At 42.3% G+C, this 132,678-nt stretch overlaps 1 protein-coding gene and 1 non-coding gene across 2 annotated transcripts; both read right to left on the reverse strand.

Moving 5' to 3' along the window:
- Positions 1-69,394: 69,394 nt before the first annotated feature.
- LOC126108609 (ankyrin-1-like) lies at positions 69,395-120,406 on the reverse strand. Its single transcript, XM_049913912.1, has 4 exons — positions 120,353-120,406; positions 92,257-92,833; positions 74,554-74,700; positions 69,395-70,260 (listed from the first exon to the last, which is right to left on the reverse strand). The coding sequence occupies exons 2-4, from the start codon at positions 92,820-92,822 to the stop codon at positions 69,774-69,776; spliced, it is 1,200 nt and encodes a 399-aa protein (XP_049769869.1). The 5' UTR covers positions 92,823-92,833; positions 120,353-120,406; the 3' UTR covers positions 69,395-69,773.
- Positions 96,741-96,815, reverse strand: Trnat-ugu (transfer RNA threonine (anticodon UGU)). The gene has a single exon. It is a non-coding gene; the product is annotated as a tRNA-Thr (tRNA).
- Positions 120,407-132,678: the final 12,272 nt, after the last annotated feature.

The raw sequence follows: 132,678 nt of genomic DNA on the forward strand, positions 1-132,678 counted from the left end.
CACGTGTTGAGCAATTCGGCGGTACGTCCACCCGGCCTCCCGCATGCCCACTATACGCCCTCGCTCAAAGTCCGTCAACTGCACATACGGTTCACGTCCACGCTGTCGCGGCATGCTACCAGTGTTAAAGACTGCGATGGAGCTCCGTATGCCACGGCAAACTGGCTGACACTGACGGCGGCGGTGCACAAATGCTGCGCAGCTAGCGCCATTCGACGGCCAACACCGCGGTTCCTGGTGTGTCCGCTGTGCCGTGCGTGTGATCATTGCTTGTACAGCCCTCTCGCAGTGTCCGGAGCAAGTATGGTGGGTCTGACACACCGGTGTCAATGTGTTCTTTTTTCCATTTCCAGGAGTGTATTTTGCATCTAAAAGGGGGAGGGGTATGGGGAGGGTGATTGATTGATTACATGTTTCGACCTAGGTTGCCTTCGAAATTCTGAAGGACAAATTAATTTGTTGACTCACTCTGGTAATTAAAGAGGTGGTCTGATACTGTATGGGTCTGATAAAGATTTCAGTTTCATGTATCATGTCACTGTTAGCAAACCTAGAGCTTCTGCTATATACTGCTGGCACAGTCAGTTTGTTGGGCAAGATGTGGCGAAGCTGGAGTTGTTGAGGTGTGCAGACGGAGTGCATCCAGATGCTCATTCAATCTTGTTGTAAGGATTCTACCAGTTTGTGCAACGCCAAAACGTGGCCGTGAGTTTCAAATAAGTTGGTACAGACCTGACTTTTGATATTGCTGCATAGTGGTTTTGGTGCTGTGGATGATTTTATTTTGATTTGATGAAGAAGCTTGTTTTTGTGTTGTATGTCTTTTTACACTCCTGGAAATGGAAAAAAGAACACATTGACACCGGTGTGTCAGACCCACCATACTTGCTCCGGACACTGCGAGAGGGCTGTACAAGCAATGATCGCACGCACGGCACAGCGAACACACCAGGAACCGCGGTGTTGGCCGTCGAATGGCGCTAGATGCGCAGCATTTGTGCACCACCGCCGTCAGTGTCAACCAGTTTGCCATGGCATACGGAGCTCCATCGCAGTCTTTAACACCGGTAGCATGCCGCGACAGCGTGGACGTGAACCGTATGTGCAGTTGACGGACTTTGAGCGAGGGCGTATAGTGGGCATGCGGGAGGCCGGGTGGACGTACCGCCGAATTGCTCAACACGTGGGACGTGAGGTCTCCACAGTACATCGATGTTGTCGCCAGTGGTCGGCGGAAGGTGCACGTGCCCGTCGACCTGGGACCGGACTGCAGCGACGCACGGATGCACGCCAAGACCGTAGGATCCTACGCAGTGCCGTAGGGGACCGCACCGCCACTTCCCAGCAAATTAGGGACACTGTTGCTCCTGGGGTATCGGCGAGGACCATTCGCAACCGTCTCCATGAAGCTGGGCTACGGTCCCGCACACCGTTAGGCCGTCTTCCGCTCACGCCCCAACATCGTGCAGCCCGCCTCCAGTGGTGTCGCGACAGGCGTGAATGGAGGGACGAATGGAGCGAATGGAGCGATGAGAGTCGCTTCTGCCTTGGTGCCAATGATGGTCGTATGCGTGTTTGGCGCCGTGCAGGTGAGCGCCACAATCAGGACTGCATACGACCGAGGCACACAGGGCCAACACCCGGCATCATGGTGTGGGGAGCGATCTCCTACACTGGCCGTGCACCACTGGTGATCGTCGAGGGGACACTGAATAGTGCACGGTACATCCAAACCGTCATCAAACCCATCGTTCTACCATTCCTAGACCGGCAAGGGAACTTGCTGTTCCAACAGGACAATGCACGTCCGCATGTATCCCGTGCCACCCAACATGCTGTAGAAGGTGTAAGTCAACTACCCTGGCCAGCAAGATCTCCGGATCTGTCCCCCATTGAGCATGTTTGGGACTGGATGAAGCGTCGTCTCACGCGGTCTGCACGTCCAGCACGAACGCTGGTCCAACTGAGGCGACAGGTGGAAATGGCATGGCAAGCCGTTCCACAGGACTACATCCAGCATCTCTACGATCGTCTCCATGGGAGAATAGCAGCCTGCATTGCTGCGAAAGGTGGATATACACTGTACTAGTGCCGACATTGTGCATGCTCTGTTGCCTGTGTGTATGTGCCTGTGGTTCTGTCAGTGTGATCATGTGATGTATCTGACCCCAGGAATGTGTCAATAAAGTTTCCCCTTCCTGGGACAATGAATTCACGGTGTTCTTATTTCAATTTCCAGGAGTGTATTTATAAGTAAATAATAACCCACCTTCACACTGTGTTACGTTTTTGTGAGAAACGTTATACCAAAGCTGTGCAAAGGGAAATACTAACATCTTTCTGAGGTGAGCATCTCGCTCATTATGAAGGGATGCTGTCTCAGGTTTGCAGGGAAGCTGATGTTCATTATGTCAGTCTATGGTGAGTAGGTAGAGCGTGCAGTTACTGCTGCTAAGAAATCAATCAACGAACAGTGCAGCACAAGTTCTTTCCGTAATGAAATAACTTTTACTCTACCAGTGCAATTCTCTTATATTTCTGCGGAACATGTAGAATGTAGGATGAGAAAACGAAGAGTTTTGGAATTGTGGTATTTATATTCAAAACGCTGTATCGAACATAATTCATTAATAGCACATTCTATCGTTCGCATCGCTGTCTGGCATTTGCAGTTCAGCTGTTATCTCAGTACTGAAGATGGTCGGCAGTGACAGCAGGGTTGTCACAACGTTTTTGATACAAACATCACAATTTCAAAAATATACTCATCCTCATGTGACATTTTACTCTTTGTTCGGCAGAAAAACAGGGGTAATAATGGTGAAACATCGCCGAATGTATTATCACTCTGACCTAATCTCTGTCCACAGTCGAGTTTATGCCACTGCTGAACATTCAGGAGCTGAATGAATGATTCTGTTCCAACTGGGCAGTGGCTATAAATGCTCCTCCCTTTTTTCCCTACAGATGCTAAGATCAGAACCCGTACTGTTAACTAATTAGGAACCGTTTAGTTCATAATGAATCCGACTTGAAAGTACAATCTACTGAAGAATTTTCTTTTATGGATGTCTGGTCGTTGACAGAAGCTATTCGGTGCCTAACGCTTCGTCTTATAATGTGGAAATGACGTCAGAGACTGTAAGCTCAGATAACGGCCACGTAAAGAGACGTGAGAAGAAAACTCACCGAGATATAAATTCTGATAATATAAGCACTCGGTCTTCAGGCCAGGAGTGGCCTACTGGGACCATCCGACCCCCGTGTCATCATCAGTGGAGGATGTGGATAGGAGGGACGTGGGGTCAGCACACCGCTCTCCCGGTCGTAAGTTGGTATTCTTGACGGAAGCCGCTACTCTTCGGTAGAGTAGCTCCTCAATTGGCATCACGAGGCTGAGTGCACCCCGAAAAATGGCAACAGTGCATGGCGGCCTGGATGGTCACCCATCCAAGTGCCGGCCACACCCGACAACGCTTATCTTCGGTGGTCTCACGGGAACCAGTAAATTCTGATAATATATATTATAAAATTAAGTGTACAACATGCGCGGCGGCAAAACTCAGAAATGAGTCCCAGTACGATGAAATGGGTTATAAGGTGCCATAGCCCTCTATCCCCCATCCATGAAGAAGGTTCCTGTTTTTACCTGAAGAGTGTGCTTTTGAAGACATAAAGGCTGGGGGAGTTTCACACTGTTGATATTTTTAGAACATTCGAGAGTATTAGAGAACATTCAAGAACATTAGATAGTATTCGAGTGCGTTCCAAAATATTCCAGAATATTCCAAAATGATGTGGGATGTTCTGGAATCTTTGGGAATAGTCTGGAACATTCGAGAATATTCCAGAATGAGTCATACGATAATGATGAACCTCCTGAGCTGGAGCATGTCCTTGCTATGTCATAGTTTAGGACGAATGTGTGGACAGGCACTCTTGTATTTCAACAGACACTGCTCAGTTCGCCGAAAATTACTCAGCAAAATCGCATACAGGAACTGCTCAGTCAAATACGCTGAGTCATCTGTAACGACCTGTACAGCTCTATCAAAGGAAAATGTGAAAACTGGGGACTGGGCTAGTTATGCTTTCACTATTCTGTTCTAGAAAATAACATCAAGTTCTAGAGTAACATTTGTTACATCAGGTGACGCCATTTTGTTCAGAAAGGTTGAACCACATGGCATGGAATGTGGAGAATTGGGGAACTGGGGACTGGGGTAGTTATGCTTTCACTATTCTGTTCTAGAAAATAAGATCAAGATTTAGAGTAACATTTGTTACATCAGGTGACTCCATTTTGTTTTGAAAGGTTGAACCACACGGCATGGAACGTGGACACGCTCACGACGGATCATCTTAGGCGTACAGTCCTCTCCCAGTTGCTGCATGCTGTTCGGCGCATCACAAAAGTCATGATCATCAGGGACGTCTTAACTAGGAGACTTCCATGGAAATTAAGGAACGCTAACAAAACTGGTGAGTATATTTCTTCAACGTATGTTACTGTTAAATAAACCGTAGTGTGTTCATTAAGGTATGCTATGAAGATCATCTCGCCTACGATAATGAGGACGTACATGATGAGCCTGCATTCGATGTGATGCCTGCTTGCTAATGAAAGTACGCAGGAAACACTAATAGCAATAACGGCACTGGAGGAAAAACGCCAAATCTACTGATCACGAGGTTGCACCTCTGGTATCTGTTACACTGAATAGTCAAGAGGAATGTTGAAAACGAACTTCAGTGCACGTCAGATAAGCTGATTTCACCAAGAGTTGGTCCACCTCCGCGAGGATCATTCTGACACCGCAGTACATCACACTGCCTCTGGCCTTGATAACGACTCGAGTCTGGCGCGGTGCAGAGTCCACAGGTGTCTTCAGGTGCGCCGCATGCAACAGAGGTCACTCGCTGGACCCCACAGAGCCGATGAACTGCGGGGATGTTGACTACTACATTCCTCACGCAGGTCCCAGACATTTTCTATGAGGCTCTCCAAATGGTTCAAATGGCTCTAAGCACCATGGGACTTACCATCTGAAGTCATCAGTCCCCGAAACTTAGAACTACTCAAACCTTTCGTCGCCTCCTTCAACACCTTAATTTTTCACTCCCTGCAATCTTTCGAGTGGGCGAGAGCCACACGCCACCTTGGCTCCAGGCTCAGGTTCGCGTCCACCTTGACCTCTGCTCGCTCCCAAAGGAGGTTACCCCCGGTTCGGTCTACCACTCCCGTTTTGTCGAACTTCGTTCGAAGTTCATTAATATGACCTTCATTTATACAGATGGCTCTAAGACCAATGACGGGGTCGAGAGTTCTTTTATTGTCGGGGCACAAAGTTTCAAATACCGGCTCCATGGCCATTGTTCGGTCTTCACAGCTGAGCTCTTTGCCCTCTACCAGGCTGTTCTTTACATCTGCCGCCACCGACATTCTGCTTATGTCATCTGCTCCGATTCCCTGAGCGCCATCCAGAGCCTCAGTGATCCGTATCCCGTTCACCCTTTCGTGCACCGGATCCAACGCTCTCTTCAGCAGCTGGTGGACGTCGGTTCTCCGGTTAGCTTTATGTGGGTTCCTGGCCATGTCGGTATCCCTGGGAACGAAGCTGCAGATGCCGCGGCCAAGGCTGCGGTCCTCCAGCCTCGGACAGCTTCTTGTTGTGTCCCTTCGTCAGATTGTAGCAGGGTCATTTGTCGGCGCATTTTATCGCTGTGGCATGCCGATTGGGCTGCACTTACAGACAACAAGCTTCGGGCCTTGAAACCTCTTCCCGTGGCTTGGACGTCCTCCTCCCGCCCTTCTCGGCGGGAGGAGGTCGTTTTGGCCCGGTTACGAATTGGACACTGCCGGTTCAGCCATCGCCATCTGCAGACTGCTGCGCTGGCGCCGGCGCCGTTCTGCCCATGTGGGCAATTTCTGACGGTCCGCCATATTTTAACGTCCTGCCCGGATTTTAACACACTGCGTCTTGATCTTGGCCTGCCATGTAGTCTAGATGCCATTTTAGCGGATGACCCACGAGCAGCTGCTCGCGTTCTTCATTTTATCAACTTGACCAACCTCTCTAAGGACCTTTGATTATGCTGGTTTTTTTTTTTTAATCCTATGCCTCTCAGTCTGTCTTTTATCGTGTTTTCCCTTTTAGTTGCTGTTTTAAACTTGTGCCTGGCGGTGCATTCCTAACGTAGTCTGGGCGCTAATGACCATTGAAGTTGTGCGCCCTAAAACCACAAAAAGAAAAAAAAAACCTAACTAACCTAGGGACACTGCACACATCCATGCCCGAGACAGGATTCGAACCTGCGACCATAGCAGCAGCGCGGTTCCGGACTGAAGCGCCTGGAACCGCTCGGCCACAGCGGCCCGCTGTGATGCTCTCATGGCCAGCTACTGCAGTATTTCAGACACTCGAACCACCAGAACACCAGTTTTAACGTCAGCCAAATCCAATTCATATATTATCATAAACAGGTCTTTTACATGCTCACTTGTTTATTTCTGCTTATTTACTCCTTCTGCTACTACACTTTCACTAACTGTTTTTGCTAGACAACTTGCGGAACTTTACCAGCAGTTTTTGCCTAACAGCCTATTGGGCACAGTTTGAATCATAACTCGACGTCCTGTGGCTGCACGAAAAGCATTATTCAACATGGTGGCGTTGCTGTCGGGGTTGCTTCGAACCATAACCCGTAGGTAGCGGTCATCCACTGCAGTAGTAGCCCTCAGGCGGCCTGACTGAGGCATGTCATCGACAGTTCCTGTCTCTCTGTATCTCCTCCACGACAGAACAACATCGCTTTGGTTCATTCCGAGACGCCTGGGCACTTCCCTTGTTGAGAGCCTCTCCTGGCACAAAGTAACAATGCGGAAGCGATCGAACCGCGGTATTGACCGTCTAGGCACGGATAAACTACAGACAACATGAGCCGTGTACCTCCTTCCTGGTGGAATGACTGGAACTGATCGGCTGTCGGACCCCCTCCGTCTAATAGGCGCTGCTCATGCATGTTGTTTACATCTTTGGGCAGATTTAGTGATATCTCTGATCAGTCAGAGGAACTGTGTCTGTGATACAATATCCACAGGCAATGTCTATCTTCAGCAATTCTGGGAACAGGGGTGATCCAAAACTTTTTTTGGTTGTGTGGACATACAGAAGAGAACGGATAGCTGGAAAGAGTACATTCACGGCCTCTGCAAGAGGGACGACTTGTTTGATGACTTGATGGAACAAGAAATAGGAATCGCAGAGGAAGACATGCGGGTTCCAGCATAAGAGTAAGAGTTGAACACGACTCTGGAAGACATTCGATGAAGGACAGATAGGATGCCTTCTGTATTTTGGATATCATTGGAGAAAGTGTTAATGAACGACAACTTAAGTTGGTGTATGTAATTTTTGAGACTATAGATGTACTGTCAGACTTCCGTTAAAACAGTATGCGCACTATCGTGAAGGCAGCAAGTTCAAGTAAGTTCTCGAATTATCACACAATCACCTTAACATCCCACGCATCCACGCTGCTGATAAGAATAATGAAATGGAGAATGGAAAAGAAAATTGACAATGTGCTATACGACGAGCCGTTTGGCTTTTGGAAAGATGGCAGTGCTGACGTGCTGACGTTTGAGTTGATAATGTGGACAAGAATTAAGAGAAACAAGATCTGTTTATAGGATTTGTTGACGGAGAAAACCGGGTCGACAATGTAAAATGGTGCTAGTTGTCCTAAATTCTGAGAAAAATTGGAGTAAGCTGTAAGTAAATACGAGTAATATACAATATGGACAAGAACAAAGGGGGGACAGTAAGAATACAAGACCAAGAACAAATTATTGTCTCTTCTGATTGTCGGTGTTGTCCATATGCTCCTTTGTTTCCCTAATCCTGTGCACATCGTTTCCATTTTTTGTCTTATCTGTCTTCCAAATTTTCAACATTCTTCTGTAACCCCCTTTTTCAAACGCTTAGATTCTCATATTTTCGGTATATTCCGCATTCTATGATTCACCTTCATAAAATCCTGTGCTCCAAATGTATTTGTACATTCTCAGAGACATCTTACCGAACTAAGGCCAATGTTTGTTACTAGTAGACATCTTTTGTCCGGAAATGCCCTCTTTACCTTTTCTAGGTTGGTTTTTATGTCTTCCTTAATTTGTCCATCATGTGATATTTTGCTTACAAGGTTGCACAGTTCGTTTACTTCATCTCTTTTGTGCTCCCCAGTTTAGATGTTAAGTTTATCGCTAATTTCATGTCTGCAGCTTTCGCCTGTCTTTGGTTTCCTTCAGATTTATAATGTATTCTCCTTAGACCATTCAATTCAACAGACCCTGCGTTTCATAGTTTATAGTAATGTCATCAGCCAATCTTATCCACGTCATCCTTTCAGTATTATATTATTCGTAAAACAAAACTGATCGTCATCTAGCATTTTCTTCGTTTTCTTCTCCTTCTTCTGTGTTCTTGTTAACAACTTAGATGCATGAGTTGCTGTCTTCAGAATTATATGACTGGTTTCTGCGAAAGTCTGATGGTGTACCTCTAGATCCACGGATTCTACAAACCAGGTTTAATAGTATTTTGGTTTTCACTTCCTCCAATGATTTTCAAAATTTCGAAGGAATGTTCCCAATGCCTTTTTCCGAATTTGGTTGCAAGTCGTCCAAAGCTCTGTGTTGACTTTCATACTGGGTCCCTTATGGTTCCCTTTCTCATAGAGCTTTTCACTGTATTCTACACCTATCCGCTCTCTTTCTTCGTTTCAATGGTGGAACTCCTCTAGCACTCTTAATATTGCAAATTTGCTTTGAATTTCGTCGTAGTTGTTTTGGCTTTTCTATACATGCTTTCCATCCTCTCGATGACCATTTCTGTTTCAATTTTTCACATTTTTCGAGGTCGCTTTTCACTTTTAAATCCCTGCACTTCGCATTTATTTCGTAATCCTTTCCTGAGCATTTGTATATTTCTATATTTTATCGATGAATTTAAGTGTATCTTCTGTTACTCAAGCTTTATTCACAGCTACCTTCCTTGTACCTACATTCTTCTCTTCCATTTCTGTGATGTCCCTTTTTAGAGATTCTATTCCTCTTCGAATGAACTGCCTATTGTGGAATTCATTATGACAGTATCTGCAACTTTAGAGAACTCCAAATGCAGCTCATAATTCCTCAATATCTTGGTATCGCGTTTTGTCTACAAAGATTCAGCCTGATGATGTCTTAAAATGAAAGTATATGGGAGCGGGCGGGGGAGGGGGGGGGGGCGGACTTGGACCACACATAGCCAAATGCCTGTTGCCGTGGGTAGGAAAAGTAAGTCTTTTTTAGGACGAATCCATACAACAGGTTCCCCTGCCTAAAGAATATCTCTAGCACTTTAAAAAATAGTGAAAAAGTCTCTCACAAGACAGATTTTAACACTCCAAATATCACACATACCAGATGTCACAAAGAAAAACAAACAATTGGAAAGAGTAACATGGGGCATTTCACAGACTTAACAATCCTCCATCAAAACATGCAATCAATAAAAAATAAAATACTACTATTAGAAGTTGAGCTCCAATCTTTGAACTGCACAGTAATTTGTGTTACTGGGCACTGGTGAGACAGAAATCCAACATGTAGTCTTATCATCATATGAAAGAGCAATCTCTCATTGCAGAGCTACTTCAAGGGGTGGAGGATCATGCATTTATATCAGAAAAGGAACACAGTTCAAATCATGACATGACCTCAGTACAGCAAATGACGACAAACACTTTCAAACACCAGCTATTGAATTAACAGGGTTTGACATCATCAAGAAACTAATCAACTTAGGTGTGTATAGATCTATCAGTCGTAGTGTGAACACTTTTTTCAATAAATTAACAGAAGTTCTAGATAAAGTCTGAAGTACAAAGGTCAACATAATTTAGTGTAGGGACATTAACATTAATATCATAAATGAATCCAGTAGCACCCTCATAAATATCCTTCAAAGTTTTGCCATGTCCCTATTGGTAAATAGTGTAACAAGAGTTACTACAATGACTGCATCAGTAATTGACCATGACGCCACAAATTTGGACAGGGAAAAATGTGATGTAGCTCTAAAAGATCTCGGACTATCAGACCATCTCTGTCAAATAACAACAATAAAATCAGGTATCGAATCATTCCCTAAACTTAAAGCCTACAAACGACATCTATCAGAAATGAAAATAAACTTTGAAAAGGCATATCCAAAAGTATGCATGTCTGTATCAACATCTCGCAAAAACAGATGGATAGCAGCAGGTATTAAGAACTCCTACCAAATACCTCAGTTCAATGAAAGAGAGTCGCAATGATTCAGAATTCTTAAATTTCTATCATAGATACAAAAAGATCTATAGGATAGTGCTGATTGCTGCAAAAAATCATTTAATGACAAAATACTATATAACGCAAAGAATAGAAGCAAAGCAGTCTGGAATGTTATAGAAAACGAAATGGGGAGAGGCAAATAAATGCATAATAACTTACTGCTAAGGGATGGGGATAAGGTAATAAATGATCCACAACACTTAGCAAACCATGTACATGAGCATTTTCCAAGTATTGCAGAGAAGTTACAGCAAAAATTCCCCAAAACAAATATAACACCTGTAAATAATGTTGCAATAAATACAATGATGTTACTTCCAACCACAGAGAATGAAGTCAATAAAACTGTTCAAAAATTAAAAAATAAAAGTCAGTAGGCTTAGATGAAGTACCAATGTGTGTACTGAAACAATGCATAGAGATTATACAAAGGCCCCTTAACAAATATAATAAATGAATCCTTCACATAAGGGACATTTCCAGAGCAGTTAAATCGGGCAAGAGGTGTACCTTTGCTTACGAAAGGTAACAGAGAAGACAAAGAAAATTACTGGCCCATATCCCTGCTGTCACCATTCTCAAAATTAATAGAAGCAATTATGAAAGACAGATTAATGAAGTACTTGAACAGATACAATCTTTTAAGCGAATCACAGTTTGGTTTCCAAAGTGGCAAAATTACAGAGTCAGCCAGAGCAGAATTCACAAAAGTTGATGTTCTTGACAAAGATGAGTGTATCACAGGCATATTTTTGGATCTTTCTAAGGCCTTTGATACAATTGACCACAAGATTCTATTAAATAAATTAGAAACATTAGGAATAAGAGGGGTAGCTAATGACTGGTTTCGATCATCCTAGCAGGTAGGGTACAAAGAGTAGAGATAACATATGCTTCAAATAGATCTAAACATTTAGTAAAACACTTATCAAAACCAAAATACATTAACATAGGGGTTCCACAAGGTAGCATATTAGGAGCAATACTATTCCTGATATACATCAATGACTTTCTCAGTAGTGTTACTCATGGTGAAAAAATTCTCTTCGCTGATGACAGTAAAATTATAGTCACTGAGAAAACAAGAGAACTTGAAGAGAAAGCAAATGAAGCTCACAAGGAAGTTTATGATTGGTCAATAAGCAATTAAGTGACATTGAATATAAAAAAACTAATGCCATGAATTTTGAAGAGGGAGAATGACAATGTTAAATTAAATGTAGATGGCACCTCTATAGACTGCATAACAAATGCAAAATTTCTAGGAATGAATATTGATTCTCAGTTGAAGTGGTGTGAACACACAAAGGTACTTGCAAACAAAATATCATCATCAGTGTGTTATGCCCTTAGAATCCCATCATCAGTATGTAACATGCAGTGTCTTTTCGTTACATGCTATTCATATGTACACTCAGTTCTTAGCTATGGTATTCTTCTTTGAGGAACAAATGCACAAAATATAAACACAATTTTCATACTCCAGAAAAGAGACATAAGAATCATAACCAAAAATGGTAGTCGAGCTCATTGCAAAGATCTGTTCAAAACACTGGGGATTTTAACTGCTCCATGTGAATATATTTACCATTCAGTTGTACACATCAAAGATAACATTGGTAATAACTGCACAAACAGTTCTGTCTATGACCATAGAACAAGAGCTGGAGTCATATTAAATTTGCCAAGAAAAATAAACATAAAACTCAAAACAGCATTTTCTACCAGGAATAAAACTGTACTTTAAATTATCAAAACAGATAAAAGAAATTGCAAAAATACACTTATTTAAAAAGGTAACTAAAAAGTACCTGTTATGTAATACATTTTATACATTGTAAGATTACTTAGATGTAACAGAGAAGGGGTTTGGTAAAAAAAATCTTATGCAGATAAATAATAATAGTGATTATAAAACATCCAACATTCCACATAACACCTTCACATTTTGTTTTTTCCTTCTTTTCTCCTTTTCTAGAAAATTTACCCCCAAGGTATGCATTGCACAATGCTAACACCTTTTCCTCTTTCTGAGCTCAACATCTCACTCATTACAGAGGGGTGCTGTCTCAGTTTGTCAGGATAGCAAATAGGAAGTTGTGATACAGAAAATGCTTGTATTAGAGCTCTTCCAGTAGAACAACTAAACAAAAAATTGAGATAAAAGTTTGTGATGCAATACTTCACATTAATTACAGATCATTATCTGTAGCTTCATGTAATGTATATAAGGTACTGTAAATATGTAAGGCATATGTATAAACGCAGTAATAGAATTCCATGGTCTGTACAATGTTTATTGAGGAAGGCAAATTTGATTTGCACTTGTAACATTAGTTGTATAACACCTATAATGAATTAGTGAAATATGTTACTGATGTTACAATATAATCATTCTAAATATAGAGAATATAAAAATGTGTGTGTGTGTGTGTGTGTGTGTGTGTGTGTGTGTGTGTGTGTGTGTGTGTGTGTGTGTGTGTGTGTGTGTGTACATGATTCTCTCTCGTTTTCATATTTAACAATACAACACATTGAAACCGTTATAAGACCCACTCACATAAAAAAATTGAGCTCCTCATTATTCTGTACAAATTGCTGTATCTCATGCATGTCAGTAATTCTATGTCAAATAGACAAATTATACATCCTCATGGCTATTACTGTTATTGGCACAAAAACAAACTAAAAATATGACATTTTATTACAGCTGACAAATTCGTCATCAAGATGACACCATCAGCATTAATATTTAAAACAGTTCTGATGTATAGTTTGTTTCTGGTCCCAGTTGAATACATACAGTCTATTATTCTTCAGAAAAACAAAGTATTGTCCATAAATGTAGAATTTACTTATGTAGCTTAGTTACCAACTGCTATCAGAACCACACATCAAAATATTGTGATATGCAACTCTGGTCCATGTTTTCGAACTGATATTTCATGGAGGGAGGGAAGCTCAGGGGAAAGGGGGCAAAGTGGTTGAGAAGAGAGGGGGACTTGGTGAGTTGGAAGAAGACAGAGAGAGATGTTGTGAACATAACAGATTTACCTTTGCTGAAGGATTTGGGTAACTTGCATAAAAAGAGAGAGTTTTATGCAAAAGTTACAAAAATTGATGTTATGTAAAACATTACTGCGAAAAGAGTTTCGAAGAATAAGCAACTGACGCCATGACCTTATGTTACGTATTAAATCTGTCTGATTGTCGATAAGGTTGTGACGGTGATGTTTGAGGTGTCTATGTATTTCAATTTCTTCAACTTACCTCTACACCTAGGCAATGTATGAAGAACGTTTAGGGCTGGAACGATACTATTAAAATCATGTTCGTTGTCGGGATGACTCAATACGGGTTCGCTGTGGAAGAATTGGTACCTAGGTAGACTGTGAGTAAAAGAATCGTTGACGAAAACACAAAAGCCTCTCTTCTCCTTGTTTGGAGCCTAGTTACAAAAACACAAAAATAGCTCTCAATCAAACCACTGTATGGAATTCCTGAGGCCCGGTAAGTCCAGTGTACTGTAAGCCACGTAGGGCTGAATCACAACCACTGGGTACTGTCTCACGAGGAGCACTAACTGTATCTGGTTACTAGAACACTACGGCACATTAGAATACCAGATTCCTGGTGGTCTGCTGTGATAGGTGCCAGGCCTCGGTGTGGAGTGGTGAAGGCTGCTGCCGGGTCAATGTAGCATCGTAGACGAAGATCCGAGGTCGGCAGGCAGGGTGACGTCTGAGATCAGGCCGCTAGAGGTCCCAGGATAGTCTCTGACTGATGAGCCGCAGTAGTGGTCAGCGTAAAGCCCAGACGACTTGTCAGCGGTCCGTAGACAGGTCGGTGAGGACTGCCAATCCGAGGCTGTGCAGCGCCGTAAATCTCTACATCTACATCTGCATCTACATTTATACTCCGCAAGCCACCCAACGGTGTGTGGCGGAGGGCACTTTACGTGCCACTGTAATTACCTCCCTTTCCTGTTCCAGTCGCGTATGGTTCGCGGGAAGAACGACTGTCTGAAAGCCTCCGTGCGCGCTCTAATCTCTCTAATTTTACATTCGTGATCTCCTCGGGAGGTATAAGTAGGGGGAAGCAATATATTCGATACCTCATCCAGAAACGCACCCTCTCGAAACCTGGACAGCAAGCTACACCGCGATGCAGAGCGCCTCTCTTGCAGAGTCTGCCACTTGAGTTTGTTAAACATCTCCGTAACGCTATCACGGTTACCAAATAACCCTGTGATGAAACGCGCCGCTCTTCTTTGGATCTTCTCTATCTCCTCCGTCAACCCGCTCTGGTACAGATCCCACACTGATGAGCAATACTCAAGTATAGGTCGAACGAGTGTTTTGTGAGCCACCTCCTTTGTTGATGGACTACATTTTCTAAGGACTCTCCCAATGAATCTCAACCTGGTACCCGCCTTACCAACAATTAATTTTATATGATCATTCCACTTCAAATAGTTCCGCACGCATACTCCCAGATATTTTACAGAAGTAACTGCTACCAGTGTTTGTTCTGCTATCATACAATCATACAATAAAGGATCCTTCTTTCTATGTATTCGCAATACATTACATTTGTCTATGTTAAGGGTCAGTTGCCACTCCCTGCACCAAGTGCCTATCCGCTGCAGATCTTCCTGCATTTCGCTACAATTTTCTAATGCTGCAACTTCTCTGTATACTACAGCATCATCCGCGAAAAGCCGCATGGAACTTCCGACACTATCTACTAGGTCATTTATATATATTGTGAAAAGCAATGGTCCCATAACACTTCCGTGTGGCATGCCAGAGGTTACTTTAACGTCTGTAGACGTCTCTCCATTGTTAACAACATGCTGTGTTCTGTTTGCTAAAAACTCTTCAATCCAGCCACACAGCTCGTCTGATATTCCGTACGCTCTTACTTTGTTTATCAGGCGACAGTGCGGAACTGTATCGAACGCCTTCCGGAAGTCAAGAAAAATAGCATCTGCCTGGGAGCCTGTATCTAATAATTTCTGGGTCTCATGAACAAATAAAGCGAGTTGGGTCTCACACGATCGCTGTTTCCGGAATCCATGTTGATTCCTACAGAGTAGATTCTGGATTTCCAGAAATGACATGATACGCGAGCAAAAACATGTTCTAAAATTCTACAACAGATCCTTGTCAGAGATATAGGTCTATAGTTTTTTGCATCTGCTCGACGACCCTTCTTGAAGACTGGGACTCCCTGTGCTCCTTTCCAATCATTTGGAACCTTCCGTTCCTCTAGAGACTTGGGCTATACGGCTGTTAGAAGGGGGGCAAGTTCTTCGCGTACTCTGTGTAGAATCGAATTGGTATCCCGTCAGGTCCAGTGGACTTTCCTCTGTTGAGTGATTCCAGTTGCTTTTCTATTCCTTGGACACTTATTTCGATGTCAGCCATTTTTTCGTTTGTGCGAGGATTTAGAGAAGGAACTGCAGTGCGGTCTTCCTCTGTGAAACAGCTTTGGAAAAAGGTGTTTAGAATTTCAGCTTTACGCGTGTCATCCTCTGTTTCAATGCCTTCATCATCCCGGAGTGTCTGGATATGCTGTTTCGAGCCACTTACTGATTTAACGTAAGACCAGAACTTCCTAGGATTTTCTGTCAAGTCGGTACATAGAATTTTACTTTCGAATTCACTGAACGCTTCACGCATAGCCCTCCTTACGCTAACTTTGACATCGTTTAGCTTCTGTTTGCCTGAGAGGTTTTGGCTGCGTTTAAACTTGGAGTGAAGCTCTCTTTGCTTTCGCAGTAGTTTCCTAACTATGTTGTTGTACCACGGTGGGTTTTTCCCGTCCCTCACAGTTTTACTCGGCACGTTCCTGTCTAAAACGCATTTTACGATTGCCTTGAACTTTTTCCATAAACACTCAACATTGTCAGTGTGGGAACAGCGCACGACCTACATGCGGGCTCGTGACACGTGGAGGTGAAATAGTGGGCGCAGTAAAAGAGCTGTGGTCGTAGATCTGCACACGCTGCCGTTGGCGAACCTGACACCTGTCGTGGCGGCTGCCGAATATTCTGCCGACAACAATTCAGGCCGTTTGGTTGCTGTCTGGGATATTCAGTAACATGTGAGCCACGCGTCACTTGGTTGATGGGCTTGCTGCCATCTAAGCTGTCTGCAGTGGTTGATGCTGGTGCTGGGCCACGACTGTTTGCTATCTGGTAGGCATGTACCTGCAGACAGATCAGTCCTCACTTAAATGTTCACCAACACGACCTCTTCATGCCTCATCTGCTCTATCCCAGCTGTACGAGTCTGGTAACTTTGGGTCAAGGTATCCCTGCTGCAACTCTTACCATTTCAGAAGTTGAGTGCTGATCTAGTTTCAAAACGTGAATATCATTTCCATACAAATCGTAAGCTGGTGTAGTCACAAAGTGAAAGCTGTGCTTCTACAGAAACCTGATGCATGTGACTGTTCTCTACTATTTCGTCTCTCTCCTTGCCCAGAGTTGCTGACCGAGATGAAGGTTTACCAAGAACACGCCTCCAACTACTGGCGAGAGAAGGCGCAGCTCTTCTCACTTGGTGTGAAGCACATCTCTCGACTCTTCGTTCCCCTCGCATTCGAACACCTGGTAAGTGATGTTTTTTTATGTCCTTTTTTAGTTGTCTTATGTACGAGCTGCCAGAGAATGGCACACACAGTCTCGCATAAGTGGTCAGTTCTTGGAGTCCACTTTCTGATTTATATGCCATACACTGTCCTGGTCATTGTCTGTCCGACTGTAATGCTACCTCTCTGCAAGAGCTCTGACCCACCCTTCCGCTTGGGATCCACATGGGCTTATTACACAAAGAGGGCAACCTCTGAACTGATCAGGATAGGTCGTCGGCATAGTTTTTCCGAATTTCCCCAGAACTGTCCCAACAGAGCTTGGAAATTCCTATTAGGCACTACTTTGCAATCCCAAGTCTCTTGGTTACATATCTAGTGGAAATGGGTCTAGATTCTCCAGTCGCGTATTTTATCTCGCCAACTGCGAATCTGCTTAATTGGAATGTGTTACTTCTAACGAGTAGGTGGAAGGAGGCAGTCAGGGATTAAGCAACCAGCCTCTAGCTACAGTACTCAAATAATGGACCGCAAGAATATCTCCTTGTGCACTGATACTGATGCTGCCATATAAGACACAGTAAGGAAATTCGCCAAGGGTCGACGGTAGATAATATGAAAACTATAGCATATGCAGCCGATGGGATCATATGGGAGGATAGTGATCAGATATTGCAAAATAAATAAATACTTGCCAGGTGATGACTGGAGAAGCAGGCGTGGAAATAAGACCAGCAAAAAGTCAGGTGACGAAAATCTAACGCCCGACACCACATGGCTGCCGGATTGATAAAGTAGATAGACCTGAATCTTATAGAACACCTGCATCGACATCTCACCTCAGTGCAGCACTCTGTGAAGAATGGGCTGCCATTCCCCAAGAAAGCTTCCACAACCTGAGTGAACTTATGCCTGTGAGAGTGGAAGCTGTCATCAAGGCTACGCGTGGGCCAACACCATTTTGAATTCCAGCATTACCGATGGAAGGCTCCACGAACTTGTAAGTCATTTTCAGCCAACATCCGAACTGGCTGCTCTTTATGAAGTGATGAAAGCTATTGTAACTGTTTTCTTCGTGTCTCAGGATACACACCCGAATGATCAGCGACTCCACGAATGGATTGAGAACACGGGACGGCTGGCAGACATGCTGCACACGAGGCTGAGGGGCTGGGTACAGGACGTGCAGTCCATCAGCGAGCAGATAGCGAACTACGAGGTGGAAGAAGACCAGAAGAGCCCTGGGAGTTACATAGTCAGGTATGAGCCAGTGTACGTGCAAACATTTCTTGGACTGATACTCGTTGGTGAAAGTTTATTTCGTTTTAGCCATTGGGACGTACATTGACGGAAAAAAATCGCAACACCAAGAAGGAGTTGCGCGGCATAAACGAAAGTTGGTAGACCTGTTTCTACGTCTGAAAGCTGATCTCTATTCACATTTCGCGTCAGGCGCTATCAGCGCGGCGCTGAAGATCCAAATCAGGTTTGCTTTGAATACACACTGTAACGGCTGTGACCGTTAGTTACCTTTGAGATTCGACTGGGTGAACTGACGTTGGTCAGGAATGCCTTTAAGGCGACAAAGATGCCAGTGTCAACACCTGAGTGAGTTTGAACTTAAAATCGTTCTCCTTAAAATTTTCTGGTCTACTTACTTAAATAAAGTTCTTCAGTATTGCAGTTGTTCTTCAACTGTTCACACTACTTCATTTGCAATGTGCCTGGCATACAGAATTTACACCATCTAAATATTTAAAATACATCCTTCGTTATTGTACAACACAGTCGATGTTTTGGTGCTGTCTGGTTGAGCAGTGGCTAAGCGCTTGGCAAAAGAATGCGCTGGAGCGAGTTCGCTTATTTTACGAGGGCAGTTCAATAAGTAATGCAACACATTTTTTTCTCGGCCACTTTTGGTTGAAAAAACCGGAAATTTCTTGTGGAATATTTTCAAACATTCCCGCTTCGTCTCGTATAGTTTCATTGACTTCCGACAGGTGGCAGCGCTGTACGGAGCTGTTAAAATGGCCTCTGTAACGGATGTGCGTTGCAAACAACGGGCAGTGATCGAGTTTCTTTTGGCGGCAAACCAGGGCATCTCAGATATTCATAGGCGCTTGCAGAATGTCTACGGTGATCTGGCAGTGGACAAAAGCACGGTGAGTCGTTGGGCAAAGCGTGTGTCATCATCGCCGCAAGGTCAAGCAAGACTGTCTGATCTCCCGCGTGCGGGCCGGCCGTGCACAGCTGTGACTCCTGCAATGGCGGAGCGTGCGAACACACTCGTTCGAGATGATCGACGGATCACCATCAAACAACTCAGTGCTCAACTTGACATCTCTGTTGGTAGTGCTGCACAATTGTTCACCAGTTGGGATATTCAAAGGTTTGTTCCCGCTGGGTCCCTCGTTGTCTAACCGAACACCATAAAGAGCAAAGGAGAACCATCTGTGCGGAATTGCTTGCTCGTCATGTGGCTGAGGGTGACAATTTCTTGTCAAAGATTGTTACAGGCGATGAAACATGGGTTCATCATTCGAACCTGAAACAAAACGGCAATCAATGGAGTGGCGCCACACCCACTCCCCTACCAAGAAAAAGTTTAAAGCCATACCCTCAGCCGGTAAAGTCACGGTTACAGTCTTCTGGGACGCTGAAGCGGTTATTCTGTTCGATGTCCTTCCCCACGGTCAAACGATCAACTCTGAAGTGTATTGTGCTACTCTTCGGAAATTGAAGAAACGACTTCAGCGTGTTCGTAGGCACAAAAATCTGAACGAACTTCTCCTTCTTCATGACAACGCAAGACCTCACACAAGTCTTCGCACTCGAGAGGAGCTCACAAAACTTGAGTGGACTGTTCTTCCCCATACACCCTACAGCCCCGATCTCGCACCGTCGGATTTCCATATGTTTGGCCCAATGAAGGACGCAATCCGTGGGAGGCACTACGCGGATGATGAAGAAGTTATTGATGCAGTACGACGTTGGCTCCGACATCGACCAGTGGAATGGTACCGTGCAGGCATACAGGCCCTCATTTCAAGGTGGCGTAAGGCCGTAGCATTGAATGGAGATTACGTTGAAAAATAGTGTTGTGTAGCTAAAAGATTGGGGAATAACCTGGTGTATTTCAATGCTGAATAAAACAACCCCTGTTTCAGAAAAAAAATGTGTTGCATTACTTATTGAACTGCCCTCGTATTTCGAAGTCAGCAGCCTCTTTCAGAGAGACGTATTCCATGTCGGACGTTGTACGAACCTTCCTTGGGTCCGTTCAGTAGTGTAACGTGCCGCCCGTTCAGCTTTTCCGACTGTTCCTTGTGTGCGATTGGCTACATTCGGGAAACGGGAAGCTCTCCCACCATACGGGAACACCACTGGACGCTCCAGTGAACCACCGCTGTCCGGCAGTACCAACACTCTTGCTGCTGTCGCTCGCGTGTAAGTACCACTGTTTCTTGGAACGTGGGCTAAGATAATCTCGGACGCTTTTTGTGAAGCTTAAATGCTACATTCATTTCCGGAATAACTTTGTTTATTTTAATTACGGGTTAGGAAGTATTTTGGCTTAAATTTCGTGAAATCGGGGTGTGATTTGTGAACTTGTAATTGCACTTTGTTTCTGGTCTTGGGGTGACTATGTCTTCAACACGACCGTTATATAGCTAGATACCTAATGCATTTTATTCAGCAAAATGTTAAACCCGCGGAGTAATTGATTCTTTGATCTCAGTGTGATTTCCCCTGATCCATAAGTGATTTACACCTATGCTTTTGTTCAAAACAGGTAAAGTCATTAAAGATCTTGGGTACTCAGTAAATTAGTCACCTTCAGCGACTTTCTTCTAACATTTGCACCTGTTTTATGTTGAATTTACTGCAGTTTTGCACTTTTCTTTTGTGTCCTGTACTTGCCCTTTATTCTACTAATTGTAACTGCTTATTTAATACGACGAGTAACTTAGACTAAAAGAAACCACTGCATGCATGAAGAAATTTTCGTGAGTCAGGATTTGTGGAATTTAAGGTAACTTTTTGGTGGCGGTTTGAATTCAACTTTCATTTTCTGAAGCCCCCCACCCTCCCCCTCCCTTCCACTGGCATAATACTGTAGTTCTGTGCTGAAACTCCTGTAGCTTCCCTTGTGTGAATGATTGAGCGAAACATGATGCAGAACCATTCACTAATTGGAGTCTCCTTAAGTCTGCTCCCCAGCCTTCTAGCGAAGTGATTATGATGGTAATAGACTAAAGAACTTTTTTTACAACAGACATGTATGTTTTGGAACCGATTTTAATTCATGATTCTCTTTGAGCACTGTTTGGACGGTTTTGTGAAGTGTTCAATGTATGATTGTAATAAGTGCCCACTTTTTTCTGCCGTAATCTTCTGTTTGATCTCTCTCTATGCACTTGCCACCTTTACTTGTTCTCGCCATCAGATCATCTCTGAGACAATCAAAAGTGCTCAGAACTGATTCTCAGGAAGAAATATAAGACTGCATATGTTAAATTACAATTTCTTGTAATGTGAATCATCACTAGATGATCGCAGCGAAGCCTTAGCATTATCAGTTGCATGATTCAATAGAATGTATCAATTTTGTTGCGCTTAACAGGAGAATTTAATGAAGGCTTCGTCCAACATCGCGCACGTAGTACATCAGTATAAAAAAATAGAGATCTGAACAATCCTTTCTCTTGAAATATTAACGTGGCCAAAGTAAGTCTCCATCATATAACAAACATCTCTTAATAAAATATCACGTAGCGCTTTACCTGACAGTGTTATAACCCTGTCACGAGAAGAGCAAAGTACGACACTACTGGTTCTTACCAAATTAACAAGACTCCCATAATATTACTCCTCTGAATGGATTGGGAAATCATAGTGACTGTGCTTAATGGATAAGGTATAAGACTGAGTTTCATTGCTTGAGAATTTTACTATTGAAAAAAGGCAATAACAGAACAAACGGAATTCGAACCAAGGTTCTGTTAATTATAAGTAAATTGCAGTTATGTAAAGAGAACAGTCGCCAGATATTTCGCTGCAACTGACTCTCCTTGATACATACTGCCTTAATGTTAAAGCAGAAAGCTAATGATGATTACAAGTAAAAGTTTATTAACAGTGGAGCACTACTAACTTTGAAATGAGGATCCCATTTCCGTTTCATTATTGGAAAATACTGTCAATGGAATTATATTCATATAATTGGATTCTATATTCTAATTGCTGTTTGTATCATCAAGGAGCATTAAATTCGTTGTACTATACAGCTCCAATGAAACATGTGATGCATAGATCTGTCACAGCTTGTACCATAGTACTGAGTCAGTTATTATAGAACACACAAGTTATAAGGATGACAGCTGCACTTCTTTAGTTCTTTTATTGCTATGTATACAACAAAACTTCCACAAAAACTGGCGTGGGGACCCAGAAATGATTCTATAAACTGACTCAGACCAAAGCTAAACGTTTCAGTTAATCCACAATATGAGAAATACTTTTAACTGTATGGATGAAAAGGTTAACAGTCTTATATACAAACCTGCACAGTAATTAAACCTGGTTCTGGCGTTTTGATTTAATTAGCTAGTAAACTATTGTGAAGGATCCCAGTTTTATTCATGTAATTTTAATACAGTACTGGGATTTCTATAAGAACATCATTTATGAAAAACACTTATCATCATCACTTTGCAATTTAACTGTCCTTACTTCAAACATAAGGCCCACAGAATAGTTATGAAATTTACTACTCCACAAAGTTTATTAATTGTAAGGAATGAAAACAATTACTTTTCAGTTCGTTAAAATCGGATATTCGGAAATGTCATAGCACATGGGGTAGAAACCTGTCTAGGTAAACGATTAAGGAAAAAGTATGGTTGCTGAAAACAAATTCTGCACAACCCCAGCTTATCATTGAATAATAAAACGCATAACTGTTTCATGTGGCTATAAAGCAGTCAACTAATAATGTGAGATGAAGGCGGTGGCAGTGTCGGTTTCCTGTGACAAATTAACAAAGTGGTGGCATACGTATCCATGGCTCTTGTTGTATAACAGGCGCCGAAAATTTTTCTGTTAGTGTTGCATTTTCGTATTTCAGAGTCCACTGTATAACAGGCTCCGAAAATTTTTCTGTTAGTGTTACATTTTCGTATTTCAGAGTCCAGTGAATATCGATTTTGGTGTTACAACCTACCCCCCCCCCCCCCCCGCTTTTATCTAGCCAGGATTCTTGGTATAATGCATCCCATTAACTTTTAGATACCAGCCATAATTCAAAATAAAACAGCACCCATTTATTTAACGACGCTTGCCCCAATTCATAATAACACGCCACACTTTTAAGGGCAGTACGTACATTCTGTACCTACAGTGTTAAATTTGATTTGCAATACTGATGACCCATTATCTAAGAACCTTTGACAGATAGAGATATGAAATATTTGGGAAGTATAGTTTCACTCCTTTGCTGATTACAGGGCCAGAATCATACTATATGGACAAATAATTAGTTACTTATGACGTGTTCATTTCTTTAAGTCCACGTTCGTTTCTGTGAGTAAAAAAACCATCATAGGTAGAAATGTTTTGGTGGCTCAGCAGCAGCAGTATACTAAGAGGTAACATAATTTACAATTAGACGTACTTATCTGTAACAGTTCCTGAGATAATGGGTTAAATATTTAGAAAAAAAAGTCATTTTCAGGAAATTAGGTTGAAACGTCTCCTTTGATATTAAGTCACACTAGGAGGCCTGCCATCTCCTAGAAACGCCAGGCCCATAAGCGTTATCTGGATCCAGTTCTTGATCATGCTGCAAACCTAAAAGCTTGTTTCCTTTCGTGCCTCTTGCTTCTTTAGTCATTTCCTCTGCTGCACGCTGGGCTTTCATAATCCGAAGTTGATCCATTAGCTGGAACGCTTACTTTATGTGGGCTCCTGCAGTGATACCATGTTGCTCTAGTCTCTGTCCCAGTCAAGTATACTATTTCCACACGGCAGGAAGTTTCATTTATGCACACAGTAACAGACCCATTCGCTTTCCAAATTAATGTCTTAGTCACATTCTGGATAATTTTACATCAATGCATATACATTTCATGATTTGGTATGCTGATTTTGTTATCTTTCTTTACTTGCTTTTAAGCTTTGAGCTTGTTTGTTACAGGAAACCACTGCTAAATCATGAGCTGCTGTTCCACCATGAATTTTACCTCTCATTTCTCGACGACTTTAGTGCACAGTGTGAGGAGCAACAGCCAAAAGCATCACAGATGTTTGGTCTAGCTGATGCAGTTTACTCCTTCTATCGTGAGCACTGGTTCAAGCAAGGAGTGTACTACAGCATGCGTATTCCAGCTCATATCAGCATTGTAGGTAGGTTCAGCACTTGGACGCATCCACTCCATGTTTGTACACTCATGGCTGTTGAGAACTTACTAATTTAAGAAGTGATCTTCAAAATGCTATCGACATGTTCAGCTTTAGATCTTTCGTGAGATCCTTCGTCACACAACATATTTTTACCAAATCCATGCCTAGAATATGCAATCGTAACATTAACCAAGCGTTGATAATCTGTCGTTGCCATTGTGTAGAACCATCTAAATCTTAGCTACAAGAATATAGATGTAAAAATTCATCCAGTGTAATGACTGTCAGACACGAAATTATAGAAACCGTCCAACCTATCTCCATTACAAACAAATCCACCCCCCATAAATTATGTGGAAATGTACAATGATTATTCACTTGCATCATCTACAGTCATCCATGATCCCATATAACACCATACATGCAAAGTGAGGATATCGTCCACTAAATCAATCTTACCTTCTTCTCATCTCAACAACTTGTGTCCCATCCCCACTATCAAAGACACATGTTTTAAAAACACTGTTTTCTGCAACATCCAGTCACTTAAACCTACATATAGTGTCCACCAGCTAACGATAACAGACCTATTCCTTTTCCACGTTAATGTGTAAGTCACTTACTTCCAAAACCACTCCTCCTTTGTTTCTCCCTACTCCAAGACACAATCCTGCACCTAAACGTGCATCGTCAGCTAACCCATCATGGTATGCCAGCAGCATAACATCCTGTCCATAATGTCTGTTCTCTTAGCTCCAATAAAATCCTCTTCAGCCACGTCTTCTTTCAACATGACATCCATGCATTAATGAAACATTCTTACAATCACAGTGCATAATCCAACTGTCATCCATCACTCTACAAATGACACATAATCCCCACCACAATCCCTGAGGAGGGGTTGCCATTGGATGCATGTCATGTATCCCCATTGTAGCACCTCATCCTTAACAGTAATCTGAAGAATCTAACATTAATCTGCATCTGACCCTATGACTTCTTCATTCACATTAATCACATAATTTTCATGTATATTACTACCATAGACCTGAAAATCAATAGATGCTCTCCTGCCAAAGTCGTGTGATGGAGTCAGTTCAATGGCAGCCTGCAAGATTAGCAGATTACCTTATGTCAACACACACAGTCTAGAAGTAACACAATTGTGCATATCATACTTGCCTAACCCAACCTCTTTGGGTGCATCGCTGCACCTATCCTCAATCCAACTGAAAGTGATGACCAAACATTTCCACAATACTCCTCCCACAACAGTTGGATGACCAACTGCGTCTCCATCCATAACCACTTTGAAATGCATCCAATCACCACACCTTTAGCCAAGCTTACTCACACTCCTATTACCGAAATGCCCTCAGCTCTACCAATCCTTCCTCCACAGCAGAGTCAGAGACATTCTCACATGGTACTATAGCGAGACGTCTGTAACCTTGTAGAGGCCAAGAAATTCTGGGATTGGTGTACTTGTATGAAACTAACATCACATTTCCTATAAACTAAACAAAGTATTGGAAAGAATTCCTACTCCACACTATTCTCTCCTCCATAGCAATTAACTATTACCAAACAACCTCAGCAAAGCTAAAATTAGCACCTATTACATGAGTTTTTAATACTGCTGGTTATTCATGGTTTCCTTGTTTTTTAATGGATCTTCTCGATACGTTTTTAGGAGAGTAACTTTAATATATTGACTCAAATTTCCTATGGAATAGACTGAATCTCACATTAGCATTTTTTTCTATGTATATCTCATACCATACCCCCTTTTAACTTCCTCTTAAAGAACTGCCTCAAAGCTTAATATGAATCTGCCTCAATGTTGTAAGGCGCCATATTATTTCCATTAACTATTTTGCATCATGATCAGCCTGTACATTAGCAAGTGGTTACATATTAATTGTTCCTGCCTGAAAACTGTCTATAAAAATAATGTGAATCAGTGTCCCATTATATTGGTGCACATCAGTTTAAAAATTGTTACTGGATTAAATCATCTAAATAATAACTCTAGCTCCTTCTTATGTGCAAATCTTTTAAGAAATCTATATTTAAATCTCCACAAACCACTGTTTCTTCTTGTCTGATGGGTAGTTCAATAATGCTTCTAGATATCTCATAAGTAGCATAAAGTTTCCTAGATGAGATCTGCAGAGAAGTATTCTGCTCTAATAACTTAAAAACACATGCTTCTAGGTTCTGATCAATGCAAAAACTATTTGTTTCAATATTTTTTACTTTTGTGTTCAACTTTTACACGTGTAGTATTTGCTTCCTCGTACTAAGTTAGTGTGGGTCCTCTGAGACCGATCTCTGAACTTTTATACTGTGCCATATTTCAGGGGCGATTGTGTCAGTGCAGTCTAGGTGGCATGTAGCTGGTCTTAATACTTCTACGTCTTCAAAAATTTGTCGCGTATGCTTTTTTTTATTAAGTCCTGGAATGTATCCATTTCAAGTTCTTGATGGAAATCTGTCATTGGCACCGACCTGAGAGGTTTTAAAATTAATCTGAAACATCTACTTTGATGAATCTGAAGGGCTCTGGCGTTGGTCTTACCTGTGGAACCCCACATCGTGCACCCGTATAGTATAACTAGCACAGTCCTAACTCTGTAGGACATTCACTTAAGTACTTGTTATTGGTGAAATATCTTATATATCAGTCTCATAAGTTTTGCGCTTTTTGTCTGACTGTGTGATTTCAGTAATAGTTTTTTGTCTAAAATTGTTTAGAGGTATCTTACTTGGTTTGTCAAATTAACATGTGTGTTACTGACGATCGTTAGGTTTCTTAGGTCTTATCTGTGCCTGGTAATCAAAATTGCTTTTGTTATGCCTTGTATTCAAAGAATGTAACACTGAATCGAAACAATACAGTACTGACAGCAATCATTGTTTCAGGTTCAAAGCAGGTATATCAATAAAACTTGATAATTTCCGCTACTTTGCAAGGTCAGGAGGGACAGGGAGACTTCCTGTATACCCTACGGATGAAGTTAATTTGCGTGCTAGTCATTCAATGAATATCTGATGTCTGTCATCCTGAATTCCCAAATTTATGTTGACATTAGACCTTAAATCATCTAAGGTAAATACCCTGCATATTTGTTGGTTGTGACCTATTTTACCTAGAGCTCATCGATTGTTTAATTAAACAAGGACACAATATTATCGCCTGAAGGAGAGTCTGAGTTGAGCTACGGTAAGTCCATGAGCACCACCTGCTTGCTGCAATTGTTTTGCAGATGAGGAGTGGCGGCTGGAGGACAAAAGCAGCACCACGCTCTCAGTGGACACTGGCTGCATGCAGCTGTTGGCGGACGCCCTGGACCACCCCAGGTGTCCACTGGAAGACCTGCCACCGGAAACCACCCAGCAGCGCCAGCAGTGCCGCGAGCAGCTGTGGGACGATATGGTGCAGAGGTCGCCCCACATACCCATCACCAGCTACCTGGCCTACACGCAGAGGGCGAACGTCAACCTGTGCCTCTTAGCCTGGATGGCTGTCAACTCACGGGGCATTTGCCAGGACGTCCCATTCAGTGTGGTACAGTCCGTCCATGATGCTCGCTGCTATTTCGACAGCCCTGACGATCAGTCCTGCCTGCAGTCGAACGCCACAGACGCCATCTGCTCTGTCTCCAGAGCTATTCTGCTGCTGAAGTGTCGCGATTTTTCTTCCTCTACGCCGCCAGAGTTGTGTATCGTCAGATTTTACACAAATGGATCGTACACGACGACGGCCAATGCAACGTGGGGTGACAGGAACTACAAATGGTACGGAAAGCCAACGGAGAGAACGCTGCGGTACAAAGACACTTTAAACAGTGCCACTTTGAAATATAAAGATTTTAAAATCGACGGCTTAAAACCTCTAGAAATGACATTTATAGGACTGAACATCATTTTCCGCATTTTGACTGTTGGAGCGTATGTGTACCTTCCCCAGTTACGTAATTTGCCCGGTATGATATTCTTGTCCTTTCAGATCACGGGTATAGTCCAGATCCTGTGTTCTGAGATCGTGTATCGTGTGGCAGGTGTCCCCGACTTATCTACGATGGTACTAATCGATAGCGCCCTCACACTTCTCAGCTGTATCTGGCTAAACTCGTTCTGCTACCAAATGTACGCATGCATTCGCCATCTCAGGTTACCTAACGACCTGCTACCTGCTGAAGCGAGAAAGGTATTCTGTCGTCAGGTGCTGTGTGTGCTAATAACCTGGACTATAGTGTGCACAGCAAGTATAGTTATGGAAAGTATCAGCAAATATTTTCTTTTATACAGCCGGATAGCATGCCTCACGGGGATTTCATTGTCGATCATTTTCAATTTGGTTTGTCTCGGACTGATTGGATACATGCACCTGCGTACCAACAAATCCATGCGTAAACTCAGTATTTCCAGTAACACGAAACTCGGCTCGAAGAAACAACTCATTTACCTGTCAGTTAAGACCGTTTTCTTAAGTGGGATTGGTATAATCATTAGAATTGCTTTCCACCAGGTACAAGACATAGCACAGATTGTGTACTACGTACATATTGCCACAATGATGCAAGGACCACTGCTGTTTGTGCTTTTCATTTGTAACGAAACAACGCTCCCTGTTCTCAAGTACAGATTACTAGCATGTTGGAATCCAGAAATCGTCAGTTTAGGGCAGGAGTTGTGTTCTTCAGCTGAGAGAAATCTGGCAAAAAGGAGGAATGAAGAGCCCCTGGCTGCAGAATCGTCGTTGTAATCGCCGTGAGAGCTCTCCTCAAAGGACTGTCTTTATTGTAGAGTGTATAAAGGTAGAATCTAGCCCATACCGCAACATTAACTGTGACCAATATGTACAACCAGTGCCTCAGATTACTAATTTGTTCTTTAAGTAATTAATTTAATCTTTATTTGTACATGCCAGAGCTTCTCTGCGTATTTTAATGCACTGGGATTAAGTACTTACTGACTATAATTGATTCTGTATTAAATTAAGAGGAAAATTCTTGCTCCGCTTCTTCTGACCAGTTATATGGCGAAACTCTAGAATTTAAATAAAGACATTTTATGACATCTAACGTTTGTCAAAGACGAAAATGATACAAGAACTTCCTGTTTACTGTAAATTATTGTAACCACTGTTAGATAAAGTGAAGGCAACCCAATGTGCATGATTCATATTAAGCTGTTAACAGACCTGAGCATTTGCCTAATTTTTTCGAACTACGTAATCACTTAGTACATTATTAATTGCAGATTCATGGCTTGTCTGTTGCCCCACTGCAAATGGAACAGCCTGAGATTCGATCTTCGATTGCTCCTCGGAATTACCTTTTGCTGGCAGTTTTTCATAACTTTCACCTCATACGATATTGTACAGCATTACACTCCAGTTTGAGACGGAATTTTTCATTGACAGTATATTTATGTGCATATCCGAATAATTATTAACATAACTTATCTTATGAGAAACATGCAAATTTTATACAAGTGTGTAAAAGTTGTGCGTGTATATGATTTGTATTTCAAGAACTATGCCAAGGAAAATTAATGTCAATGTGAAATCAGAGGAAAAGCGACATTGAGACTCTTGAATGGAAGCAATGTGTCAATAAGTGTCTAAAAGCATTAGTTGAGCTGACTGAAAGTTCTAATCGAGAAACTGGCAGGAGACGTTATAGTAAAGGACACTGATAATTAATTGTATGTGTAAAATGCGTTTTGATATGAACGCAAACCATTAAAAGAAGCTGTGTTGCATGGGATTGGACTCTGGTGTTTGAGAGGCGGATTGGTGACTTGTTGAGCGAGAGATACATGAAGGTACTGCAGAAGACGTCAGAAGTTGATGTGCACCCTGGGTGGTAGTCTTAAACAAGAAAGAATGTTGTTTAAAATGTCATTTGTGCTAATAGAATTGTGGATGGAAAAACATGTGCCAGTAGTTAAACTAAAAGTGCATACGTTTTCCACCAATTTCGTTTAATTTGTCATCAATAAAAAGTCGCCCATTAGTAGTAAGTGGGAATGTTGAGTGCAGTTGCATATGATTTAATGATGTTCGTCCTTTTCTTATGAACAGTTATATCTTATGAACAGCTAGGCTGCACACACAAGTAACTTACTTACTAAAATTTTGTTTTAAGCGGATGCAACACATAAAAAATAAAAATTTTCTACTAAAATTCTGCAGCTACACAAAAAACTCCAGATCATGAAATTCGTTATCATTACCTTTAGTTCTTTTCATTCGTTTATATTTTAGTTTAATTTCTCCATCTTTAATAAATTGGAAGTCCCAGTTATCTATTATTTTATTGAACCTTTCAGGCAAACTAATTTTAAATTTATTATCGAGCTCAAGAGCAATTTTATCACCATATACAGCTTTTAAACATTCAGAATCAGTAATGTAATAACACTCATTTACATCAAGCTCACTAATCTTTTTAAACAGATTAGAATTGCTTGCATTATTGAGCTTCTTCAGTAGAGTGTCCATTTATATAGAACAAAAGTTTAATAATCTTTTAAATTTCTAATATTTATAAATATGACTGATGTATGGGATGAATTTCAATTTGACATCTTTGTCAAAAGAAGTAATAATCGGAGAGAGAAACAAGTTGAGTGTAATACTTGCAAAGCATATTTTAACCCATCATTAATTATAGAACACTTGAGAAATCAGGATCAGAGCAAACATGTTAGAGCATTAAAGAGAATTTAAGGAGAAGAATAGGAAAAGTACTTTGATAGCTAGAGGAAATAGATATAGAAATATGGGAGAAAATAAAAAATTCCGATTCTCTCTTTTCTACGATGCTGAAGCAAATAGTGAATTCAGATTTGCCAATTAATAATTTACCTACAAAATTACATTAAAGCCTATCTGTTATTTTTAAAAGTTTATCATTCTGTAGCCAAAAAGTTAGACAACGTAGAATACAACAAAATGCAACTAACTAATTTATTCTATTTCTGTAAGGAATGTGGTATGAATTTTTTTCTCTACATTACAAGATATATTTAATTTTTAATATCCATAAGGCACTGTATAATAAGTTTCTAGAACAACTCTTTTATCATACTGAAATGTAAATTTTTTCTTAACCTGTTTGTTAACCAGATTTTTAGTATCAACATCTCTGGTTATCTGATTGTATTCTAACTGTATATTTTCGTTTACTTTACTTTCTATTAGAATTATCATAGATTCACCATTCAACTTTTGAATATTCTTGTAATTTAATGCGAATCCTTTTACCTTCATTTCTGTCTTCTTATCATTTTTCTTGTAATAGTAACTTTTGGGACCTGTGGAAGCCCAATCTGTAATCCAATTATTTCCTAATTCATTAGTCCATTCACCTAACATACAACCTGTTTCCACAGTATTTTTACCATTAACAATATATAGTACAGTAACAGTATCAAAATATGCAACAGATTCTCCTAGTTTATCTAACATATCATACAATCTGAGCCTTGCATTTGATGTAGTGAATGCAGGTATGAAAATACTATTAGGTGCATTGTCTTCCATGGAGTAATCCTTGAAATTGTACCTCATCTGAACCATGTGCTCTGCAATAAAATTTACATTTAAGTTATCTAATCGGTCATCCAGTGGTATCTCATAAAATCTGTGCAAATCTGTCACATATTCTGTTTGACTCATATTTTGCCTTTGTCCAAATTTGCCCCATAATGATTTAAGACATATCTTAGCAACAGCTCGTTTTCCAGGATTTTCCTTTATTCTATCACAATCTAAGTCAATGTCCAATTTCTCTTTAACTATTTTGATGTATTCTTGATCACTTTCAAAATTATGTGAAATAGTTTCTAATTTTATTTTCATAAAGTCTTTAACATAATTTTTAAACAACATATTGCTCTTATTTTTAAAATCCCATACTTCATACACATCTAAAACTTCATATCCTTTTTCTACAGCTTTCTTCACTTCATCAGTCGACCAAGTTCAAATAAAACTTCTTTCTTCATCACTGTGATTGCATTTACTTATTTGTTCTTCCGCACATTGACACACAAAGCAAACAATATTGATTTGCATGCATACAGGTAAAACGGGATGATACAATCCCCTAGGTGCCAATACTTTACATTTTATTAAGCCATACCAATTTTTAGAATAGTATGATGTTCTATATATTTTTCTTGGATGTTGTTCAGGATAATAATCATAATATTGCACAGTAGGATACATACATCAATATATTTTATATTTTAGCTAATACCATCTGCTTTAGCTCTTAATTTTATTGCATTTGTTCGTCCACCATTAAATGCATCTCTTGGATTCAATGGTTCAACAATTTCAGAAAGCTGCTTTAATTTTTAGGCGTTTTATACTCTGTTGAATTCAGCCAATAACATTCCCACATTTCCACTAAATTGTATCCAGCGTTTCTTATTTCTGCACTTCTTCTTAAAGTCTTTTGATAAAGATCATCCATTGTTTCCTTGTTTTCATTGATAATAGTTTAACTTTTGAAACATCTTTTACATCCATGCCAATAACAACCATGGTATTGATAAACAGTATTATTTTCTTTATCAAATCCATCTAGTTTTGTTCCTGCAGTTCTTACTTTTCCACTATAAAGAGCATGTTGAATGTTGCTATTATTTAAACTATCCAACCAAGCTAGGGATTCTTTACTATAATTCACTTTCTGTTCCTTATACAATACTACAATTGTATTTTTCGGTAATTATTTAGATGTATAAATTGCCATACAAACGCCAACAATAGTTAAATAACAGAATGGATCAATGTTAACAATTTCCAGAAATTCTTTTCTTATTTCCAAGCAACCTCTTCTTAATATGTCTACATCAGAATTACAGTACTCATTAATTTCTTTCTTCATATTGAACACATAATTTTCGTTAACTCTGGAGCTGTGCCACTTAAGAAATGCTTCTCTATCTTGTGGCTTCATAGTGTCAATACAGTAGCATTCAGTATCAGGAACTGGTCCTATGCAGTTTTCATTTTCTGGAGTATTGAATAAATGTGGGAAGTAACCTTTCTTCAGTTCTTTCAAATCAAAAGTTTTTGGAAAACTACTAAGTGGTCCTTGTACAAAATTACTGCTATCTATAATTTTTATACCCAATTGCTTGATTTCCAACAACATCAGTTTAGTTCCTGTGTATATGGTATATGGTCTTATTGTATTTTCAACACAGTACTTCAAAATAAATTGTGAATCATAACCTTTTGCATAGTGAGCTATGAATGTGTGATAACTGTTCTTTTCAGATATCATCCACTTACAGAATTCATCATTTGTCTTAAATTTATAAACAGTATCACCTTTAAAATTGTGGACAATTATTAGATTTGGAATGTGTGTTCCAGTTTATTTGAGTTGTTTCATAATCAAACCACATGTATCTTTCAGTGTAGGTACAATTCACTTTCTTAGGAAAGCCTTTTTTACAACATTTAAACTCTTTACAACCAACTATTTTGTTACATTCGAAACACTGGTAAATACAAAAATCTTTGAATTCTCCATTAACATAACAACCTTCTTTATTACAATTTATTACAATACAACCTTGCACTATAAACTCTTCATCAAATTTTCTTTCGCAGATACCACCTTTTTGCAATACACTTTGCATATAACATTTATGATTTCCAATTTCCACTACGTGTTTACAATTACAAGTTGAAAGCCACGTTTATGTTCTTTAGATTTTAAACAAATCTTTTTACATCCTGCACACTTGTAAGCTGTATCACAAACTTCTTGGTGATTGTTGAAGTATTCTGCATTATAATAGTACCTATTGCATTTCTCACAATAAATCTTAATTTCTTCACTTTCATGTTCTGGACTTTTACATAATATGCACACTTTTCTGTCTATTTTACATCTGTGAGCATCCTTGTCGTTATATGGCTTGTTGCATTTATCACAGAAGTATACTGATCCCAAGAAAGCAGTCATACTGTTAATTACAGCGATATGGTTCTATTCTTTGTACACATAAATCTTCATATCTTTCTTAGCACCACTATAGATAACCACATTGAAATTTTCGGCACATACAACATTTATTTGCATATCCAACAATTCTTCAACACTTTTAATGTCATGTAAAGTAAATACTTCTTCGTTGTATTCACCCAACTGATTACATAACATATCAGTTAACTCTTCCTGTAATTTGTATTTATCTCCTTCTCTAATTTTCTTAATCTCGTTTGTAGTTAGTTCTCTTCCCAAAATATTATCTGTTTGGTATGTCAGAGCCACAACTACAGCCCTAGGACAGCACAGATTATCATCGTTTTTAATTCTTGTAATGCTTCTCTTTGTCTTTTGGTCTTCAGTTAGATTTATTATTTTTTTACCTTTACCACCTCCAGGAATTGCTAACATCTGAATATTAAACAATGTTTCTGCTATATCGACACTTTCCTCTGATGTTAAGATGGCCCTCATTTTATTGCACAAAACTTTAACAACACTCGAGTATTATTCAATGCATATAACCTGTAGAAATTGGATAAAATATTTTTGGGTTATTGACTGTTATATTCAGCTTATCTCCTTTTCTGAAATTAGTCCTCTTTTTAGCTACATTTACCATGGAATTGAGTGCTTTCGTTATGTAATCTGTTTTCTCATTAACAGTATCCATTTTAGCAATGTTGGAACTAATTTCTTTAAACTCAAATAAATGCTTTTCAGATGGCTCAGCTTCATTTCTTTATCAAATATTTTACTTCAAATGGGTAGATTTGATCTAACCTTACTATTTTTTCCTCTCTTGCTGGATGAGGCTTTTCAATAAGATCATCATAAAACCCGTAAAAGTAATTTATATTCAGTACACTTTTTGGTCTGAATCTAGTTTTTTTCAAATACATTTGGATGAAATCTAAAGATTGTAATACAATGGTATTAATTAACTTTGATTTCTTCAATGTACTGTGTCTTTTAATACCAAGATTTTGAGATCTAGCTTTAAGTTCACTTGCTTTTAATTTTTCAAGAGCTCTTGTGGGAAGAGTCAAATTATTTGAAATAATTAAGTTGATCATCCTTTCTAAGTGTATTATATCCTCATAAATTATTCCTTCTACAGTAATCATGAAGTTCAGCAACTGTAAAGTTTCTCAGTGAGACTTCCATTTTACTATCTTTTATTATAGAAAAAATTTCATTAGCTTTGAAGAAATGGGCAGTGGTAAATTATTTGAAACAACTGAATTAATTAAATCATCTATTCTAAATCTGTTGTGTACTGGTAAATTATTCCTTCTGCAATAATCATGAAGTTAAGCGCCTGTAAAATATTCCAGAGAGGCTTCCATTTATTAAGGAATTAAAAAAAAACATTGGCTTGAAAAAAATGAGAATTTTCATTTTTAATGTGTGTATTTGTCTGTAAATGTTTTTTAAGTTCGCTTTTAACTATTTTTTTTCCACACTCACACACTACTTTTCTTTTTTGTCTATATCCTAGTTGACAAGTCTGTAATCTCCTTGCAAGTTTATCCCTAGAAGTAAAAACAGCCAAGATCTTTAATTTCTTGACAGCCAATACCTTTTTTAAAATGTTTTAACTGATGTTGTTGTTTGTAAAAAGAAAGAAAATCTTTCATATCCTTGAACATTGCGAAAGGACTCTTATAATTTAATATAAACTGTTCAAAACATTCTTTTTTGTTATTATATGCATTTTTTGTAATCATTTTATTACATTCTTTACACATATATTAAAGCTTATCCTTTGCGTATTTGTGTAAATAAAAGTTATCAATTGACTTCTCTACTTCACATTTTTACACATCTTGTGTGCTTCCATTTATTGAAATAAAATTTTCATTAATAATTAAAATTATTCCTTAATAAACGATTCCTCTGTAATGTTGCTGTGGGCTTGATAGCTGTATAGATAAACTATTTACATTCTTAATTTTCCTGCTATCACTAGTATTTCTACTGTGTGTTTTTTATTTCATTTATGCACATAATACACATTCCACGAAAAGGAAATTATTATCTTTAATGACACACTTTTAAAGAAATTGCAGATGTCTGAATAATTAACATACCATGACGCTTACTGATAGTAAAATTTAAAGGTGAACAATTCGTTCACCTTAATAGGTAATGAAAAATTTTAATTTACTAATGTATTTTCATTCTATATAAATGGCAGTTGTCACTAGTTCAGAATCATCTATGCTGAACATTTTCAAATTCATTCAAGAAAAGATGTATGAATTAAATTTAGGAAGTTGGTTCAATGACATTTAGATTCCCTTGATTAATAAAAAAGATGTTTTGATAACAAATGACATTTTGTACTTTGTTCATTATGGTATTGCAGGGTTGCCAAGCATCTACCCTGAAAATACTAAATGGATAAAAGGAGATTTTCTTAAATCCTTGAAAAATTATAATCTGGAATACAAAGAAATAAAACATAATCCATTAATGCTAGAGTGTGAATACATTCAAAGTGAATCAAAAACACTTGCTCCTCATAATTTACTCCAAAAAACATGAATTTTAGTGTCAGTTAGAAACTTTAAGAACCTTGCAATGAGTTTGAGAACTAAAGTAGCTAATGAAATTAAACGTTACTATATTACTCTTGAAGAAATATTTCGCGATTATGCTGACTATGTAAAAGAATATAAAGCCATTCAATCTCAAAAAATTATCGAACGGAAAGCAATAGAATTAAAAGAAACTGAAAAAGGATGTCTACTATTAAGAGAAGTAATATCTCATGTAGTGGAGGTGAAGAAAGAACAAATTATATACATTGTCACATCTGAGCAGAACGCCAAGAAAGATTATTTTAAAGTTGGTGGCAAATTATCTGAAAATCATCTTACAAAAAGATTTTCAAGCTATAATAGTAGAAGACCTAAAGAAGATAAAATATTTTATGTTAGAAAATATAAATATGCTGATTATAAATTAATAGAGCAAATGCTTAATATTTCTTTTGGTGTACGCAGAGTAGATAAAAGAAAAGAAATAACCAATATACACTTCAACACATTATCTTACTTCATTGAGAATTTATGTGACCGATCCAACAATATTGCTGATTAAGTAAATGAAGAGAGAAAAAGTATTTAAGATGAAATTTTAACTGTCCCTGACATAGAATTTTGATTTACTAATGTATTTTAATTCTATATAAATGGAGGCCCTTATTGGTCTAGAGAATAAGAAGCTCGCTTATAACAGCCAAAATACTTTGGTAATTATTGATGGAAATAATGAACTATAGTTTAAAGCTATAGATTTTGCTGAAGTATTAGACTATAAAAAATCTAGGGATACTATTAAAAACATGTGTATGATGTAGATAAACAAAGATTTAAAGATTTTATGGACGCTATAAAACAAGGCATTCAAAATATTCATACAAAAACTATATATACTAATGAATCAGGATTATATTGCTTAATATTACAATCAAAAAAAGAAGAGGCAAAAGCATTCAGAAAATGGGTTACACATGAAGTTTTACCAGCAATTCGTGAACATGGTGAATATAAGATGATTGATGCTTATAAATACCAAAAAAAATATTTACATGAAATACGTGAATTGGATAAAAAAGAAATCGAAAATTTGAGGCAAACAGTTAATATGACATTTGGTGTAATAAACAAAAGAAACAGGGAAATAGATACACTATTACCACATGTTGTTCCTCAAACCAACAATAAAAATATAAGACCAGCTTTTGTTGTCTTAAGATTATATAATTTTAATTATGAATACTATGTCGTCTGAGCACAATTAAAAAATGTACAAAGGCAAATGAAGATAACCACAAATATGTACCAAAACCGAGAACTAATTTTAAAAATTGATTATAGACCAAATTCAATAAATTTATATCAATGAATGAAAGAAAATTTGAGAATTGTTTGCCATCGAAATTATTTCAGTACTTTGGATAACTATACACAAGAAGAATTAATTAAAGATATAATGAATCTTCTTCATCATATTGAATTAATGTAAGTCAGTGCTGTTTTTTAAAGTATTCATAAACACTTTCATCAGTTGATTGATTTATGAATGTAGAAATTGTATCTTCTTCATCATCATCACAATAGAAAGAGTGAAAGTGTCAGTTTCCTCATTCGTACTACTTGATACATTTATATAGAAAATTTTTTTAATAGATTTGTGGTCAACCAACTATTACTCTATCTTTATTTACCCAACTATTGTGTGAATTATCAAAACCTAACCATTTAACATACACTTTAGCTCCTTTATTTATCAGAACTTTTCAACCAAATACACATCTGGATATTTCTTTTTTGTAGTTCTTGCTCATAAAAAATACTTTCAATATCTTTCCATTTCTACGTGATATGGATTAGAATGAATGATGGATTCAATTTCAAAAATTTCTGTTGACCAATTAGCTGTATAACCTTTCTCAAAAAGAACTTTTAGGTTACTAATTCTAACTTTATCACCTTTTTTAAATTTAGCTTTTTCATTATGTACAATGTTACTTGTTTTTAAACTTTTTCAGTAATTTCTATTGGTTTCCTTTTTATAGTTCAATGAACTGTGTTATTGTATTCGTCAGCTACTTTCGATACTAGATCGATCCATTAATAATTTCCTTGTAAAGCAAATTTCTTCAACATCTTTTCTTTTAAGTGTTCTGTTAAAACGTTAAGTCTGAAAAAGTTGAATAATGATTGATGCTGTATTTCTTCATCAATTTTTGAAAATCGTTGTTATAGAATTCTTTACCATTATCTGTTTGAAAATTTTTTGGTTTTCTAACATTAAAACTTTTTCGAATGCATCAGCCACATTCTTACCTGTTTTGTCTGTAACTGCAACAGCCCATGAAAATTTCGAAAAGACATCAATAACAATCAATAAATATTTATATCCTTTGTTTATTTTTGAAATTCCTTTTAACTTGCCAGAATCCATTTTGACTAGATCAGCTTGCCATAAATCATCTATACCGAGAGAAACTACATGTCCTCTTTTATAATTTTTTCTCATTGGCTTATGTAATTAATTAATAATTACTTCACAAATAAAAAGGTCGCCAAATCCTACAAATTTTTTTGACAAATTTACTATTATTCTTTTTACAAATTGTACAAAGATCTTCAATTCTTTGTCTTCCATTTTTTGTTGTTACTCAGTGTGGATTCTGTGTATCAGTAAATTTTTTACACTTAATGCAATAAATGTGATAATCATGTGAAGTGTCGTTGTCCATTTATATGCAGATAAAATTGATTAAACTTTTAAATTATTTCACCAAGTACAAGTACATTCACATCAGCTGGAACTGTTTTAACAGAATCCTTCAATCTTACAGTTAGAAAGTTTGATTTGTGTATGTTTATGGATTGATTATTATTATTTATTTGGAATAGCTTATCAGGAACACTTACTGTAATATCAAAATCAGCAAAATTCAAGTTTCTATTTATATCCTTTATGACAACAATAATTCTTTTAAGCATGAAATTGTCCTAGAAACTGTACATTTGTTGCTCATCCCCTGTCATAAAAGTAAATTCAATTAATTGTTTATCATATACTTTATCTTTAAGATTACTTAACTGTTCTAAGTATGGAGTTAAATTTATTTTTGAGAAATAATCCTGAAAAGCTTTTTCTATTTCCTTCTTTGAGAAATAATCTGTAAAAGCTTTTTCTACTTTCATGACATTCTTAATAGTTATGTGGTTATTTTGATTAATGTGATTCATAATTTTATTATATTATGTATTGGTAACATAGTTATTAAATTGTGTTAAACTGCTTATATATTCTGGTTTTGTAACAAAATTTAATAGTCCATTATCAAAATAGTGCTGTTAACTACATCTTTTGCACCAATTGGATCATTTACATTAACAAGTCTTCTATTTTTAAAACTAATATAACCTTTATTTATTTTAAAAATAACATTAAGTTCTTTCTGAAATTGCTGCATTGCATAGGCTATCTTTGGATCTATTAATGATCGAAATTGCTTAATCATATTTTCTAGATTGAATGCAGTTCCGCTAAGACCTTCACTTTGGCCTATTTTATTTTCAATTATGTCCATTGAATAAATCCTAAATTTCATTAAACATATAATTCTCACATAACATTTTTAAAACAAAGAGGCAGAAATGACCACAAATTACTTCATTAAAGTTCAGTATTCTTTCTGTATTGTAGTATAGTTCAGTTTTTCCTAAATAGTTGACTAGCTGTTTTGGTATATTACCACCAAATGAATCAAAAACAAATTTTAAATTTTTAACTTTATAATAACAAATCCAATGAGTACCAAGATGATCAGATGTATCTAAATTAGCTATTCCAGATTCATATTCTCTTGGATGATTTGGCAATTCAGCAGTCATGTATACACAACAGAAGTGTTTAATTTTCAGTTGTTTATCAAGTTTTCCTATATCTAAATTACTTAATGCTTTAGGATATTTATCAATTACTTTTTCGAATTTTTTTTACTTTTTTTAGTCCAGTGCCAGCTTTCTTCTCCATTTCCAAATAATGCAGCTAATAATAATGGAAGAAATCCACCTTCATTTTGTGTTAGTCCTTTACATTCTTTCTTTTTTCTTGTTGTTGTTGTTGTTGTTGTCTTCAGTCCTAAGACTGGTTTGATGGAGCTCTCCATGCTACTCTATCCTGTGAAAGCTTCTTCATCTCCCAGTACTTACTGCAACCTATGTCCTTTGAATCTGCTTAATGTGTTCATCTCTTGGTCTCCCTCTACGATTTTTACCCTCCACGCTGCCCTCTGATGCTAAATTTGTGATCCCTTGATGCCTAAGAACATGTCCTACCAACCAGTCCCTTCTTCTTGTCAAGTTGTGCCACAAACTCCTCTTCTCCCCAATTCTTTTTTGTTAAACATTCAATATTTTTTTTTACAACAGGAATATCTAATGTAACAAGTAAATTTCCACCAACTTTCTTTTCCTTCTTTCTCTTTTGAACATCTGTTAAAAATGGTTGAATTGCATTTACTTGTTCATTATTCAATTTTAATTTAATTGATTTTGGTTTAGTCTTGCCACTAGACAGCAAAGTATAATAAATAGTAAAATTGTTCATTTATATAGGATCAAAAATTTAATAAAGATTAATATTTTTATACTCCCCACCCATTGTGATCCACACCTAAACCCATCCCTAATTTTCGCTTCCCATACATTATTCCTCTAACTAGTGTTGCTGAAACTTTTTCACCTAAAGAAGCATCAGTTGCATGCATTGCTTCTGTTGCAACAAACTGAAGTTCATTATCAGCTTCATGTCTTTTCTCTAAATCTTTATGATCGTGATAAGCAATGTCATGTTGCTTACAAGCTTCATCTAATTGATTTATGCTTTTATCTCCTCTTGCTAGTCGCTCTTCAAGTTTAGTGAATGGTCCACAGTAATTAAATCCTGATAGATGCATCTGAGGCATTGAAACATTATTTAAAACCAAATTGACTAATCCTTTACCATGTTTTTCACTCTTCCAAAATGTATGAGGAAGATTATTCAAAATTCTAATTAACTATGGAATTTCTTTTGGATTATTGACGACAGAATCACTACATTTATTTGTCAACATTTGCAGTATTCCAACTTCTTCACTGTGATAATTTTTTTCCAGCTAGTTCTTCACCATGGATTACTGCTAATCTATCAATTAATTGTCTAACATCATTCAACCAGACATATTCAATTGGTTTTTCTGTATATTTTTTAAATAAGCATTCACCAGTTTTTTCGTCTGAACTTATATATAAATCTCATGTAATTTTCTTGGAAAGATGAAGTTCAACAATCTCTTTTATCAAATATTTATATTTATTAGCTCTACTCGATTTTATTTTATTTGGATTATTGTCAGAATATAATGCTCCTGATTCAATCAATACATCTGCATAATTTGACAGATCAGAACTTGTGAATTGTGTGTTCATATCATCATGGATTGTCTTTTAACTGTTTTCTTTCTTCATCATAATTATCTAACAACTTTGTTATTTATGATTTGCTTAATGTGTAATCTCTTTTGATTGTTGGAACATCGTTAAATTCCACAAAAAATAAGGAATCATTTGTTTTTCAACTTCTATATTTTCTTCAATAGCTTTCAGATCATTGTCACCTAATCCTTCAATTCCTTGTTTTACTTGTTCGATGGCATCGATAACTGATTGATCATCTTTTTTAAATTTTTCATCCTACGTTCTTGGCTGTTTTTTCCATTTTTAAAATTTTTCTTTTAACTGTTCTTTTACTCTCTTGTTCTGTCTAGATTTTTTAACGATTTCTAGATCGTATTTTGCAAATATTTATTTAAGAAAAAAACATTAATTAAAATATTTATATTTTTATGAAATGTTGTATTTTATTTCTAAACTTATCTTCATTTGGTTTTCTAGAGATATCTATTGTGAAAAATCCAAACTGATCATTCCAACATTTGCTACAAATTTCTTTAAAATTATCAAATTTTAAATCTCCTCCAACAAATTCATGGTAAATATGCTTTAAATTTGTATCGTATCGAAACTTCCCGGCAGATTAAAACTTTGTGCCAGACTGAGACTCGAACTCGGGACCTTTGCGTTTCACAGGCAAGTGCTCTACCAACTGAGCTACCCGAGCACAACTCACACCCTGTCCTCACAGCCTTACTTCTGCCAGCGCCTTGTCTCCCACCTTCCAAACTTTCAAGAAGCTCTCCTGCGAACCATACAGAACTAGCACTCCTGAAAGAAAGGATACTGCAGAGACATGGCTTAGCCACAGGCTCGGGGAGTGTGCACTGATATGAAACTTCCTGGCAGATTAAAACTGTGTGACAGACCGAGCTCGAACTCGGGACCTTGGCCTTTCGCGGGAAAGTGCTCTACCAACTGAGCCACCCAAGCACGACTCATGCCCCATCCTCATAGCCTTACTTTAGCCAGTGCTTCGACTCCTACCTTCCAAACTTTACAGAAGCTCTCCTGCCAACCATGCATGTATCATCTTGTCTAAAGATATTTAAAAAAATTAAGTTATCTCTTACTAGTTGTTTTGGTAGCTTAGGTAAGTTTGAGCTGAGTATAAACAATCTGTTCCTTTGTGTCTACCTCTAGTAAAATAATTTCGAATAATATCTTGATTTTCTAGAATGAAGTCATCAAATACAACAACTGAATTATCTAGGCATTGTTCTAAAGGGACTATTTCTTCATTATTTCCAATGAACGTAGCTATTTTTTCATTATGCTTATCTTGAATTTTTTCACATCTTTTTATAAATTCTTGATATTTTGGCTGATCTAAACTTTTTGAATAAACATACAAATTATTAATTTTATTCCAATTCAGCCATCCTGGAGCTAAAATATAATTATCAGTCGTTAACGTTGTTTTACCACAACCACTTGGTCTAATTATTGCACATCTAATAGAATTTGGTATAAGTTTACCATGTTTGTTTTCGACTTCTTTTCTGGAATTCTTATTTTTGGTTCCCAATTTGTTTTGATCATTTATTAATAAAAAAATTTTAAATATTAAATGGACAGATTATCTCAATTAAGTAGTAATTCATCTGTTCTCAAAAAAAGATGACTGTTCAATACAGAATGGTTTTAGTAGTGTTTCATAAGTTTCATAAGTCCAAATATTACATCGAAAAGTAATAAACTTTATTGTGATGGAGAAACAATAGAAATTCCTGTAGGTCAGTGCAGTTTGAAAAATTTAGAAAAATTTATTCATTTGAATAGGCCAAATACTCACATTAAAGGAGATGAAATTTTAAACAGAATTGTTATTGAAAGTGATATGATATAAATTGTATATGGATACAGCAGATAGTATTGGAAGTTTACTTGGTTTTAGTAATCAAGTTCTTCAAGCTAAAGACAAAGTTGTAGCTAAAGATGTTCCTAAATAATTTCATTTGAATTAATCAATATAAATTTCATTCTTGCTGATGGAATGTTTGTGAGGCATACCGAGTATTTTCACAGAGAAACTAATATTTTTGCTTCATTCAAGCCTAATGCAGAATTTGGTGGACCAATACTTCATGGACCGAATTATCCTGCAAATATTCCAATTTTTTATCCAATTCAAGACAGAAATTATTGTAACTGATGAAAACGATAATTTAATTGACTTTAATGGTGCTTGTGTTACAGTTATTTTAGAAATTTCTTAGTCTGCTTTGCTGAAACTAATATTTTTTATTCGTAAATAAATCATGAACAAAGCCGAAAGTTACAGTTTTATTCATTCCCTGTGAATGAAAAGACTAAAAATAATTTGAATCTCCCCAACAAGAACACAGAGATTAATATGAATATTGGAGATGGTTGGGTTCATCCAAATCATGCTCAATTGCACATGAATTTCAATACTATGGGAACTGATGGTACAGATTAGCCAACTTATGATGGAAAATACAATAAGAAATTAATCTATAATTATGTAGCAAAACTATTCGATGTTATCAACATAAAGAAAGGAAACAATATTTTGTCTAGAATGGAATTTCCATTTATTTCTTCATCGTCTCTTATTCAATTGACTTCGACTATAGCCAACGAGTTAATCATGAAAGGTTATATTCTTAATAATGGAAAGATCAAAAATAAGAAAAATGAAGTAGTTTATCCATTAGAATTATTTGGTGGATTTTTTAAAGATTATAAAGAAACAATGTGGGAAAGAGATTTAACAGTTATTTTTACAGGGTCATTGAGTGCTGGAGATTCTCTTTTTTGTTGGTCAGATCGTAACCAAGCTGGAGTTGAGGATGTAAATACACTTCCAAAAGAGGGAAAAATTGTTGTAGAAACAATGGAAATTTGTGTTGCTGTTGTTAAATTTGGAGCAGAATATTCGATTGAATTAGAACAAGATAGACTTAATGGAGTGTAGCCATGTATGGAAGTGAAACATGGACGATAACTAGTTTGGACAAGAAGAGAATAGAAGCTTTCGAAATGTGGTGCTACAGAAGAATGCTGAAGATAAGGTGGGTAGATGACATAACTAATGAGGAGGTATTGAATAGGATTGGGGAGAAAAGAAGTTTGTGGCACAACTTGACTAGAAGAAGGGATCGGTTGGTAGGACATGTTCTGAGGCATCAAGGGATCACAAATTTAGCATTGGAGGGCACCGTGGAGGGTAAAAATCATAGAGGGAGACCAAGAGATGAATACACTAAGCAGATTCAGAAGGATGTAGGTTGCAGTAGGTACTGGGAGATGAAGAAGCTTGCACAGGATAGAGTAGCATGGAGAGCTGCATCAAACCAGTCCCAGGACTGAAGACCACAACAACAACAACAGACTTAAAAATCCAAAAATCTCCATATCTTTCTTTCGACCACAGACTGTATAGATTGCTGGATTAGACGAAAAAAGAAATTTTGAGTCAGATATTACAAGTTTCTGTAACTCTGCAGAAATTGATATGCCTTATTTCATCTTCGTTGTTTTCCAGAGAAAAAGGAAAAATAATTAGTTAACTGACTCTTCCTTATTCGATCATGTTAAATTGCAGAATAACTGTATTAAAAATGGAAGAAACGAGATTTTACCTCAAGAAATGTGGAATCTAGATCCGCCAAATAATTATTTAAAAGCTTATGATGCTTTCTTAGATTTTAAGAGAACTGCACAATTGAATGGTGATGTTAATGCGAGTCCATTCAGCTTTATTGAAAATTATCCTGTCTATGTTATAAATATGTCTAGAAGAATGAATGTATTAGCTTCACAGTGATGTAAACTTCAGATAATGCATACGTAACGTTTCGCAATCGTGCCACTGTTTTCGGCTGAGAAGTGGTGCATTACTTTCTGGGCATCCCTTGTATGTCAGTTAGGTGTCAGCTGTAAGTTCAGATATATTCAAGCTCTTAAAATCTCTTAAAAGTGTCCCCTTGCGGTTTGTTCTTTGGACATTGCAACGATAATTAATAAATATTACATCATGAGCAGATAAGCCAAGAGCATAAATTTGATCAGTGCGAATTACGGTTCTGTTTCAAGTATTGGTTGCGTATATATCGATAGAGGTACAAGTGTCTGTCCTATGACGAGTTGGCCCAAGTGGACGCAGTGCATGATTTGAGGAGGAAAGTGTCCATTTGCATTCAGAAAATGCAGGACTTTTCGTTATAAAATTTATGTCCACATTTCTGGCTACGATTACGTGTTCGTACAAAGATCCAGCACGTGAGTGTGCGGACTCAAAGCTAGAGAGTTGATAAGATACTTTGTGTTAAGAGGTTTAATTTCACTGAATTCGGGTTGTTTGTCCTCGTTTTTGGACATTAGCACGACATTGCGGAGTAAGTTTGCACGAATGTATATTATGCTACATATCACACCTGAGAAGCAAGTAGTTGCAGAGGCTTACAGAGCCAGAAGGGGTATTCGGCTTAAGCCACGTCTCCGGCAGAAGTACGACATGAAAACTGAGGTCCTGAAGTAGGCGCCTGAACTCAGCAAAGTGCTGCGGTGACGACTGCACGTTTGCACGCCCGAGTCATAATGTACAGTCGTCGCAAATCATTTCCGCTCTAATACTGCTAGAATTAACCATCATGCTTTTAATAATTTCCACAACGAAATTCTGTCTCCAAACCTGGCAGAAAACCCAAAGAGAGTCTAGTCATACATAAAACACACCAGTGGCAAGACGCAATCAATACCTTCACTGCGCGATAACAAAGGTGAAGTCACTGATGACAGTGCCACTAAAGCAGAGTTATTTAACATGGTTTTCCGAAACTCCTTCACCAAATAAGACGAAGTAAATATTCCTGAATTCCAATCAAGAACAACTGCCAAGATGAGAAACATAGAAGTAGATATCCTCAAAGTAACGAAGCAGCTTAAATCACTTAATAAAGGAAAGGCCTCCAGTCCAGATTGTATACCAGTCAGGTTCCTCTCGGAGTATGCTGATAAAATAGCTCCATATTTAGCAATTATATACAACCACTCGCTCACAGAAAGATCTGTACCTAAAGACTGGAAAATTGCTCAAGTCACACCCATATCCAAAAAGGGAAGTAGGAGTAATCCGCTGAATTACAGGCCTATATCACTAACGTCGATTTGCGGTAGGGTTTTGGAACATATACTGTATTCGAACATTATGGAGTACCTCGAAGAAAACGATTTATTGACATATAGTCAGCACTGTTTCAGAAGGTATCGTTCTTGTGAAACACAACTAGCTCAGTATACTCATGAAGTAATAAGTGCTATCGACTGGGAATGTCAAATTGATTCCACATATTTAGATTTCCAGAAGGCTTTCAACACCGTTCCTCACAAGCGTCTTCTAACCAAACTGCGTGCGTACGGAGTCCCGCCTCAGTTGTGCGACTGGATTCGTGATTTCCTGTCAGGAAGGTCACAGTTTGTAGTAAGTGATGGAAAGTCATCGAGTAAAACAGAAGTAATATCCGGCGTTCCCCAAGGAAGTGTTATAGGCCCTCTATTGTTCCTGATCTATATTAACGACATAGGAGACAATCTGAGCAGCTGTCTTAGATTGTTTGCAGATGATTATGTCATTTACCGTCTTATAAAGTCATCAGATGACCAAAACGAATAGCAAAACAATTTTAATATTTGTATGGTGCGAAAAGTGGCAATTAACCCTGGAAAGAGATAAGTGAGTAGTTATTAACATGAGTACTAAAATAAATCAGCTAAGTGTCGATTACGCGATAAGTCACACAAATCTGAAGACTGTAAATTCAACTAAATACTTAGGGATTACAATTGCTAATAATCTAAATTGGAACGATCACATAGATAATGTTGTGGGTAGAGCAAACCAAAGACTGCGATTCATTGGCAGAACACTTAGAAGGTGCAACAGGTCTACAAAGGAGACTGCTTACACCATGCTTGTCCGCTCTATTCTGGAGTGTTACTGTGCGGTGTGGGATCCACATCAGGTGGGACTGACGGATGACATCGAAAAAGTTCAAGGAAGGGCGGCTCGTTTTGTATTATCGCTAAATAGGGGAGATAGGGCCAGAGACATGGTACGTGAATTGGAGTGGCAATCATTAAAACAAAGGCGTTTCTCGTTGCGACCGGATCTTCTCATTAAATTTCAATCTCCAGTTTTCTCCTCCAACTGCGGAAACATTCTGTTGGCACCCGCCTACATAGGGAGAAATGATCATCACGATAAATAAGAGAAAACAGGGTCCGCACAGAAAAATTTAAGTGCTCGTTTTTCCCTCGTGCCGTTCGAGAGTTGAACGGTAGAGACAGCTTGAAGGTGATTCATTGACCCCACTGCCAGGCACTTTATTGTGAACAGCAGAGTAATCACGTAGACGTAGAGATTAAAGTGTGTGTAAGCGTTTCATTCATTGAGAATTACATGCGGCTAGGCTGGCAATTTCACAGACAGCAGATCGATGCGCAACGAAGAGCACCATTAAATTGTGGCACCGAAAATGCAGATAAAATACCTTGCCATTTAATATCCGTTGATAACTTGTAACCTACTTGCAATTCTTAATCTGTGAGCTGTATCACGAAAACTAAATTTAATATGTAATCGATGTAACAGTGTATTTATTTCTGACTGTATATAATTGATTGTAATTATAATGAAAATGTTGCAAATTGATGGGTTCTAGCCATGGGAACTTTATTTAAATATATCGATAGCACCAACGAAATGGTAGTAGCTGTGCCGTTGTTGATCTTTGCGTGTGGAGGGTCTGTGTCACGTTGTGAGCAGAGAGGAGGCAGAGCAGCCTGAGTCACGAGAGAGTGCGGAGGTGTTTCGTGGGGCGCTCCCGCAGGCGCGGGGTGCAGCTGCGTTCTCACGCCAGTGTGGGCGCGCCCGATTCGTTTGCCCGCGAGTATTGAGAGCACGGCAGGAATGGACAGGCAGAGCAAGCCGGAATTCTAACAGTTGCCTGCCCTATAATTGTCCGTGGCTCTGGAGACGACTTCGGGTTCTTCCCGTGGAACAGCAGCAGCAACTACAACGGCAACTCAGCATTGTTGTCGGCAACGTTCTTCGTCATCCGCACAGCTACAACATCTTAAGACTGTTAACTAATATTGTACAGGCATTATTAGCCAGTGGCATTTCTTTCACAAAGTTGCGTTTCTTGAACAATAACTTGCAGTACTTAAAACGTGTAGGGCACCTGTGTTGACACTGTCCTCAGACATTATTAACAGGCAGGTTCCCTTCCTTTCAATGAAATCGTCAAGTGTCGTAAGAATATGAAAATTGATTAACTATTTACTGACAGTTTTGTGTGTTTGTTAATGACCAGTTTCAGTCTAAATATTCTGCCTCAGCAACTGTTCATTCTTGTACTGCATAACAGAGGCTACTGAAAGTAACGTGAAATACCACTGGCAAAACTAATAACTAAAGCACAAATTATGAGTGAGCAATTTCATTTATTCTGTATTTAGCTTAGTGAGAAACTTCTGCTGGATTGGTATGTATTTTATTGGTGTTGTTTTAAAAGTAAAATCAGTTGCTCATTCGCTTAAAGTAGATTCACTTCAGTCTTTCAATAATCAAAGGTAAACCACTTGTTTTTTCCTGAATTTTGCATTACTTTACACTGATGTTACTGAAAGTCATTTTTTTACATAACAAAGTTTAACTTAAGCCACTCATTTACTTAACCAGTAACTCTATTTAATTTTAGTTTCAAAATTTAGAATTTCAGGTTAAGTAACTGCGAAGTGAGTGCCTTCCGATTCATTTATTTTCTAGTGAACTGTCGTGCAGTGGAAAAGTGTGACAACCTCCTGTTGCCACGCCAGTGATTATTGCTTAAATTTCTTTGTCATTACTTTTCTTAAGATTCTGGAGATGCTTTACCATAGCGGGCTGGCGACCGTTTGATTATACCCTTTTTCAAAATGGTTCAAATGGCTCTGAGCACTATGGGACTTAACATCTGAGGTCATCAGTCCCCCCAAAACTTAGAACTACTTAAACCTAACTAACCTAAGGATATCACACACATCCATGCCCGAGGCAGAATTCCAAGCGGCGACCGTAGCGGTCGCGAGGTTCCAGATTGTAGCGCCTACAACTGCTCGGCCACACAGGACAGCTATACCTTTTTTTTACCTAATCAGTGATTTCTTTGTATCATGAGTAATTTTTGTGGTAAATACTGCGTGGTACATTTTTTCCCACCTGTGCGGTTCGTTAGCGATTGCACTATATTCCACCCACTTCAAAATTATCTTCAGTATTTAGCTTAACTTTAGAATAGATTCTTCCTTCAGAAGAGTCTATTGTACACTCTTCTCTAACTAACCGCTGTTATTTTGCTTCGGTAGCGATGGTCTTATTCACAGTGAAATTTCATTAGGCACATGCGATCACAGTCAGTTACATCGCAGTCGAGTAGCCCGATTAGGAAGGAAAGTAACAGAAATTGTAACAGGTGAGGCCGACGCCAGGTGGGAAAGCGTTCATCGATGGTTGTTCTGTGTACTGGATGGGACGAGCAGACGCTCGCAAGCTGACACAATACGGACAGCAGATAACGCTGCAGTTGTCTGGATGGCTGCAGAGGACTCGGAATTCTGCACGAGATGACCGCTGCTCCCACATTCCTAAAGGGTTTTCTTGTGGTGAAGGCATCGTAAAGCACATTAAAGGTCCCAGTAACGATGAGCCTTGGGCACAGATTGCGGAAAAGACGGCTCCAGTCTGCACATACGAGTGGAACGTATCAGAGAACACCATGCAGGCTCTGCGAAAGCTGCAGTTATTCATGGCTGTATGCTCCCGGTAGTACACGGCAGGCAAGGTGTGAGGATTCCACAAGCATCCAAAAAATACCTGTAGCTGGTCCCTCATGCAGAAGTACCGCAACACAACGTGGCATGGACTCGAATAATGTCTGAAGTAGTGCTGGAGTGAACTGACAGCCATGAATCCTGCAGGGATGACCATAAATCCGTAAGAGTGCGAGGGGGGGTGGAGATCTCTTCTGAACAGCACGTTGCAATACATCCCATATATGCTCAACAATGCTCATATCTGGGGCGTCTGGTGTCCAGTAAAAGTGATTAAACTCAGGAGGGTGTTTCTGTAGCCACTCTGTGGCAATTCTGGACGTGTGGAGTTGCCCAAAACCGTCGGAATGCACAATGGACATGAATGGGTGCAGGTGATCAGACAGGATGCTTACGTACCTGTCACCTGTCAGAGTCGTACCTAGAAGTATCAGGGGTCCCATATCACTCCAACTGCACACGCCCCACGCCATTACAGAGCCTCCATCAGCTTGAACAGCCCCATGCTGACATGCAGGGTCCATGCATTCATGATGTTGTCTCCATACACGTCCATCCGCTCGATACAATTTGAAACGAGACTCGTCCAACCAGGCAAATTCAACAGTCAAATGTTGGTGTTGATGGGCCCAGGTGGGGAGTAAAGCTTTGTGTCGTGTAGTCATCAGGGGTACACGAGTGGGCCTTCGGCACCAAAAGCCCACATCGATGATGTTTCGTTGAGTGGTTCTACGCTGACACTTGCTGACAGCCGAGCATTGAACTCTGCAGCAATTTGCGGAAAGGTCGCACTTCTGTCACGTTGAACGATTCTCTTCATTCGGTGTGGGTCCCGTTCTTCCAGAATCTTTTTCCGGCCGCAGCGATGTCGGAGATTTGATGTTTTATCAGATTCCTGACATTCACGGTACGCTCGCGAAATGGTCGTACGGGAAAATCCCCATTTCAGCGCTACCTCGGAGATGCTGTGTCCCATAGCTCGTGCACCGTCTATGACACCACGTTGATACTTAAATCTTGGTAACCTGCCATTGTAGCAGCAGTAACAGATTTAACAACTGCACCAGACCCTTGTTGTCTTATATAGGTGTTGCCGACCGCAGCGCCGTATTCTGCCTGTTTACATATATCTGTATTTGTATACACATGCTTAAACCAGTTTCTTTGACGCTTCATTGTATATAAAGCGGATAGGAAACAACATGCTGTAACACAATAATGCACTCCTTTGAAGCACAGACAGGGCATAGGCAACGCGAATTTCTTTCTTTAGTTATAGGCTTCTGGGCGCTAAAATGTGGGGATATCATAGGTCGCCGGCCGCGGTGGCCGTGCAGTTCTAGGCACTCCAGTCCGGAGCCGCGCTGCTGCTACGGTCGCAGGTTCGAATCCTGCCTCGGGCATGGGTGTGTGTGATGTCCTTAGGTTAGTTAGGTTTAAGTAGTTCAGGGGACTGATGACCACAGCAGTTGAGTCCCATAGTGCTCAGAGCCATTTTATCATAGGTCAGGCTGGTCTGACACACTAGTTTTGGAAAATTTTGAGAAATGGCAGACTCTCCAGGAGAATTGACATTTTAACTGGATGACTTCTTGTGATAGGGTAGGATTGGCTTTCAAAGAGTAGTTACAGATTAGGAGAAAGGCACCCTTCTGATGTGTATAGTTTTAAGCACTCAAATTTTGGCAGTCACTGTCGTCAGATCGTGCAAAAGGATCAGTGTGCAACTAATGTAGCGACCCACCTATCGGCTCCTGTCATGGATCTCCGCCGACCTTAATTGCGTGTAACTGATTCATGTTCGTGTGATGTTATTAAACATGTCCATGTTATGCTTCAGTGCAACTACTTCACTCGTTTTGTGTGAGGATTCAGAACTTATGGTAACTCATCTAGTCACCAAATTAAATTACAGTGTCATTATTCCACCACCCTTTTGAGGTTTACAGGGAAATATAGTATGTGATCACAACTATCCGGAGACCCTCAAAAACACACGTTTTTCATATTAGGTCCGTTGTGCTGGCACCTACTGCCGGGAACTCCATATCAGCGACTTCAGTAGTCATTAGACATCGTGAGAGAGCAGAATAGGGCGCTCCGCGGAACTCACGGACTTGGAACGTGGTCAGGTGACTGGATGTCACTTCAGTCATACGTCTCTACGCAAGATTTCCGCACTCCTAAACATACCTAGGTCTACTGTTTCCGATGTGAAAGGGAAGTGGAAACGTGAAGGGACACGTGCAGCACAAAAGTGTACAGGCTTACCTCGTCTGTTGACCGACAGTTGAAGAGGGTCGTAATGTGTAAGAGCAGACCATCACACAGGAATTCCAAGCTGCATCAGGATCCACTGCAAGTACTGTGATGGTTAGGCAGGAGGTGAGAAAACTTGGATTTCATAGTCGAGCAGCTGCTCATAAGCTACACATCACGCCAGTAAATGCCAAACGACGCCTCCCTCGGTGTGAGGAGCGTAAACATTGAATGACTGAACAGTGAAATAACCTTATGTGCAGTGACGAATCACGGTACAGAATGTGGCGATCCGATGGCAGGGTGTGGGTATGGCGAATGCCCGGTGAACGTTATCTGCCAGCGTCTAATATAATAAGTCCAATCCTAAAGAAAGCAGGTGTTGACAGATGTGAAAATTACCGAACTATCAATTTAATAAGTCACAGCTGCAAAATACTAACGCGAATTCTTTACAGACGAATGGAAAAACTGGTAGAAGCCGACCTCAGCGAAGATCAGTTTGCATTCTGCAGAAATGTTGGAACACGTGAGGCAATACTGACCCTACGACTTATCATAGAAAATAGATTAAGGAAAGGCAAACCTACATTTCTAGCATTTTTGGACTTAGAGAAAGCTTTTGACAAGGTTGACTGGAATACTCTCTTTCAAATTCTAAAGGTGGCAGGGGTAAAATACAGGGAGCGAAAGTCTATTTACAATTTGTACAGAAACCAGATGGCAGTTATAAGAGTCGAGGGGCATGAAAGGGAAGCAGCGGTTGGGAAGGGAGTGAGACGGGGTTGTAGCCTTTCCCAGATGTTATTCAATCTGCATATTGAGCAAGCAGTAAAGGAAACAAAAGGAAAAATTCGGAGTAGGTATTAAAGTCCATGGAGAAGAAATAAAAACGTTGAGGTTCGCCGATGACATTGTAATTCTGTTAGAGACAGCAAAGGACTTGGAAGAGCAGTTGAACGGAATGGACATTGTCTTGAAAGCAGGATATAAGATGATGATCAACAAAACCAAAATGAGGGAATTAGGTGAGGAAATGAGGCCCATAAATTAGTAGATGAGTTTTTCTATTTGGGGAACAAAATAAATGATGATGATCGAAGTAGAGAGGATATAAAATGTAGACTGGCAATGGCAAAGAAAGTGTTTCTGAAGAGAAATTTGTTAACATCGAGTATAGATTTAAGTGTCAGGAAGTCGTTTCTGAAAGTATTTGTATGGAGTGTAGCCATGTATGGAAGTGAAACACGGACGATAAATAGTTTGGACAGGAAGAGAATAGAAGGTTTCGGAATGTGGTGCTACAGAAGAATGCTGAAGATTAGATAGGTAGATCACACAACTAATGAGGAGATATTGAATAGAATTGGGGAGAAGAGGAGTTTGTGGCACAACGTGACAAGAAGAAGGGACCAATTGGTAGGACATGTTCTGAGGCATCAAGGGATCACAAATTTAGCATTGGAGGGCAGCGTGGAGGGTAAAAATTGTAGAGGGAGACCAAGAGATGAATACACTAAGCAGATTCAGAAGGATGTAGGTTGAAGTAAGTACTGGGAGATGAAGAAGCTTGCACAGGATAGAGTAGCATGGAGAGCTGCACCAAACCAGTCTCAGGACTGAAGACAACAACAACAACAACAACAACAATTTTTATTTATTCGATCAGGGGCAACTTACGTTATTCAGAGGCAGTTTTTGTGACCAAATTTTGCAAAACCAATTTCTCTAGATTTCATGTCCAAGTTTATTAGTCACGCAGTTTATACTGTTCAAAGTTTTTGCAGTCACATTGTTAACTTCTACAACATGAAATACTTCCCTTTTCATTACGACAATTAATTATTTTTACAGTGCACCTTGTATTTCATATTAAGTTACAAAATGCCAGTTGATTTACTATCTCAGCTCAGGCTTACGGCTGTATAGTTTACACCATGCGATGTTCAGGTTTCTGTGAGAACCAAAGCTTCGAAACGTGTTAATGTCACTTTAGCAGCAGTTGATTCTGACCTCTAACTCATGGTGGAAAAAATGAAGTGTATGGCGGTGTACACTGATTGGAGTGTTACAAACAAAAACAATGTATTAAACTGAAACTTCCTGGCAGATTAAAACTGTGTGCCCGACCGAGACTTGAACTCGGGACCTTTGCCTTTCGCGGGCAAGTGCTCTACCATCTGAGCTACCGAAGCACGACTCACGCCCGGTACTCACAGCTTTACTTCTGCCAGTATCTCGTCTCCTACCTTCCAAACTTTACAGAAGCTCTTCTGCGAACCTTGCAGAACTAGCACTCCTGAAAGAAAGGATACTGCGGTGACATGGCTTAGCCACAGCCTGGGGGATGTTTCCAGAATGAGATTTTCACTCTGCAGCGGAGTGTGCGCTGATATGAAACTTCCTGGCAGATTAAAACAGTTTTAATCTGCCAGGAAGTTGCATACAGGGTTATTACAAATGATTGAAGCGATTTCACAGCTCTACAATAACTTTATTATTTGAGATATTTTCACAATACTTTGCACACACATACAAAAACTCAAAAAGTTTTTTTAGGCATTCACAAATGTTCGATATGTGCCCCTTTAGTGATTCGGCAGACATCAAGCCGATAATCAAGTTCCTCCGACACTCGGCGCAGCATGTTCCCATCAATGAGTTCGAAAGCATCGTTGATGCGAGCTCGCAGTTCTGGCACGTTTCTTGGTAGGGGAGGTTTAAACACTGAATCTTTCACGTAACCCCACAGAAAGAAATCGCATGGGGTTAAGTCGGGTGAGCGTGGAGGCCATGATATGAATTGCTGATCGTGATCTCCACCACGACCGATCCATCGGTTTTCCAATCTCCTGTTTAAGAAATGCCAAACATCATGATGGAAGTGCGGTGGAGCACCATCCTGTTGACCGTCGGCTGTGGTACGTTTAGCTCCCTGCTTGCTTTATTCGTCGACTTCCGCGGGCTACGCGTGAAACTTGCCCGCACGCGTTCAACCGTTTCCTCGCTCACTGCAGGCCGACCCGTTGATTTCCCCTTACAGAGGCAGCCAGAAGCTTTAAACTGCGCATACCAGCGCCGAATGGAGTTAGCAGTTGGTGGATCTTTGTTGAACTTGTCCTGAAGTGTCGTTGCACTGTTATGACTGACTGATGTGAGTGCATTTCAAGCACGACATACGCTTTCTCGGCTCCTGTCGCCATTTTGTCTCAATGCGCTCTCGAGCGCTCTGGCGGCAGAAACCTGAAGTGCGGCTTCAGCCGAGCAAAACTTTATGAGTTTTTCTACGTATCTGTGGTGTGTTGTGACCATATGTCAATGAATGGAGCTACAGTGAATTTATGAAATCGCTTCAATCATTTGTAATAGCCCTGTATCGGCGCACACTCCGCTGCAGAGTGAAAATCTCATTCTGGAATGTACTAAACTGCTTATGAAGGAGCAATACAGGAACCCTCTCGTGTGATTGATAGTCTCTTGGATATGGTCCTTCTACAGTACAGCTGATGAAGCTTTACACCAGTCTGTGGAAGCGATTTCGATCAAGAATGAACCAATGCCTGTATATTGAACAGGATCGCCACATATTGTCAATGCCACAAAGCAGACGGTATTTTTTTTTTCAAATGTAACAGAAGACAGGGATGTGGTAATATCGAGTTCTCTAACAGATGATGTTAGCGGACTTTTTATAGTTCGTAGGTTTTCTCAGTTGGATGGTACAAAATACCAAGGTGCCACAGAACGCTTGGGTGATAAACATGAATGCACCGTGAGAGACACAGATCTCCTTCGGACTGCTGTACCTGTATATAATTTGGAGATGTGTCGAAATGCAGTAGAAAATCCTCCTCCGTCCATGCCCTGTATGATGCGAAGTCTTCCTAATTTTCCCAACACCACAGTAACTGCTCGTGCTATCTCTTCTACTACCTCGTGTTGCAGGGGAAAGCCTCATTTGGCACTGGCCTTATTCGCTGTACACAGTCGGCACAGCTACGCAACACGTTCCCATCTCCTCCGAATGGTCAAAACTCGCTTCTGTCGCATTAACTCAGCTCGTCCTGTTTCTCCACGAGACGCAAAAGGTCTTAGATATAGCACTCTCTGGCTTCCGTTCAGGTCCGACTTTTAAACTAGAACGATTACATGGCCGAAGCTGCAGGGACAGCGGGGCAGGGACTGAGGAACAGTTACAAGATAGAGAGGAGCTAACTAAAAATAAATAAATAAAAGAGGTTTTGCTGTATGGGAGGCTTAGCACACAGGTTCGAAAAAGGTGACTCGTTTGAGATATGAGAGTGGCACGAATATGATTCACCAGTGGCTGTAATCATTAATAGACATCTCTACAGGATCCAACACAAGTATGTGGTAGAATGGATAGACTTGATTCCAAATTACAGACAGCATTTCCACCAGAAAGCGTAACGCTGTCAGCAACTCGTGTGTGTGCCTGTAGATTCAAGACCACGTTTTATGCAGGGTGACGGTAACATAGTCACTATGATCGTATTTTTAATGCCGCAGTTTTTATGTGAACTGTAGGGTGTGGACTGTAGAATCCCTCTGCGGTCACCTTCAAATGTCGGATCTCAATAGTGTTTCTCAATAAGAACACCGTCTTCCCTCCTTAGATTCCCATTTGACCTACCTGGTTAGTGTAATCCGACTACTGAAAAAAAAATTAGTCATGCAAAGTGACTCTCATGATCAATTTAATTACCCAGCCTATTAAATTCATATCAATGATTTACCACCTGGTGGGTGGAGGAGATGCCTTGAGGACGACGGAATGATTCTTGAGAGGCATTTCTTTTTTCTTTTTTTTCTTCGTTGTGGTGATATTTTTTAACAAAACTTCAACCTCCCAACTACACAGGGCGAGACAGGACAGGGTCTCAAGATACTTTGCGTAAAGTATGACGTAGCATCGCATTGGTAAAATGGGACCTGCCACAATGTACAAAACAGCTACGTCCTCTTGAGTTATAGCTTGTTGTTGTCGAATGTAAAGTGAATGTGTTTTTTTCCCGACATGTGAGCCAATGGCGTGAAAGATTGTATTCTCTTATGTTATTTCACATATCCGACCTGTTTGTAATACACGTGGCAGTTTATTTAGACAGTAAACAAGTGAGACACTCCCAGGTTGTGTAATTTGTTCATCAAGCTCAAAGAAATTGCTTAATATAGATTTTTTGTTCTTTGGAGGTTAAATTCTCTCTTTTTCTTTATTCCAGTGACAGTTTCGAGATAATGAGGACATTCTGCGGTGATCGGTAATTTTCGCAACTTAATACTCTGGAAGCATTTTTCTTCCTGATTTTACGCAGGGTGGTCATGTCTCTGCTGATCATTTGTGATCGGTGGCAGTGCACTTCGTTGGACATCACACAATAATGAGATGCAAATTTTATACTGCAGTCAAACGTAAAAACTATACCGATTTTGCTCCCAAAACTAAAAGAAAATGAACTGTCCCAATATTCGTCCAAAGAGGACATTCATTATTGTCACGATTGTGTTTTCCTTTTTTTTAATAGTTGCTTTATAATAGGAGTCATGTTGATGTCGAATTCAGTAATGTTACAGGCCAGAGCTCAGACAAACAAGCTGCAGTCAGGATAGCCTTCATTTATCACGGTTTTGTTCCAAGGGATACCGCAGTAGTGCTCTATTGTACGTATAGCTTTTGTTGGCGTCGATAATACCGATAGCCCAGCAGCATGCTCGCCAGAACTCATTGTACTGAAGCCACTGCGGTGTGAGGTTGCGGTCGTTTTAGGTGGAAGACTTCCTCTTTCCCAAGCGGCAATCTTTCAAAAAGGGGCGGGGTAGTGCTGCTAAAGTTCGGTTTTGTGCTGTCTAAGACTGTCACCTCGAGGCATGCCGCGTTCTGGCCAAGGGCCTGGTGAGGCCAGCGGCCGCAGACAAACAGCAAAGGGCGGAAGGTCTAGTGCAGATAGCAGGCAGAAACGTGCTGGCAGGCATTTGGCGGAGCAACTGGCCGTTTCAAACAGCCGGTGTCCTCCCTGTAGGTGGGTGGAGGGAGGGAGTGGGCAGGGGGAGTCGTGAGGGGAGGTGAGAGGGCCTCGATTTTCGGCAATTTGTGATTGTACATCGAGGGGCACGAAAGGGAAGCAGCGGTTGGGAAGCGAGTGAGATAGGGTTGTAGCCTGTCCCCGATGTTATTCAATCTGTATATTGAGCTAGCAGTAAAGGAAACAAAAGAAAAATTCGGAGTAGGTATTAAAACCCATGGAGAAGAAAGAAAAATGTTGAGGTTCGCCGATGACATTGTAATTCTGTCAGAGACAGCAAAGGACTTGGGAGAGCAATTGAACGGAATGGACAGTGTCTTGAAAGGAGGATATAAGATGACCATCAACAAAAGCAAAACGAGGATAATCGAATGTAGTCGAATTACGTCGGGTGATGCTGAGGGAATTAGATTAGGAAATGAGACACTTAAAGTAGTAAAGGAGTTTTGCTATTTGGGGAGCAAAATAACTGATGATGGTCGAAGTAGAGAGGATATAAAATGTAGACTGGCAATGGCAAGGAAAGCGTTTCTGAAGAAGAGAAATTTGTTTACATCGAGTATAGATTTAAGTGTCAGGAAGCCGTTTCTGAAAGTATTCGTATGGAGTGTAGTCATGTATGGAAGTAAAACGTGGACGATAAATAGTTTGGACAAGAAGAGAATAGAAGCTTTTGAAATGTGGTGCTACAGAAGAATGCTGAAGGTTAGATGGTTAGATCACATAACTAATGAAGAGGTATTGAATAGAATTGGGGAGAAGAGGAGTTTGTGGCACAACTTGACAAGAAGAAGGGATCGGTTGGTAGGACATGTTCTGAGGCATCAAGGGATCACAAGTTTAGCATTGGAGGGCAGCGTGGAGGGTAAAAATTGTAGAGGGAGACCAAGAGATGAATACACTAAGCAGATTCAGAAGGATGTAGGTTGCAGTAAGTACTGGGAGATGAAGAAGCTTGCACAGGATAGAGTAGCATGGAGAGCTACATCAAACCAGTCTCAGGACTGAAGACCACAACAACAACAACATCGAAGACAACACACGTTGAATCCCAACCCCTCTGCAATCTTTCTGGACGACAATTTTCCCCTGTACATGTGTTGCATTATGACCCATTGATTATGAGTGCTGGTTTTTACACAGTTTCGAAGCTCGAACTGTGATTCATTTCTTACATCAGTTACCTGGACTGCAGAGTGGTTTTTGAGCATGCATCTGTAGCAAACTCGTCAAACAGAGATAGATACTGTATGCCTACAGGTAATACACTTTTTAAACTCATCTCTGTCCAACACCAGCATCTTGTCAGTTGAACATATTTTCAGCAAAAAAGAATGAAGATGGTACCTTACACCCCTGCCTTTTTCCTGCCAGCTTGTACGTGAAGGGTAGAGTTTGAGTGTGGCTGTCACTAGTTTCGATTGATATTGCGAAATTTTCTCCCAGTAGGATAACACCACTTGTATGGAACCCTCAATTCTGTATTGTGATTTCAGGCTGTCCTTGGGTAGCGCTATGAATAGAGTTGTGTAATTAGGCCCAGTCTTTATGATTAATTACGTAATTAGGACCTATCCTTACTTCATTTCCGGTCCAAAATAAATAAAGTACACTAACCTAACCTTCCTCTCCTGCATCTGGACAGTTTCCATGTGTTGCGGAATACACTTGGGCTTTCCATCCAGTAGAATCAGGGTTTGAGTCCCTGTAATGGCACTGCCAATTTTTATTTCCAGCCAATTCCCGGGTTGGGGGTGGAGTGTGGTGTCAGCACAGCCCTGCGACAAAGAAATTCTGACCACAATTTAAAATTCCCGCCAAAATTCGAAATTCTAGCCTAATTTCTAATTTCCCACCAATAGTGTAGGTCGGGGGTGGGGAAGGGATTGGTGGTGGGTGGCGAGGGGGAGGGAGGAGGCTGGAGCCCGTCTACAGGGTGAGAAAGACGCATTACGTCATCCTGGGGAGGGGGGGGGGGGTTGGGCGTGGTTTCTGGTGGGGGTGCACTTGGTCGGGGCAGAATTATCAATTTAATTAATTTGCATATCAACTTGGTATCAAAATTGCACTGATTCCCCCACTACCGTACTACTTGTACCCATTATCCTGCCAGTGAACAGAAATTGGCAATCAAGTTTACGTACCACTGGGTCTGTGGGGCCCTTCCATTCCATATCCCCACGAACTATTACAACCAGCTTTTTGCACAAAGCGACTGATTTCAGATGTGACTCACTGAGATAGGAATCTTAGGATACTAAGTTTTAGCCTTTTGTCAAGTGCACAGTATTATGTGCCCCACCATTTAAAAAGCAAGTGCCTGTGTTCGCAGCACTTTTGAAGTTTAACATTAATAAGGTTCTTCTTTTTTTTTGCAGGGAGGACTTTATTATAAATAACAGTGTCATCTACAAAGACTCTTACGCTGTTGTGGATACTGTCTGCCAGGTGACTGGTATACAGTATGAGAAACAAGGGTACCAATGCACTTCCATGAGATGTTACTTCTGGCTTCATCTGAGATAATATGCTGCTTGCTCCCTACCAATAAAACTACAACACTGTCACACATTTCATTTGATATGCCATACGATCGTAGTTTCGTTAACAAACTTTGCTGTGCCAACGAATCACGTCCTTTTCGGAAGTCGAGAAACACTGCACGCGCCTGACAGCTTTGACTATTTTCGGCTGTCGTGTGAGATAAGGACAAGCTGTATTTCACATGATCAGTGTTTTCTAAATGCATTCTGGTTGGCATGGAGGTTATTCCGTTCGTGAGTTATGGATGTGTCGAAAGTGCGTTCGTGGGTGCGACAGTTTAATGAAGGCAGAACATCGTGTGAAAACAAACCGAAACAACCTCGGGCTCGCACAAGCCGGTCTGACGACTCGATCGAGAAAGTGGAGAGAATTGTTTTGGGGGATCGCCGAATGACTGTTGAACAGATCGCCTCCAGAGTTGGCATTTCTGTGGGTTCTGTCCACACAATCCTGCACGACGACCTGAAAACACAAAAAGTGTCATCCAGGTGGGTGCCACGAATGCTGACGGACGACCACACAGCTGCCCGTGTGGCACGTTGCCGAGCAATGTTGACCCGCAACGACAGCACGAATGGGACTTTCTTTTCGTCGGTTGTGACAATGGATGAGACGTGGATGCCATTTTTCAATCCAGAAACAAAGCGCCAGTCAGCTCAATGGAAGCACACAGATTCACCGCCACCAAAAAAGTTTCGGGTAACCGCCAGTGCTGAAAAAATGATGGTGTCCATGTTCTGGGACAGCGAGGGCGTAATCCTTACCCATTGCGTTCCAAAGGGCACTACGGTAACAGGTGCATCCTACGAAAATGTTTTGAAGAACAAATTCCTTCCTGCACTGCAACAAAAACGTCCGGGAAGAGCTGCGCGTGTGCTGTTTCACCGAGACAATGCTCCCACACATCGAGCTAACGTTACGCAACAGTTTCTTCGTGATAAGAACTTTGAAGTGATTCCTCATGCTCCCTACTCACCTGACCTGGCTCCTAGTGACTTTTGGCTTTTTCCAACAATGAAAGACACTCTCCGTGGCCGCACATTCACCAGCCGTGCTGCTATTGCCTCAGCGATTTTCCAGTGGTCAAAACCGACTCCTAAAGAAGCCTTCGCCGCTGCTATGGAATCATGGCGTCAGCGTTGTGAAAAATGTGTACGTCTGCAGGGCGATTACGTCGAGAAGTAACGCCAGTTTCATCGATTTCGGGTGAGTATTAATTAGAAAAAAAAAATCGGAGGCCTTAGAACTTGAAAGCACCTCGTATATCCACTGTAACTTCTCTGTTTTGTTGTTGAGGAATTAGGATGCAAAATAGGTGACGTCATAAGCACTGAATGCTGTCTTAGTGACAAAGCAACCATATATTGCGCACACAAAATATTAACATCATCTTTCAAATGAAAACTTCCCATCATATTTTAAAACTGAGGCCGACGACTTAGTTGTTGAAGGAAATCATTTACGCAGCTTTTTTCGAGGCACTTAAAAGTACGAAAAGCTCATTATCTCCACCTGTGGTTACATGCATTGATCCATGACAGCTAATTTTTAACAAAAATTCGGAAAAGACATTCTATTTTTAACATATAACGAAAACTGGAGGAACTATATAACTTCTATCAATAATTGTGCCTGAATTTTAATTAACTAACCTAACGATAAATCAACTGTTAGACTTACACTGACAATTACAATTATTTACTTGATTTATGACCAAAAATAAAGCATTTTCTTTCTTGTACTATCACGATTTTTATTACAGCCTCACCTGTACGTTTCTGCCTGATGTGCGTCACATTTCGTATTCAGCAATGTGTTGTTCTGTTGACCGACCGCAGTTAACTATCTCTCTGATGCCTCAGGTACAGCTTCAGTTCCTTGGACAGTTGTAGTTTGATGATATTGACAATATTGCAATGATAGAGATTTTGTTAAATAACTTTCCTTTAATTTACGTCTATAGTTCCAAACTTTTTGTTAACAGATTACCGGTTTCGGTCTGTTTCGAACAGTAGTGCTACTGACAACATGACTCATGCATATGATGTTATTTATATTTATTTGACGATGCTGGTGCTGATTCTGCATTTATAATTTGACGATGCCACTATGGCTGCAGTAAATTAGGACTTTGTTTTTACAAAACAGATCTGATGATGGTCATTATACACCGAAACGGTTAATCTGTTAACAAAAAGTTTGTGACCATAGACCTAAATTAAAGGAAACTTATTGTATATACGGGTCACTGTTTTATTCGCGACAATGTCGCAGCTTGTGAGAGATTTTGTTGCTATATCACAACTTGTGAGGAAGGCTGTATACTACCAAGCAATCCTCTCTTTGACATTGGAGATTGCCGACTGTATTATTTTGTTACCGATTTTACCAAATTGCGAAATTCTTTCTATCCGCACGGTAATTTCGTACAACATTACAAACATCGTTGGTTTATATTCTATTGGAGCAGAGCAGTATTGACACGTCACGCTACATAGTTATCCAGTATTGTGATCCAATACGGTCCATCTTACCTGACAAATGTCGATATGTTTTGTAACAGCAGCATTACCACTGTGTGGAAAAGGAAGGGTTTGAGCTGGTTTCTCAACTCTCTCCAATCAAATGTAAACTGATGACATGAATCCAGATGATAAGTCCATGATGTGGTGTGAATACTGCGTCCACATGGAATGTTTCCCTCTATTATAAACACATAAACTGTTTCACTGTCTATAGTGTAGGCATGGAGGTAAATTCAGTGTCAGATCAGAACTTAATTTGCATTCTAAACATACAGCTTCTATAACAGTAATCTAGATATGGTGTAGTTGACACTAGATTAATGTAGTACCATACAAGCTGCCACCATGTACTTTTCTGTAATCAAATAACTGATCTGGAGGATTGGTTGAAACGACTTATGGCAATGCAGTTGGCTAATTTCTTTGACGTGTGCTGTGATTTCGAAATTTGTGCCTTAAAAAGGGTTGGATGTCCAGCTGTCGAAATGTCAATAGAAGTCAGAGATGACAGATGCCTGCATATCTGTGGGTTGCTTGATAATTTTATGTGCAGGCGGGAAGTGGTGATGTCTAACAGAGACAATTAGTGACTATTAGCAAAAAAAAATGGCTCTGAGCACTATGGGACTTAACTGCTGAGGTCATCAGTCCCCTAGAACTTAGAACTACTTAAACCTAACTAACCTAAGGACATCACACACATCCAAGCCCGATGCAGGATTCAAACCTGCAACCGTAGCAGTTGCGCAATTCCAGATTGTAGCGCCTAGAACCGCTCGGCCACTCCGGCCGGCGACTATTAGCAATGAAGGGAGTATTTGTCAGTTATTGTTTAGTTTTGCTCCAACTGTTTCATCAGAATAAAAATTACTTATATTAGTATATGCATATCTTCCATTGTCATATTTGTTGTGGTACTAATGGAGTACATGTAGGGGGACCACAGTGTAAAGTGGCCACTCTGAGAGAAATCGAATTTTCACCAAACCATGGCTGTATCCAGAAGGTTGCCACATGCTATTTCAATCTACATGTCACAAGGTATCACACCAAATATTTTTAAGTGAAAAGGTAATAATATACAGGAAGTGTATGCATTTTTCAAAAGTCCGCATAGTGACCACTTTCACTATCTAAGAGGTAATGTGGCCATTCTCAGTGCAACATTTGCCATTCCAGCTGCAACAGAACGCTTTCAATCGGATTTTTGTGATAGGCCACATGTAACAGGATGGAGGTTGTTGTAAGTTAGATAAAACAATTAATTCAAAATGGTCACAAAGGGGTAGAATGACATATGACACCTTTGTTCATAAAATGGTTTACAGATCATTCTTAGCTGTGGTATCATCCATTACATATGGAAATAACTAGACATTATTGTGGTAAACACTTTGCCCACTGTTCCAGATCGGACATAGGTTGGCAGTAGTGGTTGGCAAATGAAACTATCAAGCCGAAGCAAACAATAAGGAACTACAATGGCAGGCAAAAAGTCATTGTTTAATAACTGATGATGTAAAGCAAAGCTTATAGGTGACAGCATAGGTGGGGTTGGTGGGATCACTCATTGGAAAATTCCTGCAGTAGTGAGTGTTAGAGCTGAACCTTTTTTAGATTGAAGTCAGCTGATAGGTATTCCTGCTTAAGGGAAGTCTCTCTAACAAGGGAATCACTTTTGACAAAGCTTAGGCATCCGAGTAATGAGGGAATTGGTATATTTAATCAAAATATACATAAAGTTAGTGAACTGCTTATAGATGTTGACTCTGAAATTATTGGTATATCTGAACACTTTTTAAATAAGGAGATAATTCAGAGGCTTCCTTTACCAGGATACAGGTTGGCTGGCAGCTTTTCGAGGAGCTCTTTGCGGTGTGGGGGAGTAGCCATGTATGTGAAAAACGGCATCCCATTTGATTCAATTGATGTTTCAAAGTACTGCACAGAAACGGTGTTTGAATGTTGTGCAGGTGTGGTTAAATTTAACGGAGCTAAACTTCTAACTGTTGTTATTTATAGATCCCCAGACTCCGATTTCACAACAGTTTTGTTAAAGCTAGAGGAGGTTCTTGGTTCACTTTATAGGAAATACAAAAAGTTAGTTACATGTGGTGACTTCAATATTAATTGTATAAGTGATTGTGCAAGGAAGAGGATGCTGGTAGACCTCTTTAATTCATATAATCTTATGCAAACCGTATTCTTTCCAACGAGAGTGCAAGGGAACAGTAGAACAACCATAGACAACATTTTTGTTCATTCCTCATTACTAGAAGGGCATTCTGTTAGCAAAAAGGTGAATGGCCTTTCAGATCATGATGCACAAATTTTAACTTTAAAAGATTTTTGTGCTGCAACACGTGTTAAATATAGTCATCAGCTGTTCAGGAAAGCTGATCCAGTTGCTGTAGAGACCTTTGTAAACCTTATAAAGGAACAAGAGTGGCAAGATGTTTATAGTGCTGATACAGTAGACAATAAATTTAATGCTTTTCTCAAGACTTTTCTCATGCTCTTTGAAAGTTGCTTTCCATTAGAACGTTTAAAACAGGGTACTAGCACAAACAGGCAGCCTGGGTGGCTGACTAGAGGGATAAGAATATCTTGTAGAACAAAGTGGCAATTATATCAAAACGTTAGAAACAGTCAAAATCTAAATGCAACAGCCCATTACAAACAGTATTGTAAGGTGCTTAAAAATGTTATTAGGAAGGCAAAAAGCATGTGGTATGCAGATAGAATAGCTAAGTCTCAGGATAAAATTAAAATCATTTGGTCAGTCATAAAGGAAGTTGCTGGTCTGCAGAGACAGGTCGAGGATATAGAATCAGTGCGTAGTGGGAATGTCCGTGTTACTGATAAGTCGCATATATGTACAGTATTTAATAATCACTTTCTGAATATAGCAGGTGAACTAAATAGAAACCTAGTCCCAACAGGGAATCATATAGCGCTCTTGGAAAAAAGTGTTCCGAGACTGTTACCTGAAATGCTCCTCCATGATACTGACAAGAGGGAGATTGAGTTAATAATTAAATCACTAAAGACCAAGAACTCTCATGGATATGACGGGGTATCTAGCAGCATACTGAAGTATTGTTCTATGTGTGTTAGCCCAGTTCTCAGTCATATCTGTAACTTTTCCTTTAGGAGTGGTCGGTTTCCTGACCAATTAAAGTACTCGGTAGTGAAGCCACTTTATAAAAAGGGAGACATTGATAATGTTGACAATTTTAGACCTATTTCTATGCCATCAGTGTTTGCTAAAGTTACCGAGAAGGCTGTATATACAAGGTTACTGGAGCATTTAAATTCACATAATTTGCTGTCAAACGTTCAGTTTGGTTTTAGCAATGGTTTAACAACTGAAAATGCTATATTCTCTTTTCTCTGTGAGGTTTTGGACGGATTAAATAAAAGGTTGCGAACGCTAGGTGTTTTCTTTGATTTAACGAAGGCTTTTGACTGTGTTGACCACAAAATATTACTGCAGAAGTTGGACCATTATGGAGTAAGGGGAGTAGCTTACAATAGGTTCGCCTCTTACTTTAAGAACAGAAAGCAGAGGGTAATTCTCCGCAATATTGAGAGTGGTAGTGATGTTCAGTCCCAATGGGGCACTGTTAAGTGGGGCGTTCCCCAAGGGTCGGTGCTGGGGCCACTGCTGTTTCTTATTTATATAAATGATATGCCTTCTAGTATTACAGGTGATTCAAAAATATTTCTGTTTGCTGATGACACCAGCTTGATAGTGAAGGATCTTGTGTGTAATATTGAAACAGTAACATATAATGTAGTTGATGAAATAAGTTCGTGGCTTGTGGAAAATAATTTGATGCTAAATCACAGTAAGACTCAGTTTTTACAGTTTCTAACTCATAATTCAACAAGAACCGATATTTTGATCAGACAGAATGAGCATATTATAATCGAGGTGGAACAGTTCAAGTTCCTAGGCGTTCGGATAGATAGTAAGCTGTAGTGGAAAGCCCATGTCCAGGATCTTGTTCAGAAACTAAATGCTGCTTTATTTACCATTAGAACAGTATCTGAAATAAGTGACACTTCAACACGAAAAGTAGTTTACTTCGAATATTTTCATACGCTTATCATATGGTTTTATTTTTTTGGGGTAATTCTTCTGATTCAAAAAGGGCATTTTTGGCTCAAAAACGGGCTGTTCGAGCTATATGCGGTGTAAGTTCGAGAACCTCTTTTCGACCCCTGTTCAATAGTCTGGGAATTCTGACATTGCCCTCACAGTATATATTTTCTTTAATGTCGTTTATTGTTAGCAATATTAGCTTATTCCCAGGAGTTAGCAGCTTTCACTCAGTTAATACTAGGCAGAAATCAAATCTGCATGTGGAATGCACTTCCTTGACTCTTGTGCGGAAAGGAGTGCACTATTCTGCTGCATACATTTTCAATAAGCTACCATAAGAACTCAAAAATCTTAGCAGTAGCCCAAACGCTTTTAAGTCTAAACTGAAGAGTTTCCTCATGGCTCACTCCTTCTATTCTGTCGAGGAGCTCCTGGAAGAGCTAAAAAATTAAGCAAATTCCAGTGTTACATTGTTGATTTTCTTCATTTAAACTTACGACTTGTCACCTGAATATGTTTTTTTATATTTCATGTTATCTGTTTCTAATATCGTGTTATAATTTCATGTATTGACTCGTTCCATGACCATGGAGACTTCTCCTTAATTTGGTCCCACAGAACAATAAAAAAATAAAAAATATATTAAAAAAGAATTATTGCTGTATGTGTGAGGTAAGAAAGATAATACAATTGACTTATCTTGCATTGGACAATTGATAATCAGAGACGTTTGAGTAAGAGATAACGCGACAAGACCCCTCTGCAAAACTGAGCTACAGCAGCGATGATAGAACTGGTCTGACCACTTCTCAGCATGTAGCAGCACTGTTCAGGCAAAAAATTTGCAATAGCCAATTGTCACTCTCTGGTCACTTTGCTCGATCTTCCTCAACAATATGGTGATAGCATGGCAGGTGAATGGTGGTAGCATTAGCTTTCTGTATCCTTTTTTTTTCAAAACCTAAAAAATTTTGAGTTGAAGTTTTGCTTTCCTCTACAGATGTAGACAAGACTGCCAGCTTTATGTTAACATGTCTATCAGCTGCTGGTTGTTTGCCTGCCTGGCGAGGTCCAAAGGGGTGCTGCCTGCCTCATTCCTCGCTCCCCTGTCAGCTCCAGCCTGGAGAAGTGCAGCCGTCACCTCGGCATGGCCCGCACGTACTGCAAGGTGCAGCGGCGTATCCCCATAGCCATCCGTGGCGTTGCAGTCTGCAGATGCCCCCAGCAGCTGCACCACAGCTGCAGTGTGGCCGTTCTGTGCAGCATAGTGCAGAGGCGTTTGGCAGTCAATATCCTTGAAGTCCGCCGGCGCTCTGGCGTCCAGCAGACATCTCACCGCCTCCACATGTCCCCCTCTTGCTGCCATGTGCAGTGCAGTCTCTCCCAACACAAGACCACGAATCTGCTCCTCCACTGCTCCAGCTGCTGCCAGAGCCCTCAGATCCTCCACTCTCCCGTATATAGCTGCCCAGGTCAGCATACTGCGTCTTTCTTGTATAGGAAGTCTCCTACACAAAAAATCAAGAGTCTTACCCTCTAAACACACACCATAAATGAAGAAAACTAAAATAGCAGCGACACTGGGAGCAGCTCTGAATACACATACGTCCAGCGCCTTAGCAATCTCATTGTTAGCACAGAACTGTTAATGCATAATCTACAGATGTATATCAGTATCCCCTAATCAAGACTGCATACATATTCTATTAAAATTCCTATAATGCATCTCATAAATGACGCAGCTCTCACATTTTGGCAAATCAATCCACACAGCGATTTCCTTTCGCCTCAGAGTTCTATTGTTAACCAATCTTCGAGCTCCACTGAAACATACACTTCATACAGCTAACACTAGCCCCATGTCTGCAGCAATCCCTTATTACACTTTAGGAGGAAGCAACATGAAGCTAAGCACATCTTTTGTTCTTTAAAGAGCATTTAGTCACATGGCAGCCAAAAATTTCAGTAAAATTATTCGCAAATTTTTCGACTCACCATCACTAAATACATTAAGTTACAGTTGTGCACAAAATCAGTTTTTCGAAATATTTCAATTACACCAATTTGTCTCTCACCACACCCATCTTCTGTCCATTGAAAACACATACACTCCTGGAAATGGAAAAAAGAACACATTGACACCGGTGTGTCAGACCCACCATACTTGCTCCGGACACTGCGAGAGGGCTGATCACACGCACGGCACAGCGGACACACCAGGAACCGCGGTGTTGGCCGTCGAATGGCGCTAGCTGCGCAGCATTTGTGCACCGCCGCCGTCAGTGTCAGCCAGTTTGCCGTGGCATACGGAGCTCCATCGCAGTCTTTAACACTGGTAGCATGCCGCGACAGTGTGGACGTGAACCGTATGTGCAGTTGACGGACTTTGAGCGAGGGCGTATAGTGGGCATGCGGGAGGCCGGGTGGACGTACCGCCGAATTGCTCAACACGTGGGGCGTGAGGTCTCCACAGTACATCGATGTTGTCGCCAGTGGTCGGCGGAAGGTGCACGTGCCCGTCGACCTGGGACCGGACCGCAGCGACGCACGGATGCACGCCAAGACCGTAGGATCCTACGCAGTGCCGTAGGGGACCGCACCGCCATTTCCCAGCAAATTAGGGACACTGTTGCTCCTGGGGTATCGGCGAGGACCATTCGCAACCGTCTCCATGAAGCTGGGCTACGGTCCCGCACACCGTTAGGCCGTCTTCTGCTCACGCCCCAACATCGTGCAGCCCGCCTCCAGTGGTGTCGCGACAGGCGTGAATGGAGGGACGAATGGAGACGTGTCTTCAGCGATGAGAGTCGCTTCTGCCTTGGTGCCAATGATGGTCGTATGCGTGTTTGGCGCCGTGCAGGTGAGCGCCACAATCAGGACTGCATACGACCGAGGCACACAGGGCCAACACCCGGCATCATCGTGTGGGGAGCGATCTCCTACACTGGCCGTACACCACTGGTGATCGTCGAGGGGACACTGAATAGTGCACGGTACATCCAAACCGTCATCGAACCCATCGTTCTACCATTCCTAGACCGGCAAGGGAACTTGCTGTTCCAACAGGACAATGCACGTCCGCATGTATCCCGTGCCACCCAAAACGTGCTCTAGGATGTGTAAGTCAACTACCCTGGCCAGCAAGATCTCCGGATCTGTCCCCCATTGAGCATGTTTGGGACTGGATGAAGCGTCGTCTCACGCGGTCTGCACGTCCAGCACGAACGCTGGTCCAACTGAGGCGCCAGGTGGAAATGGCATGGCAAGCCGTTCCACAGGACTACATCCAGCATGTCTATGATCGTCTCCATAGGAGAATAGCAGCCTGCATTGCTGCGAAAGGTGGATATACACTGTACTAGTGCCGACATTGTGCATGCTCTGTTGCCTGTGTCTATGTGCCTGTGGTTCTGTCAGTGTGATCATGTGATGTATCTGACCCCAGGAATGTGTCTATAAAGTTTCCCCTTCCTGGGACAATGAATTCACGGTGTTCTTATTTCAATTTCCAGGAGTGTATATACTCCATATGTGTTTATGTGTTTATGTGTGTGTGTGTGTGTGTGTGTGTGTGTGTGTGTGTGTTGTGTTAAATCTTATGTGCACACATAAATGTCCATCCAGCAAAACATCCATCCTGTAAAACATACACACACCCAGACACACACACAAACACACTTTTAACTGGATTCTAGGTTCAAGGGCTAGTCTGAGAGCTCCTTTCGACTCTAGCAACTTATTACTGGAAGTACATCCCCTTCCTTTTCACTTCTACACTTTAATGAAAGTTAGTTTCCGCTACTAAACTTTAATCCAAGTTAGTTTCCCCTACTAACTCTGATACACACTGTTATATAAATCTTGCAACTGGGAAATTCTTAGTTTGATGCTCCAAGTGACACCTTGCATCAACTGAGCATTAAACCTACCATGCCTGTGGCTGCTGTGTGTCTGAATGCTTCACCAGGCTCTGAAACTAAGTTAGTATTTTGTTTACCTGTCTATATTACTGTTGCATATATTCCTGCATGATACACTGTGCATACTTATATGTCATGCCAGTCACACATTGTAACAGATTTGTGACAACCACATTACAATGAGCCAAACAAACAATACCTACATTCTGATACCAAAAATTGTGTTACCTGTGGTGACAAATTAAATGCAGCTAATGCTTTATAAAGCAAATGCAACTATGAACGAACGCCTTTTCTTTTTCCGTTTATGCAGATACCATAGCTGAGAAAAACAATATACATCAGCCTAACACTCAGTTTCTTTTTCTGTAAATATTATGTTTACATGGAGATGTTAACCACACAGCTTAAGCAGAAAATAAATCTCTATAAACACATGAAATGACTGTGCATTCGCCGGCCGGTGTGGCCGTGCGGTTCTAAGCGCGTCAGTTTGGAACCGCGTGACCGCTACGGTCGCAGGTTCGAATCCTGCCTCGGGCATGGATGTGTGTGATGTCCTTAGGTTAGTTAGGTTTAAGTAGTTCTAAGTTCTAGGGGACTGATGACCTCAGTAGTTAAGTCCCATAGTGCTCAGAGCCGTTTGACTGTGCATGCAAACAGCTCACATACTGAAAATGGTTCTAAGCGTTCGTGTCAAATGGTGACACAGACAATGTGAATGTTGAACAACAATACAGTAACCAACAGTCTGGAAGTCATCTTGAAGCCCACAGTGCGTTCCTAGGCCTGGTGAGACTTTGTCTGCCTCTGGAGTGTGCACTGGTTCACATGGACCCATTATCTGATATGAGATGCTGACAATGGTACAAGTTCATTTAGAATTTCGGTTAACAGGAGAGAAGGATAGGAATTCACTATTAGTCATTGGTATTTACTGTCACTAAACTAAATACCTACGGCTGCTTGCATTTGAATTTATCTCCAAAAAGAAAAGTGGACTTTAGGATATAATTATGCAGCAACAGCTCCATAATGAACAAGAATACTGTACTCATAATGACTGCTAAACTCCATCAGCTGCAGGCCATTGCTTGCAACTGGTGAGCAGCACAATGTTGCAAATGTCTCCACTCAACCATAACCACAACACAACTGACCGGACTATTCTGACATACCCTGCGGAAGAAACTCTGATACCCATGTTTGGAAATCAAAGTTGGAAACACCAGTGACCAAAAAAGTTTAAGTTAGGCTTGGAGGCAAGCTGCAACAGCCTAATGGTTAAGGTGACTGCTTGCGGTCAACAGGAAATCGGTGTTCAAGTCCCAATTTTCATTGGTCACTATACATGTAAGCGTCCAAAACAGTCATTTAAAGAAAATTCAAACTAAATTTACACGAACACTCAAAATAAGCCATATCCTCACTGCCATGATGAACATTAATTTCTTGACCCTCTGCTTGCCGATGCTTCATCATTTCTTCTTGAGAAGCTCCTTACACTTATATCCACAATTATACATTTGCATAACTTCTAGGTTTGTTGAAAGTCAATGCATGACAACCTCGTTTCCACACACATTCCTGCATGCCTAATTTGCAAGGTGCATTAGCATTATTGTTAGCAGAAATTGTATTCAACACACCAATATACACAGAACTTTTGAGAAAGGATATGCTCTGTGTGGTACACTGTAAAAAAAAAAAAAGAATTTTTCCTGGCTGTTGTAATCTCTGCTTTATCCAGAAATTCAAAAACAAAACAAATAAAATAAGACAAAAAAGGAAATTTGATTGTTCTAGTATGACACTTGGTTGGATCCACAATAAGTGGTACCACAAGTGTGAAAATGGTTCATGTATACTGACAGAACTCACCGCAAGAGGGAGACGATGATGTGGAAAAACGGAGGTGTGTGGTGGGCAGCTATGGCCGGTGCAGCTGAGGCACGAGTCTGGCCGTGGTCAATGTGGGGCTGGTGGTGAGTTCCAGGTGTTGACCCGCCACCTGTAGTGACTGGCGCACTGTACAAAGAGAGGCACTGTGTGGGTGAAAGTTCTCACACGGGGACCTTGAGGGACTGTCTAGAACAGAAAATTGAATACACTCTGCAAACAAGAACAGGTTGTCAGTTAACATGAACGACTTACCAGTGAACCAATCAGTTTCTATGCTTCTCCTGCATTCCCCATAGGCATAGCTTAGCATGTCACACAACAGATTGTTCAAAATGTAGAAGCACACACTAAACGTAAATATAAGAGCAAACAATATTTGTGAACTGGTATAAGAAATATTCAATAGGACTCATCAAGTACAGGACTAAAGTAATAATCATATAGAAATTAAAAACCACAACCAAGCAGTTTTGCATCTGTAAATTAAGGGAATTTATAGGCTGCAACCATCAGACATTGTTTGACACATTTGTAACACATGCCATAAGAGTCAGGACAAATAAATAGGGCAGGACATTTTAAACTTAGCAAGGAAGATAAGTCAGAGAACGTAGCAGTGCACAAAGATTTGAAACACATGACCTTATGAGCACTCTCATTCAATGGGCAGCTGTTAAGCATAATCCATTTGCAATGCCGAATGAGTGTGTGAGAATGATCAGTAATGAGAAACAATTTACATATGTTACTGACACAATTAAAAGCTTCAAAATTAAAAATTTCATTTTACTCGTAGTAGTGTATTCGGTGTAATCATATTTATTTGATATGGAGTGAAATAGCTCCTACAGAATGGAGCAGTCAATGTCAGTGAAAGTAATGTCAAAGAGGCTCCAAAAGGCAATAGGCAAAGAGCACCTCTGTAAATGCTCATGAAACAGGTAGTTACTATAAGCTGGCTGGCTGTTAATAGATTGGGACCTAAATTTTGGAAGCTGAATGATAACCATGCAAAGCTTGTGATTGACATGCAGGAGACGTGGCTGAGTGGGTTGTGACACAACAAAACATGTTTCACAATGCAATATCCATTCCCACTTACAGTCACCATATTTTTGCATCCTTAGTTCTTGGTCACCAGAACAGATTTCAAACAGTGCAGCTTTTCTTCAGGGTAGCGGGCACAGAGTGGGCTGAGGATTCTGTTGTACCAACAGAGAGCTGCTGGCACATTGGCACATCTCATTGTGTGTCAAACACGCCCCCAATGCAGGTGGCAGAGACACAATGAGCCTCGAAGCTCCACACTACTACCTTCTGTGTACTGGACAGTGGAGGGGGCACACATTCCGTGTATGAACACACTCCTGCACAAATGTTAGCGTTTAGACTACTCAATGCCATCTATCTGATTCTACTGCGCTATATGCACTCATTCTGGTTCTTTCAAGAACCCACATGACTGGCATTCGCAGTTATCAATCTTGAAGTCCTAATCGCATTTTGCCGATGTATTCGCATCATGCTATCATTTTTCTGGATGGCGTGGGCCACGACCATTTTCTGTAAGTTTGTATAGAAACATTTTCTGTATGGTATGTTCTTGCACAAGGTGGGATCCGGACGTTTCCTTGTAGATAATCTGGAGAAGCCTAGCATAGGGGAAACACTTCACTGAAATTTGAAAATTAAAACCTCAGCAACCAAGACTGTATTTTTATCTCAAGAACCAGAATTGTATGAAGCACATACACATTTGATGTGTTACGATGCATAGTGTGACGTAAAATTCTCATCAGCGTTAAGTTTGTTAGACATGTCTCAGTGGGTGCAATTGACAGGATGGAGAAGATTATCTGCTATGCACTCGTAGAAGCAAACTTGAGGGACAGCCTTTAGTAATGGCACAGTGAACTTCGAGCAAGGCAGGCGAAGCACACACTACGAATAGAAAGGAGTGTACCAAAGAACAGTATGTATTCTGGGGCAGGGATGAACAGAGAGGAAAATAAAATGAAAAGGAAATGAGAAGGAAAGCCCCAATAGGGTGTTGGAGTACCCAAAGATGCCACCATGTTGTGTGGAGTAAGCAGCTACAACCTACTGCTCCTGAGCTTACAGCACCTCACATGATGTCTTGCATATACAACCTGAATGGGAACCGCACCCTTCACTATAGAGCCAGGTGTGCTTCATTTGACGAATCTTAAAACTTATTTCTAACTCCCCCTTTAGTGCTTGGCAGTAAAAATATAATTTTACTCTGCATATTGCTGGAAAATTGCATATACTGACTTATACCCCTTTTACGATGAAATAGTTCATGGGTGAAGAGCCAAATATGTCTCCAAAGGACAGAATATTTTGGCAAGTGAGTACTTTTCCGTCATGAGGTGCATTATTGAACTGACTGCTTAAAGGCTGGCTTTTTCGCGTCTGTCCCTTTGAAGTTCTGCAGTCTACACCTGCCAACACATTGTAAAATCCTCTGTTTGTGCCCAGGGATGCATTATGGTGGCATCTTTGCTGCTGCTCTGCCTCCCACTTCCCCTGAAGTGTCAGCTCATTGTGGAATATCTCCTTCATTTGCTTAACCCTAGGATGCATATACATGGCCTCCGAGGCCCTTGTATGTCTTCATTTTTAAAAAAAAATGTCTGTAATTTTTTGTTTGATTTCAAACTGCTTTCCAGTACTCTTTCACTAACACTGTGACATTCCTCCTATCAAGTCTGAACGAGATACCTTTTTAAGTTTTTTGTATAATTCAATACGTTTACCCATGCACCATGAATGCATAAGCAGGGCTTCAGAAGCCCTCACACATTTATAAATGTTTTTTAGCCTATATTGTCTTCAACATTTGGTTGGGAGCCGTTATTTCAACAATAACTGTAGTGGTATTTCCAGCAACAGCAGTGCCGACAGCAGCAATAGCTGTAGTAGTAATAGTATAACTAAAAAATAATACACACTACTTTCACATATTGGCGATGCCGGTGTATTATTGATCTTTTTGCTATCAAATGTTTTATTATTGCATAGTATTGTTATACTGTGCTGCTCTTGTCAGCCTCATTGTTACTGTAGTTTGTTTGTTGCTGCAAGGCCCATATTGTTACGAGTATGACTCGTTTAGTGCTGCACAAGCTGCTGTTCAAGAGACACGCCTTTTGCTGTGGCTTCGACACGCAAAGCAAGAGAGTCAGTACGTGCAAATGCAGCTAATGTTGAAAGTGTTGTGGGTCAGTGGTTTGAAGAAGATGATTCTTGCGAGGAAGAAAATATTTTTGAAGATGGAAGTAGTGAAGTATCAGCCAATGAACCTCCAGATGTGCATATTGAGGCAGATGACAGTCCTTCCGATAATACACTCCTGGAAATTGAAATAAGAACACCGTGAATTCATTGTCCCAGGAAGGGGAAACTTTATTGACACATTCCTGGGGTCAGATACATCACATGATCACACTGACAGAACCACAGGCACATAGACACAGGCAACAGAGCATGCACAATGTCGGCACTAGTACAGTGTATATCCACCTTTCGCAGCAATGCAGGCTGCTATTCTCCCATGGAGACGATCGTAGAGATGCTGGATGTAGTCCTGTGGAATGGCTTGCCATGCCATTTCCACCTGGCGCCTCAGTTGGACCAGCGTTCGTGCTGGACGTGCAGACCGCGTGAGACGACGCTTCATCCAGTCCCAAACATGCTCAATGGGGGACAGATCCGGAGATCTTGCTGGCCAGGGTAGTTGACTTACACCTTCTAGAGCACGTTGGGTGGCACGGGATACATGCGGACGTGCATTGTCCTGTTGGAACAGCAAGTTCCCTTGCCGGTCTAGGAATGGTAGAACGATGGGTTCGATGACGGTTTGGATGTACCGTGCACTATTCAGTGTCCCCTCGACGATCACCAGTGGTGTACGGCCAGTGTAGGAGATCGCTCCCCACACCATGATGCCGGGTGTTGGCCCTGTGTGCCTCGGTCATATGCAGTACTGATTGTGGCGCTCACCAGCAACGCGCCAAACACGCATACGACCATCATTGGCACCAAGGCAGAAGCGACTCTCATCGCTGAAGACGACACGTCTCCATTCGTCCCTCCATTCACGCCTGTCGCGACACCACTGGAGGCGGGCTGCACGATGTTGGGGCGTGAGCGGAAGACGGCCTAACGGTGTGCGGGACCGTAGCCCAGCTTCATGGAGACGGTTGCGAATGGTCCTCGCCGATACCCCAGGAGCAACAGTGTCCCTAATTTGCTGGGAAATGGCGGTGCGGTCCCCTACGGCACTGCGTAGGATCCTACGGTCTTGGCGTGCATCCGTGCGTCGCTGCGGTCCGGTCCCAGGTCGACGGGCACGTGCACCTTCCGCCGACCACTGGCGACAACATCGATGTACTGTGGAGACCTCACGCCCCACGTGTTGAGCAATTCGACGGTACGTCCACCGGGCCTCCCGCATGCCCACTATACGCCCTCGCTCAAAGTCCGTCAACTGCACATACGGTTCACGTCCACGCTGTCGCGGCATGCTACCAGTGTTAAAGACTGCGATGGAGCTCCGTATGCCACGGCAAACTGGCTGACACTGACGGCGGCGGTGCACAAATGCTGCTCAGCTAGCGCCATTCGACGGCCAACACCGCGGTTCCTGGTGTGTCCGCTGTGCCGTGCGTGTGATCATTGCTTGTACAGCCCTCTCGCAGTGTCCGGAGCAAGTATGGTGGGTCTGACACACCGGTGTCAATGTGTTCTATTTTCCATTTCCAGGAGTGTATTACTTCATCAGAGTCTGAAAACGAAGAACCACCACAAAAAGGTATAGAAGATCACACATACATTAGTTGGAATGGAACGATTTGGAAATTAGATGCTCCTGCAACTTTTCGTACAACTGTCCATAATATCGTTAAGAAGGCACCTGCTCCAGCCCATGGTTTGAAAACCTGTAAACCTAAGGATACCTGGGAATATTTCATCTCCAAGGAAATACCAGAGGAAATCATCAACTGCACAAATATTGAAGGCAGAAGAGTGGCTGCTTTACGTGGTAAAACGTGGAAAAACGTTTTGCTTGCTGAAATGGAGGGTTCTCTTGGTCTTTTACTGCTTTCTGGTGTTGAGAAGAGTTGGGATGTCCCTTTTAGAGAGTTATTCTTGGATGAAAAGGCAAATCCTACATATAAGACCACCATGTCAGTAAATAGATTCGAGAATATAAGGAGAATGATTAGATTTGATGACAGGTGTACCCGTGAAGCTCGATCTGCAGATGAAAACTTGCAGCTGTTCGCTATGTATGGGAACAATTTCTTGACAAGTGTAGAAATAGAATGATTCTCAATGATTCGCTCACATTTGACGAACAGCTAGTCCCATTCCGTGGAAGATGCAGCTTCACCCAGTATATGCCCTCTAAACCAGCAAAGTATGGCATAAAAATATTTTGGTTATGTGATGCTTAGACGGAATTGTTTACACGGGAAGGAAGCCCCATGAACCGATTCAGAAAAATCTTGGATTGAATGTGGTAAAAGATCTTGCTAAAAGCATTGAAGGATCATCAAAAAATACTACTGTTGACAACTTCTTTACTAGTGGCAGCTGGCAGAATAGATGCTTCAGAAGCAAATTACAGTGGTGGGAACAATGAAACAAAATAAACCAGAAATTCTTAATGAGATGAAACCATCTGCCTCAAGAGCGATTCATTCCTCTTTGTTTGCATTTAAAGGGGACATTACAATGGTGAGTTATGTTCCCAAAAAGAAAAAGTCTGTAGTTCTCATTAGCACAATGCATCATGACAGAAGCATTGTTGAAACTCATGCAAAAAAGAAACCAGATATAATAAAGTTCTATAATCCTACAAAGGATGGAGTAGATCAAATGGACTAGAAAATTCGTTATTACACTTGCAAGAGACAAACAAGTAGATGGCCATTTGCATTATGGATGAATATGATGGACGTTGCAGCAATGAACAGTGAAATTTCATTTTCCGCCCAACATCTGAGATACCATAGAGGAAGAAGTGATAAAAGGCGTTTGTTCCTAAGAGATTTAGCAGAGGAAATGTTAAGACCACTAATGGAACTTCGTATTCAGATCCCTACTCTTTCAAAGAAAATCGTTGATGCCATGCAAAGATGTGGTGTTGAAAAAGATGTCATATTGCCGCTCCAACAACCTGTTTCAGGAAAAAGAAGAATATGCAATTATTGTCCATATAATAAACACAGGAAAAGTGCTATGACATGCATTAATAAGACTACTAAAGATGTAGCCACCATCATGATACATCAGACACTGTCCCAGAAGTTAGACGTCTGTGCCAGACTCTTAGTATGCTCGTAATGCATTCCATGCTATTCCGTTAGGCAATTTTCCACGATTGCCAAATTGGTAGGCTGTTGTAATCTGTTGGACCACTAGAGTTTGCAGCAACGATCTCCAACAGTGTGTACCATGTCTTCCCACATTGGTGGGCTGTCTAATAGACTCTGGATTTCTACAATCTCTGTCGTCTTTGAAACTAGTAAGTAGTGTCATGATTTAGGAGGTAAGTAGAAAATTGTCTTCATTCGCATTCCAGTGCATTCGTCCTATATTTCTGAAAAATGCATAAACGCAAAGGTTGCATCCTTCTGCGTTCCCTATTCTGTTTCTGCTGGTGATACAGTGTCTATGAGAGACAGGGCTCTCCGAATTTGCCACTCTGTAGCCATTCTTCCAGAACACCACCCTCAATTGTTCATTTCTTCATGATGGTTGGTGCCATCTGTCCATGACAAAGTAGATGTAGATCTGTGCACTTCTTCTTCTGGTACATGCAGTGGCCAAACATGCCATCTACTCTTCGTTTTAACAGGACATCTTGCGAGGGGGAGCACTGCAGTGATAAAATTGATGTTCTGGTGTATGGAAGTCATTCAGCTAGCCTCTTTCATATGGCCATATGACGAATATGTCATCTGCATACCACGAAAAATCAGATCATTTCCACTGGACTGATTCGAGCACTTCTTCTTCAAAATCGATCATGTGCATGTTGGTGACAATTGGTAAAAGTGGACTCTCCACAGTTGGTCCTACCGTCTGCTCAAAGGAGCCACCGTCAAAAATAAAGCCTGTCGACGTCAAGACATCACTAAAGCGTTTGGTCACCTCCATGTAAAATTTCTGGTCAACAAGTACTAAGGACTGCTATATACACTGCTGGAAATGGAAAAAAGAACACATTGACACCGGTGTGTCAGACCCACCATACTTGCTCCGGACACTGCGAGAGGGCTGTACAAGCAATGATCACACCCACGGCACAGCGGACACACCAGGAACCGCGGTGTTGGCCGTCGAATGGCGCTAGCTGCGCAGCATTTGTGCACCGCCGCCGTCAGTGTCAGCCTGTTTGCCGTGGCATACGGAGCTCCATCGCAGTCTTTAACACTGGTAGCATGCCGCGACAGCGTGGACGTGAACCGTATGTGCAGTTGACGGACTTTGAGCGAGGGAGTATAGTGGGTATGCGGGAGGCCGGGTGGACGTACCGCCGAATTGCTCAACACGTGGGGCGTGAGGTCTCCACAGTACATCGATGTTGTCGCCAGTGGTCGGCGGAAGGTGCACGTGCCCGTCGACCTGGGACCGGACCACAGCGACGCACGGATGCACGCCAAGACCGTAGGATCCTACGCAGTGCCGTAGGGGACCGCACCGCCACTTCCCAGCAAATTAGGGACACTGTTGCTCCTGGGGTATCGGCGAGGACCATTCGCAACCGTCTCCATGAAGCTGGGCTACGGTCCCGCACACCGTTAGGCCGTCTTTCGCTCATGCCCCAACATCGTGCAGCCCGCCTCCAGTGGTGTCTCGCGACAGGCGTGAATGGAGGGACGAATGGAGACGTGACGTCTTCAGCGATGAGAGTCGCTTCTGCCTTGGTGCCAATGATGGTCGTATGCGTGTTTGGCGCCGTGCAGGTGAGCGCCACAATCAGGACTGCATACGACCGAGGCACACAGGGCCAACACCCGGCATCATCGTGTGGGGAGCGATCTCCTACACTGGCCGTACACCACTGGTGATCGTCGAGGGGACACTGAATAGTGCACAGTACATCCAAACCGTCATCGAACCCATCGTTCTACCATTCCTAGACCGGCAAGGGAACTTGCTGTTCTAACAGGACAATGCACATCCGCATGTATCCCGTGCCACCCAACGTGCTCTAGAAGGTGTAAGTCAACTACCCTGGCCAGCAAGATCTCCGGATCTGTCCCCCATTGAGCATGTTTGGGACTGGATGAAGCGTCGTAACACGCGGTCTGCACGTCCAGCACGAACGCTGGTCCAACTGAGGCGCCAGGTGGAAATGGCATGGCAAGCCGTTCCACAGGACTACATCCAGCATCTCTACGGTCGTCTCCATGGGAGAATAGCAGCCTGCATTGCTGCGAAAGGTGGATATACACTGTACTAGTGCCGACATTGTGCATGCTCTGTTGCCTGTGTCTATGTGCCTGTGGTTCTGTCAGTGTGATCATGTGATGTATCTGACCCCAGGAATGTGTCAATAAAGTTTCCCCTTCCTGGGACAATGAATTCACGGTGTTCTTATTTCAACTTCCAGGAGTGTAGAAACTCTGGTGACTAGAGAGATAACATCAAACTTCACATGGATGTCAGTATGCTTAAGACATCCATGATAACCTACAGAGCTGCAAATACGATGTGAACAATTACCAACGTAAGGGCTAAACAAGTACTTCAGATACATAATCAGTGTGTATGTAGGGGCAGCAGTGCTTCTAATGATGGGGTATAAAGGTATCCAATTTTCGTGAACCTTTAGAGCTGATAAAGTCTCAATGGAACTTGAAATCTCAGTAATAGCTGCTTAACAACTTCCTCAGTCAAGTTGGATTCTCTGAGAAGCGTCATAGTCTTCACATCCTCCCTCCTGTTAGGACCAATGTCAATCATCTGGTGTGCACTGTCTTCTAGCAGGACTCACACCTCTTCAGAGTAATCCTGCTGCTGTAGCACCATAGTTCTATTGCCTCTGTTGGCTGACAAGACCATTATGCCTGAATCTTCTCTTAGCCCTTGTACAGCTGTCCTCTGCTTGCCATAAGGGCTGGTTTCAAAGGTTTTGTTCCCATGAAAAAACAACAGGTTTTGCGGTGTACATCTTCAGCTGCTTCAGGTAGAAGTCGTGCAGCTGCCCATTCCACTGCACTAATGATGTCGATGACAGGTGCAGATTTGGGTGCAAAACTCAGTTCTTTCTTAGCAGTGAAACCGTGTCCTCAGCCAGCTGCTTGGTTGAGAAATTGATGACACTCTCACAGACAGCTTCTAATGATTATCTCTCTGATATACATTCAAATTTTGATGTTTGACAACCAAAACCTACATTTGTGTGAAATATACTGTGACCCATGTGAGACCATTAATCCATTCACATATCGAGGAACTGAACTGAGAGGTCATCTCTACATGTAATTTGAATAGCTCCTTGTTATTCGAGTCAAAACAGCAGTGAGTATGTCATGCTTGTGAGAAATTGAGTTTTAATATCCTCCAATGTGGTGACCAATACTAACAGAAGGTTTTCCACATACACTCCTGGAAATTGAAATAAGAACACCGTGAATTCATTGTCCCAGGAAGGGGAAACTTTATAGACACATTCCTGGGGTCAGATACATCACATGATCACACTGACAGAACCACAGGCACATAGACACAGGCAACAGAGCATGCACAATGTCGGCACTAGTACAGTGTATATCCACCTTTCGCAGCAATGCAGGCTGCTATTCTCCCCTGGAGACGATCGTAGAGATGCTGGATGTAGTCCTGTGGAACGGCTTGCCATGCCATTTCCACCTGGCGCCTCAGTTGGACCAGCGTTCGTGGTGCATGTGCAGACCGCGTGAGACGACGCTTCATCCAGTCCCAAACATGCTCAATGGGGGACAGATCCGGAGATCTTGCTGGCCAGGGTAGTTGACTTACACCTTCTAGAGCACGTTGGGTGGCACGGGATACTTGCGGATGTGCATTGTCCTGTTGGAACAGCAAGTTCCCTTGCCGGTCTAGGAATGGTAGAACGATGGGTTCGATGACGGTTTGGATGTACCGTGCACTATTCAGTGTCCCCTCGACGATCACCAGTGGTGCACGGCCAGTGTAGGAGATCGCTCCCCACACGATGATGCCGGGTGTTGGCCCTGTGTGCCTCGGTCGTATGCAGTCCTGATTGTGGCGCTCACCTGCACGGCGCCAAACACGCATACGACCATCATTGGCACCAAGGCAGAAGCGACTCTCATCGCTGAAGGCGACACGTCTCCATTCGTCCCTCCATTCACGCCTGTCGCGACACCACTGGAGGCGGGCTGCACGATGTTGGGGCGTGAGCGGAAGACGGCCTAACGGTGTGCGGGACCGTAGCCCAGCTTCATGGAGACGGTTGCGAATGGTCCTCGCCGATACCCCAGGAGCAACAGTGTCCCTAATTTGCTGGGAAGTGGCGGTGCGGTCCCCTACGGCACTGCGTAGGATCCTACGGTCTTGGCGTGCATCCGTGCGTCGCTGCGGTCCGGTCCCAGGTCGACGGGCACGTGCACCTTCCGCCGACCACTGGCGACAACATCGATGTACTGTGGAGACCTCACGCCCCACGTGTTGAGCAATTCGGCGGTACGTCCACCCGGCCTCCCGCATGCCCACTATACGCCCTCGCTCAAAGTCCGTCAACTGCACATACGGTTCACGTCCACGCTGTCGCGGCATGCTACCAGTGTTAAAGACTGCGATGGAGCTCCGTATGCCACGGCAAACTGGCTGACACTGACGGCGGCGGTGCACAAATGCTGCGCAGCTAGCGCCATTCGACGGCCAACACCGCGGTTCCTGGTGTGTCCGCTGTGCCGTGCGTGTGATCATTGCTTGTACAGCCCTCTCGCAGTGTCCGGAGCAAGTATGGTGGGTCTGACACACCGGTGTCAATGTGTTCTTTTTTCCATTTCCAGGAGTGTATGTCATCATCTCATGAAAGGCTCATGAAGGCTGAAGCTGTCATGCTATGCTGCTTATGCGTGCAGTGGCACTGTAAATGCCCACGTCTGATACCAGTGTAAAGGGGGCACGTTAAAGAGGCACGTAACTCCTCTGCCTGTCGCCAGGTTCGAATATGGGTTCTCTGCTGGGTATGAGGAAGAGATGGTGGGGTGTGTCCCCAAATGGCTCCTGATGATAGATGTCAAAAAAGATAATATCATCCACCTGTTTCCCTGAAATTGGGTAACCAATGTCTCAGCAGCTGTGAATCCCTAAAATTTAATCATGAGAAAAGTATACCCAAAGAATACAAAAATGATCCAGGCAATAGACACGAAAAGGAACAGCCCAATGGGCTCAAAACCAAAATAACTGAAATCGGCACTTTGTTCCTTTGGTGCATGGCACACCATAGCCACAGGAGCTCCATACTGGTAACTCTTAATCTGGCATCATCCATCCTCCACAATGCCTCAGCACTCTTACTGACACCAGTGCACTTGCGTATGTCTGATACCAGTGTAAATGAAACATGTTAATGGGCAGGGGACTCACTTGCCCAATGCCAAGTTCAAACATGGGTTCTCTGCTGGGCATGAGGAAGAGGATAGAATAATTCTGATGACAGAATAACAACATTTATTGATGAACTGCAATACAGGGCTATTACAAATGATTGAAGCGATTTCATAAATTCACTGTAGCTCCATTCATTGACATATGGTCACGACACACTACAGATACGTAGAAAAACTCATAAAGTTTTGTTCGGCTGAAGCCGCACTTCAGGTTTCTGCCGCCAGAGCGCTCGAGAGCGCAGTGAGACAAAATGGCGACAGGAGCCGAGAAAGCGTATGTCGTGCTTGAAATGCACTCACATCAGTCAGTCATAACAGTGCAACGACACTTCAGGACGAAGTTCAACAGAGATCCACCAACTGCTAACTCCATTCGGCGATGGTATGCGCAGTTTAAAGCTTCTGGATGCCTCTGTAAGGGGAAATCGACGGGTCGGCCTGCAGTGAGCGAAGAAACGGTTGAACGCGTGCGGGCAAGTTTCACGCGTAGCCCGCGGAAGTCGACGAATAAAGCAAGCAGGGAGCTAAACGTACCACGGTTTGGAAAATCTTACGGAAAAGGCTAAAGCAGAAGCCTTACCGTTTACAATTGCTACAAGCCCTGACACCCGATGCCAAAGTCAAACGCTTTGAATTTTCGGCGCGGTTGCAACAGCTCGTGGAAGAGGATGCGTTCAGTGCGAAACTTGTTTTCAGTGATGAAGCAACATTTTTTTCTTAATGGTGAAGTGAACAGACACAATGTGCGAATCTGGGCGGTAGAGAATCCTCACGGATTCGTGCAGCAAATTCGCAATTCACCAAAAGTTAACGTGTTTTGTGCAATCTCACGGTTTAAAGTTTACGGCCCCTTTTTCTTCTGCGAAAAAAACGTAACAGGACATGCGTATCTGGACATGCTGGAAAATTGGCTCATGCCACAACTGGAGACTGACAGCGCCGACTTCATCTTTCAACAGGATGGTGCTCCACCGCCCTTCCATCATGATGTTCGGCATTTCTTAAACAGGAGATTGGAAAACTGATGGATCGGTCGTGGTGGAGATCATGATCAGCAATTCATGTCATGGCCTCCACGGTCTCCCGACTTAACCCCATGCGATTTCTTTCTGTGGGGTTATGTGAAAGATTCAGTGTTTAAACCTCCTCTACCAAGAAACGTGCCAGAACTGCGAGCTCGCATCAACGATGCTTTCGAACTCATTGATGGGGACATGCTGCGCCGAGTGTGGGAGGAACTTGATTATCGGCTTGATGTCTGCCGAATCACTAAAGGGGCACATAGCGAACATTTGTGAATGCCTAACAAAACTTGGAGTTTTTGTATGTGTACGCAAAGCATTGTGAAAATATCTCAAATAATAAAGTTATTGCACGAGCTGTGATATCGCTTCAATCATTTGTAATAACCCTGTACACTGGTTGTAGACCTTCTGGGCGAGGTTTGCTTCTGTTCATAATATTCTCGGCGAAATCAGAAGCGGCCAGTGCATGGTCACCAGGTCGCCCACTGCTGCTTCTGCAACCATGCTGGCATAACTCGAATCCACTGCCATGACAGTCGCACTCTGGCTGTGGTGGGTCACACTGCGGCAGCTGGAACCACGCACCACGAGCCTCTGTTGTGATGGCGGCAGTGGGACGAGACACTGCCCCATCTCAGTGACCATCCCATGTGGTGATTGTCTGGCGTCAGTGGGCTATGGTCTGCAGCTCCTGCGTTTGTGACAACAGTGTCCCAGGACGATGGTAACAGTATATTACCATAACGCACCACAAGCGACGACTCACACATATTTGGCTGCCTGGTGACAGCGTCCGATGATAGTTATGGTGGTGGCTTCACTCTGGCACCTCTTAGGCGACGACCTGAATTACAACGGTGACTCTTACGGTGATTGCGATGGTAGTGAAGACTCTGGTGGCTCTACTTCACTCCAACTCCTCATGATGGACGATGTTGACCACCTGGCTGCCGGTCCTTAAATATGGCTTTCTGCTGCTGATGTCTGCTGTTATTCTTCCCCAGGAGGTCAGTGTTCTAGTGTTGTCTCGGCTGGCACAACTGACCCAATCACTGCACTCAATGTTGACAGCCCGGCATGTGGTGAGCTGCTCCTTGTCACGTCTTCCGCTGGTCAATGACGCAGTGTTCCCCTTCCTGTTGCTTAACACGGCGCTCTTCTGACCCAACTACTCCACAACATAATGCAACACACATACAGCTTCAAATTCCCTAAATTCCTTCACATTCTAAGTAACATCGTTACTACGAGACTCCTACCCTTGACTAACTTCAGCACTCTCATCATTTGACCCTCTACGCTATGCCCATCAGCTCTAAGGTGGTGGTGCTGCTTAATGTGATTCTGGGGATGATGTAGCAATGCTGAGATGCTTTAGTACATCTTATAGTCTCAAGAAGAGTTTGACAGAGCACTGAAAGACCTGAGTCGAAACAAGGCCCCGGGAGTAGACAACATTCCATTTGAACTACTGATGGCCTCGGGAGAGCCAGTCATGACAAAACTCTACCATCTGGTGAGAACGATGTATGAGACAGGAGAAATACCCTCAGACTTCAAGAAGAATATAATAATTCCAATCCCAAAGAAAGCAGGTGTTGACAGATGTGAAAATTACCGAACTATCAGTTTAATAAGCCACAGCTGCAAAATACTAACGCGAATTCTTTACAGACGAAAGGAAAAACTGGTAGAAGCCGACCTCGGGGAAGATCAGTTTGGATTCCGTAGAAATGGAACACGTGAGGCAATACTGACCTTACGACTTATCTTAGAAGAATGATTAAGAAAAGGCAAACCTACGTTTCTAGCATTTGTAGACTTAGAGAAAGCTTTTGACAATGTTAACTGGAATACTCTCTTTCAAATTCTGAAGGTGGCAGGGGTAAAATACAGGGAGCGAAAGGCTATTTACAGTTTGTACAGAAACCAGATGGCAGTTATAAGAGTCGAGGGGCATGAAAGGGAAGCAGTGGTTGGGAAAGGAGTAAGACAGGGTTGTAGCCTCTCCCCGATGTTATTCAATCTGTATATTGAGCAAGCAGTAAAGGAAACAAAAGAAAAATTCGGAGTAGGTATTAATATGCATGGAGAAGAAATAAAAACTTTGAGGTTCGCCGATGACATTGTAATTCTGTCAGAGACAGCAAAGGACTTGGAAGAGCAGTTGGACGAAATGGACAGTGTCTTGAAAGGAGGATATAAGATGAACATCAACAAAAGCAAAACGAGGATAATGGAATGTAGTCAAATTAAGTCGGGTGATGCTGAGGGAATTAGATTAGGAAATGAGACACTTAAAGTAGTAAAGGAGTTTTGCTATTTAGGGAGTGAAATAACCGATGATGGTCGAAGTAGAGAGGATATAAAATGTAGACTGGCAATGGCAAGGAAAGCGTTTCTCAAGAAGAGGAATTTGTTAACATCGAGTATAGATTTAAGTGTCAGGAAGTCATTTCTGAAACTATTTGTATGGAGTGTAGCCATGTATGGAAGTGAAACATGGACGATAACTAGTTTGGACAAGAAGAGAATAGAAGCTTTCGAAATGTGGTGCTACAGAAGAATGCTGAAGATAAGGTGGGTAGATCACGTAACTAATGAGGAGGTATTGAATAGGATTGGGGAGAAGTTTGTGGCACAACTTGACTAGAAGAAGGGATCGGTTGGTAGGACATGTTTTGAGGCATCAAGGGATCACAAATTTAGCATTGGAGGGCAGTGTGGAGGGTAAAAATCGTAGCACTAAGCATATTCAGAAGGATATAGGTTGCAGTAGATACTGGGAGATGAAGAAGCTTGCACAGGATAGAGTAGCATGGAGAGCTGCATCAAACCAGTCTCAGGACTGAAGACCACAACAACAACAACATAGTCTCAACAGCTCATGATTTACTGGATGGCAGCATGAGACTCTCAATACTGTTGATACCATACTGGCCTCTGTGAATTGTGTTGCAGTGTACAATAATGTCTGTGGAGCTGGTAAAGAGTCAGATATTATTTCCTCATCTCACACTTCTCTTTATGCAGCATGACAGAATTTATACGTATCGTACTATCAGCAGCAGCAGTGCAACCAAACAACTACAGCCTGCTGTTTGTAGAGGGATGTACAGTGATCCATACATCATGCAGAACAAGGCCCTAACACTAGCATGCCTAACTATAAACTCCAGATGTCCACTTGTGTGTCTGTGTGCTACGAATCACATCTTTGGGTCTGCAGTGAGAATACGACTTGTTAAGTAAACTGTCAACATATCGTTTGTTGAAAGGCTTGATACCACAATCTAAATAACATAACCAATGAATCCAAATGATGGACTGCTTAAATGCCAAAACAATTTATGAATCTTCGAAGAAATTCACTTTTCCATGAATTTTTAGCTAACTTAACTGCTAATGCACATAGTTGTATTTACATATTTGCAGACCCCGGTACAAGAATGCAATGTAAGCATTGTAAGCTGTCAGCTAATGGTCATCGATGATGGAGTGTTTCACAGCACAGACACGTCTAAGAGAACTCAGTGGCAAACACTATGTTGCTGTTGTTGTGGTCTTCAGTCATGAGACTGGTTTGATGCAGCTCTCCATGCTACTCTATCCTGTGCAAGCTTCTTCATCTCCCAGTATCTACTGCAACCTACATCCTTCTGAATCTGCTTAGTGTATTCATCTCTTGGTCTCCGCCTACGATTTTTACCCTCCACGCTGCCCTCCAATACTAAATTGGTGATCCCTTGATGCCTCAGAACGTGTCCTACCAGCCGATCCCTTCTTCTGGTCAAGTTGTGACACAAACTTCTCCTCTCCCCAATCCTATTCAATACTTCCTCATTAGTTATGTGATCTACCCATCCAATCTTCAGCATTCTTCTGTAGCACCACATATCGAAAGCTTCTTTCTCTTCTTGTCCAAACTGTTTACCGTCCATGTTTCACTTCCATACATGGCTACACTCCATACAAATACTTTCAGAAATGACTTCCTGACACTTAAATCTACGCTCGATGTTAACAAATTTCTCTTCTTCAGAAACGCTTTCCTTGCCATTGCCAGTCTACATTTTATATCCTCTCTACTTCGACCATCATCAGTTATTTTGCTCCCCAAATAACAAAACTCCTTTACTACTTTAAGTGTCTCATTTCCTAATCTAATTCCCTCAGCATCACCCGACTTAATTCGACTACATTCCATTATCCTCGTTTTGCTTTTGTTGATGTTCATCTTATATCCTCCTTTCAAGACACTATCCATTCCATTCAACTGCTCTTCCAAGTCCTTTGCTGTCTCTGACAGAATTACAATGTCATCGGCGAACCTCAAAGTTTTTATTTCTTCTCCATGCATATTAATACCTACTCCGAATTTTTCTTTTGTTTCCTTTACTGCTTGCTCAATATACAGATTGAATAACATCGGGGAGAGGCTACAACCCTGTCTTACTCCCTTCCCAACAACTGCTTCCCTCTCATGTCCCTCGACTCTTATAACTGCCATCTGGTTTCTGTACAAATTGTAAATAGCCTTTCGCTCCATGTATTTTACGCCTGCCACCTTTAGAATTTGAAAGAGAGTATTCCAGACAACATGGTCAAAAGCTTTCTCTAAGTCTACAAATGCTAGAAACGTAGGTTTGCCTTTCCTTAATCTTTCTTCTAAGATAAGTCGTAAGGTCAGTATTGCCTCACGTGTTCCAGTATTTCTACGGAATCCCAACTGATCTTCCCCGAGGTCGGCTTCTACTAGTTTTTCCATTCGTCTGTAAAGAATACGTGTTAGTATTTTGCAGCTGTGGCTTATTAAACTGATTGTTCGGTAATTTTCACATCTGCCAACACCTGCTTTCTTTGGGATTGGAATTATTATATTCTTCTTGAAGTCTGAGGGTATTTCGCCTGTTTCACTATAGGATTGATAATAAAAATTCAGAAACGTGTAGGGTTGGGAAACACAGACAAATGGCTTGTCTGTTGCTTACCTCGTTTCTGCTGGTGGATCAGCAAGCAGTCTAGTCACTTCTATCACATCTTCGAGATGGTTACGCATCGCATCCGCCCAGCCCTGGGTGGCCATCACCTGAAAGTTGTGGGCCTTTATAAAGGCGATGGCGGCCGCAGTAAGGTCTGGGCACGAGTGCCTCACCGCCAGCACAGCTGCAGCTGCCGCGTTGTCAGTGGTCAGCTGAGCGGCCACCTGCTGCTCGCAGACAGCCTTCAGGGCCGACAAGCCGTACTTGTCAGCTGCCGCCAGCATCTGCGGAGCCGTGGCGGACAGCTGGGGAGCCTGGAGGGTGTACATGTAGTCCAGCAGCTCCCTCATCACCTCGCCCTCCACGTCTGTGATGCTGACCTGCCCGCTGCTGGCCTCCAGCGTGTCATACTGGAACACTGCCTGGAACACGGGGCTCCTGGAGGCCAGTACGGCCCTGTGCGCCACCAGCCGCGTCTCCCCCGCCACCAGCGTTACCGTGGCGCCATCACCAGCGTCCAGAAGGGCGCCCAGGCGCACAGTAGTGGTCTCTTGAACCTCTTTAACTGCTGCCATTTTAGATGAATCTGAAACACACTGCCACTGAGCAGCCCTTTGTCAAAAAAATGGCTCTGAGCACTATGGGACTCAACTGCTGTGGTCATAAGTCCCCTATAACTTAGAACTACTTAAACCTAACTAACCTAAGGACAGCACACAACACCCAGCCATCACGAGGCAGAGAAAATTCCTGACCCCGCCGGGAATCGAACCCAGGAACCCGGGCGTGGGAAGCGAGAACGCTACCGCACGACCACGAGATGCGGGCAGCCCTTTGTCCTTATACAACACCCTCAATACTTGTAGAATGGTTATGCAGACCTGTATGCGACACAATGATGTCTTACCTGAGTAAAATGGTCGCTACAGGTGAATAGATACAAATCTTCAACAACATATCCCTTAAAACTTTCCATTCCCATTATTGTGTACAACATACGCTCAGAACAGTTGGACACGACATTTACTGATCATGAAGTCTTTCAGCATGACGAAACTAACTAGGCCAGAAGGAACTTCAGTACTACTATACTACACCATTGATCCCTCTAGCCACTCCCATTATTATACAGGGTGTTACAAAAAGGTACGGCCAGACTTCCAGGAAACATTCCTCACACACAAATAAAGAAAAGGTGTTATGTGGACATGTGTCCGGAAACGCTTACTTTCCATGTTAGAGCCGGCCGAAGTGGCCGTGCGGTTAAAGGCGCTGCAGTCTGGAACCGCAAGACCGCTACGGTCGCAGGTTCGAATCCTCCCTCGGGCATGGATGTTTGTGATGTCCTTAGGTTAGTTAGGTTTAACTAGTTCTAAGTTCTAGGGGACTAATGACCTCAGCAGTTGAGTCCCATAGTGCTCAGAGCCATTTGAACCATTTTTTTCCATGTTAGAGCTCATTTTATTACTTCTCTTCAAATCACATTAATCGTGGAATGGAAACACACACCAACAGAACGTACCAGCGTGACTTCAAACACTTTGTTACAGGAAATGTTCAAAACGTTCTCCATTAGCGAGGATACATGCATCCACCCTCCATCGCATGGAATCCCTGATGCGCTGATGCAGCCCTGGAGAATGGCGTATTGTATCACAGCCGTCCACAATACGAGCACGAAGAGTCTCTACATTTGGTACCGGGGTTGCGTAGACAACAGCTTTCAAATGCCCCCATCAATGAAAGTCGAGAGGGTTGCGGTCAGGAGAGCGTGGAGGCCACGGAATTGGTCCGCCTCTACCAATCCGTCGGTCACCGAATCTGTTGTCGAGAAGCGTACGAACACTTCGACTGAAATGTGCAGGAGCTCCATCGTGCATGAACCACGTGTTGTGTCGTACTTGTAAAGGCACATGTTCTAGCAGCATAGGTAGAGTATCCCGTATGAAATCATGATTACGTGCTCCATTGAGCGTAGGTGGAAGAACATGGGGCCTAAACGAGACATCACCAACATTGCCTGCCCAAACGTTCACAGAAAATCTGTGTTGATGACGTGATTGCACAATTGCGTGCGGATTCTCGTCAGCCCACACATGCTGATTGTGAAAATTTAAAATTTGATCACGTTGGAATGAAGCCTCATCCATAAAGAGAATATTTGCACTGAAATGAGGATTGACACATTGTTAGATGAACCATTCGCAGAAGTGTACCCGTCGAGGCCAATCAGCTGCTGATAGTGCCTGCACACGCTGTACACGGTACGGAAACAACTGGTTCTCCCGTAGCACTCTCCATACAGTGACGTGGTGAACGTTACCTTATACAGCAGCAACTTCTCTGACGCTGAAATTAGTGTTGTCGTCAACTGCACGAAGAATTGCCTCGTCCATTGCAGGTCTCCTTGTCGTTCCAGGTCTTCCCCAGTCGCGAGTCATAGGCTGGAATGTTCCGTGCTCCCTAAGACGCCGATCAATTGCTTCAAACGTCTTCGTGTCGGGACACCTTCGTTTTGGAAATCTGTCTCGATACAAACGTACCGCGCCAGGGCTATTGCCCCGTGCTAATCTATACATCAAATAGGCATCTGCCAACTCCGCATTTGTAAACATTTCACTGACTGCAAAACCACGTTCGTGATGAACACTAACCTGTTGATGCTACGTACTGATGTGCTTAGTGCTAGTACTGTAGAGCAATGAGTCGCATGTCAACACAAGCACCGAAGTCAACATTACCTTCCTTCAATTGGGCCAACTGGTGGTGAATCGAGGAAGTACAGTACATACTGACGAAACTAAAATGATCTCTAACATGTAAATTAAGCGTTTCCGGACACATGTCCACATAACATCTTTTCTTTATTTGTGTGTGAGGTATGTTTCCTGAAAGTTTGGTCGTACCTTTTTGCACACCCTGTATACACTCCTGGAAATTGAAATAAGAACACCGTGAATTCATTGTCCCAGGAAGGGGAAACTTTATTGACACATTCCTGGGGTCAGATACATCACATGATCACACTGACAGAACCACAGGCACATAGACACAGGCAACAGAGCATGCACAATGTCGGCACTAGTACAGTGTATATCCACCTTTCGCAGCAATGCAGGCTGCTATTCTCCCATGGAGACGATCGTAGAGATGCTGGATGTAGTCCTGTGGAACGGCTTGCCATGCCATTTCCACCTGGCGCCTCAGTTGGACCAGCGTTCGTGCTGGACGTGCAGACCGCGTGAGACGACGCTTCATCCAGTCCCAAACATGCTCAATGGGGGACAGATCCGGAGATCTTGCTGGCCAGGGTAGTTGACTTACACCTTCTAGAGCACGTTCGGTGGCACGGGATACATGCGGACGTGCATTGTCCTGTTGGAACAGCAAGTTCCCTTGCCGGTCTAGGAATGGTAGAACGATGGGTTCGATGACGGTTTCGATGTACCGTGCACTATTCAGTGTCCCCTCGACGATCACCACTGGTGTACGGCCAGTGTAGGAGATCGCTCCCCACACCATGATGCCGGGTGTTGGCCCTGTGTGCCTCGGTCGTATGCAGTCCTGATTGTGGCGCTCACCTGCACGGCGCCAAACACGCATACGACCATCATTGGCACCAAGGCAGAAGCGACTCTCATCGCTGAAGACGACACGTCTCCATTCGTCCCTCCATTCACGCCTGTCGCGACACCACTGGAGGCGAGCTGCACGATGTTGGGGCGTGAGCGGAAGACGGCCTAACGGTGTGCGGGACCGTAGCCCATCTTCATGGAGACTGTTGCGAATGGTCCTCGCCGATACCCCAGGAGCAACAGTGTCCCTAATTTGCTGGGAAGTGGCGGTGCGGTCCCCTACGGCACTGCGTAGGATCCTACTGTCTTGACGTGCATCCGTGCGTCGCTGCGGTCCGGTCCCAGGTCGACGGGCACGTGCACCTTCCGCCGACCACTGGCGACAACATCGATGTACTGTGGAGACCTCACGCCCCACGTGTTGAGCAATTCGGCGGTACGTCCACCCGGCCTCCCGCATGCCCACTATACGCCCTCGCTCAAAGTCCGTCAACTGCACATACGGTTCACGTCCACGCTGTCGCGGGATGCTACCAGTGTTAAAGACTGCGATGGAGCTCCGTATGCCACGGCAAACTGGCTGACACTGACGGCGGCGGTGCACAAATGCTGCGCAGCTAGCGCCATTCGACGGCCAACACCGCGGTTCCTGGTGTGTCCGCTGTGCCGTGCGTGTGATCATTGCTTGTACAGCCCTCTCGCAGTGTCCGGAGCAAGTATGGTGGGTCTGACACACCGGTGTCAATGTGTTCTTTTTTCCATTTCCAGGAGTGTATATATGGCGGTAGTATCTGTTCCCGAAAGAACAGTTACCGTGGATGACCATGCAGCTTTGCTAGAAACGAAATGATAATTAAATGGACACCCTAGCTGCAAACAGGCGTTGATCTACTTCATTCGGGACATGTTGAAAATGTGTGCCCCGACCGGGACTCGAACCCGGGATCTCCTGCTTACATCGCAGACGCTCTATCCATCTGAGCCACCGCGGGCACAGAGGATAGTGCGTCTGCAGGGACGTATTCCTTGCACGCTCCCCGTGAGATCCACATTCCCAACATGTCCACACCACTACATTCGTAGTGCGCCTAATAGATTATTAGATTATTATGCGCACTACGAATGTAGTGGTGTGGACATGTTGGGAATGTGGATCTCACGGGGAGCGTGCAAGGAATACGTCCCTGCAGACGCACTATCCTCTGTGCTCGCGGTGGCTCAGATGGATAGAGCGTCTGCGATGTAAGCAGGAGATCCCGGGTTCGAGTCCCGGTCGGGGCACACATTTTCAACATGTCCCGAATGAAGTAGATCAACGCCTGTTTGCAGCTAGGGTGTCCATTTAATTATCATTTCATTTCTAAGCCAAAATGGTTCAGATGGCTCTGAGCACTATGGGACTTAACATCTGTGGTCATCAGTCCCCTAGAACTTAGAACTACTTAAACCTAACTAACCTAAGGACATCACACACATCCATGCCTGAGGCAGGATTGGAACCTGCGACCGTGGCGGTCACGCGGTTCCAGACTGAAGCACCTACAACCGCACGGCCACACCGGCCGGCCCAGCCTAAGCCACAAGGCCACTGAACCTTCTACAAGAAAAACCTTCATTTCTGGCTGATTCAACATTTTGCAGTCCTCTATTAATACAGGTTTGCGAAGTGTGTCTTCTATTACACTGTGTAAATTTGTACCAAGGGAAATTTTCAGATGGATAATACTTTAAAACAGCTTCTGTCTAGGTTACAGTTTAGCGTTCTGCTAGTCACACTGGATGAACAGCGAAAATATATTCGTACCGTTGGTGTTTAGTGAAGTTCCTTATCCTTTTATTGTGTGGTATTTGTGCATACTAGTGAAATATAATACTAACGCGAATTCTTTACAGACGAATGGAGGAACTAATAGAAGCCGACCTCGGGGAAGATCAGTTTGGATTCCGTAGAAATATCGGGACACGTGAGGCAATACTGACCCAACGACTTATCTTAGAAGCTAGATTAAGGAAAGGCAAACCTACATTTCTAGCATTTGTACTTAGAGAAAGCTTTTGACAATGTTGACTGGAATACTCTCTTTTAAATCCTGAGGATGGCAGGGGTAAAATACAGGGAGCGAAAAGCTATTTACAATTTGTACAGAAACCAGATGGCAGTTATAAGAGTCGAGGGACATGAAAGGGAAGCAGTGGTTGGGAAGGGAGTAAGACAGGGTTGTAGCCTCTCCCCGATGTTGTTCAATCTGTATATTGAGCAAGCAGTAAAAGAAACACAAGGAAAATTCGGAGTAGGTATTAAAATCCATGGAGAAGAAATAAAAACTTTGAGGTTTGCCGATGACATTGTAATTCTGTTAGAGACAGCAAAGGACTTCGAAGAGCAGTTGAACGGAATGGACAGTGTCTTGAAAGGAGGGTATAAGATGAACATCAACAAAAGCAAAACGAGGATAATGGAATGTAGTGGAATTAAGTCGGGTGATGCTGAGGGAATTAGATTAGAAAATGAGACACTTAAAGTAGTAAAGGAGTTTTGCTATTTGGGGAGCAAAATAACTGATGATGGTCGAAGTACAGTGGATGGCAATGGCAAGGAAAGCATTTCTGAAGAAGAGAAATTTATTAACATCGAGTATAGATTTAAGTGTCAGGAAGTCGCTTCTGAAAGTATTTGTATGGAATGTAGCCACGTATGGAAGTGAAACATGGACGGTAAATAGTTTGGACAAGAAGAGAATAGAAGCTTTCGAAATGTGGTGCTACAGAAGAATGCTGAAGATTAGATGGGTAGATCACATAACTAATGAGGAAGTATTGAATAGGATTGGGGAGAAGAGAAGTTTGTGGCACAACTTGACTAGAAGAAGGGATCGGTTGGTAGGACATTTTGTGAGGCATCAAGGGATCACCAGTTTAGTATTGGAGGGCATCGTGGAGGGAAAAAATCCTAGAGGGAGACGAAGAGATGAATACACTAAGCAGATTCAGAAGGATGTAGGTTGCAGCAGGTACTGGGAGATGAAGAAGCTTGTACAGGATAGAGTAGCATGGAGAACTGCATCAAACCAGCCTCAGGTCTGAAGACCACAAGAACAACAACAGTGAATTATACATTGACGACCCAAAGAAACTGGGATAGGCATGTGTATTCGAATACAGAGATATGTAAACAGGCAGAATACGCGTTGGTGTGGGCAATGCCTGACAACCCGTTTCTAGTGCAGTTGTTAGATCGATTACTGCTGCTACAATGGCAGGTTATCAAGATTTAAGTGAGTTTGAATGAAGTGTTATGGGCGGAGCACGAGCGATGGGACACAGCGTCTCAGAGGTAGCGATGAAGTGGGGATTTTCCCGTACGACCATTTCACGACGAAAACGTGAATACCACAAATCCGACATCGCTGGAGCCGGAAAAAGATCCTGCAAGAATGGGACCAACGACTACTGAAGAGAATCGTTCAACGTGACACAAGTGCAACCCTACCGGAAATTGCTGCAGATATCAGTGCTGAGCCGTCAAAGAATGTCAGCATGCGGACCATTCAACGAAACATCACCGATATGGGCTTTCGGAGCCGAAGGCACACTCGTGTACCCTTGATGACTGCAGGACAGAAAGGTTTAGCCTCGCCTGGGTCAGTCAATACCGAGATTGGACTGTTGATGACTGGAAACAAGTAGTCTCGTCGGACGAGTCTCGTTTCAAACTGTATCGAGTGGATGGACGTGTACAGGTATGAAGACAACTTCACGAATCCATGGACCCGACAATTCAGCAGGGGACTGTTGAAGCTGTTGCTGGCTCTGTAATGGTGTGGGGTGTCTGCAGTGGGAGTGATATGGGACACCTGATACGGCTAGATACGACTGACTCTGACAGGCGACACGTACATAAGCATCCTGTCCGATCAGCTGCACCCATTTATGCCGATTGTGCGTTCTGCCGCACTTGGGCAATTCCAGCAGGACAATGCGACACCCCACGCTTCGAGAATTGCTACAGAGTGGCTCCAGGAACACTCTACTGAGTGTAAACACTTCCGCCTGGCCACCAAATTCCCCAGACATGAACATTATTGAGCGTATCTGGGATGCCTTGCAAGGTGCTGTTCAGAAGAGATTATTACGGATACATGGTGTCAGTTGCCTCCAGCACTACTTCAGACATTAGTCGAGTTCGTGCCACGTCGTGTTGCGCCGCTTCTTCGTGCTCGCGGGGGCCCTACTCGATATTAGGCAGGTGTACCAGTTTCTTTGGCTCTGCAGTGTATAATTGGCAAATTTACGTTACCACGTTTGACTTTTTGTGTTTAATGACGGGATATACGAGGGCAGTTCAATAAGTAATGCAACACATTTTTTTTTCTGAAATAGGGGTTCTTTTATTCAGCATTGAAATACACCAGGTTATTCCCCAATCTTTTAGCTACACAACACTATTTTTCTACGTAATCTCCATTCAATGCTACGGCCTTACGCCACCTTGAAATGAGGGCCTGTATGCCTGCACGGTACCATTCCACTGGTCGATGTCGGAGCCAACGTCGTACTGCATCAATAACCTCTTCATCATCCACGTAGTGCCTCCCACGGATTGCGTCCTTCATTGGGCCAAACATATGGAAATCCGACGGTGCGAGATCGGGGCTGTAGGGTGCATGAGGAAGAACAGTCCACTGAAGTTTTGTGAGCTCCTCTCGGGTGCGAAGACTTGTGTGAGGTCTTGCGTTGTCACGAAGAAGGAGAAGTTTGTTCAGATTTTTGTGCCTACGAACACGCTGAAGTCGTTTCTTCAATTTCTGAAGAGTAGCACAATACACTTCAGAGTTGATCGTTTGACCGTGGGGAAGGACATCGAACAGAATAACCCCTTCAGCGTCCCAGAAGACTGTAACCGTGACTTTACCGGCAGAGGGTATGGCTTTAATTTTTTTCTTGGTAGGGGAGTGGGTGTGGCGCCACTCCATTGATTGCCGTTTTGTTTCAGGTTCGAAGTGATGAATCCACGTTTCATCGCCTGTAACAATCTTTGACAAGAAATTGTCACCCTCAGCCACATGACGAGCAAGCAATTCCGCACAGATGGTTCTCCTTTGCTCTTTATGGTGTCCGGTTAGATAACGAGGGACCCAGCGGGAACAAACCTTTGAATATCCCAACTGGTGAACAATTGTGACAGCACTACCAACAGAGATGTCAAGTTGAGCACTGAGTTGTTTGATGGTGATCCGTCGATCATCTCGAACGAGTGTGTTCGCACGCTCCGCCATTGCAGGAGTCACAGCTGTGCACGGCCAGCCCGCACGCGGGAGATCAGACAGTCTTGCTTGACCTTGCGGCGATGACGACACACGCTTTGCCCAACGACTCACCGTGCTTTTGTCCACTGCCAGATCACCGTAGACATTCTGCAAGCGCCTATGAATATCTCAGATGCCCTGGTTTTCCGCCAAAAGAAACTCGATCACTGCCTGTTGTTTGCAACGCACATCCGTTACAGACGCCACTTTAACAGCTCCGTACAGCGCTGCCACCTGTCGGAAGTCAATCAAACTATACGAGACGAAGCGGGAATGTTTGAAAATATTCCACAAGAAATTTCCGGTTTTTTCAACCAAAATTGACCGAGAAAAAAAATGTGTTGCATTACTTATTGAACTGCCCTCGTATTTAAGGATGTGCTTGTAAATTTTCAACACGCAGAATCAGTAATAAAGTATGCACTGTACGTTTGCCGTCCGACATAAACACTGTGCATGCCCACGTGTTGTCTGCAGCAGCTGTATACAGGGTGGTTCATTGTTAGTGACCGGGCCAAATATCTCACGAAGTAAGCATCAAACGAAAAAACTACAAAGAACGAAGTTCGTGTAGCTTGAAGGGGGAAACCAGATGGCGCTATGGTTGGCTCGCTAGATAGCGCTGCCATAGGTCAAACTGATATCAACTGCGTTTTTTAAACTAGGAACCCCAATTTTGTATTACATATTCGTGTAGTACGTAAAGAAATATGAATGTTTTAGTTGGACCATTTTTCGCTTATGATAGATGGCGCTGTAATAGTCGCAAACATATGGCTCACAATTTTAGACGAACAGTTGGTAACAGGTAGGTTTTTTAAATTAAAATATAGAACGTAGGCAAGTTTGAACAATTTATTTCGGTTGTTCCAATGTGATACCTTTGTAAACTTACCATTTGTGAGAACGCATGCTGTCACAGCGTGATTACCTGTAAATACCACATTAATACAATAAATGCTCAATATGATGTCCGTCATCCTCAACGCATTTCACTATACGTGTAAATGAATTTGTCTCAACAGCGAGTAGTTCGTCTTCCGTAATGTTCACACCTGCTTTGTCAATGCGTTGACGCATGTTCTCAGGCGTTGTCGGTGGATCACGATAGCAAATATCCTTCAACTTTCCGGACAGAAAGAAATCCGGAGACGTCAGATCGGGTGCCGGCCGAAGTGGCCGTGCGGTTCTAGGCGCTGCAGTCAGGAACCGCGAGACCGTTACAGTCGCAGGTTCGAATCCTGCCTCGGGCATGGATGTGTGTGATGTCCTTAGGTTAGTTAGGTTTAACTAGTTCTAAATTCTAGGGGGCTAATGACCTCGGAAGTTGAGTCCCATAGTGCTTAGAACCATTTTTTTCGTCCGATCCGGTGAACGTGCGGGCCACGGTATGGTGCTTTGACGACCAATCCAACTGTCATGAAATAAGCTATTTAATACCGCTTCAACCGCACGCGAGCTACGTGCCGGACATCCATCATGTTGGAAGTACATCGCCATTCTGTCACGCAGTGGAACATCTTGTAGTAACATCGGTAGAACATAACGTAGGAAATCAGCATACATTGCACCATTTAGATTGTCATAGATAAAATGGGGGCCAATTATCCTTCCTCCCACAATGCCGCACCATACATTAACCCGCCAAGGTCGCTGATGTTCCACTTGTCGCTGCCATCGTGGATTTTCCGTTGCCCAGTAATGCATATTATGCCGGTTTACGTTACCGCTGTTGGTGAATGACGCTTCGCCGCTAAATAGAACGCGTGCAAAAAATCTGTCATCGTGCCGTAATTTCTCTTGTGCCCAGTGGCAGAACTGTACACGATGTTCAAAGCCGTCGCCATGCAATTCCTGGTGCATAGAAATATGGTACGGGTGCAATCGATGTTTCCGGACTCTGTGGCCGAGCGGTTCTAGGCGCTTCAATCTGGAACCGCGCGACCGCTACGGTCGCAGGTTCGAATCCTGCCTCGGGCACGGATGTGTGTGATGTCCTTAGGTTAGTTAGATTTAAGTAGTTCTGAGTTCTAGGGGGCGGATGACCTCAGAAGTTGGGTCCCATAGTGCTCAGAGCCATTTGAACCAATTTCGCAATCGATGTAGTATTCTCAACACAGACGCTTTTGAGATTCCCGATTCTCGCGCAGGTTGTCTGCTACTGATGTGCGGATTAGCCGCGACAGCAGCTAAAACACCTACTTGGGCATCATCATTTGTTGCAGGTCGTGGTTGATGTTTCACATGTGGATAAAGACTTCCTGTTTCCTTAAATAACGTAACTATCCGGCGAACGGTCCGGACACTCGGATGATGTCGTCCAGGATACCGAGCAGCATACATAGCAGACGCCCGTTGGGCATTTTGATCACAATAGCCATACATCAACACGATATCGACCTTTCTCGCAATTGGTAAACGGTCCATTTTAAAACGGGTAATGCATAAATTTGCAGTAGGTATTAAAATCCAGGGAGAAAAAATAAAACCTTTGAGGTTCGCCGATGACATTGTAATTCTGTCAGAGACAGTAATGGACTTGGAAGAGCAGTTGAACGGAATGGACAGTGTCTTGAAAGGAGGATATAAGATGAACATCAACAAAAGCAAAACGAGGATAATGGAATGTATTCGAATTAAGTCGGGTGATGTTGAGGGAATTAGATTAGGAAATGAGACACAAAGTAGTAAAGGAATTCTGCTATTTGGGAAGCAAAATAACTGATGATGGTCGAAGTAGAGAGGATATAAAATGTAGACTGGCAATGGCAAGGAAAGCGTTTCTGAAGAAGAGAAATTTGTTAACATCGTGTATAGATTTAAGTGTCAGGAAGTCGTTTCCGAAAATGTTTGTATGGAGTGTAGCCATGTATGGAAGTGAAACGTGGGCAATAAATAGTTTCGACAAGAAGAGAATAGAAGCTTTCGAAATGTGGTGCTACAGAAGAATGTTGAAGATTGGATGGGTAGATCACGTAACTAATGAGGAGGTATTGAATAGGATTGGGGAGAAGAGAAGTTTGTGGCACAACCTGACTAGAAGAAGGGATCGGTTGGTAGGACATGTTCTGAGGCAGCAAGGGATCACAAATTTAGCATTGGAGGGCAGCGTGGAGGGTAAGAATCGTAGAGGGAGACCAAGAGATGAATACAATAAGCAGATTCAGAAGAATGTAGGTTGTAGTGGGTACTGGGAGAAGAAGGAGCTTGCACAGGATAGAGTAGCATGGAGAGCTGCATCAAACCAGTCTCAGGACTGAAGACTACAACAACAACAACAATGTATCACGAAGCAAATAGCGTCCGTATTGGCGGAAGGTTACGTGATACGACGTACTTACACGTTTGTGGCTATTACAGCACCATCTGTCACAAAGCGAAGAAAGTGGTCCAACTAAAACATTCATATTTCCTTACGTGTATGTAATAAAACATGGGGGTACCTATTTAAAAAAAAAAACAAGTTGATATCCGTTTGAGCTATGGCAGCGCCATCTAGCGGGCCAACCATAGCGCCATCTGGTTTCCCCCTTCAAGCTAGACGAGTTTCGTTCTTTGTAGTTTTTTCGTCTGATGCTTATTTCGTGAGATATTTGGCGCGGTCACTATCAATGGACCACGCTGTATAACGGTGACGCAAGTCGTAGCAGGAGCAGTCGCGTCAGTGGCATCCTTGCACTGCCCTCCCACTCCTCCCCTCCCCTCCCCACCCTCCCCTCCCCCGTCTCAACGTCATCGAGCACGCCGCAGCAGCCGAGGCACAGTGGATAGGCCTTGAAGAACTGAAGACAGATCAATCGAGAAAACAGGAAGAAGTTGTGTGGAACTATGAAAAAAAATAAGCAAAATATACAAACTGAGTAGTCCATGTGCAAGGTAAGCCACATCAAGGATACGCTTAGCTCAGGAGCGCCGTGGTCTCGTGGTTAGCGTGAGCAGCTGCGGGACGAGAGGTCCTTGGTTCAAGTCGTCCCTTGAGTGAAACGTTTACTTTCTTTATTTTTGCAAAGTTATGACCTGTCCGTTCGTTCATTGACGTCTCTGTTCAGTGTAATCAGTTTAGTGTCTGTGTATTGCGACCGCACCGCAAAACCGTGCGATTAGTAAGCGAAAGGACGTGCCTTTCCAATGGGAATCAAAAACATTTGATCGCAAGGTCATAGGTCAACCGATTCCTCCAGAGGGAAACACGTCTGATATATTCTATACGACACTGGTGACGGCATGTGCGTCACATGACAGGAATATGTTGTTGACCCACGTAACTTGTACACTTGGCGAATGGGTAAAAAGATTCTTCTGCTTTGCCCGATTTAAGTTTTCTCGTGGGTATGATAATCACTCCCAAAATAGTGATGATAGCATACGAGTTTGTCACATAAATGCAATAAATGAATGCAACAGTTTCACAGTCGCACAGTTTTCTCTGTGCTCTGTCAAAACATGTTTTTAACGTTTTCAAATTTTTCCGTGTGTAGACCGTCAATTCCTGCATATGTCCAAGCAAATCTGAACATGTCCTGGAATTTTGGAGAGCGAAGTTGAATATGAGTGAGTGCTTGAACTTTGATAATTGTCAGAAAATAAAAAAAAATAAACTCTTCACTCCAGGGAAGACTTGAACCAAGGACCTCTCGTTCCGCAGCTGCTCACGCTAACCAGAGGATTACGGTGCTCCTCAGCTCATACTACCCTTGATGTTGCATATCTTTCGCATGGACTACTCAGTTTGTATACATGGAAGAAGCCTGGAGATACTGACAGGTTTCAGATAGATTATATAATGGTAAGACAGAGATTTAGGAACCAGGTATTAAATTGTAAGACATTTCCTGGGGCAGATGTAGATTCTGACCACAATCTATTGGTTATGAACTGCAGATTGAAACTGAGGTTGTAGAGTGTTTCAGGGAGAGCATTAGGGAACAATTGACAGGAATGGGGGAAAGAAATACAGTAGAAGAAGAATGGGTAGCTCTGAGTGATGAAGTGGTGAAGGCAGCAGACGATCAAGTAGGTAAAAAGACGCGGGCTAATAGAAATCCTTGGGTAACAGAAGAAATATTGAATTTAATTGATGAAAGGAGAAAATATAAAAATGCAGTAAATGAAGCAGGCAAAAAGGAATATAAACGTCTCAAAAATGAGATCGACAGGAAGTGCAAAATGGCTAAGCAGGGATGGCTAGAGGACAAATGTAAGGATGTAGAGGCTTGTCTCACTAGGGGTAAGATAGATACTGCCTACAGGAAAATTAAAGAGACCTTTGGAGAAAAGAGAACCACTTGTATGAATATCAAGAGCTCAGATGGCAACCCAGTTCTAAGCAAAGAAGGGAAAGCAGAAAGGTGGAAGGAGTATATAGAGGGTTTATACAAGGGCGATGTACTGGAGGACAATATTATGGAAATGGAAGAGGATGTAGATGAAGATGAAATGGGAGATAAGATACTGCGCGAAGAGTTTGACAGAGCACTGAAAGACCTGAGTCAAAACAAGGCCCCGGGAGTAGACAACATTCCATTAGAACTACTGATGGCCTCAGGAGAGCCACTCATGACAAAACTCTACCATCTGGTGAGCACGATGTATGAGACAGGCGAAATACCCTCAGACTTTAAGAAGAATATAATAATTCCAATCCCAAAGAAAGCAGGTGTTGACAGATGTGAAAGTTACCGAACTATCAGTTTAATAAGTCACAGCTGCAAAATACTAACGCGAATTCTTTACAGACGAATGGAAAAACTGGTAGAAGCCGACCTCGGGGAAGATCAGTTTGGATTCCGTAGAAATGTTGGAACACGTGAGGCAATACTGACCTTACGACTTATCTTGGAAGAAAGATTAAGAAAAGGCAAACCTACGTTTCTAGCATTTGTAGACTTAGAGAAAGCTTTTGACAATGTTGACTGGAATACTCTCTTTCAAATTCTGAAGGTGGCAGGGGTAAAATACAGGGAGCGAAAGGCTATTTACAATTTGTACAGAAACCAGATGGCAGTTATAAGAGTCGAGGGGCATGAAAGGGAAGCAGTGGTTGGGAAAGGAGTGAGACAGGGTTGTAGCCTCTCCCCGATGTTATTCAATATGTATATTGAGCAAGCAGTAAAGGAAACAAAAGAAAAATTCGGAGTAGGTATTAAAATTCATGGAGAAGAAGTAAAAACTTTGAGGTTCGCCGATGACATTGTAATTCTGTCAGAGACAGCAAAGGACTTGGAAGAGCAGTTGAACGGAATGGACAGTGTCTTGAAAGGAGGATATAAGATGAACATCAACAAAAGCAAAACGAGGATAATGGAATGTAGTCAAATTAAGTCGGGTGATGCTGAGGGAATTAGATTAGGAAATGAGACACTTAAAGTAGTAAAGGAGTTTTGCTATTTAGGGAGTAAAATAACCGATGATGGTCGAAGTAGAGAGGATATAAAATGTAGACTGGCAATGGCAAGGAAAGCGTTTCTCAAGAAGAGAAATTTGTTAACATCGAATATAGATTTAGGTGTCAGGAAGTCGTTTCTGAAAGTATTTGTATGGAGTGTAGCCATGTATGGAAGTGAGACATGGACGATAACTAGTTTGGACAAGAAGAGAATAGAAGCTTTCGAAATGTGGTGCTACAGAAGAATGCTGAAGATAAGGTGGGTAGATCACATAACTAATGAGGAGGTATTGAATAGGATTGGGGAGAAGAGAAGTTTGTGGCACAACTTGACTAGAAGAAGGGATCGGTTGGTAGGACATGTTCTGAGGCATCGAGGGATCACAAATTTAGCATTGGAGGGCAGCGTGGAAGGTAAAAATCGTAGAGGGAGACCAAGAAATCAATACACTAAGCAGATTCAGAAGGATGTAGGTTGCAGTAGGTACTGGGAGATGAAGAAGCTTGCACAGGATAGAGTAGCATGGAGAGCTGCATCAAACCAGTCTCAGGACTGATGACCACAACAACAACAACAACTCAGTTTGTATATTTTCCTCATTTTTTCATAGCTCCACACAACTTCTTCCTGTTTTCTCGATTGATGTGTGTTCAGTTTTTCAAGGCCTAACCACTGTGCCAAATCATAACTAAATCTGAGCGGGGTGCGATGGGGAGGTTCCCGTGTCAGAAGCGCCGATCTCCCTGCCCCGTGACATTTCCGTGGCACCAACACGGCCCGCTGCTTCGCCTGACAGCGCAGTATATGATCAAACGTCGATCAGGGAGGTGACTAGATCAGCGCGCTGACTACGGCCCCCAAGTGTCGCCGCCTGTTCTGCCACATACGCCCCGCACCAACACCGACTCAAAGGAAGGCCTCGGCGCTTGTTGGTGACGTCACGTCAGCTAGGCACGGCGAACGCCAGGTCTGTCGCAGGCACAAACGCCTGGGCGCGCTTATCACTATAAACCTCTTATCTCTGGACAAAATGTTCGGTACTGTTTTGGATTCTGCAGTTTTGTTAAGACGAAAGACTTTCTTACTATCGTAAACCTACAAATGAAGATCATAGTTCTGTATTACTGAACCCTGTCGAAACGAACGTAGATCGATATGAGAAGACGCTTTGCCCCATTGCAAGCTTCGGAAATTTTACGTTCAAGTAATTATATTTACTTGATCCATTTTGTTATCGAAACTTACCCCAACCCCCTTACATTGAACTCATTTCTTTCATTTATTCATTTATTTTCGTTTGACATCGTCACTGGGTGGTTGGAGATGATGATGATGTTTGGTTTGTGGGGCGCTCAACTGCGTGGTTATCAGCGCCCGTACAATTACCCAATCTTTGCTCAGTCCAATTTCGCCACTTTCCTGGATGATGATGAAATGATGAGGACAACACAAACACCCAGTCATCTCGAGGCAGGTGAAAATCCCTGACCCGCCGGGAATCGAACCCGGGACCCCGTGCTCGGGAAGCGAGAACGCTACCGCGAGACCACGAGCGGCGGACAACACTGGGTGGTTGGTTGTTTGTTTGGGGAAGGAGACCAGACAGCGTGGTCATCGGTCTCATCGGATTAGGGAAGGATTGGGAAGGAAGTCGGCCGTGCCCTTTCAGAGGAACCATCCCCGCATTTGCCTGGAGTGATTTAGGGAAATCACAGAAAACCTGAATCAGGATGGCCGGACGCGGGATTGAACCGTCGTCCTCCCGAATGCGAGTCCAGTGTCTAACCACTGCGCCACCCCGCTCGGTCATCGCCACTGGAAATGTGAACTAATTTACATGTGTAAGTGTCCAACTGTTGCCAGTCATTAGGTTACAGTCGTTTTCGACGAAAGGAATTCTAAACAGGAAACAAAATAGCTTCCATACATCGAAAATACTGCTGAGCTTAAACTTTTTTTTAACATGCACATTAGAAAACATAAATATTCCCCTCTTGCAACTGAAAGGAGAAACTTTATAAGATAAAAAAATATTTATTTGATAAAACAAGTATCTCTCTTTTGCCTCTTCTTCTGTCCACCACCCCCTCGCCCAAAGTGTACAATCGCAAGATATTTCATTACGCGGCGGACCTGCGGAAACTCACGCGGAAGCACAAAAATGCCCGGTCGTCTGATGAGCTTTAAAAATGAAGGATACCAAGCCACACGCGTTAGTTACTTTTTCTACATCTACATCTACATTTACACTCCGCAAGCCAACCAACGGTGTGTGGCGGACGACACTTTACGTGCCACTGTCATTACCTCCCTTTCCTGTTCCAGTCGCGTGTGGTTCGCGGGAAGAACGACTGCCGGAAAGCCTCCGTCCCCGCTCGAATCTCTCTAATTTTACATTCGTGATCTCCTCGGGAGGCACAAGTAGGGGGAAGCAATATATTCGATACCTCATCCAGAAACGCACCCTCTCGAAACCTGGACAGCAAGCTACACCGCGATGCAGAGCGCCTCTCTTGCAGAGTCTGCCACTCGAGTTTGCTAAACATCTGCGTAACGCTATCACGCTTACCAAATAACCCTGTGACGAAACGCGCCGCTCTTCTTTGAATCTTCTCTACCTTCTCTGTCAACCCGACCTGGTACGTATAAAGGCACATTTGCATGCCGTGCATGAGCGTCCTCGGAATCGCGAAATCTTAATTAAATAATTAATAAAAAAATGGCTCTGGGCACTATGGGACTCAACTGCTGTGGTCATCAGTCCCCTAGAACTTACAACTAATTAAACCTAACCAACCTAAGGACATCACACACAACCATGTCCGAGGCAGAATTCGAACCTGCGACCGTAGCAGCAGCGCAGCTCCGGACTGGAGCGCCTAGAACCGCACGACCACCGCGGCCGGCAGATAATTAATCTCTGACAAATAAATAAAGCCTATGGCACAGAACTGCAGCGCTATGTCGCTGATAAAACAAAAATACAATTAGGACAATCTTATGTTTCATTAAGAAGAAGTAGGTCTCGTACAATAGCTGGTGCGGGAGGCACGTATATTTTATTAACTGGCACACCGCCATATTTGATGTTATATAAGAACACTGCGAGTTTCAATCTCACTAGGCACTCGACTCTGTAAAGATTCTATATTTATGAAAGTAAGTTGAATTATTTAACTGTAGGCTTATTCGTTGAATATATCTGATTTAACTAACTGTGTAAACTTTTTTATGTTTAGTAGACAGTCAGCTCTTGTACGACGTATTGACATGGCTGGCAAATTATTCTAACATTGAGATTTTGAGTCCGCACCTACCGCAGCAGTCTTTGGAAACGAGTTAAATACGAAGTCTGATTATTTGAGTCACATTTCACGGTCAACTACGAATAACATTGCATTTAAGAAAAAGCCATTGTCAAGCGTCTGATACAAAATAATTATAAGTCCACGTTCTAGATAAGCACGTATTAATTACAACCAATCACTATCATACATATACAACAATTAATATTTTATTTTATTTATTTATTTATTTATTTTATATACGGATCCCACAGTGATGAGCAATACTCAAGTATAGGTCGAACGAGTGTTTTGTAAGCCACCTCCTTTCTTGATGGACTACATTTTATAACGACTCTCCCAACGAATCCCAACCTGGCACCCGCCTTACCAACAATTAATTTTATATGATCGTTCCACTTCAATTCGTTCCGTACGCATACTCCCAGATATTTTACAGAAGTAACTGCTACCAGTGTTTGTTCCGCTATCATATAATCATACAATAAAAGATCCTTCTTTCTCTGTATTCGCAATACATTACATTTGTCTATGTTAAGGGTCAGTTGCCACTCCCTGCACCAAGTGTCTATCCGCTGCACATCTTCCTGCATTTCGCTGTAGTTTTCTAATGCTGCAACTTCTCTGTATATTACAGGATCATCCGCGAAAAGCCGCATGGAACTTCCGACACTATCTACTAGGTCATTTATATATATTGTGAAAAGCAATGGTCCCATAACACTCCCCTGCGGCACGCCAGAGTCTGCAGACAAGTCTCCACTGAGACACAAAAAACTGATAAGGTAACAACAACAAGAAAAGAAAACTCGGGGCCTCACATCCAAAAAAAAGAAAAGAAAAGAAAAGGCGCGAAAAATTTTTCCGCGCAGTAATTCACGTACCATCGAGACGAAGCACGACTGAAAAATTTAGAAATTCACAAAAAGGCGCTTCAATTACACTACTGGACATTAAAATTGCTACACCAAGAAGAAATGCAGATGATAAACGGGTATTCATTGGAAATATATATTATACTAGAACTGACATGTGATTACTTTTTCACGCAATTTGGGTGCATAGATCCTGAGAAATCAGTACCCAGAACAACCACCTCGGGCGTAATAACGGCCTTGATACGCCTAGGCATTGAGTCAAACAGAAGTTGGATGGCGTGTACAGGTACAGCTACCCATTCAGCTTCAACACGATACCACAGTTCATCAAAAGTACTGACTGGCGTATTGTGACGAGCCAGTTGCTCGCCCACCATTGACCAGACGTTTTCAATTGGTGGCCAGGACAGCAGTCGAACATTCTCTGTATCCAGAAAGGCCCGTACAGGACCTGCAACATGCGGTCGTGCATTATCGTGCTGAAATGTAGGGTTGCGCAGGGATCGAAAGAAGGGTAGAGCCACGGGTCGTAACACATCTAAAATGTAACGTCCACTGTTCAAAGTGCCGTCAGTGCGAAAAAGAGGTGACCGAGACGTGTAACCAATGGCGCCCCATACCATCACGCCGGGTGATTAGCGAGTATGGCGATGACGAATACACGCTTCCAATGTGCGTTCACCGCGATGTCGCCAAACTCGGATGCGACCATCATGACGCTGTAAACAGAACCTGGATTCATCCGAAAAAATGACGTTTTGCCATTCGTGCTCCCAGGTTCGTCGTTGAGTACACCATCGCAGGCGCTCCTGTCTGTGATGCAGCGTCAAGGGTAACCGTCAAGGGTAACCGCAGCCATGGTCTCCCAGCTGATAGTCCGTGCTGCTGCAAACGTCATCGTACTGTTCCCGCAGATGGTTGTTGTCTTGCAAACGTCCCCATCTGTTGTTCAAGGATCGTGACGTGGCTGCACGATCCGTTACAGCCATGCTGATAAGATGCCTGTCATCTCGACTGCTAGTGATACGAGGCCGTTGGGATCCAGCACGGCGTTCCGTATTACCATCGTGAACCAACAGATTCCATATTCTGCTAAGAGTCATTGGATCGCGACCAACGCGAGCAGCAATGTTGCGATACGATAAACCGCAATCGCGATAGGCTACAATCCGACCTTTACCAAAGTCGGAAACGTGATGCTATGCATTTCTCCTCCTTACACGAGGCATAACAACAACGTTTCACCAGGCTACGCCGGTCAACTGCTGTTTGCGTATGAGAAATCGGTTGGAAACGTTCCTCATGTCAGCACGCTGTAGGTATCGCCACCGGCGCCAACCTTGTGTGGAAGCTGTGAAAAGCTAATCGTTTGCATATCACAGCATCTTCTTCCTGTCGGTTAAATTTCGCGTCTGTAGCACGTCATTTTCGTGGTGTAGCAGTTTTAATGGCCAGTAGTGTACAAGTCTTTCATATTAATTTCGTCCAAATCAAAACCTCACTCCAACTTGTTTATCATTTAATTACGAGAGTGGTCCCTGTCCTCGGACCAGTTCAGATTGAAGCATTTACCAGCTGACGTAATCAGTAGACTTGGCCACTGTTTCTATGTTTCGATACAGTGTATCGATACTTGGAACTGTCTCAGTGTTTCGAAACGGCCATGTTTCACTGTTTCGAAGCAGTGGTGTTTCATACCGCTCTTGTCTCGGATACCGGGACCAGATTCGATCTCGAGCCAGACACAGAAACTGTATCGCTGGTTCAAAATAACGCTGATTCAGTCCACTTGTGCTTGGAAGGGGCTAATTGTGTCGAAACTGTGACGTTTCATTCCGCTCTTGTCTCGGACGAGATTCGGGCACGGTACAGATACTGAAACACATTTAACATCTCATTTCATGAAACACTTTCAAGTGTGTCGAAATCTTTTTGACACACGACAGCACGAAGCTTAAGGCTTCCGAAACTAAAGCTTCATTTCTAATTGACTGCCCTATTCCGAAATGGCGTAATATCTGCTTTATAAACACCAACAAACAATAAAATAACGCACATTATTTGCATTCAAATTAATAAAAGTGTGAAAAAATTCAGTTAATTCACACATCTCTTATAACATACACTTGCTGCAGCTACAGTTGAGCTTGATAAATGTATGAAGATGCCACTGATACACGAATCACAAGATCCATTGCTGTGGTGGAAAGGAAATTATGTGTTGTTTCCTACGCTGTTTGAAATAATGAAACGCCGTCTTTGTGTTATGGCCACCTCTGTTCCATTTGAGCGCATATTATCAAAGCAGGGGCAAACAATAACAGACAGACTATCCCGTCTTTCAAGCTAAAAAGTATCAAAAATGGTATTTCTAAACTGCAACTTAGAACAGATACAGTAGATCTACACAGAAATTGAAACAGTAAAATTTCAGATGAATTTGTTCTTCTCTGGCAAATATGCACTGAATTTGTATTTGACTGGATTTTGTTTAGCCCACTAAATCTTAGATGTAGCTACCTTGTAAGATCATTTTTTTCAGATTTGTTGCACGTAGAAGACACCTCTGCATTTGCTCAGCATTCATTCAGTGAGTTTAATTTTTTTTTTTTTTGTGAGTACATTCATTTATTTATGTATGTATATGAAACTTCCTGGCAGATTAAAACTGTGTGCCCGACCGAGACTCGAGCTCGGGACCTTTGCCTTTCGCGGGCAATGTATGTATATGTTTGTCTGTTGTAAATGTGCTATGTTTGGTTATTACACACTATTGGCATCTAACTTGTGTATCATAGATAATTCTCAGGCAAACCAACAACAGTACTTTGAAACTTTTGGATTTGGCTTTCAGATGCTGTGATAAAAATTGCATTTCGACAGCAACTTAACTTTATCTCCGATTTCCTGGGGAAGTTTGTAATAAAATGATAATATATCTGCTTGTTGTGAGTACTTGAGGGAACTCGATATACCTGTACTTCAAACAAACTTCCGTAACAAGAATTGTAAGTAGCGTAGAGCCAGATCTGCCATGATATAGGTCTCACAAAGGCATTACACTGTATGAACTGTTTTAAACTTTAGTTTGGATTTTATACTTCAAGGAAACATACCGCAAACGACGGAAAATTTAACTGGGAGTAAGAAAAGTGTGAGTGGCACACTCATAAATGTTAATTCAGTTCCTCGCTTCCCAGAATGCTATCTCAATAAATTATATTCTACGATATGCCTTTTGAAGAGCGCATACAGATCATCACTCATGAAAACTATCAAAATTAGGCACTAGAATACAGGGAAACGAGTTTGGCAAAATCTGTAATGTCAAACATACTAACTCTGACATCAGCCAACTGAAAATATGAAAGTCACGTGACACGAAAACAGCGCATTTGCTGTAGCAAATGCGAGACTGCCAAGACTCCTAAGGGAAATTTTCATACTTTCAGCGATATGATTGGCGCTCTCTCACCTTATTTGTGTTTATATGGCAATATGTGTACAGTAGACACTCAATATGATATAATGTGTGGGCCTATACAATTACGAAACACGAACTGTTTCACTGTTTCGAAACCGTTTCGAAACATTATATTGTACTGTCTCATTTGTTTCGAAGCAGTTACGTGTTTCAGTTTGCCCATGTCTAGTAGTGTTAGGTACCAGTAGCAGGTGATAACGGCCGCTACCCCTTTAGTGGGGAAGACCGCCCGAACTGTTGTCTGCCACTGTGATTGGATGCTCTGTTCGGAGACGGCGTGCCAAAACGCTAACTTTTCTATTATTAATATTATGAAAACTGTGCATTTAAGTTCCTTGACACTCAAATAAAATAATATCTAAATAGCAGGGTATCGCCGCTTATTTCAAAATTCATAACAATGAGCAAAACTAAGAACAAAAGATAAACAAAAATAGAGACGAAGCGCTTCGGGTATCTTCGGGTCACTGAAACGCGCGAACAAGCGAACTGGAGTGCGGTGCTTTATCATTCTAGAGATGGGTCGAACTCGTTCATTCCCGTGAACTACTTCATTCATTTCACTCTTTGCCGTGAAGCGTTCAAACGAAGTAGTTCAATCATGAAGTACGGAAGCCTGGCGAAGTTGCCCAGTTCGCCGCTCAGCCGCGGCTACGCTCGCTTCGCCTCGCTCGTACAATAAAGATTCGTAATAGTTCATAATTTTACCAACAGATGGCCGAACTATGCAGTAACGTGCACGCAACGTTTTACGCTCTTACAGCGTCTGAGTTAACTTAAACAGAGCAAAGGAAAGATAAACAGAGAAGCCTGTCACATATAAAGAAGGTATTACATTTAATCTTGCTCGAAATTTTCTCATGAAGCGTCCAAAAAAGTCTTTATCTGCTAAATGAAATATTATTTGTTTTATTCATGAACTGAAAAATAGGGCTACCAACGAAATGCAGTCCAATTTTATGTTCCTTGTAAAATTTAATCCAAAATAGAATGAGTATGTTTACCACTGTCACAGTCTATATTCCTACGTTAAGTAATTATTCAGAAGTTTTCCTGTAGATTTTATTTTTGTTGAGAATAATAACCCTCCAGATTCAAAACGTAAACTGTCACCTGTAGTCATTGGTACGATTTCAGGTAAAATCCCTCTTTCAGTGTTATTAACAAACCTTTTATTTTCATGTTGGCTGTGCGTGCTCACACAGCCAGCCCCTTCGTTTATATCTTTAATATTCATTTGTCTGCAAGCGCTGCCAACGGTAGGCTACCCGTAGACGCGAAGTATGACTGCACAAATAGTCACGAGTAATGTCAGCACTGCACGTAGCAGCTGACGCTGCCTTCCCCTCACCCCTCACCACCCCAACCCCTAGTAAACTTATCTTTCCCCACAAACCCCGCGCGATTCGTCAACAGGCAGCAGAGGGAGGACTGAAGTGAAGGGAGAATGAGTCAAGTAGCGCCGATGTAGTGGGAGAGGGAGAGGGGAAGAGAGTGAGTGAACTAGAAAAAAGTGTGGAATGTGCTATCTGTGAAGAGTTTGTAGTACCAGTTCATTGAAATTGAGTGGTTAGTTCACACTTCACTGGAGTGTAGCGTTCATTTGAACGACTCATTCACGAACTCCCCATCACTATATCATTCCGAAATGAGCAGTCATAAGGTATGGATACATTGTCTGGTGTGATCAACAATGGCTGGATTGTATAAGGAAATGTTAACTCCAGAACAGTGAAAAGCCGGCCGGAGTGGCCGAGCGGTTCTAGGCGCTACAGTCTGGAGCCGCGCGACCGCTACGGTCGCAAGTTCGAATCCTGCCTCGGGCATGGATGTGTGTGATGTCCTTACGTCAGTTAGGTTTAAGTAGTTCTAAGTTCTAGGGGGCTGATGACCACAGCAGTTAAGACCCATAGTGCTCAGAGCCATTTGAACAGTGACAAAAATAAGTACATCTCTGATCAATGACCGGTGTTAACAGAGAGGGCTTGTGAAATCGTCAGTGACGTGCGAAATTTTAAACAGACGGTGGAAAAGATTGTAATTCACAGTTTCCCATGTTCTGCTAGAATAAACACGACTCGCATCCCAAAAAAGTAACAGACGCTGCCATGTGCGTAGTAACAGTCCCTCGCTAGCAGTTTATTACAGTCTCAAAACCACAGGTCTGCGACCTCGGTGCTGTTTTCTGCACACGAGATATCTATAGAAGAGTGCAGCCTGGTGAACTTTTATCAGAAACCGCTTGGCTTTCACTCTGAGCGTTGAGAGCAACTAGACACGTTGCGTGTGCTGCATTCTCACAACAAATGGGGACAGTGACACGTAATGTGCGGTAACACAGGGGGGTAGGTATTTGGAAAGATATAGATGGTGTTTCTCAAAGTAAAGTTCTTTCGCGCCATAATAGACACACCACAATATAAAGGAAATAAAAAGAATGCAGGCTAGAGGGCAGCGCTTGTGTCTCCCGCAGACAGAATGCTTGCAATTACATCACCGCTGATTAATGCCCTGATTCAACGTTGTAAACAAAGTAGAAAACTAATCGATCTCTGGTACCATGAGAGACGTACGCTCGCAACGGATCTTGGATATTACCAAACTTTTATTTTAACAAAAATTATTAAAACTATCAACATTTCTATTTCCAATTGTGGTCCTCCATTTTTTATGCTGAGCTTTTAAAAAATGGAGGACCACAATTAGAAATAGAACTACATTCCTTAATTGAAACAATTTGGGAGACAGAAAACCTACCGGCCAATTGGAAAACTGCAATTATATGCCCCATCTTTAAGAAGAATGATCCCCTTGTCTGTGATAACTACAGAGGAATTGCCCTACTCGATGTCACGTATAAAATTTTGTCGATGTGTATACTACACAGACTGATTCCCATAACCGAAGAACTGATTGGGGACTACCAATGTGGTTTCCGCACTAACAGATCCACTTTGGATCACTTATTCACACTGAGACAAATAACTGAGAAGGCATGGGAATTTAATGTAGATATCCATATTCTATTTATAGACTTCAAGAAGGCCTATGATAGCATACACCGACAGACACTCTTAAACACCATGAAAGAATTTGAAATACCATTAAAATTAATCAAATTAGTTAAAATGTGTTTGGAAGAAACCATATGCAAAGTTAAGACACCTGCAGGAGAGACTGAAAATTTTAAGGTGTACACTGGACTGAGACAAGGGGATGCCATCTCACCTATTCTATTTAATATTATCTTAGAGAAGATTGATAGAGAATTCACCAAAACTAATCCACAAGGGACCCAACTGCAGGGACAGAACATTACTAGACTTGCTTATGCAGATGATGTAGCCTTAATAAGCACTTCAAAAGCTGAATTAATCAGGATGATGCAAAATTATTACAAAATAGCTGAGAAAGCTGGACTTCATGTGAATGAAGAAAAGACAGAATATCTAGTCATAAGTAAAAAACTCCAAAAGAATACACCACTGACCGTAAATGGTCTCATTTTCAAGGCAGTTGACCACTTCAAGTACTTAGGGAGTCTTTTTAGCAGAGACAATAGAGCAGAAATAGAAATAGACGCCCGTCTAGCAGCAGCTAATAGAACTTTTTACAGCTGTATCAAAATTTTAAGGATGAGATCACTTAGTACTGAATTCAAAATCCGTTTTTATCAGTCAACTATTGTACCAGTAGCATTATATGGATGTGAAGCTATTACATTCAGGAAAAAAGATGAAGAAAAACTGTTGATATTTGAAAGAAAAATACTAAGAAAAATATTTGGACCAATCTTCGATGAAAATGTCATGGAGTGGAGGATAAGGAAAAATGAAGAACTACGGGAGCTGTACAAACATAGTACCATTGTGGAAATGTTAAAGAAGAGAAGACTGAACTGGGCTGGTCATGTAGCAAGGATGCCGGAGAACAGACTACCCAAAATAGCATCCACTAAGAAATTAGAAGGAAAGAGAAGAAGAGGAAGACCTCGAATTAGGTGGATGGAGAATATCCGGGAAGATGCAGCTAGGATGGGCATCAACTCTGATTGGACAACAATTTCCCTGGATAGAAATAATTGGAAGAGGCTCGTAGAGCAGGTGTATGGTCGATAAGGCCTTAGCCACGTGTAAAGTAAAGTAAGTATCAACATTTAATTCTAAAGTGCTTTGCTGTACATTTGCGTGACGTCACACGCCACGATTTGATGATACAGTACCAGGAGCTAAAAGCTGGGCATACGTCGTGTTGGACTACATCTTTATGAAACTGGTGGTTATCATAAATCTGAGTGCTGCTAAAATATGCCGAACTGCTGCAATGGCGCGTTGAGAGCCTCTCAAAAAAGTGTCTCATTCTGTACAATCTCGAGGTATAACAGTCTGTGGTTAAGTTTTACTCAAACGAATTATTTCGTTCAGCAGTTATTCAAGTTTTGTCTTGACATCCCGTCTACTGAAAATAGAAGGAAAACAATCTGCGACATTGCCACGAACTGAACGGTGACCCGATTATACACCTTTACTTCACGTCTATAGTCACAAACTTTTTTTCTCATGAGACTACCGGTTTCGGTCTGTAACGACCTCTCCAGATCTGTTTTAGAAAAACATGTCACGAGTATATTAGGATCTGTTTTTATAAAACAGATCTGAAGAGGATAACTATAGATCGAAACTCGTAATCTGACGACAAAAAAATGTGCGACCATGCATGTGAAGTAACGGAAATTTATAGAAGGAAAACGCTTTGTTCGACTAAAAAATAAGTATTATGTCGCGCTACGCTGTATCGGTATTCCCGAGTTATAAGGACGGCAGGCTCTTTTCGTACCACGTGTTTACGTGTGCAGTACTATAATTATGTCGTTCCCTACATTTTAAGAAAGTGGAATCGTCTTAGCGGCGTCCTATTCGCAACCGTCCGGTAATTTTCAAAGACGTGGCTACGATCTGTGAAGCGCCAGAATTTACGGGAACAACGGTGGGCCTGCTAATACACGCAACATTCTTAACACGAAATTCGCGAACATTTTGAGAGCATAATAACAGAAAAAGCTTTATCTGTACTGGACTCGACGGTGAAGTGACTGAGAACGTAAAACAACCATCGCTACGCAATAAGATAAATTTTAAAAATGCGCACGAATTAAAAGAAGTCGTCCTTACCTTAACTAACGATGTGGGAGTGTCAAAGAAGCCACGCCCTCACTCCGCAACTCGATCGCAAGTAATGCGGCACTGCACGGAAGCGTCTGGAGGTCACCACGCCATCAGTGCTGCCAACGGCTGAGAGGACGGCGGTACCAACTGCGCTCCGCCGCGTGTTCAGGAGAACAAACGGCGTGATGTAGTCTCGTACTCAGGGCATAGAGTAAAAATCTCTGGAGAAAGCATTGCCTTCTGCACATGTTGTCAACATTAAACCAGGATTGTCACGTGTTTTCGGGACTTCGCTGTGCGTGTTTGCTTTCTGCAGCGTTTGAAGTTTATAATATCAAGAGTTTTTGTTGTGTTTCGTCCGTTTGTTGATAGTGTAATAGCGATGGTGAATTACTATTGTTGCTACGGATGCAAAGAAAAATATGTGAAAGGAGGGATAGTAACTTTTCATGGGTACATACCATGTAGCTCTAATTATAGTTATCATATTAGTAAGAGACACTGTATATGTTTAAAAATTTCGAGACGCATTATAAGTAAGGCTTGATTCTGTAGACCTATTTTTCTACGATTTTATGACTATATAATAGATATTACGGCTCGTACAAAAGCTTGCAAACATTCGCTTCCTCTCGTAAATTTACTAATGGAACAGGAAAGGGGATGCTTAGTTGTTTCAGCAAATACTATCCTCCATGCATTTATCAGTGACTTGTCGATTATGTGTATAGATTACTCGATCTACTATTTATTTAATAAACTGGGAGCAAGTACGTAAAATGCGTTAAATAAATACTTCAAAGTGTCACCAGTAAGAAAAATTGTGCTTTAGGTCGCAAAAACGAGAAAATAAATACGCAGAAATAGCAATAAAAAGGACGAATTAGCAGGGATATAATCGCTAATGTGTGGCAAATTCGGTGTTTTTCGGACACTTGCAAAAGTGCTAGCGTACTGTCAAGTCGTTTTGCAAGACTTCCACGGCAAAAATGTACGTCAGGCTCTGTAATACTATAAAGTGCCGTATCGTACCGAAAACTACCAAAAATCGAGTGCATCTGAACTGTGACACCTATCGCAAAGAAGCAGGATGTAATATCACTTGCCCTTGAAAGTTAGCCCGCATCTCGTGGTCGTGCGGTAGCGTTCTCGCTTCCCACGCCCGAATTCCCGGGTTCGATTCCCGGCGGGGTGGGATTTTCTCTGCCTCGTGATGGCTGGGTGTTGTGTGCTGTCCTTAGGTTAGTTAGGTTTAAGCAGTTCTAAGTTCTAGGGGACTGATGACCATAGATGTTAAGTCCCATAGTGCTCAGAGCCATTTTTGAACCTTAAAAGTTACGTAGCTCGTTTATTCCCGGTATCAAACCGCTACTGTTAAAATGTCTGCGCAACATATATAAACAATCCACGACACGTTCGAAAGGAATCCGTCTGTGGTAGGGATGTAGTGACATTCTAAACATACAGGGCGCTATACGGACAAACACACGACGTCCCGAGAACACGTGACCAGGCCGGCAATGTACGCTCCTGGAAATTGAAATAAGAACACCGTGAATTCATTGTCCCAGGAAGGGGAAACTTTATTGACACATTCCTGGGGTCAGATACATCACATGATCACACTGACAGAACCACAGGCACATAGACACAGGCAACAGAGCATGCACAATGTCGGCACTAGTACAGTGTATATCCACCTTTCGCAGCAATGCAGGCTGCTATTCTCCCATGGAGACGATCGTAGAGATGCTGGATGTAGTCCTGTGGAACGGCTTGCCATGCCATTTCCACCTGGCGCCTCAGTTGGACCAGCGTTCGTGCTGGGCGTGCAGACCGCGTGAGACGACGCTTCATCCAGTCCCAAACATGCTCAATGGGGGACAGATCCGGAGATCTTGCTGGCCAGGGTAGTTGACTTACACCTTCTAGAGCACGTTGGGTGGCACGGGATACATGCGGACGTGCATTGTCCTGTTGGAACAGCAAGTTCCCTTGCCGGTCTAGGAATGGTAGAACGATGGGTTCGATGACGGTTTGGATGTACCGTGCACTATTCAGTGTCCCCTCGACGATCACCAGTGGTGTACGGCCGGTGTAGGAGATCGCTCCCCACACCATGATGCCGGGTGTTGGCCCTGTGTGCCTCGGTCGTATGCAGTCCTGATTGTGGCGCTCACCTGCACGGCGCCAAACACGCATACGACCATCATTGGCACCAAGGCAGAAGCGACTCTCATCGCTGAAGACGACACGTCTCCATTCGTCCCTCCATTCACGCCTGTCGCGACACCACTGGAGGCGGGCTGCACGATGTTGGGGCGTGAGCGGAAGACGGCCTAACGGTGTGCGGGACCGTAGCCCAGCTTCATGGAGACGGTTGCGAATGGTCCTCGCCGATACCCCAGGAGCAACAGTGTCCCTAATTTGCTGGGAAGTGGCGGTGCGGTCCCCTACGGCACTGCGTAGGATCCTACGGTCTTGGCGTGCATCCGTGCGTCGCTGCGGTCCGGTCCCAGGTCGACGGGCATGTGCGCCTTCCGCCGACCACTGGCGACAACATCGATGTACTGTGGAGACCTCACGCCCCACGTGTTGAGCAATTCGGCGGTACGTCCACCCGGCCTCCCGCATGCCCACTATACGCCCTCGCTCAAAGTCCGTCAACTGCACATACGGTTCACGTCCACGCTGTCGCGGCATGCTACCAGTGTTAAAGACTGCGATGGAGCTCCGTATGCCACGGCAAACTGGCTGACACTGACGGCGGCGGTGCACAAATGCTGCGCAGCTAGCGCCATTCGACGGCCAACACCGCGGTTCCTGCTGTGTCCGCTGTGCCGTGCGTGTGATCATTGCTTGTACAGCCCTCTCGCAGTGTCCGCAGCAAGTATGGTGGGTCTGACACACCGGTGTCAATGTGTTCTTTTTTCCATTTCCAGGAGTGTATGTTGACAACACAAAATCTGTTCTGCGCATGTGAACGCTCAGTCCAGAGATATTTACTCTATGACTCAGGGACTTGCCGCGTCAGCTATTAAGGAAAATTAGTTTCTTCCAGCAAGCATCTAAGCTGTGGTAGCGAAGTCTGGGATGGTCAGATTAACAAATATATAGCGGCATCAGAAACCAATTCCCAGTCAGTGTAATCGAAGTGTACTATTCGAAAAAGAGGAGAAATTCTCTGTCAGTTGTTCGCGCACTGTAACACACTAATGCATAGCACAGCACAGGACAGCATTCCAAACAACCACCTGCCTGGACACGTTTATGAGTGACTATACTGATAAACACCAGTTCCATAAACAGCGTAGTGCATCTGTGTTTGTATGTGCCCATCTGAGTATGTGTGTGTGTGTGTTTGCTTGCAAATACACACAGCAAGCCCGTATGAAATCCATGGTAGAGGCTACTTTCCACTTAACAGTCATTGTTTTTCTTTCCATTCCAAGGAGGGCGGAAGGAATGACTGCTTTATAGCTTCTCTGTGCGCTGTATCGGTCTGATCTGTTTTCGATGGCCCTACGATAGTGATATATGGGAGGCTGGTCTATGTTCCCAGATACCTCACTTCATACTCTCAACTACTCTTCAAACTTTGGAGGTAGGCTTTCTCAGAATAGTTGTTCTACATCATCGTCTGCCAGTTCTGGGTTTCAGCATCTGCGTGGCACTCTCTCGTGAGTCAAACACACCTTTGGCTGTTCGTGCTGCCATTCTCTGTATACGTTCAATATTCCCTGTTAGACTTATCTGTAATGAATCGCACATACTTTATCACTGTTCTATGATGCACAGCAAGACAGATTTGTAAGCAGTCTCCTTGATTGCTACCCAACGTCCTGACTGCAAACCGAAGACGGCCGGTGTGGCCGAGCGGTTCTAGGCGCTTCAGTCTGGCACCGCGCGACCGTTACGGTCGCAGGTTCGAATCCTGCCTCGGGCATGGATGTGTGTGATGTCCTTACGTTAGTCAGGTTCAAGTACTTCGAAGTTCTAGAGGACTGATAACCTCAGATGATGAGTCCCATAGTGCTCAGAGCCATTTGAACCATTTTTTTGCAAACCAAAGTTTGCCACCTGTCTTACCTAAGACAAAGCCTATATGGTCATTTCGTTTCATATTCCCGCACTGAGTTCTTTTCATGAGCTGACTGAAGCCAATTGATACTCACACTACAATTATACAATAGAACATTCCTGCGTCTTTTTGATATTGCATGGGGACTTAATTAAATTTTTATGATTATTCAAATAAATTTTACTGTCTGTGCGGTTACGCTGTATCGTAAACGGTTGGCCCTGACTAGTTTAGCACGCAATCTGACTGCATATAATAACAACAAAGAATGAGAGAAAACTTCTGTTAACACAATAAATTAATTAAGTCCCCAGCAACTATAAAACCTACGAAACAACAAACACAAGTGTAGCTGTTCTGTGTGTGGAAGTGTGATTCAACGTACACATCTGGCACGGTTCTTCTTCAATAAGACAAGAAATTTTAAGTACCATTTATATTCAAGTAATTAAAAGAATAGAAATACTATAATTGCGCAAGGAAACCAGAATTACACTCAAATACAAGAACACAAGCCAGATGCTTTGTTGACTGAACCTGTAATGACGCATTATTTAAGACATTGAAATAACAAAAAGAAAAGGGAATTTTTTTACCTTCATATATATTGACGAAAAGCACTCTGATCGTTACAATATCTCCATTTCGAACAACATCTGCTGTCTAGCCCATCAAAACTGCATAAAACATGGAACAAGCACTCTCCACCACGACTTCACAACAAGCACTCTACTACCACCTCTCGACAAGCACTGTCTACCACCGCATCTGAACAACTACTGCCTGTGGAGGAGGCTAAATAATACTCTCTGGCGCAATCTCTGGCACTGTGGCTCAGTGTAGCCACCTTTCAATATGAGAAATTTCACATTTCTGTACAACAAAGCAAGTTGGCAATATTTGCTGCACTTGGAAATCTTATGAATATTTGACTGAATATTTGTGTAGATCCATTCAGACAGTTCTTCATTAAAGAAGTCGCATCATCTGCATAGACACTGAGATTACTTTTAGTATTCTTAACAAAGTCATTGAGATGTAAGACTAGGAAGGATCGCAACACATTTTCCTGGGGCACACTTGAAGTCAGTTCCACACCTGTGGTTAAGTCTCCACCCAAGATAACAAGCTGCGACTTGCCTGACACAAAATTCTTTGTGTGTCTGTGTGTGTGTGTGTGTGTATGTGTGAGAGTGTGCGTGCGCGCGCGTGGTTGTGTGTGTGTGTGTGTGTGTGTGTATGTGTGAGAGTGTGCGTGCGCGCGCGCGCGTGTGTGTGTGTGTGTGTGTGTGTGTGTGTGTGTGTGTATGTGTGAGAGTGTGCGTGCGTGTGTGTGTGTGTGTGTGTGTGTGTGTGCGCGCGCGTGTGCGTTCATGTGTGTCTGCGTAAAAGAGACATAGGCAGAGAGAAAAGCACATCACCCATGTTTGGAGATCGCCCTACGATGTCTCTCATGCTACTGTACATTACTGCTCGATATGACATATCTTTTGCTGGTCGTTAATGACTACCAACTATCTCCCATCTGACTGGCTGATGGAAAGCAAGTTGCGTATTTAATTTCATCGTTCTGATGCTAATGTGCCATTGGGTTTATGTGTTCTAATTTGCTTGCAACTAGATGATACAATTTCTAGTGGCCTGTGCATTAAACATTATTCAGTATGAGTCGTGCTTTACACGTTTTCATGAAATAAAATAGAGGATTGTTATATATCGGTTTATAAATATGAAGTGGAATCGTATCAGTGCAATCAAGGCTGTTTACTAATGTTGTTACTGCTGTTTCTAGGGACACTTTGTCTCAGACATCCCTTACTACTAGACTGTGTACGGGCTGGTGTTAAATTCGTTGTCTATAAAAACGAACTTGAACTATTTTCTAATCGCAGCCACCTTTTTTATGACAATCACAACAATAGGTCTACATACTAACGTTAGCGTCCTGGTGCCTTACTAGAGAAGGTATGGTGAGTACAGATGAATGTTTTGACTATGCAGTACTGAACAGTCTTTATTATGTCGGCATAATTAGTAGTGCAGTTAATAAATGGCAGGAATAAGTAAGCCCTTCTCGTAAGTATCCAGCTATTCCGCTGTCTTGTAAGCCCATTCTGTCTACTCAGAAAGTGGAAATATCTGTGAAGTGAGCATCAAATTTTCTGAACAGAATTTCTTTCTGCAACATAACGTCCCTTTTAGTGGCTTAAGCATTGCATGTAAGCGTTCTGCAGCCGTAGAATATCATTACGGTGTGAGTACAGCCATGGCCTCTTCAGAAGTACCGCTAATTTTGTGGACGCGTTTCATATGCATCATAATTACTGGCATTCGGTACGTGGAATGATCTAGGTGTAAAGCCTGGGGAACCGTGGTACTACTCAATTCGTTAGAAAATCAAAATTACAATCTCACGATAGTTATTTAAAGGAATAGGAAGCCCGGCATCACTGGTGATGGACAAGCCTGTGATTGTTTTGCACATTTAATCTGACTAAAAACAGACTTTATTATAAACTTCAAATCGGACATTTGTCCTCTTACTGATGCAATATTCACTTTGATTGAATTACATAAACACGAATAAGAATCATATTATTTTGAGTTCGGAACCAAAATCATTGATAGTAGGCACCGTAAATAATCAATCACAAACAATCGTTCTTGTTTAACCATGTCTCAAGAGACTAATAACACTACACACTTGCAACCAAAGTTGCACAGCCACGTCATACCACAACTTCATAAAGAACGAAGAGATCTTAAAGCTCAATACAACTAAACTGCCCACATAAAGATCCACAGTGAAACATGCTTATACCAAAAATGCAAAGTGGCCAATCAATGTCGCAAAACTTGCACACGTTCATTGAAGATACACAAATGATTAACATAAGTGTTAAATAAGAAGGGCTAGTAATAACTCAACCAATAAAATGACTTAAGGAAACACCAATATTAAGAAGGTGCCCCCATTTAACTAACGGACATAATGACTCAGAATGATTCCGAAATTGCACTTAACTTTATAGAACAGCGTTAAGGCCCACAGCAGTGTTTGGAAGCAACCACGCTACGGCCGGCAGGCAATACGAGCGTTCACTCCCCACGGCTTGTGCACGAGCTCACTAGGAGCCAGTATATATTGATATATAGTCCGACCAGACTCATAATGACCGATCCTGACAAGAACCCATAACCGCGCCGACGCCAGGGAACGAGCAGACTTTAACAAATGCCCTGCAGCACAAATACACTACTGGCCATTAAAATTGCTACACCACGAAGATAACGTGCTACAGACGCGAAATTTAACCGACAGGAAGGCGATGCTGTAATATGCAAATGATTAGCTTTTCACAGCATTCACACAATGTTGGCGCCGGTGGCGACACCTACAACGTACTTACAGGAGGAAAGTTTCCCACCGATTACTCATACACAAACAGTAGTTGACCGGCGTTGCCTGGTGAAACGTTGTTGTGATGCCTCGTGTATGGAGGAGAAATGCGTACCATCACGATTCCGGTTTTGATAAAGGTCGGATTGTAGCCTATCACGATTGCGGTTCATCGTATCGCGACATTGCTGCTCCCCTTGATCGAGATCCGAAGACTGTTTGCAGAATATGGAATCGGGGGGTTCAGGAGGGTAATACGGAACGCCGTGCTGGATCCCAACGGCCTCGTATCACTAGCAGTCGACATGACAGGCATCTTATCCGCATGGCTGTAACGGATCGTGCAGCCACGTCTCGATCCCTGAGTTCACAGATGGGGACGTTTGCAAGACAAACAACCATCTGCACGAACAGTTCGACGACGTTTGCAGCAGCACGGACTATCACCTCGGAGACCATGGCTGTGGTTACCCTTGACGCTGCATCACAGACAGGAGTGCCTGCGATGGTGTTCTCGACGACGAACCTGGGTCCAAGAATGGCAAAACGTCATTTTTTCCGATGAATCCAGGTTTTGTTTACAGCATCACGATGGTCGGGCCACATCCATGTTTGGCGACATCGCAGTGAACGCACATTGGAAGCGTGTATTCCTCATCGCCATACTGGCGTTATCACCCGGCGTGTTGGTACGGGGTGCCATAGGTTACACGTCTCGGTTACCTCTTGTTCGAATTGACGGCACTTTGAACAGTGGACGTTACATTTCAGATGTGTTACGACCCGTGGCTCTACCCTTCATTCGATCCCTGCGAAACCGTACATTTCAGGAAGATAATGCACGATCGCATGTTGCAGGTCCTGTACGGGCCTTTCTGGATAGAGAAAATGTTCGACTGCTGCTCTGGCCAGCACATTCTCCAGCTCTCTCACCAAATGAAGACGTTTGGTCAATGGTGGCCGAGCGACTGTCTCGTCACAATACGCCAGTCACTACTCTTGATGAACTGTGGTATCGTGTTGAAGCTGCATGGGCAGCTGTACCTGTACACGCCATTCGAGCGCTGTTTCACTCAATGCCGAGGCGTATCAAGGCCGTTATTACGGCCAGAGGTGGTTGTTCTGGGTACTGATTTCTCAGGATCTATGCACCCAAACTGAGAGAAAATGTAATCACATGTCAGTTCTAGTATAATATATTTGTCCAATGAATACCCGTTTATCATCTGCATTTCTTCTTGGTGTAGCAATTTTATGGCCAGTAGTGTAGATTGCAATGAAAACAAGGTCAAATCACAGCCACACTGGAATATATAATAAGCATGCCCCCAAATTCTTATGGAGCAACACTCTAAAATTACCCGTCTCCCAGTAAATTACCAGCAAACTTAGACATCATTTCCAGTTGCCTTAAGGCACTTTAAATAAACATACCAAATGCGGCCTTGACATACGATCAAACCATTAACTCAGCCTCCTTAAAGTAGCCACTGTGGAACCAAGTTCGGAACCATCTCCGGTAGCTACCTGTGCCGCAATAAGTTTCAACAACCTTCTTAGTTAAACACAGACTTACTTGGAGCTTGCAAATTACGATCTGGGAAGCTGTTCAACGTGAGACGACGAACCCACCGCAGTTTTGCACGTCTAGGGGCCCAATGATCGGCACCGAACGTCCGGCGCGATCCAAAAGACAAGGGGGGGCGAGCACGCCGAGGCCCGTGCACCACGGTCAGGGGCGCGGGATTGTTTTCGACACAAGTTGGCTCGTTGAACGCCGACCGGAGACTCTCCCATCACACGTCCACCTGGAAAACCGCCTGGGAGGAGCAGTCAAAGATAGCTGGACAGCCGAATATCGATATCGGCGATGCAAGTGAAACACCCTAGGGCCAGCTGCCACGGCCCACCTGGAATGGATAGATGCGAGGGGATTTCACTTGTTTCCAACAAGTGTCGCCGCTCGCATGTCCTTAATTTTATTTCTGTTCCAGGAAAAGAAGGGGCAGCCACCGCAATGTTTTTTTTTTCCGCAAATTTCGCACTGCGAAGAAGTGAAAGCACAAAGGTGGAAGGAGTATATAGAGGGTCTATACAAGAGCGATGTTCTTGAGGGCAATATATGGAAATGGAAGAGAATGTAGATGAAAATGAAAAAGGAGATATGATACAGCGTGAAGAGTTTGACAGAGCAATGAAAGACCTAAGTCGAAACAAGGCCCCGGGAGTAGACAACAGTCCACTGGAAGTAATGACAGGCTTGGGAGAGCCAGTCCTGACAAAACTCTACCATCTGGTGAGCAAGATGTATGAGACAGGCGAAATACCCTCAGACTTCAAGAAGAATATAATAATTCCAATCCCAAACAAAGCAGGTGCTGGCAGATGTGAAAATTGCCCAACTATCAGTTTAATAAGTCACAGCTGCAAAACACTAACGCGAATTCCTTACAGACGAATGGAAAAACTGGTAGAAGCAGACCTCGGGGAAGTATAGTTTGGATTCCGTAAAAATAGTGGAACACGTGAGGCAATACTGACCTTACGACTTATCTTAGAAGATAGACTAAGGAAAGGCAAAACTACGTTTCTAGGATTTGTAGACTTAGAGAAAGGTTTTGACAATGTTGACTGGAATGCTCTCTTTCAAATTCTGAAGGTGGCAGGGGTAAAATACAGGGAGCGAAAGGCTATTTACAATTTGTACAGAAACCAGATCGCAGTTATAAGAGTAGAGGGACATGAAAGGGAAGCAGTGGTTGCGAAGGGAGTGAGACAGGGTTGTAGCCTCTCCACGATGCTATTCGATCTGTATATTGAGCAAGCAGTAAAGGAAACAAAAGAAAAGTTCGGAGTAGGTATTAAAATCCATGGAGAAGAAATAAAATCGTTGAGGTTCGCCGATGACATTGTAATTCTGTCAGAGACAGCAAAGGACCTGGAACAGCAGTTGAAGAAAACGGACAGTGTCTTGAAAGGAGGATATAAGATGAACATCAACAAAAGCAAAACGAGGATAATGGAATGTAGTCAAGTTGGGTGATACTGCGGGAATTAGATTAGGAAATTAGGAAATGACACGCTTAAAGTAGTAAAGAAGTTTTGCTATTTGGGGAGAAAAATAACTGATGATGGTCGAAGTAGAGAGGATATAAAATGTAGACTGGCAATGGCAAGGAAAGCGTTTCTGAAGAAGAGAAATTTGTTAGCATCGAGTATAGATTTAAGTGTCAGAAAGTCGTTTCTGAAAGTATTTGTATGGAGTGTAGCCATGTATGGAAGTGAAACATGGACGATAAATAATTTGGACAAGAAGAGAATAGAGGCTTTTGAAATGTGGTGCTACAGAAGGATGCTGAAGATTAGATGGGTAGATCACATAGTAATGAGGAGGTATTGAATAGAATTGGGGAGAAGAGGAGTTTGTGGCACAACTTGAGTAGAAGAAAGGATCGGTTGGTATGACATATTCTGAGGCATCAAGGGATCACCAGTTTAGTATTGGAGGGCAGCGTGGAAGGTAAAAATCATAGAGGGAGACCAAGAGATGAATACACTAAGCAGATTCAGAAGGATGTAGGCTGCAGTAGGTACTGGGAGATGAAGACGCCTGCACAGGATAGAGTAGCATGGAGAGCTGCATCAAACCAGTCTCTGGACTGAAGACCACACGTACATACATTTCGGACTGCACCTGATCGTGTTGGCGAGTCTGTGTTTTAATAGATTGTGCTGTGGCGGCATTCGAAATGGCTTCCTAGTACGCCAGAGTGAAAACATCCAGAAAAAGTCCAGTTAGTGATTTATGACACTGCGGAATGTTTTTATTGGCGAAATTGTTCCATTTTTACTTTCTCGTACCACGTGTTTAATCTTCCTTCCTGCTTAGAGAATGTTCAAATGTGTGTGAAATCTTATGGGACTTAACTGCTAAGGTCATCAGTCCCTAAGCTTACACACTACTTAACCTAAATTATCCTAAGGGCAAACTAGGAAGCCTGTATACAGAGAGAGTGGCTATAGGTGAAGTTGCCCCTGATTGGTTGATTCGCTTTGGCGCCATTTTTGTGTCAAACGTCTCTCGCGCTTCCTATGCTCGCCGTGCTTTTGAGTTGAATTGAAGTTCACACGACTTTTCGAAACGATTAAAATGTATTTGAATTATTGAGAGACTTGTTATGCGTTGTGCAAGCATGTTCGATTTAGTTGTATATCGATTTTAGTACGTAATTAGCCTTTGCGTGCATACTGGTAGCATCACAAGCTTTTCTGAAGCCAATATCTGGCAGTCCTTGCTGGAAACAGAAAGTTCCTGTGACTGTTGTGCCATGCTCATTCGACTTTACAGCGTCAAACTTTATTTCGTCGCGAATCAGAACACTAGGCATTATTTTGGTTTCAGTATTATTGGTTCAAATGGCTCTCAGCACTATGGGACTTAAGATCTGAGGTCATCAGTCCCCTAGAACTTAGAACTACTTAAACCTAACTAACCTAAGGACATCACACACATCCACGCCCGAGGCAGGATTCGAACCTGCGACCGTAGCGGTAGCTCTGTTCCAGACTGTAGTGCCTAGAACCGCACGGCCACCCCGGCCCGCTCAGTATTATTGCCTGACTGTTGACGCAGGCAAGTTGTAGGCACGTTTTCCGCAGTTGTCGTGGTTGCTGAAACATTGTTCGTAGTAAATAGTTGTAGGTACTCTTGAAGACAGTTTTTAATAGGCCTACTTACTGTGGGGTAGAAGGGATACGGTAGTTTTCTTGTTATATTTGGTCATTACAGTAGCCTACATTTAGCATTACCTGATTTTTGTGATCTTTTTCTTTTGTTATCTAAAAGAGGTA

This window comes from Schistocerca cancellata, chromosome 11 (genome assembly GCF_023864275.1).
Source record: "Schistocerca cancellata isolate TAMUIC-IGC-003103 chromosome 11, iqSchCanc2.1, whole genome shotgun sequence".
Taxonomy (NCBI): domain Eukaryota; kingdom Metazoa; phylum Arthropoda; class Insecta; order Orthoptera; family Acrididae; genus Schistocerca; species Schistocerca cancellata.

What these genes read in the sequence shown, in the direction of transcription:
- LOC126108609 (XM_049913912.1), bottom strand. Translation starts at nt 92,822, where the DNA reads ATGGCAGCAGTTAAAGAGGTTCAAGAGACCACTACTGTGCGCCTGGGC. An exon ending in GATCCACCAGCAGAAACGAG is followed by an intron (nt 74,701 to 92,256) that starts GTAAGCAACAGA and finishes CTCTTTGTACAG; the next exon opens with TGCGCCAGTCACTACAGGTG. An exon ending in ATCATCGTCTCCCTCTTGCG is followed by an intron (nt 70,261 to 74,553) that starts GTGAGTTCTGTC and finishes TTTTTTGTGTAG; the next exon opens with GAGACTTCCTATACAAGAAA.